The sequence below is a fragment of the Lissotriton helveticus genome, chromosome 4_1, assembly GCF_964261635.1.
Source record: "Lissotriton helveticus chromosome 4_1, aLisHel1.1, whole genome shotgun sequence".
NCBI classification, from domain to species: Eukaryota; Metazoa; Chordata; class Amphibia; order Caudata; family Salamandridae; genus Lissotriton; species Lissotriton helveticus.
This window is the reverse complement of record NC_136063.1, coordinates 2,085,342,648-2,085,486,826: the sequence shown is the minus strand read 5'-3', so window position 1 is coordinate 2,085,486,826 and position 144,179 is coordinate 2,085,342,648.

The following is a 144,179-nucleotide window of genomic DNA, read 5'->3' as shown; positions in this document are numbered from 1 at the left end:
GCCCGCCATCATGACTCCTCCCCTCGACCTATTAGGGCCCTCACTAAGAAACAATTTTTCATTTAAATAATACATGAATTATCATCATCATCTGTCTCTACGCGCGTTTTGGCAAACAGTTGCCTTCTTCAGGAGTGTCACATGTTTTTCTAAAAAACAACAATATACAATTTAGTATTTTTAACAACAGTGCATTGAGGTTAAATTTGCGGCATATTTTAATGCCCAGGTACACATGCAGTTCAAAATTACAATATCATCCACAGACCTAAAAAAGTAGATAATAAGTGAAATAGTGGAACATACAAGATTTGTGGTAAAGGGAAAGTGTAAAGGGGAAGGTAGCAGGATAGACCAAAGCCAACTAACAGTGTATCATAGAAGTTCATTATATAGAGAATACAGAGGTTAAATTAATTCTAATAACCTAATTCAAGACTGGCCCTTGAGTGTAAGTCACACCGAGAGTCTACTGTTATTATCAAAAATGTATGTTATTATTACGCTTCACATTTGAAAAAGTGGAACAAAGATATGTGACAGAACTATTACTTTTCAATGATGTGAAGATTAATTTAATGTAGGTTACCTGATACTGTCTGAATCTATTGCCTTAAGTGCTGCAGTCACCACTTTTTATGAATCTAATACCACAGTATGTTGGTACTTCTTAGATCTATAAAGAATATATATGGAATTTTGAGATCTAAATTTCGAGTTTTAATTATAAAATTACCTAATGGTTGTGAATCAAATTGATTACCTTGATAGTGCTGCCCAGCATAATTAGAGATGGATTTAAAGCTTTTCGTGTTGTTTCGGATTAAGAAAACAGTGAGCAATCCCACTAACTGTTGTGATGAATCTATAACAAACAAAGATTCAAAATGATATGCAGTTAATCTCCCTATGTAGCCCGCTTTCTTGCTGTTAGAGTAATGGTCACATAATTTATTACCTTATTGACTTGAAAAGTATATATTTTCTCTATTGAGAAGCGATGATGTCCAGGGTATAATTAAAAGTATCTTGAAAACCTATGACTATGAAAGATAAAACGGAATTCAAATCCTAGACTAGCAGCAGAAACCTGACTGCCGTTTATCTGCAAAACGAGTCATGACTTAAAGACTTATCCGAAGAATGAGGCGCACTCACTTTGTTAAAAATCCACAGTATTGTAGAGGTGCTGCAAGGATATATGCGACCTCGTTTATGTTGAGGATATTCTATTGTAGTAGTGGTGAGGCGTGAGGGTGATAAGCTGCAAAAAAACACACACAACACCGAGGATGGGGTTAACGCGATGCTCGAAAGTCTCGATCAGCCCTTCTCCCGTACTTACTCGTAGTCTTGAATTAGGTTATTAGAATTAATTTAACCTCTGTATCCTCTACATAATGGACTTCTATGATACACAGTTAGTTGGCTTTGGTCCATCCTGCTACCTTCCCCTTTACACTTTCCCTTTACCACAAATCTTGTATGCTCCACTATTTCACTTATTATCTACTTTTTTAGGTCTGTGGATGATATTGTAATTTTCAATCAATCAATCAATCATAGCATTTATATAACGCGCTACTCACCCGGGAGGGTCTCAAGTCGCTTGGGGAAGGGGTCCGCTACTGCTCGAACAGCCAGGTCTTGAGTTGTCTCCTGAAGGCGAGATGGTCCTGGGTCAGTCGAAGGTGGATGGGGAGGGAGTTCCATGTCTTGGCCGCCAGGTAGGAGAAGGATCTGCCTCCGGCGGTGGCTCTACGGATGCGTGGTACGGCGGCGAGGGCGAGGCTAGTAGACCATAGCTGGCGGTTGGGCGTGTAGAAGGTCAGTCGGTCGTTGAGGTACTTGGGGCCCAGGTCGTGGAGAGACTTGTGTGCGTGGGTGAGGAGCCTGAACGTGATCCTCTTGTTGACGGGGAGCCAGTGCAGGTCCCTCAGGTGGCCGGAGATGTGGCTGCTTCGGGGGATGTCCAGGATGAGTCGGGCGGAGGCGTTCTGGATGCGTTGGAGTCTTCTCTGTAGCTTGGCTGTGCTTCCGGCGTAGAGGGTGTTTCCGTAGTCCAGTCGGCTGGTGACGAGTGCCTGGGGGACCGTCTTCCTGGTTTCGGTCGGGATCCATCGGAAGATCTTGCGGAGAATGCGTAGGGTGTTGAATAACGATGATGAGACGGCATTGACTTGTCTGGTCATCGAGAGGGAAGAGTCCAGGATGAAGCCCAGGTTGCGTGTGTGGTCTGTTGGCTTGGGAGCGGTGCCCAGGGCGGGAGGCCACCAGGAGTCGTCCCAGGCGGAGGGCGATGGTCCCAGGATGAGGACTTCCGTCTTGTCTGAGTTCAGTTTAAGGCGGCTGTTCTTCATCCACTCGGCGACGTCATTCATCCCTTCGTGTAGGCTGGTTCTGGCGGTGTCGGGGTCCCTGGTGAGGGAGAGGATCAGCTGGGTGTCATCGGCGTAGGAGATGATGTTGAGGTTGTGTTGGCGTGCGATGGCTGCAAGAGGTCTCATGTAGACGTTGAAGAGGGTGGGGCTGAGTGATGATCCTTGTGGTACGCCGCAGATGACTTCGGTGGCCTCGGATAGAAACGGGGGGAGGCAAACTCTCTATGTTCTTCCGGCGAGGAACGAGATGATCCACTCCAGTGCCTTCTCTTGGATGCCGATGTTGCTGAGGCGTTGAACTAGGGTGCGGTGGCAGACTGTGTCGAACGCTGCAGAGAGGTCCAGGAGGATGAGTGCCGCTGTTTCCCCGTTGTCGAGCAGGGCTCGCATGTCGTCGGTGGCTGCAATCAGGGCTGTCTCGGTGCTGTGATTGGCTCTGAAACCAGACTGCGAGGGGTCGAGGGATCCGTTCGTCTCGAGGACGGCGGCCAGCTGTCTGTTGACGATCTTCTCGATGACTTTCGCAGGAAAAGGGAGGAGCGAGATGGGGCGGAAGTTCTTGAGGTCGGTGGGGTCCGCTGTTGGTTTCTTCAGTAGGACGCTGAGCTCGGCATGCTTCCAGCTTTCCGGGAAGGTGGCGGTGTTGAAGGAGGTGTTGATGATGTTCCGGAGTTGGGGTGCAATGGTGGAGTCGGCCTTGTTGAAGACGTGGTGGGGGCAGGGGTCGGTCGGAGATCCGGAGTGGATGGTGTTCATCGTGCGGGCTGTGTCTTCGGTGGTCACCGTGGTCCAGGTGCGGAGGGTGGCGGTGGGGGGCGTTGGTTCGACGGTTGGGTCCGTGGATGGTGCGCCGAACTGCATTTGTACCTGGGCATTAAAATGTGCAGCAAATTTAACCACAATGCACTGTTGTTAAAAATACTAAATTGTATATTGTTGTTTTTTAGAAAAACATGTGACTCTCCTGAAGAAGGCAACTGTTTGCCGAAACGCACGTAGAGACAGATGATGATGATAATTCATGTAATATTTAAATGAAAAATTGATTTCTTTACATGTGTATATTGTTTTAATTCATACAAAATTAATTTGATACTTTGTTTGTGTATATCAGTCTCTTTTAACTCAATTAGGGGCCACCTAGCGACATGTGGGGGCCACCTATTTTAATAATTCAATTGTGTTTATGGTGAATGAAACAATTCTGAATAAATAAAAATAAATATATTTTTAATAACTTGTGGTTTAGTCTGTGCATTGAGGTTCTGATATATGTACTATTAACTGATTACCTGAGCATACTCAGGACATTTGTTGCCTAGGAAATATTTCTTTAAATTGTCCGGTGCACCCCCAGATTTTTGCCTTGATTGCCTTGATTGTGCTTGCAGGCTTTAGAACAATGTACCCTTGCTAACCAGTGGTGAAGTACCTGCCCTCCCCCTTTTAACATGATGAAATTGGTATACCTCTAATTGACATTTTTAACATTTCCTGTAAGTTTCTAGTATATTGTACAAAGTGTACCCAGGGCCTATCAGTTAAATGTCACTAGTGGACCACAGCACCCTTTGTGCCATCCAATGCAGTGACAGTTCAAACAGAACTGCTGGTCTGCCATGTGTAGCCTAGCTGCCCGGTATTCATTTGCAAATTCTACCAGGCAAAATGACCTCATTTGACCGACATAAGCTTTCCTTTTAAAAATTGATAAGTTACCCCTAGGTAGGCCATACTTTCTACTGGAAATGGCCCTTCTACATGGTCATACACAGCCTTTTACCTTCCTCATCCCCTTTTTGCTGAATTTGTGTTTGTTGGCTTTAGATCTCTGTGCACTTTGCCATTGCTGACCAGTGCTAAAGATCTTGTACTCTCTCCTCTACACATGGTTTGATTGGATTATCAATAATTGGCATTGTAATTTACATATCAGTTCCTAGTAAAGTGCATTAAATGCACCCATGACCTATCAATCATATACTACTAGAGGGGATGTAGCACAGATTGTGCCACACACTTAAGTAGCCCTTCAAACATGTCTCAGGCCTGTCGCTGCAGAGTCTGTGTGTGCAGTTTGCATGGGCAGGTCAACTTGGCATTACAAAACCCTTGTAAAGTCTGAAACTCCCCTTTTATTCCAAATAAATCATCCCTAAAGTAGGCCCTAGGTAGCCCATAGGTCAGGGTGCTGTGTAATTAAAAAGTAGAACATGTACTTTTCAAGTTTTACATGCCCTGGTTGTGAAAAACTCCCAAATGTATTTTTTAACTACAGTGAGGCATACACACCACATAGGTTACCATTAGGGATTCTTTGCTACATCTTATAAGCTGTAATTCCCAGTTGGAACGAGGTAGAGCTGGCATGGTTAATTCAAATTAATCATTAACATTTTTGAAATGCCACTTTTAGAAAGATAAAAAAATTCTGTTCTTAGCCCTGTGTGCCTGCAGCATGTCTCCAATACATGGCTGGGGTGGGTGACAGCTGAACGTTGTGTATTTCCTCTAGACAGCCGCACACATTGGGAGCTTAGGGATGTCTTATTGGGCCTCAAGAGGCAATTAGCTGGCTTGATGGGAGGGGGTGGAGTTGAGAACTGCTTCACTCTTGCTTGACTCAGCTGTGTCCTGTCCCCATACGAAGGACTGCTTAACCCCTTGTAGTGAGTTGAGCCTGGAGCCAGGGTAGGCAGGGAGTATGTATGTGCCCTTCAAAGCCCCTATTTGAAGTCTCCCCTAATTCAAAGGCACCACTTGGTATAAAAACTGGACTTCTGACCCTACCACTTCAGTACACTACGAGACATGTTAAGATCTCTGCCAGGACGAAGGACTGCTGTGCTGCTACAAAAATGACCACTCTGCTGGCCTCCTGCGCTGGAAGGACTGCCCTCTGCCCTTTTGAGGAAGGACTGGACCCATCTTACTTGAACCCAGAGTGACTCCAAGGGCATGCTCGTTTCCCCCTTTCAAATTCTCAAGGATATCAAGGACTTCTCATCATCTTGCAAGATCATCTAGACTTTGCTTTATGCAAGCCTTGCCCTATCAAGTCATGGCAATCTAGTCCTAGGATCTTGGAAGTGGGTATAAAGTACTACAACTACCAGAATCCACACATCTATGATGTGCCAATCGGAACCGGTGCATCTCCCTCAATACCGATGCTTCACTCCTATTGCATGGACCACTGACATAACATTGCTGACTGTGCAGCTATTGGTTCAAGTTTCTGATGCATCTCCGCTTTTGAGTGGATCGGTGCCGACACATCTAAGTCAACCCAGCGGCTCTGCAACTATGCATTGCTTCCTTGCTTTCCGCTACTCGACTCAGGGGAAGACTTATCTAAGGTACTTTGCAATGCGCCAAGGCTGGTCCATGTATCCAGACAACACTCCATTGTGGTTGGCCTGAACTTTGAGATTTATCTCAGTGTAGCATGACCAGGTAGCCCGGCTTTGTGCTTGAAGCTTTGCACTGCAGTTTAATTTAATCTATGGAAATTCCTAACTCTGGATATGCATATTTGAATTTTCTTGTTTTGGTCTTTTTTTGTTCATTAAAGTAAGCTCTATTGTTCTAACAAGGTGTGGTAAATTTTTGTGCAGTATTTTAGCAGTTTTACTGTTTGAGGTGTTGCTGTGCTGCACTGCGTGACAAGGAAAGGGCAGGAATGTACCGTATTTAAAGCAAGACTGGGCATTCATGTCCTTTCCCTTTTGGCATCATAATGCCAATGCAGGCACCCCTGCACCATGGTGCAAGGGTGACTGTGTTGCATGCATGATAGTTTTTGTGCAGCAGGGGGTACCTTCCTGTACAAAACCAATTCTGAGAGGCATGTTATTCTTTCTATGTGTGCTGCACAGTACAGCATACATAGAAAGAAGAAGAAATGAGGAGACATAAAGCTATTTTTCTTTATGACACCACCCCAGGGATGGTACAAGATTTTGGCACATGCCCAGGTTTTCAAGTTCTTGAAAATCTGGGGATTCATCAAAATCAATGACAGTTGCTTGGGAACACCCATGCAACGCTCATGGCACACCTACCCAGGGCAGAGTAACACAATGCAGCGATTTGCGCTGCATAGCATTACTCCAGATATTCTAAGCCACTCAGAACCACGTAAAGTGGCTTTGCGTGGCTTCATAAATCTGAGTTAGAGGTTTGCATCACAAATGTACCTCATTTCAAGGTGCAAATGTGAAGCAAGCCTCTCATTAATGAGATCCTAAATCCACAGTTAAAAAATCTGACCGGGGGGAAGGCGCGGCTTGGCCACTGAGTGCGACAGCTGCATCTCGGTGAAGCTCCTGCAGGCAGTGGCCCAAAACCGCCTAAATATCCATTCATCGATCCGATCTTGACCCCAAGATTGCAGCAAGGAGTTCCATCGGCAACCACCATCTGCCGATAACGAGGAAATTGCCAAAATCAGAGTAGTTCAGGAGAAGGAGAAGGATACGTGCTCCGTTCAGGCCCAAGAGTCCCGGAACTAAAGTTAAAAGTGTCCGGAGGTGATTCTGTGGGCAGCAGCCAAGACACCCTAACTTCGGCGGGACCCCGCAAAACATCAGACATCATGAAACCAAGTCTATCCCCGATGACTAATTAGACCGCAAGGTGGGCCCGCCCGCTTCCCCGAAGCTGGAGATGTGGTGCAGTGGTGAAAGAAAGGGAAACACAGAGTCTCCAAGGGGCACTGCAAAATAGCTCCTGGCCCATCGGACCAGCTGCAACACAGCCGGGGCCTGCGACAACTGCGGAGGGGGTGAGTGCGGCCTCCTGGCGCGGAACGTAACAGCGCTGGAACTGCATTGTGGTGAGTGAATGTATCGACCCTGATAGGGAGTGCCCAAGGAGGATAAGGTGCCGCTATTAATCCCGGCGACTGGGATTTCAGAAGGACTAGTACAGGGGGATGAAGAAGAAGTGTTGGGCTGCATTGCTCAGACGGCGGAGAGCCCGAGGACCCTTAACCAAGTGCCTAGCCCCAAACCGATATTTAAAGACACTTTCGCTCGGCAGCAATGGGTATGTCAGTGCTTCAGGGGGTGAAGCTTGGAAGACATGGGACCCCCAATCGGCAGGCGCAATTACAGAAGTCTTGGGATGCCACTGTCGCACACTCGGCTGTGCAAACGCCAATGAGTGGCCCCAACCAAAACGTAGACTGAGGCTTCTTCCACTTGACCATAGTCTGACTGCGAGATAACGCACACTTGAGTGCCACTTGAGGGTGCTATTGTTAGAAAATACTTAGGGAGCAGATCGCCATGTCTGGGCCTAAGGGACAGAAAAGCGCACTCCAGAAAAAAACTAGACCAGTACGCCATTCAAAAAGCAACAGAGGGGATGGTGCAAGCAAAGGAGAGATGGAGATGGCACATACCAAATTGAAGAGCCAGCGCTTGTAGACATTATGGTGGCCATAGCGGGAGTGCGCACCTCACTGGAGCATAGAATGGATACAAAATCCATAGAAATGGCACTGCTCAGGACCAGTCTGCAGAAAACCAGTGAGAAAGTTAGAACCATCGAAGGGATCACCACGGAGCTTAACACTCAAACCCAACAGATGAAGAAGGACATCAGGGTACTTCAAGCCGCCCAGAAAAAGACAGACTCCCAGTTGGGGAGTATGAAGGCTGAGCGCACCTCAAAAGTGTCAGAATTATTGGCATCCCTGAAAAATCAGAAGGGCCAGCGGTGAACCTATTCATTGAAGACCTAATAGTCAATCATCTTCGGCCCAAGAGTCTATCAAAATTCTTCACAGTTGAAAGGGCTCATAGACTACAAGGAGGCAAACCAGAACTGGGAGCCCCCCCTCAAGCCGATTCTAGGGAAACTCCTCAATTTCAGAGACTGGGATGTCATACTGCAATCAGCTCGAGATAATCCCCCTCTTAAATTTGAGAACAACAAACTTTCTTTCTTCTCAGACTTCACCATAGCGGTACAAAGATAAAGAAGAATCTTTCTGGGCATGAAGAAAATCCCACGAGACAAAGGTTTCAAATATACATTGTTGTACCCCGCGAAACAGAGAGTGGAAGTGGATGGCAAGTCATGAGGTGGCACAGGAATAGCTGGTATGCTGGCGACCGGCAAGAGACCATAAAGCTCGATTAAGTGGAGGCCCATGACACGACACATACACTGGACTAGCCAGCATACGAATACTGGCTAATAACTCCATGGGCTGATTTTCTCCTCCTTGCAGCTGCGGTGTGGCGCTGAAGCATCAGCAAGATAACAAAGCTCCTTTATGCGCTACGTGACTTTCTTTGTGCATGCTAAGGTTAATGCAAGGATCAGTGGGGTTAGTGAGAGGGGACAGAGGGATCACTGGGTGGGAATAACCATCCCCCCTATTTCTTAAGTTAGTCACATAGTTAAGGGCAACATGCACTCTGCACAATTGGGGAAATTGGCAGTTTGAAGCCCAGAGTGCGGGTATGCAGGGAGGGGGGTAGTGGTTATTTTTTGTTGTAACATTTCAATCAAAGGCCAATCAAGTCAATTCTCTTACTAATACTGGAAACGAGGACACAGGTGATAACTCCGGTGGTGGAGGGGGTTGAAGTGGACAGATATTGCAATAATGAGTATAAAGATGTTTAAGCTGCTATCCTGGAATGTTAATGGCCTGGGTGACAAGTTGAAGAGGGGTGTTGTGCTGCAGTTCATTAAAAGACACGGCCCAGAGGTGGTGCTCCTCCAGGAGATGCACCTGAGGGAAAACACTTACAGTGCTTCGGATAGGTGCGGCTATAGACTTGTCGTACTTTCGGGGTTCATGTCTCGCTCAAGGGGTGTTGGAATAATGGTACGCAAATACCTTCCCATGACGACAGACCGCACCTGAACTGATGCACAGGGTAGATTTGCAGCGGTCTCAGGGAGGTGGGAAGGTGGGCCACTAACACTGATGTGAGTCTATGCCCCACCGGGGCTACAGGCAGAAACATTGCGAGACCTTGGATTAATATTGATGTAATTCCCCAAAGGGAAATTACTGATAGGAGGAGACTTTAACTCGGTGATATGTGTCGAGGCTGACCGGCGCCCACCGCAAGAGTTGGAGCCGGCACAAAGGGTTCTTTCCACCTTCCTGGATGCCCTTGGCTTGTTGGATGTCCGTCGAACCCGACATCCCACAGACTACCAGTTCACATTCCTCTCGGGGATCCACCATAGCTTCTCCCGCATTATATTATATCCTAACACCAGCCGATCAAGCGGGGACACATTACAGAAGTTAGGCATATGGCATGAGGCATCTCTGACCACTCCCCGTGTAGGTACAGCAGGGGGACGTGGGGGTCCAAGTGGGTAGGCTGTCCCCAATAAACCCATGGTATTTCCGCATCCCCGCCATACGGCAACACCTGACCCGGGGGCTAGAACAATACTTCCAGGAGAATGAGGGTTCCGTGGGATCGCCAATTACACTATGGGAGGCATTCAAGACAGTGGTCCGAGGACAGGCAATTTCCCAAATAGCTGGAACCAAGAAGGGTAAACACGTTTAATTAGAGAGGTTGGAAGGGAAATTCTGGAGCTGGAAGGAGAACTTCTTAGACTCGGGGTACCAAATTACCCAGATTTGCCTCACAATCTTAACCTCAAACAAGATGAATACAGTGGTGTAGCCGACGAGAGAGGAAAACACTGTTCTGAGACAAGCTCAGCAGACTATACAAACTTAGGAATAGGGCAGGGAAAAAACTGGCATGGCTAGATCGTCATGACCAGGCGGGGAGAGTTGATTATGGATCCGCAGATAATAGTGGATGAATTTCCCAGACACTACTTGAAAATATACACATCTCACTATTGGGGCTCGATTACAGACTCTAGGGCATTGATGGTGGATGTAAAGCTTCCAGTATTGATGAAGGAGGATTGCAATTCATTAGATGGCAGGCTCACTAATGAAGAGGTTGCAGGCGCCATTAGAGACTTGCAAGCTGGAAAGGCTATGTGTCCCAATGGCCTCCCTATCGATTTGTACAAACTAAAGCCAGATAGAATCACCCCCTACCTTAACACTATTTCCGAGGAAAGCAGAAAGTCAGACCATCTCCCCCGCGACCAATGACATGCAACAGTAATGGTCATCCATAAGGTGGGTAAGCCTAAAGATTGTTGTTCCTCATACAGGCCAATTTCCTTGCTTAATGTGGAGGTAAAGATTTTAGCCAAACTTCTGGCTATACCACTTGTGGTTGTGGTCTCGGATTTTGTGCACCCTGACCAGTCCGTCTTCATGCCGGTTAGGAATACCTCTCTGAATCTTCGCAGACTACACGGGTACTTGGAAGGGCTCATACACTGAGAGAAGATATGGTGGGTATGTCCTTGGATGCCACCATAGCCTTTAATATGATTGAATGGCCATACTTGTTTGCAGTGCTGGAGAAAATGGGTTTTGGACACAACTTTATCGGATGGTTCAAACTCCTCTATAGTAAACCTCTGGCGCAAGGGGTCGTAAACAATAAAACATCGGAGACATTTGGACTAGCACGAGGCACGAGGCAGGTATGCCCCCTGTCTCTCTTGTTATTTGCCCTAGTGCTGGAGCCTCTGGCCTGCTGGATCTGGAGAGACCCGATTGTCAGAGGTTTGAGGTGGTCGGAGGAGTGGGAGGATCGTACCTCCCTCTATGCCGACGACATCTTACTATATCTGGCATCACCAACCGCTTCATTAAATAGGACCCCTGATATATTTAACCCCAAGATTGCAGCAAGGAGTTCCATCGGCAACCACCATCTGCCGATAACGAGGAAATTGCCAAAATCAGAGTAGTTCAGGAGAAGGAGAAGGATACGTGCTTCGTTCAGGCCCAAGAGTCCCGGAACTAAAGTTAAACGTGTCCGGAGGTGATTCTGTGGGCAGCAGCCAAGACACCCTAACTTCGGCTGGACCCCGCAAAACGTCAGACATCATGAAACCAAGTCTATCTCCGATGACTAATTAGACCTCAAGGTGGGCCCACCCGCTTCCCCAAAGCTGGAGATGTGGTGCAGTGGTGAAAGAAAGGGAAACACAGAGTCTCCAAGGGGCATTGCGACATAGCTCCTGGCCCATCGGACCAGCTGCAACACAGCCGGGGCCTGCGACAACTGCGGAGGGGGTGAGTGCGGCCTCCTGGCGCGTAACATAACAGCGCTGGAACTGCATTGTGGTGAGTGAATGTATCGACCCTGATAGGGAGTGCCCAAGGAGGATAAGGTGCCGCTATTAATCCCGGCGACTGGGATTTCAGAAGGACTAGTACAGGGGGATGAAGAAGAAGTGTTGGGCTGCATTGCTCAGACGGCGGAGAGCCCGAGGACCCTTAACCAAGTGCCTAGTCCCAAACCGATATTTGAAAACACTTTCACTCGGCAGCAATGGGTATGTCAGTGCTTCAGGGGGTGAAGCTTGGAAGACATGGGACCCCCAATCGGCAGGCGCAATTACAGAAGTCTTGGGATGCCACTGTCGCACACTCGGCTGTGCAAACGCCAATGAGTGGCCCCAACCAAAACGTAGACTGAGGCTTCTTCCACTTGACCATAGTCTGACTGCGAGATAACGCACACTTGAGTGCCACTTGAGGGTGCTATTGTCAGAAAATACTTAGGGAGCAGAGCGCCATGTCTGGGCCTAAGGGACAGAAAAGCACACTCCAGAAAAAAACTAGACCAGTACGCCATTCAAAAAGCAACAGAGGGGGATGGTGCAAGCAAAGGAGAGATGGAGATGGCACATACTAAATTGAAGAGCCAGCGCTTGTAGACATTATGGTGGCCATAGCGGGAGTGCGCAACTCACTGGAGCATAGAATGGATACAAAATCCATAGAAATGGCACTGCTCAGGACCGGTCTGCAGAAAACCAGTGAGAAAGTTAGAACCATCGAAGGGATCACCACGGAGCTTAACACTCAAACCCAACAGATTAAGAAGGACATCAGGGTACTTCAAGCCGCTCAGAAAAAGACAGACTCCCAGTTGGGGAGTATGAAGGCTGAGCGCACCTCAAAAGTGTCAGAATTATTGGCGTCCCTGAAAAATCAGAAGGGCCAGCGGTGAACCTGTTCATTGAAGACCTAATAGTCAATCATCTTCGGCCCAAGAGTCTATCAAAATTCTTCACAGTTGAAAGGGCTCATAGACTACAAGGAGGCAAACCAGAACTGGGAGCCCCCCCTCAAGCCGATTCTAGGGAAACTCCTCAATTTCAGAGACTGGGATGTCATACTGCAATCAGCTCGAGCTAATCCCCCTCTTAAATTTGAGAACAACAAACTTTCTTTCTTCTCAGACTTCACCATAGCGGTACAAAGATAAAGAAGAATCTTTCTTGGCATAAAGAAAAACCTACGAGACAAAGGTCTCAAATATACATTGTTGTATCCCGCGAAACTGGGAGTGGAAGTGGATGGCAAGTCATGGGGCAGCACAGGAATAGCTGGAATGCTGGCGACCGGCAAGAGACCATGAAGCTCGATTAAGTGAAGGCACATGACACAACACATACACCAGCATACGAATACTGGCTAATAACTCCATGGGCTGATTTTCTCCTCCTTGCAGCTGCGGTGTGGCGCTGAAGCATCAGCAAGATAACAAAGCTCCTTTATGCGCTACGTGACGTTCTTTGTGCATGCTAAGGTTAATGCAAGGATCAGTGGGGTTAGTGAGAGGGGACAGAGGGATCACTGGGTGGGAATAACCATCCCCCCTATTTCTTAAGTTAGTCACATAGTTAAGGGCGACATGCACTCTGCACAATTGGGAAAATTGGCAGTTTGAAGCCCAGAGTGAAGGTATGCAGGGAGGAGGGTAGTTGGTTATTTTTTGTTGTAACATTTCAATCATGGGCCAATCAAGTCAATTCTCTTACTGATACTGGAAACAAGGACACAGGTGATAACTCTGGTGGTGGAGGGGGTTGAAGTGGACAGATATTGCAATAATGAGTAAAAAGATGTTTAAGCTGCTATCCTGGAATGTCAATGGCCTGGGTGTCAAGTTGAAGAGGGGTGTTGTGCTGCAGTTCATTAAAAGACACGGCCCAGAGGTGGTGCTCCTCCAGGAGATGCACCTGATGGGAAACACCTACAGGGCTTCGGATAGGTGGGGCTATAGACTTGTCGTACTTTCGAGGTTCATGTCTCGCTCAAGGGGTGTTGGAATAATGGTACGCAAATACCTTCCCATGTCGACAGACCGTACCTGAACTGATGCACAGGGTAGATTTGCAGCGGTCTCAGAGAGGTGGGAAGGTGGGCCACTAACACTGATGTGATTCTATGCCCCACCGGGGCTACAGGCAGTAACATTGCGAGACCTTGGATTAATATTGATGTAATTCCCCAAAGGGAAATTACTGATAGGAGGAGACTTTAACTCGGTGATATGTGTCGAGGCTGACCGGCGCCCACCGCAAGAGTTGGGGCCGGCACAAAGGGTTCTTTCCACCTTCCTGGATGCACTTGGCTTGTTGGATGTCCGTCGAACCTGACATCCCACAGACTACCAGTTCACATTCCTCTCAGGGATCCACCATAGCTTCTCCCGCATTATAAAATATCCTAACATCAGCCGATCATTCAGGGACACATTACAGAAGTTAGGCATATGGCATGAGGCATCTCTGACCACTCCCCATGTAGGTACAGCAGGGGGACGTGGGGGTCCAAGTGGGTAGGCTGTCCCCAATAAACCCATGGTATTTCCGCATCCCCGCCATACGGCAACACCTGACCCGGGGGCTAGAACAATACTTCCAGGAGAATGAGGGTTCCGTGGGATCGCCAATTACACTATGGGAGGCATTCAAGACAGTGGTCCGAGGACAGGCAATTTCCCAAATAGCTGGAACCAAGAAGGGTAAACACGTTTAATTAGAGAGGTTGGAAGGGAAATTCCGGAGCTGGAAGGAGAACTTCTTTGACTCGGGGTACCAAATGACCCAGATTTGTCTCACAATCTTAACCTCAAACAAGATGAATACAGTAGTGTAGCCGACGAGAGAGGAAAACACTGTTCTGAGACAAGCTCAGCAGATTATACAAACTTGGGAATAGGGCAGGGAAAAAACTGGCATGGCTAGATCGTCATGACCAGGCGGGGAGAGTTGATTATGGATCCGCAGATTATAGTGCATGAATTTCCCAGACACTACTTGAAAATATACACATCTCACTATTGGGGCTCGATTACAGACTCTAGGGCATTGATGGCGGATGTAAAGCTTCCAGTATCGACGAAGGAGTATTGCAATTCATTAGATGGCAGGCTAACTAATGAAGAGGTGGCAGGCGCCATTAGAGACTTGCAACCTGGAAACGCTATGTGTCCCAATGGCCTCCCTATCGATTTGTACAAACTAAAGCCAGATAGAATCACCCCCTACCTTAAAGCTATTTCCGAGGAAAGCAGGAAGTCAGACCATCTCCCCCGCGACCAATGACATGCAACAGTAATGGTCATCCATAAGGTGGGTAAGCCTAAAGATTGTTGTTCCTCACACAGGCCAATTTCCTTGCTTAATGTGGAGGTAAAGATTTTAGCCAAACTTCTGGCTATACCACTTGTGGCTGTGGTCTCGGATTTTGTGCACCCTGACCAGTCCGTCTTTATGCCGGTTAGGAATACCTCTCTGAGTCTTCGCAGACTACACGGGTACTTGGAAGGGCTCATACACTGAGAGAAGATATGGTGGGTATGTCCTTGGATGCCACCATAGCCTTTAATATGATTGAATGGCCATACTTGTTTGCAGTGCTGGAGAAAATGGGTTTTGGACACAACTTTATCGGATGGTTCAAACTCCTATATAGTAAACCTCTGGCGCAAGTGGTCGTAAACAATAAAAAATCGGAGACATTTGGACTAGGACGAGGCACGAGGCAGGTATGCCCCCTGTCTCTCTTGTTATTTGCCCTAGTGCTGGAGCCTCTGGCCTGCTGGATCTTGGAAGCAGGCCCTTGTTCTCCCCCTCATTAAAAAGCCGAACGCAGATGCCAAATTGCACTCCAACTACAGGCCAATCTCCTTGTTGCCCGCCCTGGCCAAAATAGCAGAAAAGCATGCACATACCACCTTAACCAGCTTTCTAGAGGCTAATTCCTTATTACATTAGTCTCAGTCTGGGTTTAGATCTAACCTGAGTACAGAAACCGCTCTACTCGAGGTGACGGAGGCTGTGAAGGAAACTCTTGACAGGGGTGGAAAGGCCTTGCTCATCATGCTCGATCTGTCGGCGGCCTTTGACACCGTTCCCCACGACCTTCTCCTGACAAGACTCTTGGAGATTGGCCTGAGGGGAGCGGTGTTCGAATGGTTTCAATCCTTTCTGGCCGACCGCAGACAAACGATCTGGGCCCCCCCCTTCGCCGCCCCTATGCCGCAGCTTGAGGTTGGGGTCCCGCAGGGCTCCATACTCAGCCCCTCCCTTTTTAACATCTTTATGTCACCTTTGGCGGCTCGGGTGGAGGAGCTAGGGGCTCAGATCGTGTCCTATGCGGACGATACGCAGCTCCTGTTCACTTGTGACAGGGGCTGTGATTTCGATGGAGTGGCCATTCGGAAATGTCTGGAGTTTGTGTTTGATTGGTTCGGGAAAAGCGGCCTCAAATGCAACTCAGACAAATCCGAGTTATTGTTTTTTGGTTGTCCTGCAGACTTAAGATGGAGGCACTGGTGGCCTGCGAACATGTTCCCCCCTGCCAGCGATTCTGCTACAGCTAAGAACCTGGGCATGTTGGTTGATAACACTCTTTCCTTCACGGCCCAGGTAGCTGGACTGACGGGGAAGTGCTTTGCCATATTAAGGATGTTAAGAAAGTTTCTGCCGTATCTATCTTTGGAGCACAAGAAGATCACGGTGCAGGCCCTGATAGGGTCACGCCTGGACTATGCTAACATCCTTTACCTGGGTCTTCCTGAATATCTGCTGACCCGCCTGCAGATAGTCCAAAATTCGGCTGCCAGGGCAATCTTTGGTCTTACCAGAAGGGCCAGGGCGAGCAACCTCCTTGTGACTGCACTGGCTGCCAATTTGGAAGCGCATCGCTTTTAAGACCTTAACTACAGCCTTTAAGGCGCTTCACAATTTCGGCACTGGTTATTTGCAGAAAATGGTCAACTTCTATATACCATCTAGACCCTTGAGGTCGGCTGCCCAGGCCAATGCCATCGTGCCGGCAGTGAGACGTGTGCGCTGTGGAGGTCGCTCTTTCAGCTACCTTGCCCCCCGTCTCTGGAACACTCTGCCCCTGACGCTGCGAACATGCTCCAATTTGTTTGCTTTTAGAAAGGGACTTAAAACCTATCTCTTTGCTCTGTAAGCTGTTCTGTGGTGTTTGTTGCCGTAGGGCTGTTTTTCTTGTTGGTTGCTGGTGTTTGTGTGAGGATCTATAGCGCCGGGACGCTCTTTTGAGCAGCTGAGCACTTCACAAAACCCCCAGTAACATAACATAACATAACATAACATAACAGAGACCCGATTGTCAGAGGTTTGAGGTGGTCGGAGGAGTGGGAGGATCGTACCTCCCTCTATGCCGACGACATCTTACTATATCTGGCATCACCAACCGCTTCATTAAATAGGACCCCTGATATATTTAACACCTTTGGTAGGTACTCTGGATATACAATAAACTGGTCAAAGTGGCTAATCTATGTGGTATGGGGAAAATTCCCCAAATCGCCAAAGGGTCCAAAATAGTAGCGGCAATGGTGGGCTTCAAATATCTCGGCATATATGTCACCATGGTTCCTGTACAATATTATGAACACAATCTTTGGCACCCGCTGAGATGCCTCCAGAGTGACGTGGCGTTCTGGGGGACTCTCCCGCTGTCCCTCTTGGGTAGGGCTGCGCTACTTAAAATGATGGCGCTGCCATGTTTTCTGTATGTCCTACACAACTCACCGAACCCAATCCCGGAGTCCTTTTTCACTGCAATTGAGAGTGAACAAAGAGCCCCCTTATGGGGCGGTGGCGTGCCTCAAATTGCACTCCTGAAACTCGTCTGCAGCTGGTACGATGGTGGAATCGGACTCCCTGATATTAAAAAATACTATTGGACAGCACAACTGGCGTCTGTAAATTAAGGGGTATTTTGGCCACAGACCGATCCGGGCTAGTGAATGGACAGATGGCTTCTGCCGTGGGGTCCTATACCAGAGCCCTTTACGGCAAACCAGCTTGACTGAGACTGACGGGCCCCACATCTCACTCAGTCCGGATCTGGCATACAGCACACAAAAGTCTGGGATGGGATGAGTGCCTCATGCAATCTACCCCTATATGGGACTCTTATCTGTCCCATAAATGAACTGCCAGGGGTTTTTGACAAATGGGACATCATAGGGCTCTCACGGTTGGGAAACCTGTGGAAGAATTGTACAGTGATTGAGTTCTACACATTACAGTGAGAATACGAACTTGGGAACTCAGAATTATTGAGATATTACCATGTAAGACATGCTATGCAGGTACGTCTGGAGGAATGTATGACATTGCCTGAGGCAACGCCACTAGAAGATTGACTAATTGATTGATAAATAGTCAAACTCTCCTCTTCCTTTGCCACGGTATCTTTTAACCCCCTGGTAGATAATCCTTGTTCTACTCCCTGTTCTTTCAATTCTTTTAATGAGCTGACCCCAGACCTTGCGCTGTCTTTGCTACTCAGCGTAAAGTCTGGTTCCCCTCTGGACCCAGTCCCGGCAAAAATCATGGGCACTCTTGCCCCGGTTCTATTAAACCCATTTCTCTCCATCTGGAATACCTCCCTGTCCCTCGGACAGTTTCCTTCAGTGTGGAAGCAGGCCAGGCTAATTCCCATACTGAAGAAACCTGGTGCTGACCCCCTACTATTCAGCAACTATCGGCCTATATCGCTCCTGCCCAAACCTGCTAAGATCTTGGAGAAGGTGGTACAGAAACAGCTGGCACAGTATCTAGAATCTAACCAGCTCCTACATGACTCCCAGTCCGGTTTCAGAACTGGTTACAGCACTGAGACGGCGCTGGTAGAAGTCTCTGAGATCATTAGGGAATCAGTGGATAGGGGCGAGGAGGCCATGTTGGTCCTCCTCGACCTATCCGCTGCATTTGATACTGTTTCCCATAATATACTCACCACCCGTCTACAACAGTCAGGGGTAGGAGGTTCAGTGCTGGCCTGGATTAAATCTTTTTTGTCCAGTCGATCTCAGAGGGTTACTTTGCACCCTTTTGAATCTGAGGACAAACCCCTCCTGTGCGGAGTGCCCCAGGGCTCGGCTTTGAGCCCTTTATTGTTCAATGCCTATATAGCTCCTCTTGCCGGGGTAGTTGAGTCTTGGGGTGTCAGAGTGGTCTCTTATGCTGATGATACTCAGCTTGTTTTCTCCTTTAGAGACCACTCTGACTCCCACTTTTCCAACTTTAGAAACTGCCTTGGCAATATTTGCTCATGGATGGCATCTAACCATCTTGCCCTTAACACCGACAAAACGGAGGTTCTCTTTTTCAGTAAGAAATCCCCCCCTCCTGCAAATCTCTGGTGACCCACTGTTTTGAATCCTCCCCCCTCTCCTGTTCAAGCGGCTCGTAATCTTGGTTTTACCTTTGACAATGCTTTGTCTGGAAGGGTCCAAGTCAACAAAGTGGTAGGTGCTTGTTTTTCCAAAATGCGAATGATCAGGAAAATTTTCCCTTACCTCCCGCAATCATCTCGCAAAACAGTCGTTCAGGCACTCATCACCACTCATTTAGACTATGCGAATAGTCTATATGCAGGTGCTCCCCTTTACCTAATTGACCGCCTGCAAATTGTCCAGAACGCGGCAGCTCGGCTCATTGGTAATATCCCCGCTCGTACTTCGATCAGGAAATATCGGGATGAGCTTCACTGGCTTCCCATAGCCCGTCGCATTGATTTTAAAATTCTGACCCTGACATTCCGAGCAATCCATGGTATTGGCCCTCTCTATCTGAGAAAACGTCTTATGATCTCTTCGTCAGTTAGACACCTAAGATCCAATAGTTTGCGTCTTCTGACGGTGACAAGATTTAGGCTTTCTCGTAGTGGCGGTAGATCTTTCGCCGTCACTGCGGCTAGGCTCTGGAATAGCCTTCCTCTTGATCTCAGGTTCTCTGATTCTGAGCCAGCCTTCCGTCGCCAACTTAAGACCTGGTTGTTTACTATTCATTAGGGCTGTAGCTCTTTTAAGTTCAGTATTTTCTTTTCCTGACTGTGATGTATCCTTGGTTTGCTCTTTGGGGGACTCTCATGTAATCTTAGCGCCGGGACACTTCCGCTGGAGGTAGCCGTGCGCTTTATAAGCTTCAAATAATAATAATAATAATAATACATTCTGGATAAGTCAATATCCCTCATGTACCGTAAGCTCAGAAATCGTACCAGTAATCCCCTAATAAATCTTAGGGAGCAATGGACGTAAGACAATCTGGAGCTAGACAATGAAGGCTGGGCGGAGGCACTTGCCTCTCCGAGGGAGGTTGCAATCCCGTAAAGGCTTAAATTAGTGCAGTTGAAGATTTTGCACAGGATATATTATTGTAGAAAAGCTCTGGTTCGTATGGGATATTATGAGGACTCGAAAAGTAAAAGAAACTGTTGGAGTGAGGGTACATTTATCCACACCTTATGGAATTGTCCTTAGGTTTATGAATATTGGACGAAGGTTGTCAAATGTATGTCTGAGGTCCTAGTACAAGCCCTGCACTGAGAAGCTGGACAGTGTTTATTAAATGTGTTGGGACCCATAGATTTAGGTAACAAAGGCAAAATATGGGTGGCTCTGGGCTGGTTGATAGCCAAACGTAATATGGCCAGATTGTGGGGGCGAAAGAGAACCCCAGCCTGAAACTTTGGAAACAGGACATGGACTGGCGCATGTTTAGAGAGAAGGCAGTGTATATCTCCAGAGGGTGTCCCCGAAAGTGGCCTCAAGTATGAGCAAGTTGGAATGAACATCGAGGGAATATCTGCGTTGCCCTTGAACCTCTTCCCGAGCCCGACCTGGATGACCCTCCACCACCGAAATGAAGCCAGGTTTGAACCTGAGTCACCCGAATATACCCAAAAGTAAATGCTTAATGATGATGTTTGCAATGTTGAGAAATGTACTTACCTTGATATCTTTAAAAAAAGAGTTATGAAAAACCGAAAAAGAAACTTCTGAAACTTTCGAACCGGGTCTCGGTAACCAAATTGTGCTCCATTGTAATTGACCTTAACGCACAACGAGGTACAGATCAAGCACAACTAGAGGACCACAGTCGATGCTTAATGCATTTTGGCACAATTATGAACATTAAACTTTCAACATTCTTCACTCTGGTTCCTTCTGTTGGATTTTTTTCGTTTTAGATGTTGTTTTATTTATTCAAATGTACTCTAATTTTCAAATTTGGTTTGGGATTATTCTTGCGTTCTGTTTTGACTTTACTATTGTTTTGGTTCTGCATAAAATTATTTATACATTGCCTCTAAGGTAAGTATACCTTGTGGGTGCCATAGCTACCCGCGGGTTTGAATGTAGGTAAATCTATTATCAAATGTAACTTTCAAAGATTCTAACATTTGCAACAAAAGCTGACACAGAGACTCTGGCCAGTTTAAGTTCAGTCTAGGCAACTAAACCTATTTGCCAATTCAGAGTGGGGAAAAACCTTGAATTATCTCCAGTCCATTCAAATCAGAAAGTAAACTCATTGATTTTAGAGCTTCACTCTCAGTGCCCTTTAATTGATTTCTTCCTCATCCCAATGCCATCTTGACCCATTCACCAATAATAGCTCTTCAAGCCTTTCCAACCTTCCAAGGTGGGGGGCTAGTCCTTTCGCAGAGGGTTGTTGTTAATCATTGGACCCATTCATGTCTAACTTTTGATCATTCAATCACAGGAAGGCATAAATCAGATTTACTCTTATGACTTTGACTCCTTAAGTCCATCGAGCAAACCTGTCTCGTGTAGTATTCCGGACAAGATCAAGTGGGGCTAACCTTAAGTTTCTTTGATAGCTATTTCCAGCATCATTGAACTTGCATTCCCCCAAAATGCTTTCAAACTGGAGCATTCTAGAAACATAAGGAAAATACCCTCTCTGACAAAGTTGCACTTCTTGCACCACATCTCGGTTGCACCGGAGAGCTTTGTAAGTTTGCACTTCTTGCACCAATTCTCAGTTGTGCCAGAAAGCTTCGTAAGTTTGCACTTCTTGCACCACCTCTTGGTTGTGCCAGAGAGCTTTGTAAGTTTGTACAGGGTCCAGTAAGCTCTGTGAAATGTAAACAAATGGCTTCTTTTAAGTGCAGTGGAGTTGACGACAACACCACTAACAGTGCAAAAGGATACTTGCCATAATGTCTCCTGTTGGTCGCTCGACAGGATTCTAATCCATATTCCACAAGGTGGTGATGACTCTTGCTCTTTAGCTTGACACAACAGTCCATACCATTTCGCAATTTCTTTTAAGAGCATTGGGAGCTGCAGGCAAGTCTCAAGGTCCCCTGGAGTTTGCAGCATGTCTTTGTGCACTACCACCCAAGATGAGAGTTGTAGGTAATTACATTTGGACACATTTTCCTCCAACTTCGTGTTCAGCTGTGTCCTGGATTTTAGCATGATACCATCTGGCACATCACACCATTTTTTGATTACTGCAACTCGCTACAGAACCCATAATCAATCCTGTAAGCACTCCAGGGTGCCAGGCCAATCCCAGATCAGTGCATAAGCAGAGAAATATGGTAATGATCTAGGGTGGTAAAAACACATTTTTTAGCGTTTATTGGGTTTCAAATTGCTGTGATGGTTGCCTTGTTCCATGAATGTGGTGGGTAGCAGCTGGAGAATAATATTCTTTTAAAGAGCATTTTTAAAATTGGGCCAATCTCCTCACTCCCTATCATTGACTTGCCCTGACTTCTAAGCTCCCAGCTTGCATTACTCTCTTCTACAATCTTTTACCCATCTAATGATCATTCCCCTTATATTAGCGTTGTAAGCTGCCCACTGTTGGAATCCGGAGTACCCGTCCGTACCACTCTCACCAAATGCGAGACCCGGGACTCCTCACTCAACGTTAGGCCAAGTAAGGACAATATTTTAGATAGCCCTGCTCATCCCCTTAGTAGCTTGGCACGAGCAGCCAGGCCTATCTCCAAGGCACGAGTTTACAGTATATGAAACCACACTCTCAGCAACCCATTGGTGACACCACAAAGGGACTCCACATGCGTTTGATAAAACGAGTATTAACTTTATATAAAAAAATATACGATCAGACCACACGATACAAAAGCCAACATATAAAAAAGGGTAATATTCGTTCCGGCTGGCTGGTAGGTTAAAATTCCAACCACTGCTTTCAAAATGCTATGCTGGTCGCAATGCTAGAATCACACATGTTGCAATGGACAAACAATAGTGTGCTGCATAACAATACAATCCTGTGCTGGTCAAAGGAGTAATAATACAATGCATAACAATACACCCCGGTACCTTGCAATGGGAGAAATGATGCAATGCGTACTGCTACAATCATGTACTGTGCAATGAAGGAATAATGCAATGCGTCACACCCCAATCACGTACTTTGCAATGAAGAAATAATGCAATGCGCACAGCTACAATCATTTACTTTGCAATTAAATAATGCAATGCGCAGCTACAATCATGTACTTTGCAATGAAGAAATAATGCAATGCGTGCCGCTACAATCCTGTACTTTGCTATGGAGAAATAATGCAATGCGTAGCGCTACAATCGTGTACATTGTTATGCAGAAGTAATGTCAGGCATCATAAGACAGTCCGGCAATTCATTAGCAGCAATATTGGCAATGTGTATTATGACAGTCAGCCTCTTCGATAACAGTTGCCCCCCACCCGTATCAACAATGACATAAAGTACAGCTTCTCACTCTGGCCCCAGAACCGCCACGCCTTTACTCAGTACGGGCCCCAATCTGAGCCGAAGCAAAGGCTCACGTCACCAGAAGGACTGAGAGGCTGAGAGAGTGTCCCTCCGAGCCCGCACCCCGCCCAGGTAGTGATACACATTACCTGGGGGCGCGACCCCACTCGGCTCTCCTCCTTCAGCGAACTAGGCCTTCTGTGCAGAACTTTCTCAATGGGCCTCAGCGACTCTGCCTGGCATCTCAGCTCCTCTGGGTCTGCTGGTCCGGGATGCAATGTTAGGAAGGTCTAAGGCAGGCGCAGGACACACGTAGTCCACGCCTCTGAGATTACCTTACTCCGGGTGCACTTTCACCACAGCACCCTCCGGGTCTCATCTGGCTCGAAGCCACACACATAACGCAGATGGGATTTCATGTTGACTCCCAGTGCACGTTCACCAGGCACTCCTTCCTCCTGCAGTCTCAGTTGGCACCAAGGCATTCACACCGCGCTGCAGAGGCTCGCTTTCTTCCGGTGCACACGATGATCAGCCGATCACCTCCGCAGTCCCAGGTTGCAACAAAGCCCGCACACAGCTTCACTGAGACTACTCCAACTCTGGTTCCCCGATATCCAGGCACTCTTCACCAATGCCTTTGGCCGCACCCTGACATGCTCACCATGTCTGAGCCTCACTTCTCCTCTGGTGCACTCGATGACCAGGCGCTCTTCACCAGCACCTCCGGTGCACCCGGACACGCACCCTGCGCATCTGAGACTCACTCCACTTCCGATGCACATGTTGACCAGGCGCTCCTCATCAATGCCTCCTGTGCACCATGACACACAACCTGCGTGTCCGAGACTCCCTTCACCTCCGATGCACACGCTGACCAGGTGCTCTTCACTAACACCTGCAGTTCACCACGACATGCACCCAGCGCATCTGAGACTCACTTCATCTTCGATGCAGACGTTGACCAGGCGCTCCTCACCAACGCCTCCTGTGCCCACAACACACACCCAATTCGTCTAAGTCTCACTTCTCCGTGTATCCAAGATCACAGGGCACACCTTATGAGGGTCTCAAGCTGCCTCAACACACGCCCACCGTGTTGCTTGAAACTTCTCTGGAATATTTTATGTTCCTGTGTTTCCGAACAGGGAGCCAGCTCACCTCTGGCCTTTGGGGTAACAAGACCCAATACAAATCACAGTCTTCTTCAAGCAGGGGGACTCAGCGCACAAAGCACAGTTCAAACAGCCTTTTCCTTGGTTAAATTAGCAAACTGCAGACCAGCCCCAGACCACGAAGCAAGGGTCAGTCCTTCCCAGCAGTCTCTTCAGTTGTTCCTTCCTTAGCAGAGGTTCCTCTTCACCACAAAATAGTTCCAAGCCTTTTCAGTCTCAATCGATTTCTATTCCATTGTTCAGGGATCTCAGCTTTCATAGTTATACCCCTAAATGTCTTTGAAGTTCGGTGTACTCAGGAGTCCCTTACTCCTGCCTAAATCAGTTCTGTGTGTCTCCCTCTCAGTGTCACCTTTCTCCCTTTCTCCCTTTGATACTGGGGGTCTGGATCCTTAATTACTCAGCAGGAGTTGGTTCAATTGTTTTATAGCAGCAACCCAGGCCTCCCGGGGCTTCTCCTCTGCCTATACTCCAGCTGCAGGTCAGCCTGGTGCAATCTCAACCCCTCCCTGGGTCAAGACCTCCCCCAACTCCTCTCACCTCTCAGATCCAGATAGACAATCCACATTCTGCAGAGACACACAGAAATGTGTAAAGCACAAAACTCAGCCATTTTATAAAAGAGTGGTTTCTGAACACACAGTGACAAAACCTCTTTCATAGAAAGATGTGTTATGACACTATGAGTTCATACATACTAAACTTCAACTCTCCGTTTTAACCTTATGGGAAGCTAGGCTAACAAGCACAATACCCAGCCTCCCCCATTATGTCCTATGGGCAGGGTGGCCTTTCACCAGTGAAAAACAAAATGGAGTGTTTTTCACTGTCAGGACATAGCACACACTTCAGTATAAGTTCTGCCTTTTACTTACACTGCACCCTTCCCAGGGGTGTCCCGGGGACCTACCACAGGGGTGCCAACTGTGTACACAAAAGGAAAAGTAAGGCCTAACAAGTGGTTGCACTTCTCAGGACAACATGCTTACTTAGTAACCTGCGCACAGACGCTACACTGCAGGCCTGAGTTCCATTCTCCACGTACCTTTGCATTACCAGCCCTGGCACACACAGTGCATATCAGTAGGGAGTTTTCTAGTAAGGCAAACATACCAATCATGGCCAACCAATTACCATCACACTTTATACAGGGAACACTTGTACTTTGACACTGATCAGCAGTGGCAAAGTATCCAAAGCATCTATATTGGCAACTCTATTTCAGGAAAATGGTCAACGGGGAAAGCAAAATGTTTAGGGAACTTTAGCCAAAAAGGCCAAGTCCTACACCCACACTATCCTTTCCCCACAGCTACTGTTAACTTTACAATACTCCTTAGTGTGGATCAGTAGGATTTATGAGAATTCTGGACACTCAAGGTACCTTCTTACCAATGTCCAGCACCCCACTCATTTACACGTCTCATTTTCTTCTTCATCCAACTCCAACCAAACTATCTTGTGATCTGAAAATGCTACGGGGAGGTATTTGATATGTCTTAATTTCCCTGTATACATATGAGCTACACACCAAAGTCTAGTGTTGAGGTATGACAACATTTTGAGCTATATAATGAATATGCCGTTTGATCACTCATTTTTCCCTCCAGATATCTTTCAGTCCTGAATCTTTCAACATAAACTTTCAAATACAAGTCATTTTAGGAGAACAACCTTCTTTCATATGGTTGGAACTATCTAGCTTATTATCCATCAATATATCAAAAACAACACCCATATAATGAGGGCATTCAATTCAATTAAAACATCTTTACTCAGATACAAAAATATCCATAAAAGCACAGGTCACATAGCAACATAATAGTACTCAAGTCTTATTGATCATGGAAACAGTAGGTTAAAATCAATTCATATTCAAACGTCATAAAAAGTAATTTTGTAATTGGGATCCTCTTCTTTTATGCCTGTACTTAATCATAATGAGGGGTTAAGAAGACAGGTCTGTAAAAAGTATCCATGTATTTCACATTAATTCTTAATTACAATAGAACAACCTTCATAAAGTGCAAATTGTGTTACGAGCATGTACAGCAACTTTCAAAAAGTGCCCAACACAAAAAGTCAATTCATCCACTTCCAGTTTGAGGATTTTCATGTAAGCTGCTTCCAGATGCACATAAGTTTTTTTTAAAAATGTTATCAAAAGCCATTTTGTATATTTAGAGTAAAAGTTAAAAAAAATTGAAAATAAAGCGTTGTGTGCCCGCTCCGGCCATCACAAGGCCATGGCGATGTATCTAAATTGGCATTATACCCCAAGTGAAAACAAAGTAGGAATTTTACTGTGCCAGCCTTTAAATGAAAGAGGAGTCATCTCTCCCAGCGGCCTATCGGGTTTAAAAGGTAACTAGATGGCATATGGGAGGCATCCTCAATAAATATATAGCTAACAACGGTTGTTTTCTGGGACTCCCTTTCATGTCTTGCTTTGCTATAATGTGCATATAGGGCCTCTCGGAGGTCTTTTTTATTCATGCCATCTAAATCGGTGGGATATGAAAAGACCTGCACATGGTTCATGCTACTCAAACTCTCCCTCACTGCGACAAGCCACGGTATTTCCCTTCCCTTCTCACACTTGAGACGATCTACTATTATCTCTCTGGCGAGGGTCGCTGATGGGTTTTTCCAAATTGTTAGCAAAATAAGACAGGGGGAGCCTTTATGCAATCTTCAATGTAGAACATTTTTCAATTCGCTATGGCAAATATATTGTGATGCAGAGATTGGTGCTCCCAAGAGTTTTTGACAAAATCTATTTTCTTCTCACTGAATGCTGTTACTCTTTGTGAAGCCCCAGACCTCTGCGCCAAATGTTGCTGTCGGGATAAACTGGGATTTAAAAAATCTCGTAATAGCTAAAACTACCCCTGTGCTTTTTCGCTGAGGGAGACCAAAATTTTAGTTGATGGCTTTAGAAAACGTATTCCTGCTAAGCACCACATGGTCAACCCAGTAAACATTAGATGCGAATACCATCTCCAAGTAAGGAAAAGTGCAAGTGCGTTGTAAACTTTGGTTGTCTATGATAATGGGATTTAGGAGATAATTTTTCAGCCCACAAGCCATTATAAAAGATTTTTTACAATTAGTATGTGAATCTAAACTAGCCACAAAATCTATAAAACCCTGCACTATAATGCGTAAAGCATTGGGTGTGTCGCCCATTATGACCGCGTCATCGACATATAATAGGGCAGGGAGTCTATTACCATTTATTTTGGGGATGTCATTGGAGAGTACTATCAATGATTTATGTAAGTTGTTGATACATAAAATAAAGAGGAGAGGGGCCAGGAAATAACCCTGCCTGACCCCTCTACCGACTCCAATGTTGTTTAAAACCTCCCCACCCTTATTGATCCTCACCCTGGGCTTTCTAATCCTTAGGTAGGTAAGCTAAAAAGTGAACTAAACCCTCATCCAAGCCGTATTCTAAAAGAATGGACCATAAAGGTGACCGATTCACAAAATCAAAGGCTGAGGTAAGGTCCATAAAAGCCAGATATATAGGGGATTGTTGGGTTATGGTATACTTTCCAATAATTTGTTTGAGGTTTAGGCACTGTTCAATTGTGCCTATTTTGCTTCTAAAACCTAACTGGCATGGTTGTAAAATACGATCTTCCTCAGCCCATGTCTTGATCTTATTATATACGATCCTCCCGAAAACTTTCAGTGTATTATCTCTCAGAGAGATCGGTCTATAACAGCTTCGTTGGGATCAATCACCCTTTTTAAAAATTGGTACAATGTTGCTGTTGAACATGTGCTTGGAACTGGGGCATCAATAATTATTAAAACATTTCATAAAAGCGGCGCCAGAATTCAGGTTTATGTTTGATAAGATCGATAGGCAGCCCATCAGGTCCGGGAGCTTTGTTGCCCAGGATCTGTTGGATAGTGTCTTCTACTTCAGATAGGGATATTGAGATCCCATTAGGGACCTGGTGCTCAGCAGGGTCCTCGTTTTGTGCTAGGGCTGAATAAATCATAGAAAAATGAGCTTCCCATGCCTCGCTAGTTATATTGCAACTTATCAGGATCAATGATTGTCCCATGGATCATGTATCTTTAACCGCTGCCCAAAAACCGTTCCAGTTCTTTAATGTGGCAGCACACACAAGGGCATCCCAGTGCTGTTTCTCAATTTCATCCTTCCTTTGTGAAATAGCTGCCTTGTACTTTTGCCTTAACAATTTGATAAGAGAAGACTCCCTGGGATTTGATGAGAGTGGCTTTTAAAGCTGTCTGTTAACTAATGAACAGTCGCTATTAAACCACCTTGGTCCATGTTGTGCTTCCACAAATATTTTAGATAATATAGATTTAATAAACTCACTGGGTTCGGAAAATGCGACATTTACTTCAGGATTATGGTCTTGTAATGGCAGGCATGAATCAATAAGTTTTGCGTTGTCCCTTACCATCCTATCAAACAGATCAGTATTATTGACTCCTCACCAGACTAGTCTTAAATTGTCAGTAGAGGGGGTCAGGTTCGTAGAACCACACTTTTTGTTATATATTGGCTTAAGGACAATTCTCAATATTATTTTAATAAGATTATGGTCACCATGAGTGGTTGGGGCGACCTCGGCTTTCAACAGGCAATCCTCGAGGGTGGGGGAGATAAAGACATAATCAATATTGGGAGCACAGCCCCTACCTCTGAATGTTGGTTCAGGAGAGTTATTATTATTGGTTGTTGCAGCCATTTCCATCAAATTAGTTAGATTATGGTTACGCAGATGATCCAATAATTCTACCCCCCTATTGCACGGGGCGCCTTAGTGATAGGTTCTATAATTGGGATGGTTTCCCTGAGAATCTTGGTATTAAAGTCTCCCCCTAAACAAATGCCAGCTAAATTATCAGTTCAGTCTGGACTGTTTCCATGGGGCACAGGGTCAAGACTAATTTGCATATGGCTGGGTCCAAACTGGGGTGTCGTATTGGGCAAAAGAACAATGGATTTAACTGAGATATTTTGACTGTGAGAGAATTTTTGCATTGTCAGCATTCCATCCATCATTTTTTTGCTGTAACACTTTTCGCCCTCAGGGCCAGATGTAGGTAAGTTCCATTTACCGATTCTAAAATACCGAATTTTACCGATTCGGTATTTCAGAATCGGTAAATTGTATGTAGGTAAGCATTCAGTAAAGTTTACTGAATCAGTAATATTCGGTAATTACCGATTCAGTAAATACCGAATCGGTAATTTCCATTGGCCCTGAGCCCATAGGAATGAATGGGAATTACCGAATCGGTAAATACCGATTCGGTAATGGGGGAACACATTCAAGGGTGACAGGGTGGTACATTGACACCCTGTTGCACCCCTGAATAGTGCATGTGTGGCAGACATTTGCTTTTTCAAAGATTTTCGATATTTACCACCAACTTTCATTTGGTGGTAAATACCGAATCCTTAACCATGCAATGCACTCATTTGAGTGCTCCCTACATTTCAGATTCGGTAATTTACCGATTCGGTATTTTAAGGAATCAGTAATTTACTGATTCCCTAAATTACCGATTCAGTAAATTACCGATTCTGAAATGTAGCCACCTACATTTCACTAGCCTAATACCGGTCGGTAACAGCCGAAAATAAGTAATTTCGGCCGTTACCGACCGGTATTGGGCTACCTACATCTGGCCCTAAGTGAGATGGGTAGCCCCAGATGTGGGTCCCTTGCTCACTGCCCCACTGGATTCAAGCTAGCCTGGCTTATGAAGGGTGACATACTCTCAAACCGGTCCCAGGATGCTTGTTTCCGGTTCAGGGAGGACCTGGCCTGGCAGTTTGATCTGGACTGTTCCCATGGGGCACAGGGTCAAGACTGATTTTCATAAGGCTGGGTCCAAATTGGGGTGGCGTGATGGGCAAAAGAACGATGGATTTAACTCAGATCTTTTGACTGGGGGAGTATGTTTGCATTGTCAGCATTCCATCCATCATGTGTTTGCTGTAACAGCAAAATTATCAAAACCATTACGATATTGTAGTGTGTTAATGAAGTCATACAGGTTGGTAAAATGTATGTTCGGTGTAGAATGAAAATCATTATTATAAAAATTAGGTAAACAAATGGATACTCCCCTTTTGTATATTAATGCTAGAAAGTTGTAATTTTTTCTGTCTAGATCCTTGACACTACCTCCTGCAGAGACATTGATCCAGATTGAAAGGCCACCAGATGGACGGCCTAGCTTAGGGGTTGAGGCAACAGTATTGAAACATTCAAACCCTTCAATATTTAGATCTTGCGTAGCCCAGGTATTCTGAAACATAAGGATGTCTTGTTGTTGAACCATATCTAGTAGGTCTGGCATGGTTATTTGTTACTCTAAACCAGCGACATTGCGGCTTAATATATTTGAATTTGAAACAATAGTTTCCTTAGTTAGGATATCATGCTCACGTGGCTCTGATGGATGCGTATTCGGGGTAAGGATGATATCTTTGGATACCAGTGAGGGTGACAGTCAATCCTGGATGTCCAAACCAGACAATTCTGAACACCTGTTATGTGTGATTGGAAAGGGAGCATCATTTGCTATAGACCCGGAGGTCGGTTTATAGAAATAGCCCAGTGGCAATGACCGGATATGCATGGAATTAATTGTAATATCCTCCTGTACCTTCAATAGTGATCTGACCATAGACAGACTGCGAAAATTAATCACTATGCAGTCCCCCTCTATGTTCTTTAGTGACACACCCACCCTATTTGTACCATTATGATATCATTCATGTTTGACACCTTGAACTTTCTATGTTTGGAAAGCCAATGCGCGCATTCATTGGGTAATTGAATTGATCCCACGTTTCTTCTTGATTTTTCTTAAGGTTTGGTAACCCTTCCAGTACCAGAACATAGGGACATGCTGCTGGTGGTAAACTCAAGACATCCCTGCTGGGTTAGAAGATTCTCTTTCTCAAAGATTCTGGGACGCCTTGGCTCATACTGCCTAGTTTTAGGTTTACGCTAGCTTGGCTGTTCACAGATTCGCAATGAGAAATAGAGGGCATGCTCTGAGCAGTCCCAGACATACATTGGGCGCCACTAAGAATGGGAAGATTTTTTGGCACAATATTAAACTTCGGTAAAAAGCATTCCTTAACTTTACTGCATATTCTACAAGAACGTTCTGTTGAAAACCATTGAGCGCGGTTGTTGTTGGTGTTATAATCGATAAATTAGAGTTGGATGCAACATCAATTGACAGATTCGAGCCCTGTCCCCGTGATAGCAACAATCTGAGTGGTCTTTTGCTCTTGGCTCATTTTGTTCATAAGAGTATCTAGATGACCTAATTGCTTCCATAGGCAGGTAATGTTCTTGTCTATTAAGTCTTTTATTTGGGCAAAAACCGTGTCTAAAAAAATGTTAATGAGAGTGTCTCTAGAGCCACTGCAATCAGAAGTGGGCGATACAACCTCAGTCTGTGTGCTAATAGAACATTTTGGTTCCTCATTTAGCAAAGCCTCTGGTATACCAGCTTTGAATGGATACTGTATCCACTAGCTCATGACGGTGCTGGATGAACGAGAGTGGATACGTTGTTTCCTTTTAGAACTAATGAGCTTCCAAGCTTCCTTTTGCGCTTAGCCCCTGGAACTGGGCAGTTGTTGGTGGGTCCGTGTTTAACCATGACTCGGCGATATCATCTCCTTTATGGCTATCGTTGGGGAGAGCCACATTATTGGAACTGCGTCCTAAGAGCAGGGGGCTGCTAGCTGTGATATCGGGCACATGACTGGTTGTAGATGGAAAAACATGACCTGCTAGGGCCACTCCTGCCATGGGACCATTTAGGTGTGCCTCAATTCCCAGGGACAAACGCCTCTCAGTTAGTTCAATTTCCTTAGACACAATAATGACAGCCCTTTCTAACATGCTGTTAATGCTGGTAGTGACAGGCCGCAGAGGCAGTGTCCCTGTGCATGTCCCTATGGTGGATACCTTGAATCGATACTTATTGGTTAAATGGGCACTCACCTCAGATCTCTTAATTATTGATGGGTGATAGATGGATGGCCCAGCCCTGCCTCCTCCTGGCACTGACGGGCACAGACTTTGCCCGTGTACACCCGCGTGCATCCTGCACAGTGGGAGGCAGGAGCTGCTTTATGTGCCTCGTGGCACGATGCAACCATGTAGGTGGCTCCTGCTGCGATGCCCACTGGGGAATGGATTCCCCAAAACAAAGTGCTGGCGTGCAAGTATGGGCTCCAGCACCGCGGGATCCTGAATCAGCTTTATCTGCCTCCTGGCACGAAGCGACGACGTAGGAGGCTCCTGCCATAATGCCCACTGGGGAATGGATTCCGCAAAAGAAAATGCTGGCGTGTCAGGAAGAGGGGCATTATATTCCAGTGTTTGCTCAATATGGCCCTTAGGGGTCATTATTCTTCTAAATTAGAACTGTAATACCCAACACACAAATTTAGCTTGTTCAAAAACCAACTCCGCTCTTACCCATCTTCCTTTATTATCCCCATCCAATCTTATAGCCTGCAATATGGAACTGATAGACACCAAAATAGCCATCTCTTTCATCACATAGAATTGAGTTATAAAGAAGGCCTCCTGAATTCACCTCTACGTTGACACTAACTGTCTCATTTCAGTACCTGCTAAATGAGTCTCCTGCAAATCCACTATGTCTGCTCTGGGATCCTTTATCTCATTTTCGATGATCATTTGCCTTTTTTTCACCCAAAGACAATTTACGTTCCATGTCATAAATGTAATAATTTTCCTATAACCCATCCTTGGATGTTTTTCGTTCCATACCACGCTACCTCTATCAGACACTGCCCATAGCATTTAATAGAACCACCCGGCATCTTATAATACATCATATTTACAGTTAGGAACACTCTCTTTTTTCACTTTTTCCAACATGCTTCCCATCCAGTGCACCCCACCCAACCCTTCAACCATGTGCTAGCCAGTAATCCTGATGAACCCTCCAAGTTTCCCTTGGATTCTACAACCAATTGGGTGTGCTGTGGTGCCTCCCTCTCCTCTAAATGCTGGGTAATGCAAATGAGCCTTCTAGAATTAGAAACCCTGAACCAACAAATTTTGCTGCACCATGTAGCACCCCTTTTCCCTTCTCTTCTCTCCACTACATTCAACTAGGCCTATTTACTCCCTATTCTGTGTTCTTCTATTTATAAATGTAACCATGTCATATTAAGTACAGACACTTCTGCCCAGATAAATACAGACCCCCGGGACCACGCACACAATTCAGCGAAGACATCACAGACTTCATCAGCCCGCACGCCCTCCCCTCCACTGACTACATCCTCCTCGGGGACCTCAACTTCCACCTGGAGAACAACAAGGACCGCAACACCACCGCCCTGCTGGAAAACCTCGCCAACCTCGGACTCAAGCAACTGGTCAACACCCCCACCCACTACGCCGACCACACGCGTGATCCCGTCTTCTCTTCTAGCAAGTACATCACCTTCAGCCACGCCACCGGACTCCACTGGACCGACCACAGCTGCGTCCACTTCAGCTTCAAAAGATCCACGACCCACCACCACCCGCAACAGGTACCCCACAGGAATTGGAGCAAGATCACCGGCAGACCAGCTTGTGGAAAAGTAAATTTTGCCATGTTCTGTGTCCCTACGCCTCATCCATCATATGTTATGTGTGCATGACCAATATGCATATGTTATTCCCCATGTCCGATTAATGACGCAATTACAGTTGTGTCCCCCTCTAGTATGTCATTTTCCAGTCCTCGTGAATACTACGAATATCAGGCCTATGTGAAGTAATGTTGCCACGTTTCTCAGTGTGCACGTTATTCCATTATAAAGTCCCCGTTTCTAGGCCTCAAAAGGGCCCGGACATCAGATTCAGCTCCTGTCTCCTGAAAGCCTCGCTGAGGAGCGATACAGCCCCCACCTGTATCCTCGACCCTTCACTTACTTCCTGCCTCGCAGAGCCCGGTGCAGCTTGGCTCTGCCTCTGAGTCTGCCAAAAGTATGTTATAGTTCCAGTTATCAGTTCAGTCCTCCTTCTTTGCATTCCTAAGCCACTGAACTGCATCAATAGTTTCCGTCATTGTCTAGCCTACTCGGCTCCACGTTAGAGAAATACTGTATTAATGGTCATTTAATATTCCTCATCACGCACTACATGTAGAATAATGCATGGTCCAGTCTTAGAATCAAGTTAGCTTTTCCCCTCATGACTTCTAGTTTATATCAACATGTTCCCTAAACACCAGATACCAGATAGGGTTTAGGTACATGTCGCTCCGACCCTCCAGACTCTAGTCTCTGCTCCTAGCACAGAGTTCGTAGCCCCCAGCTTCTCCTAGTAACACGTCATTGCCAGTTTTCGCGCACCATTAGGTTAGAGGTCCCGGCTCCTTAGGTAGCCCCCTCCAATGTTTCCGCCCCATTCATGACATATTCTGTTACGTTTGCATCACATGCCTAAGTATACTCCCAGTTACACCTCTTTTTACTGTTATCTTTCGCGACTGCTACGCGTCACGCCTTCTGCTCCACCCACTGCTACGCCTACTGCAATGTAATGCTATGTGTTTGCGCTCTGTATATAAGTTGATGTATTGTTATTAAAAGTTAGCGCGCTCATCCCAGATCAAGCCCCGGCAGCTGCTGGGCCCCAGTTGTCCTGCTGGGCCCTGTCACCTCTGTTCTATGCAGGTTGTCCTGATCCTGTCCTTATGCTGTAATAAACCTGCAGAAACTCCTACTACCTCGAATCTTGACTCTTATTTTATTGAGCTATCTGTTATTCATTCATTCATTCAAAAATAGATCCGGTATTATTTATTTATATACCACATAATGGCGCCCGAACAGGGACTTGCCCTTTCCCCACGCGTCGGTGAAGCCACGCCGACCCCCTGACCCTCTGCAGCCGTGACGGAACCATACCGGCCACGTGCAGATATTTCTGCTTCAAGTATCCCTCAGGCCCACGGAGGAGACGGAGGAGGCGGTCCAGCATCCGAACGAGACGGTGGAGGAACGCGGCGAGTCCCGACCAGAGCCCAAGCCAAGAGTCCAAGGTCCGAGGTATCCGGAGGCCCACCCGTAACTGAAGTCCGAAGTCCGAAGTCCGTCGTCGTAGCAGTCCAGTCCCGTCCGAGGCCTTCCGTTCCGTGCTGCCCGGTGAGTACCATTGCTGGGGTAGTATCTAGACAGGACCAATCTAAATTGACTCCTGGTCCGTGGGTTGGTGGTGCCCAGACTCACAAACGAAGTGTCCACTTCGGTGGATGCGGGTTCTGACGTGTCTCTTTATGAGACCGGTAAATGTCGTACTGTTACAGCAGTGCATCCAGTAATTCTAGTCTGTTCCGTTCTCGAGCAATTCTGTTCTGTTTCTGTTCTCAGTATTCCAGGTAATATTCTGTTCGAACTGTTATTTATAATGTTCTTTATGTATTTTACTGTTGTGGTATGAGTGTGACGTGATTTCGTGTTTTCATTGTGTATTATATTGTGTCCAGATTACAGTTCAGTCATGCCTATATTTTCCAAGTTACGTCAGTTAAAAACTAGAAAGGGTTTATTAGAAGAAGCAGTTCCTGTCCCGCCCAGGGACAGTCCAGGTCATTTTATGTATCAGAAACATGGCATAAGCGCCATATTGTATCTAGATTTATGGGTAGAGTATACCAAACAGTTAGACGAGAAGTACAGATGGCCCGTATCGGGTACATGGGATGCCGAATGTATCATGCGAGTAGAAGAAGCATTATGGAAAAAGAAAGCCAGACAGTCACAGAAAGATGCCATCGAGTTATGGCGTAAGGAAGCTCATAAAAGAACGGAAAAGGAAGTCAGAAAGTCAGAGTTAAGTAGAGAATCCCAAGAACGAGTCCAAGAAAGAGAATTAATCGAGATAGGTGAACGAGTCAAAGCCGAACAGTCAGACAGACAGAGGCATGCCCTTATTAAGGGTATGTATCCTCTGCTTGCCGAAGGCTTGCCAAAAGCAACCCCAGAGGCATCCAGTAATTTCCCGCCACCATTAGTTCCGACCAAGCTACGTCACAAACCGACCGCAGCTGATATTTTTATTTCGTCCTATTTGGACGACACAGTCCCCGAATATGCAAATCCTGTTCGCGCTCCGCCAGTCCCTGTAAATCAGGTAATTCATGCTCCTCCAGACACCGGGGTGCCCTTAACGGTACCCCCGGGTCAGCCCGCCATACAAGTCCAGCCCACGTTACAATTACCGACCTTGCCAGGACGAAGAATGTCAGTCGACGATTCTAGTCTAGGGGCCGCAGGAGGAGGTCTTCCTCAAACCCCGCCGCCACACAAGCGTTTAACATTACTCGAATTACATGCTCAAGCGTTACAGCGCACGCCCAAACATCAGTCTGTTACAGAAATCAGGCAAACCCTTAACGAATGTGTCTATGATCCAGTTCCAGGCGAATATAATATGGTTTTATATTCCTTACGTGTAAGGAGAGTGACCGAGTATCTAGTCACCTTGCCGAATATGAAAGAAGATCTAGACAGAATATATCGTTTCATCCGTACAGGGGATGATCCAGAAAGTATTAGCGAGACTATGTCTCAAAGGAAAGCCGAGATCCAGCTCATGATATTAAAGTTCCTGATCAATTGTCTAATAAGAGAACAAGATTACCCGTCTAAAGATCCCGCCGAAATGAGAATCCTGACAAGGTGGAGTGATAATATAGCCGAGGGTAAGCACAAGACCGTCGGTGCTATGGAGAGTATGTACAAGAAAATCCGTAAGGAGATAATAAAGATACACGAACAGCGTAAAGCAGCCCAAGTAAGCGAGAAAGAAAGTATCTCTGATCCTGAAGAGGAAGACGAGAATCCCGCCAGAATAGCGTATGTAGGAAAATCTAGATGTCCAGATCGCCATTTACGCCTAGAACACAAGTCTATTTTCCATCATCCAGCTCCAGAACAAGGTTCTCTAGAACAAGTATTTCAAGTTACCGATCACATCCTGAAATCACGAATCGGTTATAGTGAGTTAAGTAATATGCATGAACAAGAACTAGCCCGATCAGCAGTCCGGTGGATTACTGATTCTACCACTTTTCCAGACGAAATAGTGGCACAAATGTTTCTGAAATTGCCCCCAGCCGAGCAGCGACTGGTGGGTATGTATATGATCCAGCACCTCATTACTCTGTATGAGGGTCAACATTCTGATCCAGGCCCGTTACACGATATCCTGAACGAGTTACTCCAGTATAGATGGAGAGGTCTAGGTACCGATTTAATCAGTATCATTCTAGAACAGCGCCACAAATATAGAACGTTCCTGAACCCGCATTTTGTTCATGTCTCACCCCCAGAAAGTAAATCATTCTACATAGACAGACAGAATCCGTTACGAGAAGTCCACCCAGTCCAAGGGGCGGGTGGCGTAATGCAACGAGTGTTTGTATACACTCCAATATCAAAGATGGAACTTCTTGAAATGAAAAAATTAATTCCCTGTCATGACAAAGATCCAGCGGGGTTCCATCGAGAATTAAAAGACATGCTCCGTATGGGAGAATACACTTACCCAGATATCATTAAAATGTTAAAGGTCCTGTTACCCGCAGGGGTGTATGAAAAGTTAAAGGAAAAAGAATGGGAGGTGGGAGAGAAAAAGATCGATTGGGCAGCTCTAGAAGCTGAAGACAAGGCACGAGTACCAGGTACCGGTCTTGGAGATAAATGTAAAGAATTACCAGAATTATTGATTCAAGTTTTACCCAGATTATTGACAACGAGGAAGGAAGACTGGGATGCAATCTCAGCCTGTAAACAGAAACAAGATGAAGATATTAGTGATTTTTATTCTAGATTTGAAAAATGTTTCAGTATCAACAGTGGTCTCAAGACAAGTAGTGAGTCATACCCTCATCTTTTTGTTACCAAATTAGTCGAGAATTCAAGTCCACAAATTAAAAATCGAGTTTTAAAAGTCGAAAGCACCTGGCAAGCTAATACCCCGTCCCAGATGCTCCAGATGCTCCAGTACCACCAGAATAGAATCAGGGAAGAGCAAGAACACGAGAGAAAACGTATGAAAGACACGAAAATGAAAGTGCTAGTTGCACAATCTGTTCCTCAAGACAGTCAGAAGAGGGGTCCGAATCAAGCCAGTCATCCTGCAGCTCCCGTTAAAGGGAATTGCAATTATTGTAAACAGCCAGGTCATTTTATAAACGAGTGTGCAGTTCTGAAACATAACATAGCTACTGGTAAGACTAAAGAAAGACCACGTCCGCCTAGACAAGAACAAGTTTCACAGATTCCTCAGCCACAGAATGCACAACAGACAGTTACAGCTCCGCAGCCTATTGCTGCAACACAGCATGTCACATCACAGATGTACCAGTATGCACAGTCCGAGTATCCAGAGTACCAGTCATATTCATGAAACAGCCTAGAGAGGGAGGTAGGCTTGCCTCTCATCGAGATACCTGTAGATCAAGAAGGTCCCTATGTTCACAGTCAAGTATTAGGGAAAGACAGAAAGTTTCTGATCGATACAGGGGCAAGTAGGACCACAATTAGTCACGCCGAAGTTCCAGGGGCTCCGCTCTCAGGCTCAAGAAATGTTTCCCTTGGATTTTCAGGAAAACCCATTATAAATGAGATCTCAAAGCCAGTTACTCTAGAAGTAGGTCCATTGTCCCGCACTACTGATCTGTTACTTACTAAGTCATGTCCAGAAAATCTGTTAGGTATTAAGACACTGAAAGAATTGGGTGCAGTCATATGCTGTTCCCCAGAGGGAATACGTCTGTTCCTACGTGACTTTAAGGGTCACTATGTATTACGAGATTTTGATTCAAGATTGTCTAATGTTCCACAGCACTTATGGGCGCAAGGTCCAACTGATGTAGGTTATATGCAAATCACACCCCATCGTGTGACTCTCAAACCAGGTGTAGTGTTACCCCGAATCAGACAGTACAGATTGCCACCCGAGGCTGTAGCAGCCTTATCCAAAATTATTGACGAGCTCATGGCTCAAGGAGTAGTTGTAGAAACTGACTCCAATATATGCAATTCTCCGATCATTCCAGTTATGAAACGTACTGATCCAAATGCACCCCCAGTATATCGATTAGTGATTGATTTACGAGAGCTTAATAAATGTATTATTCCTCAGTACCCAGTTGTTCCAGACATTTCTTCCCTATTAACAGCCATTGATTCCGAAGCCATGTTCTTCACTGTCATTGACCTCAAGAATGCATTTTTTAGTGTTCCAATTCATCCAGACAGCCAGTTTCTTTTCGGATTTTGTTTAAATGGAAGGAGCTATATGTTTACACGCGCTCCTCAAGGTTTCACAGAAAGCCCTAGTATTTACAGTCAAGCACTTAAGAGACAACTAGACAACATTCACATGCCAACTGACACTGCCCTGCTCCAGTATGTCGATGATCTACTGATCACAGCCCGTTCTGAACGTGACTGCGAACGAGCGTCACTTACAGTTTTGTATTTCCTTGCCGAGATGGGGCACAAAGTGTCCCCTTCGAAGCTTCAATTCTGTGTCCAGCAAGTGGTATACTTAGGACACTTGCTGTCCAAGAGGGGTAGGCAGTTGACACCAGACCGTATCCAGTTAATAGCGAGTCTTCCCCAGCCCAGAACCCAGAAGGAGGTACGTGCCTTTATCGGCCTTACTTCTTATTGTAGACAATGGATTCCCCAGTATGCATTTCTAGCCAAGCCACTGATACAGTTAACGACACAGGAGGCAGCCGTATCGACTGTCCTCCCTTGGACATCTGAACACACACTTAGTTTCAACGAGTTAAAGAAAGCCCTATGTCAAGCTCCAGTTCTAGCTACACCGAACTACAGTAAGCCTTTTACACTTTTCGTTACTGAACGCGAAGGTACAGCATTATCTGTTCTCACACAAGATCAAGCAGGACAATACAAGCCCTGTGCTTATTTTTCGAGCACATTAGATCCAGTCGCCCAGGCGTTGCCTGCGTGCCTCAAGTCAGTTGCAGCCACAGCACTAGCTATCAGACAAAGTGATTCCATAGTTCTAGGACACCCCCTGACAGTACAAGTTCCACACTCCGTAGAAGTTCTTTTAAACCGAACACAAACGCAGCACTTGACAATTGCACGTTTAACAGGTTATGAGTTGACACTGTTCCAGCCACACATAGAAATTAGACGCTGCAACGTCCTGAATCCTGCTACACTGTTACCATCAGTTAATTCAAATCCTGACACACATGATTGTGTGGAAGTAGTCAACATTACGACAAAGCCAAGACAAGACCTGACAGACATTCCGTTACCAGATCCTGACCTGACACTTTATGTGGATGGTTCATGTATGAGAACTAGTACAGGAGAATTAGTCGCCGCGTATGCAGTAACTACTGACACCGAAGTTATTGAGACACACCGTATTGACACCCTGTCCGCTCAAGCAGCAGAGCTAGTTGCTCTGACACAAGCCTGTATACACGCCAAGAACTTGAAAGTTAATGTTTACACAGATTCACGTTACGCATTCGGAGTTGTACACGACTTCGGAGTGCTCTGGCAGGAGAGAGGTTTTATGACTTCTCATGGAACCAAGATTCAGCATGGTCTCCTTATTCAAGCCCTGTTAGATGCCATACATTTACCGACATCTATCGCTATCATGAAGTGCAAAGCACATACGAAAGTTACTGACATTATTTCTCAAGGTAATGATCTAGCAGATCGCACAGCCAAGCTTACAGCACAGACTCCAGACAGTCCAGTTAACCTAACACACACTCCAGATCCGATTACATGCATGACAGTTAAGGACCCTACACAAGACGTCATAGATATACAGTTACATGCTACTCCTGAAGAAATCAAGAAATGGTCCGAACAAGGAGGGGTCCAGACAGATCAAGGATGGTTAACGAAGGGTAGAGCCACATGGTTTCTCCCCGATTCTATGGTTCAAGTCATTATCAATGCCGCACATAGTCCAGCACATTTAGGAGAAAAAGCTATGTTAGACAGTATCCAGAACATTTGGTTCAACAAGCATTTACGAGCTGCAGCCAAGCAGAAAGTCCGCACCTGTATGATATGTTGTCAGTTTAACCCAGGTAAAAGTGTCCCGGTGGAACAAGGTGGTTTCCAGCCCCCTGACCACCCTTTTGAGGTCCTCCAGATGGATTATATTCAGATGGAGCGATGTCGAGGTTTCAAGTATGTCCTTGTAGTTGTATGCGCTTTGTCCAGGTGGACAGAAGCATATCCAGTCCCAGATTACACAGCCGCGACCACTGCCAAACAGTTGGTTCGTGAGTTTTTCCCTAGATATGGACTCCCTAGAGTCGTATATTCTGATAACGGTCAGCCATTCTCCTCAGAGTTAATGAAGCACGTTTCCCTGTTGTTAGGGTACCAGTGGAAGTTCCATTGTGTACGCCATCCTGAAGCAGCCGGTCTAGTCGAGAGACATAATCAGACCCTGAAAATCCGTATTGCCAAAGTTTGTAAAGAAAAAGGTGTGGACTGGTTAGTAGCTCTGCCAGTCGCTTTGTTTTATATGCGCATGGTCGCACATTCTAGATCAGGTCTGTCCCCGTATGAGGTCGTATTCGGCCGCCCCCCTAACATGTGGGGTACTCCTAGACCCCGAAGTATTACCGATGTTTCATGTAATATGCTGACAGATTACCTAGCTTCCTTGATGTCTGCCCTCAACTCATGTCGTTCACAGGTTGCTGCCGCCTTTCCAGACAATACCGAGGTGGCACCACATGAAATCGTTCCAGGTTCCCTTGTGATGATCCGAAATTTTGACAGATCAAGTCCGCTGGAGCCTCGTTGGAAAGAGCCACGTCAGGTCCTCCTCACCACCCGTACTGCCGTCAAGTTGGAAGGCAGAAAAGGATGGATCCACCTTTCTCATGTTAAACTTTTTAAAGGATTGAAACCGGTTTCTAAAAACATTTCCAAGGATTCCCAAGATTCTAAAGACTGCCAAAACATTGTTTTAAAGGACTGTCCCGCAAAAGACATTATTACAACCCCTCCCTTGTTAGAGAAAACTCCGCAACAGGAGTATAAGTTAAAGCTCAGGTCTAGTAAAATAAGTCAGTCAGTTTGATTGTATAAGTCCTCCCCTAGGTGAAACGGTTAGATTGTTTCTGACATGTATAAAATAGACCCCCATAGTGAGAGAGTCAGTCAAAGTTCAATCAGATGTATCGTTTTTCTGAGTTTCATATTATTCATCAGCATTTTGATTTCCTGCACCAGCTATGCGTTCTATCTGTATTTTCCAGTTCCTCATGCTAATATGTCTGCTAATGCTACAGTAGAGCACACGTTTAGTGATCTGCCTCCTCACGAATATTCATACCGCCTCGCTATGCGCAACAACTCATTTATCCGTATGTTACATTACTCACACCAGACCAGCAATGCCACTAATTGTTGGGTGTGTGGTCGACTCCCCCCTTTCCAGACACCGAAGGGAGTTCTGCCACTCTTTCCTTATCCATTCTCACACAATGGTTCGTGTGGAGCATGGTCCACGTTAACGTCATCCTCAACAGATATGTCTTTTCTTAACAGTACATGTTTTCCAGACAAGCAAGGTCTCCCCCACAGAACAGGTTTAGATCTAGAAAATGAAGTATATAATTTAGGTAATTATTCGTCGAATTTCATGGTCCTGAATGTTCAGTCTGATACTACTCCAGACTTACCTGCTATTTCAGTTCTACCTGTCAAAGGCGAATTATGTGTCCGTAGTTATGGTTCCATACATGTAGGTCATAGTGAATGTACTGCTGTTATCCAGTATAGTGACAGTGGGAAATCTGTTTTCAAAGCTTCACGTCATTCTTATTTTATTTGTGGTCAGACCGCATATGTTCGTCTGCCCCTCGATTGGGAGGGAACCTGTTACATTGCCTTCCTACTGCCACCTGTTTTTCTAGCCCCATCTGATTATCACAGAAACACACATCTAGTACACATTAGACATAGAAGGGAGTCCCCAATTGTCGATTATACTGAAACTGCTCTAGAACAGTATACAGATTTCAATAAAGGTTTCTTCTTCTTTGTAGGACCTGTCCAGAATAGTAAACTGATCCGTAGGTTAACAAGAACCCTTGAAGCTGTAGTAAATGAGACTGCCTCTGCTCTAGGTAACTTAACCGAAGAACAATCTGCTATGAGATTTGTCGTTTTGCAAAATCGTCTCGTCCTTGACGTCATACTGGCCGATAGGGGCGGGGCCTGTAGAGTCATCGGATCTAGTTGCTGCATTTTCATTCCAAATAACGCGCCGTCTGTTTATTCAGCTATAACCAGACTCCATAAAATTGCCCATCTGTTACACCAAGATCCAGGCACCTGGACATGGTCTGGTTGGTTCTGGAATATAATTTCCGCATGGGGATGGAAAGTCCTGTCCTTTCTAAGTATAGCAGTAGCGATCATATTTAGCTGCTGCCTCTGTATACAATGTGGCCCTGCGATTTGCAGCATGTGTGCTACCTCTTGTATTCCTAGTCCCAAGCCCCGTTCTAAATCCCGTTCCAAGACAATTCGAGACGAGCAAATGGTACTGTATGAAATGATAGATGGTATCATGAATATTGATGTTTCCTGATGGAAACGTAGTGACAAGGAGGGAATGTGGAAAAGTAAATTTTGCCATGTTCTGTGTCCCTACGCCTCATCCATCATATGTTATGTGTGCATGACCAATATGCATATGTTATTCCCCATGTCCGATTAATGACGCAATTACAGTTGTGTCCCCCTCTAGTATGTCATTTTCCAGTCCTCGTGAATACTACGAATATCAGGCCTATGTGAAGTAATGTTGCCACGTTTCTCAGTGTGCACGTTATTCCATTATAAAGTCCCCGTTTCTAGGCCTCAAAAGGGCCCGGACATCAGATTCAGCTCCTGTCTCCTGAAAGCCTCGCTGAGGAGCGATACAGCCCCCACCTGTATCCTCGACCCTTCACTTACTTCCTGCCTCGCAGAGCCCGGTGCAGCTTGGCTCTGCCTCTGAGTCTGCCAAAAGTATGTTATAGTTCCAGTTATCAGTTCAGTCCTCCTTCTTTGCATTCCTAAGCCACTGAACTGCATCAATAGTTTCCGTCATTGTCTAGCCTACTCGGCTCCACGTTAGAGAAATACTGTATTAATGGTCATTTAATATTCCTCATCACGCACTACATGTAGAATAATGCATGGTCCAGTCTTAGAATCAAGTTAGCTTTTCCCCTCATGACTTCTAGTTTATATCAACATGTTCCCTAAACACCAGATACCAGATAGGGTTTAGGTACATGTCGCTCCGACCCTCCAGACTCTAGTCTCTGCTCCTAGCACAGAGTTCGTAGCCCCCAGCTTCTCCTAGTAACACGTCATTGCCAGTTTTCGCGCACCATTAGGTTAGAGGTCCCGGCTCCTTAGGTAGCCCCCTCCAATGTTTCCGCCCCATTCATGACATATTCTGTTACGTTTGCATCACATGCCTAAGTATACTCCCAGTTACACCTCTTTTTACTGTTATCTTTCGCGACTGCTACGCGTCACGCCTTCTGCTCCACCCACTGCTACGCCTACTGCAATGTAATGCTATGTGTTTGCGCTCTGTATATAAGTTGATGTATTGTTATTAAAAGTTAGCGCGCTCATCCCAGATCAAGCCCCGGCAGCTGCTGGGCCCCAGTTGTCCTGCTGGGCCCTGTCACCTCTGTTCTATGCAGGTTGTCCTGATCCTGTCCTTATGCTGTAATAAACCTGCAGAAACTCCTACTACCTCGAATCTTGACTCTTATTTTATTGAGCTATCTGTTATTCATTCATTCATTCAAAAATAGATCCAGTATTATTTATTTATATACCACAAGCTCACCACCTCCCTCAGCCAGTGCCCACCCGCCAACACAACGGACCCCAACGAAGCAGCCCGCAACTTCACACAGTGGCTGACCGCCTGCGCCGACGACCTCGCACCACTAAAGAACCCTCCCAGCAGACCCAGAAGCAAGAAGGCATCCTGGTTCACCGACGACCTCAAGGATTCCAAGAAGACCTGCCGCACCCTCGAGAAAGCCTGGCTCCTCGACTGGACCACCGACAACATGACCGCCCTCAAACACGCTACCCGCAAGCACCACCAGCTCATCCGCACCACCAAGAAGAAATCCCTGAAGGAACGACTGAACAACAACGCCCACGACAGCAAAGAGCTCTTCACTATCGTCAAGGAGTTCTCCAACACCAGCACCGGCACCAACGACATCACTCCGTCACAAGACCTCTGCGACTCCCTCGCCTCGTTCTTCCACCGCAAGATCGCTGACATCCACAACAGCTTCGGCGCCCCACCCACGCACACAACCGTCGAACCAACGCCCCCCACCGCCACCCTTCGCACCTGGACCACGGTGACCACCGAAGACACAGCCCGCACGATGAACACCATCCACTCCGGATCACCGACCGACTTCTGCCCACACCACGTCTTCAACAAGGCCGACTCCACCATCGCACCCCAACTCCGGAACATCATCAACGCCTCCTTCAACACCGCCACCTTCCCGGAGAGCTAGAAGCATGCCGAGATCAGCGCCCTCCTGAAGAAACCTACAGCGGACCCCACCGATCTCAAAAACTTCTGCCCCATCTCGCTCCTCCCTTTTCCTGCTAAAGTCATCGAGAAGATCGTCAACAGACAGCTGACCGCCTTCCTCGAGACGAACGGATCCCTCGACCCCTCGCAATCCGGCTTCAGAGCCAACCACAGCACCGAGACCGCCCTCATCGCAGCCACCGACGACATCTGGACCCTGCTCGACAAGGGGGAAACAGTGGCCCTCATCCTCCTGGACCTCTCCGCTGCGTTCGACACGGTCTGCCACCGCACCCTAGTCCAGCGCCTCAGCAACATCGGTATCCAAGAGAAGGCACTGGAGTGGATCATCTCGTTCCTCGCCGGAAGAACACAAAGAGTCTGCCTCCCCCCGTTTCGCTCCGAGGCCACCGAAGTCATCTGCGGCGTCCCGCAAGGATCTTCACTCAGCCCCACCCTCTTCAACATCTACATGAAACCTCTCGCAGCCATCGCACGCCAGCACAACCTCAACATCATCTCTTACGCCGACGACACCCAGCTGATCCTCTCCCTCACCAGAAACCCCGACACCGCCAGAACCTGCCTACACGAAGGGATGAAAGACGTCGCCGAGTGGATGAAGGACAGCCGCCTGAAACTGAACTCGGACAAGACGGAAGTCCTCATCCTGGGATCTTCGCCCTCCGCCTGGGACGACTCCTGGTGGCCCCCAGCCCTGGGCACCGCACCCAAGCCAACCGACCACGCACGCAACCTGGGCTTCATCCTGGACCCCTCCCTCTCGATGACCAGACAAGTCAACGCCGTCTCCTCATCGTGCTTCAACACCCTGCGTATGCTTCGCAAGATCTTCCGCTGGATCCCGACCGAGACCAGGAAGATTGTCACCCAGGCACTCGTCACCAGCCGACTGGACTACGGAAACGCCCTCTACGCCGGAACCACAGCCAAGCTACAGAAAAGACTCCAGCGCATCCAGAACGCCTCCGCCCGACTCATCCTGGATGTCCCCCGACGCAGCCACATCTCCAGCCACCTGAGGAACCTGCACTGGCTCCCCGTCGACAAGAGTCAAGTCAAGTCAGAGAATTTATATAGCGCACTACATACCCAGAGGGTCCCAAGGCGCTTAGAGAGGGGAGGAAGATTACTTGTCAAATATCCACGTTTTAAGCTGCTTTCTGAATGCTAGGTGGTTCTGGGTAAGGCGAAGGTAAGCGGGGAGTGAGTTCCATGTTTTAGCAGCCAGGTATGAGAAGGATCTGCCGCCCATGGTGGTCTTGTTGATGCGAGGTACAGTGGCGAGGGCTTGGCTGGAAGAACGTAGTTGGCGGGAGGGGGTGTAGAAGGACAGTCGTGAGTTGAGGCATTCTGGTCCGATGTCGTAGAGTGATTTGTGTGCGTGGGTTAGCAGTCGGAAAGTGATCCTCTTATTGACGGGTAGCCAGTGGAGGTCTTTAAGGTGACCGGAGATGTGTTCGTTGCGTGGGATGTCTAATATGATCCTGGCTGAGGCGTTTTGGATTCGTTGGAGTTTCTTCTGGAGTTTAGCGGTAATGCCTGCGTAGAGGGTGTTTCCGTAGTCCAGTCGGCACGTGACCAGAGCATGGGTGACTGTTTTCCTTGTTTCGGTGGGGATCCAGCGAAATGTTTTTCTCAGCATGCGAAGAATGTTGAAGCAGGAAGAGGATACGGCGCTGACTTGTCTATTCATTGAGAGTGAAGAGTCCAGTATGATGCCTAAGTTCCGTGGGTGGTCTGTCGGGATGGGTGCCTTTCCGAGGGCTTCCGGCCACCAGGAGTCGTCCCATGCAGAGGGGGATGTACCTAAGATGAGGACTTCTGTTTTGTCTGAGTTCAGTTTCAGACGGCTTTGTTTCATCCATTCGGCAACTTCTTTCATTCCTTCGTGTAGGTTAGTTTTGGCGGTGCTGGGGTCATTGGTGAGAGAAAGGATTAGTTGAGTGTCATCCGCGTAGGAGATGATGTTGAGGTTGTGTTGGCGGGCGATGGTCGCGAGGGGGCTCATGTATACGTTGAAGAGGGTGGGGCTGAGTGAGGATCCTTGTGGTACGCCACAGATGACTTCAGTGGCCTCGGACTTGAATGGTGGGAGGCGGACTTTCTGAGTTCTTCCGGTGAGGAACGAGGTGATCCATTCAAGTGCTTTTCCTTGGATTCCGATGTTATTGAGGCGTTGTAAAAGGGTGCTGTGGCAGACTGTGTCAAATGCTGCAGAGAGGTCGAGGAGGATGAGGGCGACTGTGTCTCCATTGTCCAGTAGAGTTCGAATGTCGTCTGTTGCTGCGATGAGGGCGGTCTCAGTGCTGTGTTTTGCTCGGAAGCCAGATTGTGAGGAGTCGAGGGATTTGTTGGCTTCGAGGAAGGCGGCGAGTTGGTTGTTGACAGCTTTCTCGATGACTTTGGCCGGGAATGGAAGGAGCGAGATGGGGCGGTAATTTTTGAGTTCGGTGGGGTCCGCTGTGGGTTTCTTCAGAAGGGCGGTGAGTTCAGCGTGTTTCCAGTCTTCCGGGAAGGTGGCGGAGTTGAGGGAGCTGTTGATGACGTCTCGGAGGTGCGGTGCTATGACGGAGTCTGCTTTGTTGAAGATGTGGTGAGGACAAGGGTCTGTGGGGGATCCTGAGTGGATGGAATTCATCAGGCGGATTGTGTCCTCAGTGGAGATTGGGTTCCAGTCGTTAAGGGTGTTCACGGGGGGAGAATGTTCAGCACAAGGTAGGGTGGGTTGGTTTCCGGGTTGGTTGTCGAAGCTGTTGTGGATGTCTGCAATCTTGTTGTGGAAAAATGAGGCTAGGGAGTCGCAGAGGGCTTGAGAGGGGGTGATGTCGTTGGAGTTGGCCGAGGGATTGGAAAATTCCTTGACGATGTTGAAAAGTTCCTTGCTGTTGTGGGCGTTGTTGTCTAGTCGATCCTTGAATGCTGTTTTCTTGGCCTTTCGGATTAGTTGGTGGTGAGTGCGGGTGGCGTTTTTGAAGGCGTCCTTGGTGCTAGTAGTTGGGTCTATTTTCCAGGCCTTTTCGAGGGAGCGGCAGAGTTTCTTGGACTTCTTAAGATCATCGTTAAACCATGAGGCCTTTTTGCTGGCAGGTTTGTTTTGACGTTTCTTCAGTGGTGCCAAGGTGTCGGCGGTGTTGGATAACCATAGGGTGAGGTTGGCGGCGGCTTCGTTGGCGTTAGAAGAGTGGGCTGGGGTGTTTAGAAGGAGCGATGCGGAGATCTGGTCTGTGGTGATTTTGTTCCAGTTTCTTTGCAGAGTTGGTTGGAGGTGGTTGGTGGGTTTTGGTTTGTTGTAGGTGAAGTGAACGCAGCTGTGGTCAGTCCAGAGGAGCTCCGTAGTGTGGCTGAAGGAGACATGATTGCTGGAGGTAAAGATGGGGTCGAGTGTGTGACCTGCGATGTGGGTGGGCGATGTTACCAGTTGTTTAAGTCCGAGGTTGGCGAGATTGTCCAGGAGGGTGGTGGTGTTGTGGTCGTTGAACTTTTCAAGGTGAAAATTGAGGTCTCCCAGAAGGATGTAGTCTTTGGAGGGGAGCGCGTGAGGAGTGATGAAGTCCGTGATGTCTTCACTGAATTTTGCGCGGGGTCCTGGTGGTCTGTAGAGGAGGGTGCCTCTGAGTGTGGTCTTGGGGTCGATGAGGATCTGGAAGTGAAGGTGTTCAGAGTTGGTGAGATTGGCGTCAGAGCTGGTTGAGATGCGGATTGACTTCTTATGGACGATGGCGATTCCTCCTCCTGTGTGGTCGGTGCGGTCCTTACGAATGATCTTATAATCTTCAGGGATGGCAATGGTGATGTCTGGGGCGGAGGAGGCGTTCATCCAAGTTTCTGTTAGGAAGGCGACGTCCGGAGAGATGGTGTCTAGTAGATTCCATAGGTCAATGGCGTGTCTGTGGACTGATCGGGTGTTGAGAAGGATGCACTGTAGGTGGTTGGGGTCAGGGGTCTGTGTTGTGGTCGTAGCGGAGATGTTGTCGGTACCGATGAATTTGCAGGAGTAGCAGGAGAAAGGTCCATGGGTGTGTCCAGGAGCGGCTTGGACGCAGGTGGGGGCGCGGCCGGGGTTAAGGGCTCGGAGGGTGGGGGCATCGTAGGTAATGCGGGAGGGCTGGGCAGCGCGAGGGACAGGGGGTCTGGCACTGGGCGCGGTCCAGGCGCGGACGGGCGTAGACGGGCTTACCTTTGGCGCAACTTCGGCGTGTACGTAGCGCGTGGACGCTGCGCGTGGGGACATTGGCCATAAATGGAAGTAGGAGGGGGCGGAGCGTGGGAGGGGCAGCACCTGGGAGGCGGTAGCGGGGAGGAGGGGCGGGCCAGGAAAGTGCAAGCAGCAAAATGGAGGGTGAAAGTGTAGCTGAGGCAGGGGCAGCAGATGGACCAGCAGGTCGGAAAACAACACAGCGTCACCACAGAGTCAGTGATGTAAGTTAATGGGCCACCAAATGCAGCGTAAGCACACAGGCACAGCGCTGTTTAAAATCGGGCGCTTAAGGGCTAAGATTGCAGTAAAGCACACAGGCACAGTTACACAGCGCAAAGCACAAAGCACACAGTGAACACAGCGTCTGCACAAGTACAGCGCTAGTTACCCAATTCGAGCTGCGGCGCTCACAGTGCGTGAGATCAGCGAGGGAGGGAGGGAGGGAGGGAGCGACCGTTTGGGAGCAAGTCCAGGCGAGGATCACGTTCCTGGCTCCTCACCCACGCACACAAGTCTCTCCACGACCTGGGCCCCAAGTACCTCAACGACCGCCTGACCTTCTACACGCCCACCCGCCAGCTACGGTCCACCAGCATCGCCCTCGCAGCCGTACCACGCATCCGAAGAGCCACCGCCGGAGGAAGATCCTTCTCTTAGCTGGCTGCCAAGACTTGGAACTCCCTCCCCATCCACCTTCGGCTGACCGAGGACCATCTCGCCTTCAGGAAACAACTCAAGACCTGGCTGTTCGAGCAGTAGCATACCCCTCCCCCCAAGCGCCTTGAGACCCTCCTGGGTGAGTAGTGCGCTATACAAATGGCATGATTGATTGATTGATTGACTTATTTCCTCTGCAGAACTTGCTGCAACAGGGTGTCAGCCTCTTCTTCGCTGTGGACAAAATAAATTGTATTATTCCATATGACATTCAGTGTCATTGGGAATCTCAGCCTAACAGACACCCCTAACTCCTTACATTTAACGTTCTTGGTGCCAATATTCCACCTTCTCTCTTATGTTGCTCGGACACAGGTCTGATCTTATACAGTATGAGAATCTCTTAATAGAGCAAGCTTAGATTTCAAGGATTTAGACAGAATTGCTCTGTTCACCTGGAAGGAACGGTAACTGACCAGAATTTAACTGGTCTTCTCCCTGTTCCATTGTGTCCTAAATGGGTGCCTATTGGCTCTTTAGATTTCAACTCACAGATCCTCATGGAAATGTACCCTCAAATAACCCCTCATTAAACAATTTGATGACACATGCTTTGGTATGTTAACATTTGGTTTCTTCCGGGACATTCAAGATCTTGATATGGATGCATCGTGCCTGGTTTTCTATTTTCTCCAGGGTTGTTTCTGTTCATTTCTTTTGTGCTTGAGTTGCTCCAGCTTCCGGGAGTTCCTTCTCACACCTACTGGGAACGTTGCCTTTGCATCCTCTAGTACTGCAGTTCTGAAGTCAATTTATCAATTCTATCCGAGAGCCTTTGACCCAGTGGGATCCCCCCTAGGACCTCCATTAGTAGATGGAGCCATATTGTGACTATGGAACATTCGAAAAAAGGAGTATAAGGAAGTATTTGGTGTCTGGGGTTTTACGGCCTTAAGAGCTTTGCCAGGCTACTGTTTCTGCACATTAAGAGCTAAATGAAGCAGGACAAATAGCGTGAGGATATTGGAGATCAGAAGAGAAAGAAGGAATAGAAATGCTGGCTTTCCATAGCTGTGGAGAGGAGAGGGACTGACACACAGCCACGGCCGAGATTTAGCCCGCTGCCATGTTCCACTTTTCACCTCTCTCCACACTAATGTCTTCCAAGTGACCAACAGTGTGGTCTGGATTGTAAAGCTGATTGATCAAAATGAATGCTTTCTATAATTGTTTAATTCATTTAATAAATGCTCGACAATGCGTTCAGACCAGGAACTAAAAAACAGGTTGTTATTCAAGGGTATAAGCAAACGCACCCCAGGAAACAACTGATGCATTTTAAAGATGTATTTTTAAAATCAAAATGATGTCTTAGTCAATATAATATGAATTGTATCTGTAATAAAAACAACCATATTAGTAGTTGCAATCTTTGCTAGCAAGTGAACAACAGAAACTATTCCAACATATTGATATTTAAGTTTTACATCAAACCCATATCTTTTTGTTATTATGCTACACTAAGCATCAAAAGAAAACTACATTCGAGTTTTAAAAATGGTAACACTCTCGTGCCTGTTTTGAACAATGAAATTAGCGTTCAATTTAATAGCTTAGCCTGTTTTTCTCTTCTTCGCTGAAGACTGATAAACCCCAGCAAGTGAAGGCTGGATACACCTCCTGGTAGCCCTCAGCAAACATAGGTGAAGCAGTTCTGTGTCTATCCAGTGTCAGTTTCCTGGTGTGAAGGTCATTTACAGCTCTCAACTCTATGCTCTTAACATATATAATGTTATCTGGGGCTTGTTTACTGTTTTTTAATTCACTGTTAACTGCCCTTCAGCATATTTTCATTCCTGGAGTCTATGTTCTGTCAATAATAACAATAAACAAGAAAGGAAATGTTCTGCTTCCAAGAAACATCTTTCACAATGTTGTTCAAGACTCAATAGCAATTATTTAGAATAGAGAATGCTGCGTCAGATTACATACAGTGAATATATTCAAGCAGGCGTGATTGTCATGCTGCAAAGAAAAGTGACATTGAACAAGCATGCATTTTATATTTGCCACTAAAAACTAAATGATTAACACTGAAGCCTAAAAAGGAGGCTACCTAAAAGAGAGAAACACGATAAGATTGACATTACAATAGGAAGCCAATCGTACTATAATGCCTGTTTTCTCTTGGTTAATACTCTTTACTCCCGAGGTACACCATGCTAAGCAAAATCTCTTTTTTCATAGACACATACCTCAATTAAAAGCTTTAGGGGCAGATGTATCAACATCCATGTTTGCGATTCTAAAATAGCGATTTTTTGAGAATCGCTATTTGAGAATTGCAAAATGGGATGTATGTAGAAAATAGCAATTTTTTTGCAATTTCTTAATATTCCTTAATTGCGATTCGCAAACTGCGAAGCGCAATTAAGGAATATTTTCCCATTCATTTCTATGGGCCAGGAGGCCCATAGGAAGGAATGGGAAGTTATTCTCAATTTGCGATTCGCAATTTGCTAATCGCAAATTGAGAATAATTTCATGGGTGTTTTAAAGACACCCTGCTGAACCCCTGAAATTTACATGTGTGCGCATATAGCGCACATTCATGCCCTAAGGGCATGTATGAGCGCCACATGGCACCTTTATAAATGCCAAAAAGTGCATTTCTAAAAGAAATCACTAATTACCACCAACTACAAGTTGGTGGTAATTTACAATTTCTTACTGTGAAATCGCAAAACTTGATTGCTTCTTACATAGCATTTAAGGAATTGCTTTTTGTGATTCCTTAAATGCTTGCGCAAAATCAAGGAATCACAAATTTTGCTATTCCTTAATTTTGCGATGTGATTTTCTTCATACATCGCATTTGCCGATGTTTTTGTCGCAAACGCTGCTTTTTTGAAAATCGCAGCATTTGCGACAAAAAAACGGGCGATACATCTGCCCCTTAGTGTTTCCTACTATTTTTGTATGCTATTTTTTCAATTAAATCATGAATTGTTATAGACATGCTATTATTCTTGTTATTTCACCAATTTCTGTCGGAGAAAGATCTTTGTTTTATTTATTAACTTACTACTCTGTTTATGGACGGATTTGTTCTTACTTAAGGAGTTTCATCTACTGCTAGAGTGGTATGGTATTTCATTATTTGACATTACCATCTGTATTTATCCACATTCTTTATTTTTCGTATTTTATTTTTATATATCCATTAACATGTGTGGGATTTCAACAAGAAAGTTTAAATGATCATCTTTCCACTCTGACTTAACTGATAAATGTGTACTCACATGTGACTATCCAATGAGTTATAGTCATTTAGAGTACAATACAGACATTTAAAACAATTACAATGTAGCAAGGTCTAAAAGGAGGTACATCTCCACTTGTTTAAACTTCATTAAGAAATATATATTTTTTCTTGTAACTCCTCTACATGTCAATCTGTACATCTACTGAATTGCACTTAATAGAGTAATACAGATATTAATAATAATAATAGTTAGATTTGTGAAGCACATGGCTACTTCAAATGAAGTGTCCCAGTGCTAAGATCCTGACTAAGTTTGAGTGTGCCACTGAATTTCATATCGCAGCTCAAGCTGAATAATCAAGTTTTTCATTTCTACCGTAAATGAAATTTCAATCGTGCCTGACAGGCGGTGAGTGGAAAAGAATTTTAGCGTTTAGGCGATAGGTGGTTGAAAGGTCAGCCCCCAATGCGCACTCTCTTCACTTTGGGGATAGTAGCCAGCATAGCCCAGTTGCAACTGAGGTTCCTGGAAGAGACATAAGGACTAATAAAGGAATGCAAATAATGTGGGCCCTTATTCACAATAGCCTTGCAGCAATAGTACAAGGCTTTGAAGGAAAGTCTCTGTTTCAACAGAAGCTGGTGCAGCTTGGAGAGTGTAGTCCCCATGGATGCACTTCTAGGGAGATCTAGCAGAAGGCAAGCTGCAGCATTCTGCACTCGTTGGAGTATCTTCACCCATGTCTGTGACACCCCGAGAAACAACACATTGTAGTAGTCCATCCTTGACATACCAATTGCCTAAACTACATTGTTTTTGCAAATTCTGGCAAGAGACCAAATATTTTTGGGACGGTTTTTAAGACCCCCAAGCATTTCCCTGCCAGAGCCACGATTCGGCTGTCCAGAATTTGGTGGATGGAATCAGAGGCGAACAACAAGACAGACTCTGTACTGTAGAAGGGGCAAAAGCCCAACTGCATACTGTGAGGTTGTTGGTCTCGATATAGGTAGAGAGCTGATAATTGTCATTCTTCTCCTTAATCTTGGCAAAAGGTGGTAGCAACAATATATGGGGCAATATTTTTCGGGCTTCGTAGGGTCTGGCAAAGGTTTTTTGAGAAAAGGGACCACCATAGCGTGCTTCCACCACTGTGGAACGCGGCCCATAGCCAAAGGGCTATTTAATACCTCACAAAGCATAGGAAGTGTAGCCTCTTCTCCAGCTTGGGACCTGCCAATGACTATGCCACACATGGAGCTTAGCCTTACACATCTTTATTTGTCTGTGTGAAACTGCGAACATAACATTGTAATTCAGTCTTCATTGCATTCCACTCTAACACATACATCACTCAGTGAAGTGGTTCAAGGAGAAGTGCCCAGGGTTGTGCTTTCAGAGCCGTCCATACAAGAAGTAGCTCATCACCCAAGCTGCTGAGTGTGGCTCAGATTCACAGGTATTCGAAAAATTAAAAAAATGAATCTGACTTTTGGAATACTGAAGTTTTTCAGTTGGCAGCAAAAAAAAGAAACTACACTTCCTGTCAATGTCAAAGGCAACCCCGAGGCCACCACATCGCAAAACTTCAGGAATGGGATGCACAAACAAGCCAACAGTGATAATCATACAGCCTCAGAAAGAGCGCTACTTCCTGCCTCAGTAAGTTCCACACTGGTCTACAATGCTGCTGCAATCCTGAAACCACCACCCCCTTTTGATGTTACCAAAAAGCTAAAAATAGGTGATGGATAGTTTATTTGGAAAGAGACATTTAAATAATTCATTTATGCTCTTCAAAAGACTGATAACACAAACATTATCAAGAATCTCTAAAATCTTACTGGTGATGGTGTAAAAGAAGTGATAAAAGAAAATGCTGTGAACTGATGAAGTAGTGAAATACTGTCAAGTTAAAGAAGCTTTGAATCTCAAGTTTAATCCAATGACAAATGTTAAATATGAACAATACATCACCAACCAACAATGCCAGATAGTTTGTGAACACATTGATGAATTTATGTGGAAACTCAACACATTCCTCAAACACTGTAAGTACAATGAATTTAATGATGAAGAAACTATGTCCCTCATTTATGAAGGTCTTGCGCCGCTGGTGCGTCACTTTTAAAATGGGAAAAAGTGACGTACCAGTGGCGCACGGCCTTCATAAATGAGGCCCTATGCATCTTAGAGTTAAAGATGGATGATTGTCAGATTCATTCAGACGAAGAATACTGAGAGAAACTCTTAGTCTGAAGCAAGTGTAAATGGCTGCCAGAGCTGAAGAGCATGCTGATAGAAAAGCCGCTTACATGACATGGAGGCCACAGGTGCCCAGAAGGAATGTTTCATGAGTGTGAATAGTAAGTAAAAAAACAAAGACTGAAGGACACAAATTGATGTCTACACATAAAAAGGAGCTGTTTCAGGTGTGGATTCTCATTTCCACACATAGGTAAATGTCCCACCATTGGACAGATATGCAAAGGCTGTGGTAAGAAGAACTATTTTGTAACAGTTTGCAAAGCACTGGAAAATGTAGTGCATCATGACACGAAGACAACATTGCTGCCTGGATGTTCCAGAAGCAATGTTCCACTCATACTCACAAGGATAAGTAGCGACATCAGTTGAGGCAAATCACCACTCAATGAAATCATTCATCATCTAAATCATCGTCAAATAGTTCTTGCACATCAATAACAAGTGAAAGTGAAGAAGATAGTTGTGCTATGTTGATGTTTACCTCAGAAAAGCGTGCGCATGTTGGACTGGCCGCATGCAAGAGAAGTGTCACTCAAAGAAAAGTCGACATGCCAAAGCACCAAAGCTATTCAAGAATTGCCCGAAGATTAGACTGAAAGTAAATGGTTGTTCAATGCCTTTCATTATCGACAGCAGTGCATCGATAAATATTAGGCCTAGTAGAAATTCAATACATTGTTTCCATTCCTGCAACTTACAAGCTTAAGTGTATACATGGGCTGCATCAATGCCATTAAAAAGTCAAGGTTCATTTGTAGTGACAATGAAAAACAAGAAAACAATGGTCCAAGCACCCATCCATGTGCTTCAAGACACAGCACCTGTTTACTCAGCTTCATCACAGCTGCTTGCATGGGGCTAATTTCCATGTAATACAACATGAATGCTCACCAGGAGTTGTTTCATGGTTTGGAAAAGCTTAAGACTATGAAAGTAAAGTTGCATATTAATGAAGACGTCCGTCCTGTTGCTCAAAGACATAGGCAAATTGCTTTTTATTTACAAGAAGCTGTTGAAATAAAATTAGAATTTGCTACTCAAGCATGATATCATCAAGCTTTCTACCAGTCCCTCGCCATTTGTTTCTCCCATAGTTGCAGTGCTCAGAAAGGACAGTGAAGGAGCTGTACATATGTGTTTTGAGATGCATCTGGCAAACACGTCAATTTACTGAGAATTACATCCAGGTCAACACATTACTGACATGATAAAGCAATTAAATGAAGCAAAGGTTTCCTCTTGCCTTGATTTAAAAAAAGGTTATCATCAGTTGAAACCCAAAGTAAATTGTAGGTATATTGCAGCCTTTTCAACACATGTTGGTCTGTTTCAATACAAAACTACGTTGTAGTGTGTCAACAGCTGCAGAACTTTTTTAAGGTGTCATTTACCATATCATACTGCCTGTCATGAATGCGTTAAATCAGAGCAATAAAATATTGGTTTTTGGAGCTACACAAAAGGAGCTCAATAAAGCGCTTACACAAGTATGTTGTTTACTTGCTGATGACTTTACTTGCAGATAAATGTGTCATATGCTTATCCCCCACAAGATGTTTCTATGGTGTGTTCATTTTTTTTAAATGGGCAGTTACTGTTCCAAATTCATACAATTCTTACGACTGTAAGTGCTCTGTTGAGAGACTTGACGAAAAAGAATGTTTCATTTCATTGAGCACAAGAATGTGAGAAGTATTTTAAGCCATTGAGAATGCTACTCAAAATGCATATATCAGTCCGAAACTTCATACAGAGGTTGTTGTTGACGCTAGCCAAGTCATATTAGGTGCTATTCTTGCACAGCACAGTGGACTCCTGAATGCTCTAATGATTATTGTGGCATATGCAAGTAGAGGTTTGTCCCAAACAGGATGTGCTTAGTCACAACCTGAAAAAGAAAGCTTAGCCGTGGTATGGATTTCTGAACATTTTCATGTTTTCCTGTACGGTGAGCCTTTCATGCTGGCAACTGATCATCAAGCTTGATTGACTAAATTTGGCAATCGAAAGGCCAAAATGCCTCCTCGCATTGAACAGCAGGGAATATGAATACAAAAGTACAATTGTACCATTTTGAATTTTCCAGGGAAGGATTAGGACCCTTCTGATTCTTTTTTAGTGTGCCTATACAAGGTCATGGTACTCCATCCAAGACACCTGAAGCCTATATTAATTTCATTGTAAAATCAAACACACCAGCTGCCATGTCGTTAGCCCAAATTATCACTGCCATGAGCCATGATAGTGATATGCTAAAGCTGAAGGATATATATACACTGCAATCATGGATGACGCATGGATGACTCTCTGTAATGGATTCAGTAAGTCAAATACTTTTTCCTTATCTCAACGTCAGTTGCAATGCTTCTGTTTGCAGCATTATGTTGAAATGTGTGATTCTCAGTGGTTGCTCTTTGAAACCTTGATTGTATCTGCCATGAGAATGTATGCTCTGCATGACGTATGAATTTATATGGCGTAGCAACATGGTACCTTTATGTACGGCTTGACTAGCAGGTTCTTGACCACCGATATGTAGATTTCTCTGCAATGCTTTCTTTGGATTTTGCTTTGAATCCACATGCATTAAGCATTGCTTCCATATTCTTGAGCTCTTCCTTACACACCTCATCCCACACAAACTCTATCTTTTTGCATAGCAAAATTCTTAGATGATAAGTTTTATTCACAAATGTTTTATGAACTTGCTATAAAACTCAGCCATACCCAAAAATGATGCTTGTTCTTCCTTCAAACACGGTTCCTGTAGATTTACAATTGTGTCTACCAACTCTTTTTTTTGGTTTTACCCCACTACCAGATATATGATGATCTAGGTAATCTACTTCTGTCACCCCAAACTTACACTTATCAAAACATAGAGTCAAACCTGCTTGTATTAGTCTGTTCAACACTTTTTCAACTCTCCCATCATGTTCTTCAATGGCCTTACCGTAAATTAACAAGTCATCCTGATAACACCTGACACCCTTAATTCCCTTTACCAGATTGTTCATAATTCTCTGAAAAATATAGGCGGCTGAGACCAGTCAGAAAGGCATCCTTAAAAACTTAAAGGCTCCCATAGGTGTAATGAAAGCAGTAAGCTCCAGTGAACTCTTTTCTAAAGGCACCTGGTGATACGCCGAAGCTAAATCCAGTGTACTAAAATAACAAGCACCATCCAAAATCAAAACCATCTCATCTATATTAGGTAATGGAAATTTGTCCACAACCACCTCCTTATTGAGTGCACGTAAATCCACACAAAGACAAATTTCATTATTGTTCTTTCCAGCCACCACTATGGAAGCCAACCACTCTGCCGCTTCCACCAGCTCAATCACACCTGCACACAATAACCTGTTAATTTCTATTTGTACAGGTTCTTGTACACTCAGAGGAATTCTCCTCACTTTTGCTGCAATGGGCTTTGCACCTAACTTCAACTTGATACTAACGTCCTAAAGAATTCTTGAATAATTCTCCAAACTTCTTCACATACCTGTCACAAAAATTCTCTATAGACTGCACCTGAACAGGAGGATTTCCATTAGAATCAAGAATAATTCCAAGCCTCGCTTGGTGTGTCCAACTCAGTAGGTTATCCCCTTACTCTGCTACATAGATCTTAGCATCCATAAATCTCTCTTTGCACTTCAGACAAGTCTGAGAGTACCGCAACATCCTTCCCGGAGTACCCCCATAAACTGTTGACCTTACATCCATTTTTGTTAATTTTACTTTGTTTTTAAAATTCGGTTCAAAAATATCTTAAGCGATAAATGTGAGATCAAACTTCATCTTTATCTTCATATCTTCTATCTTAACCCATTTGAAGGATGTTCCAAACCACAAACTTCATTTACCTGAAAACTGACCTCTTTCACATCAATCTTACCATCTCTTTTGTTGCGGAAAGAACAGTTCTTTGAGAAATGCCCTTTTTTCCCACAATAGTTACAAACCACACTGAGTGCAGGACAAAAATGTGCATTTGCTTTATAGCCACTTCCCCCACAATTATGGCAAGTCCCATGAATAGGCATAATATTTCTTTTTACATCCTCACCAGTCTTGTTTCTTTTCTTATCCTCCCCACTCTTCTTAATATAATTGTCAGTCTTATGTACCGCCTGACACACAACTTCCTCCACCTTTCCTTGAGTCACTGCAGACTTCCCAACCTTGCTCAATTCATTCACCCATTTTAACATGTGTTCAGCCCCAATTATCATAACTTCATTTAACGGTGGATCATCTTGTAACCAAAGTTCCTCTCTTATTTTGTCACTACCACATTTTAACACAAACTGGTCACGTATTCTTTCTTCTACCAGTTCCCCAAATTTGTAACTTGACGCTAGTTCCCTAAGAGCAGTCACAAACTCCTCCACAGTTTCTTCCTTTCGCTGCTCTCTTAAACCAAAATAATATAACTTCATAATGGTGCTCATCTTTGGCAGAATATGTAGGTCTAATTGTTTTAAACATACCTCATTCATTTTATCCTCTTTGACATCTTTGACTTAAAGGAGGATGATTTTCCAAAACTTCTTGCCCCTCTCCACCTAAACAGTTTAGTACAAGTGCCTGTTTCCTTTCGCACTTAATTTTGAACCACAGACCCTCACACAGTACTCAAAAATGTCCTTTCACTTCTGCCATTTCACTGGTGGTTCCCCTGGACTTGTCATGAAAAACGGTGGCGCAGTTACATTTTGCATTTTTTTTAAATAAAGTGAATCACACTTTACACAAGTTTCCAAAATGACTACTAGTAAAAGAAACTAGCATATTAAACAATGTTTGACTTATTATACTGTAAAAATAAAATAAATTACAAAACACAGTTTTTTAAGGTATGCGTGTCACCGTGTTGACAAACTTGTAGCTGTACTTAAAGGTGTGACAAGCTTGCAGCTACACTTTAAGGTGTGCTTGTCACTATGGAGACAAACTTCCAACTGTTTAGCTGTTTATTTTTCTAAAGTTGAACAACCAAAATTCAATGAAGTTCACTTTTCCCTTCCAAAAATGACCGCCGCCATCGCAACTCAAACATTTCAGCCAAAATGTTTAAAAAATTGGACTTGTTTCATTTCTCCAATGCCTGACTCTGAAATGGCTCCCTCGTCGTCACCACATAATCACTAGGTGTTCTTTTTAGTGAAAATTGGGCTTGTTTCCTCTGCGCAGCCCTTGCATGACATTCAGGCTTATTTCTACTCGCGATAGAGCGTGCCTCTTACAAAGCCTGTAAACCACCAGTTACCGTGAAGAGCAGGTGCGATCTGCATTCCAGCAGCCCATTTCTTTCTCACGCTTGCCACTACTCAAGAATTTACCAGCAGGTCCATTTTTCCGTGCACTGCACGACATCCACAGATAACCTTAGGAATGAATGTCAATTCGGTAATCGGGGAAAACATTGAAGGGTGGCAGGGTGTCACTTTGACACCCTGTTGCATACCTCAATCGTGTATGGGTGCACATGTCGCAGACATACATGCCCAAAGGGCATGTATGTCTGCAACATGGCAGCATTTGAAAAGCAAAAAAAATGCTTTTTCAAGGCTTTTCATTATTTACCACCAACTTCTAGTTGGTGGTAAATAACAAATTCTTAAAGCCCTGTAGCACTGATTACAGTGCTAACTACATCTCATAATACAGACTTGGTAAGTTTACAGAATCGGTAATTTTACCGAATCTGTAAAATTACCGAATCTTTATTATAGGTGGCCCTACCTCTCATTTTCCAAATACCGGTCGGTAACGGCCAAAATTACCGAATTTTGGCAGTTACCGACCGGTATTTGCCTACCTACATCTGTCCCCTAGTTTCTTATATGTTAGCAATATGGCCTTGGTGAGAAGCGGTCCATCGAGAAGCCTATCCTCCAGGGGGAATGAGTCTGGGATATATATCATGTCAGGGAGGGCAGTGATAAGGGCGTGTCCAATTTGTAGGTGTCTAAAAACCTCCCCTTCGGCCAAGTCATACGTCTTCTATAGGTCTCCGAATTTGAGAAGTGCACCCTTCTTCACTAAGTCCCCTATAGTAGAAATTCCAATAATGTCCCACTTATCGAACCCGGGAAGGTGACCCGGAAGGCCCAGTCTTTGGGTACACCAGTGTAGCTTTGGTGAGGGTCTTAGCCCAACCTAAACGGGAATTTGCCTGGTGCCATATCGCCACTGTGTGGGCTGTGGAACCAACATACTGTACCTTCCGGGCTTTAGAGTACAATGCCTCCAGGTATCCCGCTCTTCTCATTTGGTACTTGGCAAGCATGTAAGCCGGGTCCACCGGGGATCAGTAGGTACAATGATTCACCACCACAAGCTGCGATGCCCAATAGTAAAGGCGAATATCTAGGAGGGAGATGCCCCATCATCCCACCCCTTTGTCAGCTTGTTCATAGCCATAAGAGGGGATCCACCATCCCATAGCAGCGTCTAGATTTCATTCTCCACCCCTGAGAAGTACGAGTCTGGGACCCTGTGGGGACAATTTTGAAGGATATACGGGAACCGAAGAAGGGCTGGCATCTTGAAAAGAGCCGCTCGACCCACCATGGACAGGGGCAGAGATTGCCAGTGTTTTACATTGGCACGCAGCCAAACCAGAAGGGCAGCAACATTGCGATCATAGAAGAGTTGGGGGTCCGGAGTTACAAAGATCCCCAAGTAGCGGAAGCCTTCCGTGGTACCACATGCAGCCCGTGGGAAGTCGTGGAACCTGGCCCTTAAGAATGAACAGTATCAATTTACTTCAATTTATAGCATAACCAGAGTATTTCCCAAAGTTTGTGAATATATTTAAAACCCAATGGAGGGATCTGTAGGGGAAGGCGAGATAGAGCAAGATGTCATCAGCATATAGCGATATTCTGTCATCATGTCCCTCCGACCATTTCAATCCTCTCACCATGACATCCTGTCTGACCCAGAAGGCCAGCGGCTCCAGCATCAGAGGGAACATTAGGGGGGAGAGAGGGCAGCCCTGTCTAGTCCACCCTTCAATGGAAAAGTTCAAGATGTATAAATATTTACTCAAACCTGCCCCTGAATATCTGTATACAATAATCTCACCCAGCCCATAAATTTGGGACCAAAGCCCATCCGCCTCAAAACTTCGAATAAGTATAGCCATTCGATGGACTCGAACGCCATTGTTGCATCTAGGGATAGGACCACTGCATCCTCTTCGATGAATTATTGGCGCGCTAGCACTTTGTGGAGACGTCTGATGTTGAGCGCCATATTTCTCCCTGGCATAAAGCCAGATTGATCGGGGTGTACTAGCGATGATATGACCATTACCAGGCGTAGGTCTGGGACTCTTGCTAAGATCTTTGCTTCCGCATTAATAAAGGAGATTGGGCAGTAGGAGCTGCAGTTGTCAGTGGGTTTCGACGGGTTTCGGACTACGACAATAGATGCCAGTATCTGGTCCCCTGGTAAGATTCCCTTCTCATATCTCTCCTCAAGCTTGGCCTGCACATGGGGTACCACCTGTATGGCTCCCAATTTTAGGAATTCTATGGGAATCCCGTTGGGCCCCATCGCCACTCCCGACTGAATCTTACTCAGGGCTTATTGGATTTCAAGGTCTGTCAAATCTTCCTCTAATGCTTCCGTATCGCTGTCAGATAGTGTTGGTATGTCACTTTCCGCGAGGAGTTTGCGAGAGTACTCTGTGTATGGGGTGGATGGGGTGTAAACTTGTTCCAGGGGGTCCACGAATGCATTTACAAAGTCCTTCGGTTGTGTGATATGTGAACTGTCCCCAAGAGTCAACTGGGGCACTCACAGCTCACCTTATTCCCTCTTCTCCAACCACGCTAAAAGTTTACCTGCTCTGTCCCCCAATTCGTACAGTCTATGTGTAGTGTGGAGGAGTTTGGCTTGCATCCGTTCCCTGACAAGGATGTTATATTCCTCCCGTTTAAGCATCAAGCAGTGTCTGACTTCCTCCGAGGGGGTATGACTATTTTCGTCCTCTAATTGTTGGAGTTCGCCCTCAACCTGGGCCAGATGTTGCTGTCTTTTTTTTGTGTGCTCTACTTTGAGGGCCAGGGCATGACCTTTCACCACCACCTTAAAGTCCTCCCACACTGTATGTGCTAAATCCACTGAACCTACATTTTCTTTAAAGTAGTTATTGGTTTGTTCAAGTATTTCCTCTTCGATATTGGGGATCGTCAGCAACCAGGTACTGAGACTCAATGTAGCACGTGGCTGGCGCTCAAAATGTGTGAGTTTCACTCTCACCGGGGAGTGGTCCAAGATGCCCTGCGGGAGTGCCCGGGGGTTACACAATTGACCTATGGACCCTGAATGTGTTAGGAAGTAGTCAATGCGGGAGGAACTTTTGTGGGTGTTCGAGTAGGAAGTATACTGAACTCCATCTGGCTGCTGTGTACGCCAAATATCAGCGATACCCAGGGCCGTGGTAAACTCTGCCATGTGTGTGTGTGTCGCGACACTGGCCGGGGTGGGTGTCTATCCCTACTAATATCCATAGTCATGTTGAAGTGCCCTCCCATTATCAGTGTGCCCACTGGAAGGTCGGCCAGTATCTTTCCCAGGTCCACCAGTGCTTCTTTACCCATTGCAGAGGGGCTGTACACCGAGACCACATTATGTATCCTGCCCTCCCATTGCTTCTGCGCCTCCGCCACTGTAAACCTGCCCCATGGTTCTGCCTATGAGCGCATCATTGTAAGTGCCACATTCTTCTTGACCAGAATACCCGTGCCACGGGAACCAGAGGTGACGTCCGCATGCACCAGTAGTTTATATCCCCATCTTGTAAGGGCTTTGCATTTATTACCCACCATAGGCTTCTCGTGGAGTAGCACCAGATCGGGGGCCTGTCTTTTTAAGTATTGCTGCACTATACACCTCTTGATTTTGTCCCCCATCCCATTCCATGTTATCACTGAGAGTGAAGTGTCCATTTTAACCCCTGCCATTAGATATCAGTACATTCGGACCTAAGTACTCCATTGCCCTCCAGGGCGTGATATCTGCGAATTGGAAGCTAGTCACATTTATATTTGCCCAAACGGATGTGCACATCTATAGCAACCCCGATTGTGGCTACCTCTCCTTTAAGGTGAATATCTGAGGTAAATGTGAAATTCGTGCTCAATTGACCTGTGAATTGTAAACACAATCAGAACTCCCCAACTCCACACCCCACACTGCCCTCCCTCCCCCTCCCTGCCCCCCTGGCAGTGGATTTAGAACTACCCACTCCCCAACTGGGCAGAGTGCCTCTTCCCCCCCCAAAGTACTCATGTGTAATGGCTAGCAGCTCTCACTCCCTCGCCTTTGCCGGAGTGATCGTGTTACTCAGTTTAGTGTTGGAGGCCTGTTCTGCTGTCCCATCTCTGTCTCTCCATTATGTAAAGTGTTCAGACATCTCTCCAAGTTCTCCCACCCTCCTTGGTCACTTATCTGTGAACAGTACAGGTCCGTCTCGTTCTGGGGATCAGTCCGCTTCACTGCTTGTCGTCTCTCCCTTTTCAGCCCGGGTTCAGCCTCCTTCCTGCTGTGTCCCCTGAGTGGAGTTGTGCAGCCGGGGTCCTCCATTCCAACGTGGACCCCCAACTCTGCGCCAACCGCCCATCCAGTTCCAGGTGTCCTCCGGTGTGGAGAAGAACCACGTCTTCCCCTCTGATTCTACACGTAGCTTTGCCGGAGATAGCATGGCATATTTCACTTCACGATCTCTGAGTCCCTTTTTTCACAGCCATGAAACTACGCCAGTGTGCCTGGACCCTCGCTGTGTAATCTGGGAAGAATGTAACCATGCTGTTGTCAATTTTGAGTTGAGGATTAGCTCTAGCGGTCTGTAAGATTATGTTGCGGTCTCTGAAGTTGAAGACATAGACAATGAGTGGGCGCGGGGGCCCCTGGCTTCGGCGGGTCCCAGGGACCCGATTGGCTCTTTCAATGGAGAAATAGTCGGAAAGTCTTTTAGGTTGCAGGTGTTTGATGATCAAATCTTCAACATAAAGGTCCACCACCGGCCCCTCCGAGCGTTCCGGCACCCCAAGGATACAAATGTTTTTTCTCCGTGCCCTTCGTTCATAGTCATCCAGCTGTTTTGCCATCATGGCTTGCTGATTTTGCAGTTCACTTACTTGTTTTTGAAGCTGGGATGTGTCTACCTGCAGTGCAGCCATTGTGTCCCCCAGGTCTTTAACTCTGTTGTCCATTTTCCAAAAGTCCATCCGGAGTAGAGACACTTCCAAGTTCACCGAATCAATGGGGGCTTCCAGGGAAGTACGCACCCCTGAGATATCTTAAAAGATGACATGAAGCGTGAGGTCAGATTGGAGAGAAGGGACGCTTATTTTATCTGGAGCTTCCATCACTTCATTGTCCCACTCATTGCCTGCCTTATTCCATGCAAATGTTATGAGTTTATTTTGAGCTGAAGCTTTGGGTTCTCTGCCACTCGCCATTATCTAGTCGTCGACCTGGGGATATTGTCCACTGTCTGAGACCAGCCCCGGTAATCCCCGCCGCTTGCCCGGAGGCGAAGACAATGTCACCGGTGGCATGTCGGGTTTCCTAAGGATCGGCCTCCAGTGAGTATCCGGAGTTATTAGTAGCGCAACAACTTTGCCACCCCCCACCGTTTACTGTCTCTGGTGTCTAGCAGGGTTTCTTATTGTGTCAGTATCATATAAGGCCCTGTGGCCCCATTAATGTGAATCTGGACCTCTGTTTGTTCGGCGCAGTACGCTTTGTCTTCTCCACACTAGAGCCTCACTGCCGGTTGCAAGTCTTCCGTGTAGCCAGTGCTTTGCCAGGGGCTCCCTGTCCAGCCCAAGGCGTCCCCTCCCCTCTCGACCAGTGCAGTAGCCCTGTGAAGGCCACCGTGTGTCCCCCACAGTGTGTCCGCAGGCATGGTGTTGCTGGAAGAGGGGGAGGAACTACCTCTCTGATGTGGCTTGCATTTGTCTGTGTAGCGGGCTGCCGCCAGGGGCCCCTGAACTACAAAAAGCGGGGGTAGGGTGCCACTCAGGCCTTGTACTCCATTAATGCTGGGGCCTCGATTTCCCTCCCTGCAGGCGGAGTTCCCAGGCGCCACTCACTTGCCTCACACTCACCGCCTCCCCTCCATCTGGGGCCCGCACGGTAGGGTCTGAATCTTGCTCAGCAGCTCCGATCTGTCCGCAGGATGCTCTGGGAGCCGTCGATCGGCTCGGAGGCTCGCCCTCCAGGTAACGGTTTCGCCGCCATCTTGCGCCATTAGTCCATCACGGTCGCCCTCTGCGCTGACCCCCCTCACCCGGCCCCAGATCCACAGTGACCCTGCATTGGGGCTACACCGCCCCCCCTCCCAATGTGCCCATGGACACGACTGATCCCTCACCCTCCCTTACCTAGTTCTTTTATCAGAAAGTTAGGTTTGCTACTGGTTAGTTACATGGTCACGTTCCCTGACCAAGCCCTTTATAGGAGCAGACGTAGATCCAACTCACAGTGTCTAAGTCGCGAAACGATAAGCGCTTGTAGTTGTGTTACATCTCTGATGCCGCGACAAGCCACAACACACCGCTTGCATGGGACGAAACTAACACCTGAGACAATTGCACTGAGACACAGACAGTACGGACTTGTAATCGGACCTCCACCTATGACGATCATGCATACACCATAGACACAGGAGGATCCAACTCACACTGAGATGACAACCAATTGAGAATCCGCCATGGCGACCGCTGCCTGGCGCCGTTGACCATACATTACTGATATCTAGTGTTAAGTGAGCTATACCACTAGTCGATGATCCGCGACATAATGACATCACTGGCACGAGAACCTTGCTACCTTACCTCTCAGTCCACATGTTACCTGCTATTTGCTGCTGCTGTTAAAATGTGTTCTGGACTTGAATTGTACCTTTTGCAATGCAGATACTGGATAGACAGTGATGTGATCAACCCACCAACGAACACTGCAAAAAAAAAGAAAAGAATCGCAGACCCCACAGTTGTAGCACTGTACACTGCATTATGCCTCCGGACTTACCCTGAACTATGCCGCCGGACCCCCGGGTTGCCGGCTGATTGGCTGTGTCATACCACCAATGTCACATTTCAATGTTTATTACTTGTGCCAACACTTTTTTTTTTTAATTATTTTTATTAGACCTTGATTGCATAGATCACTTTCACATTCCTCGCCTACAACTCATCGGGCCGGCTTCCCAGGTAAGCATTACAGTATAACAGTATGGTAACACAGCCTCATGCCGTCAGTCCGGGGGTATTGGAGGAGAAGGAAGGTCATATTTTACATAGTAGTACGGATAGAAGGTCCATATTACCTACGTTCTGTATCTAGAAAAAGAAGCTAACAAGAAGAAACAACAACCCCAAAAACAAACCCCCGGGTATCCTGGTCATCAGTGTACATTAGTGTTAGGATCAAGGCAGTGCTGGTGTGTTGTAGAGGCTCGAATTTAGCAAGTGAAATGAATCAGTCAACAATGGTCAATGTTATACATCCATGGAGCTAGATTGCGTTGTTGGAGGAGGCTCGCATATATTCCCCCTGTATTCATTCCATCTGGTCCATAGTTCCACCCATTTGTGGGAACAACCCCTTGAGACATACACCGTTTTCTCCTGCAGCATACACCAGTCCATATCACTTTGCCAGTCTCTTAGTTTTGGCGGGTTAGGGTCCCCCCACAGCCTTGCGATGTTCCGTTTAGCCACTACCATCCCAAGAGTCACCCACAGCCTCCCTCTGTGTGTCAGGTCCGTGGGTTCCCAAATGTTGAGTAGACATTTTTTGGCCTCAGGTCTAATTTCAACCTCCCACACCTCCTGCATACAGTGCACCACTCTCACCCAGTAACGTTGCACTATTCGGCACCACCAAAGGGTATGAAAGAAGGTGCCCATCTCACCACACCTCCTGCGACAGAGCCCGTCTCCACCACTTCCCATCAGTTGCAACCTTGTACAGGAGATATAAATTCTATGCAAAATTTTAAGTTGAATTAGGCGCAATCGGGCAGAAATGGCGACTCACGGGGGGATGCCAGAGCAGACCTCCACTCCTCCTCATCGATTTCTAACCCATCAGCTATCCATTTCTCTTTTAAGGGTAGGAGCAGGTCTGGGGAATTGTTTATAAGTTTTTTGTACGTGAGAGATATGACATGTTCTGGAATGTTCCCGTCTAAAAGCCTGTCCTCCAGGGGGGAGCTCTGAGGCAGTGTGGTGTCGGGTGGGATGTGAGTCAGTAGGGAGTGTCGCACCTGCAAGTACCTGAAGTATTCGGTATGCGACAGGTCGTGTGTGGCCTGCAGTTGAGCGAATGTGTGGACTCCTTTAGGGCCCCAGATGTCCTTAATTTTTGGAAATACCTATCAGGTCCCAGTTCCGAAACCCTTTAGAACGGCCCAGGTTGCCCAGCTTTTCGGAGGCCCAGAGTGGTGTAGCCATGGTGAGGACCCCTGACCATCCCAGTTGTTTCTGTGCTGTGTGCCAAATCTGCACCGAGTGTTGTGTAGGCCCAGTAAGACGAAGTTTGCCTGGTGTGGAGTAGAGAGCTATTTCATAGTTCCCCCCCGGAAGTTGCCACCTATCCATCCCGTAGGCCGGGTCATTCCCATCCCCATAGGTCCCCTGATTAATCGCAGAGAGATGAGCTGCCCAATAGTACTTGCGAATGTCGGGGAGGGCTATTTATTTATTTATTTATTTATTTAAAATTTATAATGCGCAACAGCTACCCGCAGTGGGTTTCCCGGCGCAAGGGATAGACTAAAGAAGAAAAACTGACATCAATCACGGCTATAAGAAATAATTTTAAAAGAGTAGGGTTTTCAGTTTTTTCCGAAAACTGAGCATGTTGGTCTCAGTCTTCATGGCAATGGGCAGGGCATTCCAGAGTTTGGGGCCAAGATGGGAGAAAGATCTTCCACCCATCTTCACTAGCTTAAATCTGGGGATGACATAATCGCAGTTGGCCGATGATCTCAAAGTACGACAGGGCTTGTAGGGTTGGACCAAGCTTTGAAGATATAATGGGGCGGAACCCTGCTTGATTTTGAAAATATAGCATAAGGCTTTAAATCTAATTCGACTCGAGATCTTGAGCCAGTGGAGATCTCGAAGAGCCTGCGCAGCCGAGGACCTCCGCGGGATATTACAGAGGAGACGGGCTGATGAATTTTGTATGACCTGTAGTTTCCTTACAGTCGCAGCATCTGCACCAAGATAAAGAACATTTCCGTAGTCCAGGCGAGATGTTACTAAAGCCTGGACTACTGTTCTTCTCGTGGCAAGGGGCAACATCCAAAGAATTTTTTGGAGCCATCTTAAGGTGGTAAAACAGATGGCCGCCACCTTGGTGGCTTGTTGCCTCATGGACAGTCTGTCATCAATAAGAAAACCCAGGTTACGTACCACCTGGACTGGAAGAGGAGTAGGACCCATGGTGCTGGGCCAATGTTGAGGGCCCCAAAGATCCTTCTGCTTCCCCAAGATGATAATCTCGGTTTTGTCACCGTTAAGCTTGAGGAGATGCCTCTGCATCCACTCAGCCACAAGTGACAGACCAATTTTTAGACCAGACACATTGCCATCTTCGGCACTGGAGAGGGAAAAGACGATTTGCGTGTCATCGGCGTACGAAAAAATACTCAGCCCGGCTTCCTCTGTGATGGTAGCGAGAGGTTTGATGTAAATATTGAAAAGCAACGGGCTGAGAATGGACCCCTGAGGGACACCATACGCCGAGGAGCAAATCGTGGATGCAGCTTTCTGAGAAAAAACTTGGAATGTACGCTCACTTAAAAAGGAGGCAAACCAAGCAAGTGCGGGGCCAGCTATTCCAAGGGAGCGGAGAGAGTTTAGTAAGATGGAGTGGGACACGGTATCGAACGCTGCGCTCAGATCCAAAAGGATGAGAGCAGAAGTTGCACCGCGATCGATACCGTGCCGAAGTCTCTCCGTCACCCCTAGTAATGCGGTCTCAGTTGAATAGTGGGCCCGAAAACCGGACTGGGATGGATGTAAAAAGCCCTGATTTTCAATAAACAGAGTAAGCTGCATGTTGACATGCCTCTACAGTATCTTTGAGAAGATAGGCAATAGAGAAATGGGTCTGAAATTGGAGAGGTTAGAAGTATCCGCACCAGCCTTCTTCAGGAGTGGGATCACCATCGCATGCTTCCAGTCTTGTGGCACACGAGACTCACTTAGTCTTACCACCCCAGCGTGAGTTTCGACAGTGCAATGCGCGGGGCTCCCGCCCAAAGGAGGGTGCGCTGAGCGGCCTCTATCGCTGCGAAGTAGGCGTTGGGCACCTTGTCTGGAAAGTTTTGGAGGGCGTAGAGGAACCTGGGCAGCACCATCATTTTGAACAATGCAGCTCGGCCTAGTAATGACAATGGAAGGCCCTGCCAGGATTTGGCCTCTCGTTGGAGACGCCGTAAGGGAGGTTGAAGATTGCGCTCATAGGATAGGGTCTTGTTCTTAGTGATGAACACTCCCAGATATTTGAAAACGTCCTCCGCGACTGTGATGGGACAGGTGTCGGGGAGCTTCGGGGGATCCCCATTGAGGACGTAGAGATATGATTTGCTCCAGTTGATGCTGAAGCCGGAATTGCGACCGAAGCTCGCAAAGATGTCAAGGGCTGCAAGGATGGACCGTCGCGGCTTAGAGAGGTAGAGGAGGATATCGTCCGCATAGAGGGATATTTTGTCCTCCCAGCCCTCCGCCCATTCTATTCCACGAAGGTAGACGTCCTGTCTGATCCAGGCAGCCAGCGGTTCAAGGGAGAGGGCGAACAGGAGAGGAGAGAGGGGGCAGCCCTGTCTAGTTCCCCGCTCTAGAGTAAAGACCTCCGACACCTTGTTGTTCACTAGGACCTGTGCCAGGGGTTCTGTATAGAGGAGGCGAACCCACCCCATAAAACGGGGCCCAAAGCCCATTTTACTCAGGACGGCAAACATATATGGCCACTCTAGAGTGTCAAATGCCATGGTGGCATCCAGAGAGACCACCACCACGTCCTCCTTTAACCTGTGGCGCTATCCGATCACCCCATGTAAGCGCCTAATATTCAGGGCCGTGTTTCGGTGTGGCATGAAGCCGGACTGGTCCGGATGTACAAGCGTATTCAGTATCGGTTTGAGTCTGTTAGGGAGTGTTTTCGCCAGTATTTTGGCCTCCGCGTTGAGGAGGGAGATCGGCCTATACGAGGCACAGGATTCTGCAGGTATCCCCTCTTTGGGGATAGCCACAATAGTAGCAATGCGCTGGTCTCGTGGCAGTATCCCATCCTTTTGGCTGGCCTCAAACATGTCTTTAAGGTGTTTGCTGATTATCTCAGGTTTAATCCTATATAGTTCTATAGGGAGTCTGTTGGGGCCTAGTGCCTTCCCCGGCCGGAGTTCCATTACTGCACGTCGTATTTCGGCCACAGTTAGCGGGCCATCAATGGTTTCTCGGTCCCCATCCGACAGACATGGCATTCGGATGTCAGCGAGAAGGGCAATAGAATCCTCCTCAGGGCGGTCAGACGTTCTCGTATAGACCTGCTTGTAGTGTCTGGCAAACTCCTGAACCACGTCTCGCGGCTCCGTGAGAGTCGCCCCGTACTGGTCAAGGATTAGTGGCACAGTTTTTCTAGCCTGTTGTTTCTTGTCAAGCCAGGCTATAAGTTTTCCGGCTTTGTCTCCCTGATCGTATAGTTTTCCCATTTTTTGTCTAGCTATTGCCTGGGCCTCTTGGGAGACCAGCGCCCTATATTCTGCCAGCTTAAGTTGCCATTTGTGTCGGACCGTTCTGCCCTCTGTCTCAAGCGCTGCCGCCTCAAGCTCCGCCAACTCTGCCTCAGCTGCAGTGACCTGACTTCGTTGTTCCCTGCGCCTGCCAGATATTATTGATAGCGCTTCCCCCCTTATTACCGTCTTAAACGCCTCCCATATTGTGACAGGGGAGCCGACTGAACCGTCATTCTCCTCAAAATAATGAGTGATTGAGGCCTCGAGTTTCCCCCGTGTGTCTGCATTCTGCAACTGCCAGGGGCTTATTGGCACCACGCAACCCTTCCTCTTCGTTCCGAATGTGATGTGCGTCGTGACCGGGGAGTGGTCCGATATACCTCGCGGAAGAAGAGTCGCCTCCCGCATGAAAGTATGATTTTGCATGACCGTAAGAATGTAGTCGAGGCGTGAGAAGGTATGATGGGGCCCAGAAAAGAAGGTATATTGACTGGCTGCGGGATGCAGGTGGCGCCAGACGTCAGTGAGTCCGAAGGCCTCAAGAAACTCCGCCAACCATTGCTGTCCTTGGGGAGTGGTCCTGGGGGGGTGTCTATCTAACATGCCCGACATCACCGAGTTAAAGTCTCCTCCCAGAACCAACTGGCCTTCGGGGAGGGAGAGTAGCAGTTTACCCAAGTCTGTGAAAGCTGTGGTCTGCAAGCCTGGCGAGACATACACCGAAAGCAGGTTTAACGTGTATCCCTCCCACCTGCCCGTGAACACCGTAAAGCGGCCCTGCGGGTCCAGTACAGTATTATCAATATGAAGGGGCAAAGAGCGGCGGATGAGAATTCCCACCCCTCTGGAGCCTGAGGTGAAGCCGGAGTGTGAGTCAAGTGTGTACCCCCACCTGTTGAGGGCATGACATGTGTTCCCCAGTAAATGAGTTTCCTGCAGCATAACTATGTCAGGTTGGTGCCGTTTAATGAATTGTAAAACTATCGTGCGTTTGAGTCTGTCTCCAAGGCCGTTCACATTCCAGCTCATTATCTTAAGGCTCTTTTCCCAGTTCCTAGCCATAACCATTGCTGTAAAAGCAGTCCCTACTCAGCACTCCTGAACCAATGAGTTCCTCACGAACAAAGATCCTGTACGACCAAAACATACCCATCACTACCCATCCCTTCCCGGATCCCCCCCGCCGCTAAACTGCACAACTCCATCACCCACCCCGGTTCCCCCTTCAAAGACTCGAATCTTGCAATCAGTAACATACAATATAGACAGTTGAATCCAAAAGTCCCTCCTAGTAACAACCACCCCCATCTCGCCCCCCTCTGTGGAAACAAAACCCCCCCTCCCTGCCCCCTGCTCCGTGGGTTTCAAACTACCCACCACCCCAATTAGCAGAGCGCCTGTCGCCCAACCCTATCCCGGTGAAACATTGAGGAACTTCTAACTCGGGAGTAACGTGGCCAGCTCCGTCCCAGCCGCCCTCCCTCCGTGTTAAGTCAAGCAGCCCCCAGGTCGTGGCTCATGAGTACATAGGGAGGACCATCCTGTAAACCCTGGACAGGCCCTGCACTTTCCCCTCGGAGTGCCCAGGCAGACATACAAACACAGTATACATTACTGTCCGGTTTCTTCCAAGTCAAGTGCACGCCGCCTCATCGCATTGTGTTATCCCCGGCAGTATCCCAACGGGGACTGTTCGATCTCGAACGCCAAGATCGTTGACTCTGTTCAACATTTTCTACTCCTCCTGATGCCGATCCAGGGGAAGGGTACCCTGTGTCTCTCCACTGTCCGCCATTTTGAGGAGGGTGAGCCACAGCAAGTGTCATGTCAATCCATTCCTGCACCATCGCTGGCGAAGTGAAGAAGTAGGATTTGCCTCCATGTATAACCTTTAGTTTGGCGGGGAAAAACATCATGTAGCGAACTCCGTGGTCTCGTAGTGGAAGGAGCGCCTCTCATGTTGCACCTGCAGGGTGAAGTCAGGGAAAAACCGGATCGTGGATCCCTCGTACTTTAGGTCCCCATGTTGTCTGGCAGCCTGTAGGATCGCATCCCGATCTCGGTAATTGAGGATTTTAGCAATGATGGTTCGCGGTGGGGGCCCAGGCTTGGGTTTGGGAACAGGGGCCCGGTGGGCACGTTCAATAGTAAATATCTTGGAGAGTCTCTTGGGCTTAAGATGGCGGAGAATCAGGTCCTCAAGAAACAACTCTGTACTATCACCCTCCAGTTCTTCCTCTACGCCCACAACGCGTATATTGCTCCTTCGGGCCCTACCTTCCTGGTCATCAAACCGGATCGCCATCTGACGGTGCTGGTGGACGAGTTCGCTGACCCTGCGTTCAAGCTTCTTCTCCGACTCCTGAAGGGCCTTTATGTCCGTTTCATTGGCTTTCGAGCGGTCCGAGGTCTTCCCCAGGTCAGTGCGTAGCAGATTTACTTCGATCGTGATCTTATCCATCTTCGTTTCAAGGCTGGTGCCCAGGGTCTGGATCGCCGCCATTATAGATGTTAGGGAGGGTTCCGCCTGTCCCGCGGCTGCCTTCGTTGCCTCCCCCGACTGCGTCAGCGTTTTTGGTACTGTGTACTGGTCCAGTTTGTTGGATTGGGGCACCACACCCCCTTTAGGCCGCATGGTCAAGCTGGTGCCTCTGGGGCCAGACGGTCCGTCACCCACCTTCTTTCGAGTCGTCGCCAGTTCAGCTCCACTCCACGTCTGTGCAGACCTCAACCCAGCCTGTAGGCTCCACTGAATGTCGCTATCAACCAGGGGCCCGCCGCAGGGTAGCACTCCAAGTCTCTACGCAGCGACCACCAGCCAATATTTCTGCAGTATTCCAACACCGGCCTCCTCTAAATCAGTGTTCTGTGCACCAGTCACCTCCAGATCAGTAAGTAGGTGCCCTACCTCAAAGGCGTGGAGGGGTAGCTCTCATTGGCAGTGGTGCCACGCAAGGCTGGGCAGCATAGGTCGGCGGTATCCCCTGCTCGCTATACCACGGTAGCGCCGGTTGTAGCCCCCTCCTTACTTCCTGGGCAGGCGTTATGGAGAGCTGGAGTCACAGTGGTGAGCCCCTTGGGAAGAAAGGGTCCCGCTGGCCGTCTCCGACGGCGACAACACTGCGGCGATATGTTAGCGCCGTTTCGGGGCCACACCCCCTTTCTGCGCGCCTCTCGGGCCTCGGACCGCGGTAGGCCCAAATCCGGGGCCTCAGGTGAAAGTGGCGGCGGCTCCAGAGCACCAGGCGCAGAGCGTCTGGTCTCCGCTATCGGTCGCAGCTGTTTCCCGGTGCCTCCGAGGGTGCTTGGAGCCGGAAAAACGCTCCGCTGTGTCGCCCAACCTGGGGGAGCTGGAGGCTGCGTCTGGTGGCCTCCAAGCACGGATTAATAGCGGATTCAGGAAGGGACTCGAACGGTCCCGGCGGAGCTACGGGATCAGGCGGCCATTTCCTTCGGTGCCTGGCCACGCCCCCCCCACTTGTGCCAACACTTGAGGACGATAGGCTACGCAGTATGTACAATTGGGTATTCTTGATTTACATGCATAATAAAGTACTTTAAAAATAAAAAAATAAAAAAATAATTAGTCCATCACGGTTGCAACTTTTTCTCTGCCATTTGGGCACCTCAGGACTCTGCTGTTCCACTTTCCAGGTCTCCTGGGCTCAGGCACGACTAATCCCCGGTAATTCAGGATCAGCACCTGATTTTAATCAGGATAGGTGTCGGATATTCGGCAGGGGGTGAGGAGTGTCGCTAGACAGCCGCAATTCGACTCGGCTGTTAGCCACGCCCCCCATGAAGAGGGTTCTTAAGAGGCTGGATAAAGTCCTGTTCTTCCAGTATGACATATTGGTCTATGATGGTTTTGTGCATGAACATGATATCATTCTACTAAAAGTGTTAGGTCGTTTCCAGGAAGCGGGTTCAGTACTTAGAAAGGAAAAGCGTAAGTTCAGAGTGCCAGCTGTAACATACTTCTCATGGGAAGGAATCAGTCTCAAATTGGATTTGGCAAGCAGCATTGTGGAAATTCCTGATCCCAAGAATAGGGACCAACCCCCACATGCATCAAGCATTTTTGTAGTCGCAAACGGTGCGATTCCTTAAAATCGGCCGTTTGCGAATGCAAAAGTGCTTTTTGGGATGCATGAAGCAATTTTAGAATTCGTAACATGTGTGCGAATTCTAAAATTGCGGGTGCTTTTAAGAAGTCGCAGATGTGCGATTTCTTAAAAGCAATGCATCATTTTTTTAAAAAGTGAAAATTCGCAAATAGGGTGCCAAATTTACCGAGTGGTTGAACCACTCGGTAAATTTGGAAAAAGTGTGTAAAATGTGTAAAAAATTTTTTTTTCAACATTCATGTTACGGACACACATGTCCTTAGGACATGTGTGTGTGCAACATGATGCGAAAAATACATTTCAGGGGTGCATGGGGGGGTCCTTTGGACCCCCCCCGCACCCATGAAATTTTCTAAGTGCCACTCGCAATTTCCATTGACTCCTATGGGCCTTTTGGCCCATAGGAATCAATGGGAATTGCGAAAATTAAGTTAAGAAATCGGTATTTCTTTGGGATTCGGTAAAAATTGCGATTTTTACAGAATCCCAAAAGAATACAGAAAATATTGATGCATATCATTTTGCATTTCTTAATTTGCGATTCCTTATTTTTCGCAAATTAAGAAATGCAAAAAGACACAATGATGCATGTGGGGGCAAGTGCGTTCTTTTCTTGGATTGGCAGAATTCTGCTCTAAGTTCATCTAGAATTTTGCTGGCATTGCTCAGACCCTGAGGTACCTGCTGGAAAAAGGAAGCCAGTTTTGGTGTAGACTGCAATCAGGGTTTCAAATTCATCAAGGAATGCATTGCAAAACTGCCTACTTTGTGTCATTTTGATACCAATAAAAAGACAATTTTATCAACGGATGCCTATATTAAGGGTATGGGTGCCGTCCTAGCCCAGGTGGATAGAGATGAATTAAACATTCTGGCTACGTCTCTCATTCCTTGAGGGGGGGGGGGCGCATTTCAGTTATTGAGAGAGAGGCATTGACTGTGTATTAGGCTATCTTGCATTTTAAAAAACTTTGGTGGGGATTGCTGTTTATAGTTAGACCACAGGCCTCTCAACAGATTTTTTCCTCACAAAAACTCAGAGAATTTCACTCCCAGAATCAGAAGATAGACCAAGGGTCTATCTAGATATTACTTTGTTGTCGAGAATATTCCTGGTTTGGGAAATTACGCAGCTGTTTATTTATCCAGATTACCAGCCAATGTGGGAATAAGCAGGTCTGAGGATAGACTGGTAAATTGGGTGTGGGACCCAGCATTGAATGACAGCGAGTGTGAGCGGGCTGTAAAAGATGTTGATTATAAATAACTTAAAGTACTTATTGTTGAGAGGTGGCCTAACACGAAAGATGTACTGGTGTCTTTAGAAGGATTCTTCCCTGTCAAGGGTGAAATGTGCATTGTGGAGTACAAGATATTTAGGAGGGAGAAAGCTGTACCTCCGAGAGTTCTAAGGGAAAAACTCATGAATTTAGCTCATGAGGGCCATCTGGACAGGAATAATATTGAAGCCAGATTGCTTGAATGGTACTGGTGGTCAAGAATTGACCATGAAGTGGAGGAGATGGTCAAGGACTGTTGGCAGTGTGCTAATAATGATACATCAAAAAAACTGGTCCATTATCACCTGGTGAAATTCCGGATGAACCATGGACCAACCTGGCATTGGGCATTGCTGGTACCTTTGAGTTGTTCAACCAAAATGTTATGTAATGTTATGTTAAAATGGATCTTCTATAGCGCACGGCTACTTCATAGGAGTGTCCCGGCGCTTTGACGAAAACCCAAGAAAGAAAGTTCGGGGCAGATGCAGGGCGAGCAGGAAAATTACTGAATGAAAAGCCATGTCTTTAGCTCCTTCCTAAAAGCCAGTAAATTGCTGATTTTCCTTAGAAAAATGGGCAGAGAGTTCCAACATCGAGGTGCCAAGTATCGAAAAGAGCGACCTCCAATTCGAGCCCGCCTAATGGAAGGAACAGAAGCCATAGCCAACGAAGCCGATCTCAGAGTTCTAGAAGGCACATAGAAGGCCAGGCGCTTCCTAATATATCTGGCCCCTACATGGTGAAGCACCTTGAAGGCAAGAGTCAGTGCCTTAAAAGTAATCCGTCTTGAGACAGGAAGCCAATGGAGCTTTTTAAGAAACTCCGATGCACTCACTCTCCGCTGGAGGCCATAAATGGCCCTTGCGGCAAAGTTCTGTACCATCTGAAGGTGAGCAAGAAGAAATTTTGGCATTCCCACATAGAGCGCATTCGCATAATCCAGGCTTGAGCCTATCAAGTCCTGAACAGTAGTCTTTCTATACTCCAGAGACAAGATCAGGAGGAATTTTCGTTACATTTTCAAAATGCCAAAGCATTTCCCTGCAAGCTCGAAGATCTGAGGCCCAAAGGAAAGGCCATCGTCAATCTGAAACCCGAGGTTCTTTTCTTTGGAAGAGGCGTTTGCAGGAGGGTACATGTCAAGAGGCCACCAGGCCTTCCATCTGGGATCTGGAGAGCAGCCAAAGAAAAGCAATTCCGATTTATCGGAATTACATTTCAGACTGTGCTGTTTAAACCAGTCAAAGACCGCACCTAGACAGCCTCTAATCCGCATACCGTCAAAGTCGGAGCCCTTTGTGCAGGTAAAGAGAAGCTGGGTGTCATCAGCATAGGATACGATCTGGGCACCAAATGACTCCGCCACTGCCGCCAGAGGGGCCATATAGATGTAAAAAAGGGTGGGGCTTAAGATGGAACCCTGAGGCACTCCACCTCTAATGGCGGCATGGCGGCGGAGAAAGGTGGCACCCAGACCGTTTGCCGGCGGCCGGCCAAAAATGACTCAAACCAATTCTACACCGTTCCGCGTAGTCCGATCTCCATGAGTATTAAAAGGAGAACGTTGTGGGGAACGGTGTCGAAGGCCGCCGACAAATCCAACATAACTAGTATGGCCTTTCCTCCAGTGTCCTCCAGTACTTTCCTGATGGCATCGGTGACTTCACGAAGAGCGGCCTCCGTGCTCATATTGGCACGGAAACCCGACTGTGTGTCGTGTAAAATGTCATTACTCTCAATGAAGTTAGATAGGAAGACGTGCTCATGCTTCTCCACCACCTTTGCCAAAGCCGGGAGAAGGGAGATCGCCCCGTAGTTAGCGTGGACCAATGGGTCCAAATTGGGCTTCTTAACAAGTGGCAGGATCAAGGCATGCTTCCAGGCCCGGGGAACCACTCCCGTGCTTAAGGACATATTGAGCACCGGGTTGAGCAAGGTATTTATGGCAGGCGCTACTCTTCCAAGACATTTTGCAGGGCAGGGATCCTGCGGAGAGCCGGACTTAAGCTGGGTAAAAAGGTCGAGTGAGGCAGGGAGAGACAGAGATGGAAACTCAGAGAGAGAGGGGCCTTCCACTACCAAGGATGGGAACCGAGGGAGCCTAATCTCAGGTGCAGATTCTAAGCTAGCGGAGGGAAAAGTATCTTGAATAGATTTAATTTTTGTAGCAAAGAAAGTTGCAAGTTGACAAACCCATGCTTCAGTATGGGAGTGGGAAGGCAAGATTGAGGTGGGGGAGACAAACTCTTTTACAATGCGGAATATTTCTTTACTCATATTCGCCGCATCCTCGATTCTTTTATCAAAGTAGGCTTTTTTTCCAGCCATGATATGGCGGTGATAGAGCCTAATTGATTCCCTATATTTCATGTCACTGGGATCGTACAGGCGGCGCCAAGCCCTTTCGGCTTTTTTACACTCTCGACGCAACTCACTGAGAAAGGGAGTGAACCACGGGGCAGAGGCGTGAACAGTGAAAATGAACAGTTTGTGATACTTTTAGTGGACTATACGTCTAAATGGGTAGTGACAAAGTGTGTTTCTGTTGTTAATACCAGGGCAGTAATTTAATTTCTTAGGGAGGAATTTTCACGGGAGGGTACACCAAAAAGCTTGATCAAGGATAACCACTCTTTACTCTCCTCAGGCTCTCCTCAGGCTTGATCAAGGATGACCACTCTTTACTCTCCTCAGGTGACTGGCCTTGCAGAAAGCATGAACAGGGTTGTGAAAAGTTGTGCATCAATGTGCGTGGTTTAATAAAATCTTGTTACAAGAGTCTCTGAGGGAAACGTGGTGGGCTCATCGGGTTACGCATAATGAGATGACATCAATCTCACCATTTGCATCTTTGAGAGGCAGTCGACACCCATTGCAAGCTTAGCCAAGCTTGATTAAAATTGAGCACTAAGGTGGGGAGGAAGTGGTCTGAAGACGTAAACAAGCACAGCAGATTAGAACATCAGAGTAGATATAAAAAACAGTTTGATATCAAGAATGGTGTACATGCTGGTGGTTGGAAAGGCAGTGATAAAGTGTTATTTATGAAGCCCGGTTCGTGAAAAAAGGAAGGTCTATCTATGTTTATGGGTCTCTTCTTAATTTGTAATGTAAGAAAAAATGTGGTTGTTCTGGATTCTGTTAATGTGTGGAGTTTCTCAAGAATTGTAAACGCTGAGAATTCACCTGTTCAGGACATGGGGGGGGGGTGATACGTTCTCCACTGGTGGCTCAGTTATTGGTGCTGATACTCACAAGAGATCTTTAATAAAGCCCAAGTGCCATGATGACTACGTGATGCCTTAGAGTGTTTTTAGTATATGTTTTTGTTGATTATGAATGGATCCTTGTAGCTTTTCTATTTTTCAGGATTATTCCATGTTGCACTCTTTGTGCCTATTTTTTGTGTGCAAATTTCTACTTCTATATATAACTAACAGATGTGTTGTGTTTTGCAATATGAAGGGGGAAAATGTGCTATGTCCTAATCAATTTTCTTCCACTTCCCATGTTTGAGGTTTAGTTATGTCACCAGGAATAGAATCAGAAGGTTGGGGATGTCAAGGGTAGAATGTGATGGTGGTAGACGGTTTTGGGTTGGATGGAGGATGGTTGGTGTCTGGGCTGCTGCCCACAGAGTTTTGGTGATGTTATCCTGATTAACGACGAATAAATATCCTGCTTACATGAGTAAGTGTTCCGGACTTATTAGCTACGCAGCGATTTACGCTGCCTTGCCTTACTCCATATCTATGAGACCATTCAAAGCCACGCAAACTGACTGCGTGACCTCATAAGTATGATTTAGTAGTTTGCGGCACAGGAGCATCAGAAAGAGTGATGCTCCGGTGGCGCAAGGGGCTCATAAATATTTTCCATAGCGCAGCAGTAATTAAGCCTGCACTGGTGTGAATTAAAAGTGGGGAATGAAAGCACTCATTATGATTCTCAAAAAATGTGTGGCATTTTAGCAGATTACAGGGTGGCCTGAACATAGAAATATATTGTTTCTCCTGCGCAGTCCAGTCAAGTATAGCACAGCTATACTGAAAGCCTCCTGGCTTACTTGGGGCTGTCTGGGACCTGGAAGCCCCTAATTGTTTGTTGCTGGGCTACACTTATGTATAGTTATAAGTTGGAAGTGTTACAGTCATGGAGAATGCGGCCACAGAGGCTCTGAAGCATTTTGCTGTACAAAATTCTCCTGTTCCTCTGCTCCTTGAGCTGGTGCATCCTTTGCCCCTTTTTATGCCGGGGTCGTTGAAGCAGTGCCATGGGTCGCAAGAGCTGTGTTAGAGGTCGCAGTTACGACCGCTGCCTTTCTCCAGATTTCCTCCTTGGAGGTTAACAGTAGTGGGGAAAAAGGAAGCCTAACATTATGTTCTGCAACTTTAATGGGGAAACAAGAAGGGCCGCGCATACGTTTGCCCCCCCAGTATCCCCAATACACCTGACTGCCAGGTGCCATGATGAGCTAAAAAGGTGTATTCGGGTCTCTAACAGCCTGATTCATCAAGGGGCCGTTTTGCGAGCCCCTAATAGCGAATCATAGCGAATCGCTATTAAGGACTCGCAAAACGGTATTAATGTAGGAATTGCTAAATAAATAGCGATTCCTACACATTCCTTATTTGCGAGTAGCAAATTGCTAATCCAAAGGACATGTGTGTGTGTAACATGCAAAAGAAAAAAATGCACTTAAGTGCTTTTTACACTATTTTCGCAATTTACCACCAAGTCAGACTTGGTGGTAAATTGCGACCAAATATTGCAATTTCGCAATTTTTAATTGGTTGATGAATTGCATTTAAGGAATCTCTATTAGAGATTCCTTAAATCCAATTCCTCGCAAATATGCGATTTCGGTAATAGCGATTTTTGCATTGGGATGATGAATCCCAAATGCAAAAATCGCACTCGCAAAGGGCCAGATTCTCAGAATCTGGCCCTTTGCGAGCGCAAATCAGCTTGATGAATCAGGCTGATAATCCTTCTCTCTTGTTTGTGCATAATGTAAAGAACAACCGTGTCATTGCCAAAAGAGAATATACATTTATCTATAATTGTTTTTGCAACAAGTGTAATTACTCATGGAAGGAATGACTCTGACAAAGCAAAAAATGATTTAACATTTTTTTCGGGAGCTGTGACTGGCGCAGGTTAGTCGTGTTTAGCTTGCATTTTTTGAGTGATTGTCAGAAAGTCGTAATGGAGAGGTTTAAGAAGAAACACCACCTTTCACAGAAAGTGTTGCTTCACACACTCTCTACCTTCTCGAGTTTGATAAATAGGAGAGCTGATTGGAGCAGAAGTAAATTCGGTGCTAGGTAAATTTGAATAATTATATTCTTTCTGAGTCTCAATTGTATGCAGAGCCTTGCTTGTTCTTTTATCCCCATACGTATAATTTTGCTGCAAAATTCTTGGAACGATAGATGTGCAATCTTAGGAAATATTCAAAAACATAACATCTGTCTGAAAATGTCTAAATAGTCATGGCATAATAGCATAAAACGTCGCTTTGCAATTTGTGCGGCTTTCTGAGACACGTTATTACAAAATGACACGTTATTACAGTTGTGAGAGATGCTGCTGCGGTTGCAAGAACGTAATTTTCATGTCACGTTACATATTTATCATCATTTCATGCATGATTTCTGTCACATTAACCAAGCAAACGCCTGTGACTTGTGCAGGAGCCCGCTTCGAGGGAAGTCATGTTTAACATTTTGCAAATACATGTGCAGATTATGGATTTGTATTTTTCTAATGTCAACATTATTTTGCTGAATAACATCAGCGTAATTTAGCACCGTCATGGGACTTCGGTTCAGTTCAGAATTTTATTACTGGGAAAGTAATGTGATTAGCAGCATTGAGGTATAAATTAAATCAGAAGAAGACAAATGTTTCTGGTCTAAAATGGAAAGCAAATGCCAAGAGCTCTAGGTTCCCAACTTCACAGCAAAAGAAATAAAACACTTAGGGCATCATGCTGCTTGCTGCACTGCTCTGCTTCGAAAGGAAAGGGCAAAGATGCTCCATAGTAATGAAATATGGTTCATTCCTGTCCTTTCTGCCTTCCCCGGCGCCCAAATTGGTGCCTAGCGCCAACGCATGCACACTGTTTGCGTCGTTACCGCAATTGTTTTTGTGCAGGAAGGGACACCTTCCTACACAAAAATAATCAATGTAGGCATTTTCCTCTTTCTATGTGTGCTGCAGGATCAGCACACATTTGCAGCACACATAGAAAGAGAAGAAAACAAGAAGAAATAACATGATTTCTCCTTGTTACTCCTCCTTTGAGGAGGCGCACAGTCTAGATGCATTCCCAGGTTTTCAGATCCTTGTAAACATGAGACTGTGTCAAACCCCATAGGTATTGCGTTGGAAAACCCACTGCAATACCCACGGAACTCCTCCATGATTCAGAGTAAGGCAAAGCAGTGCTTTGTGCTGTCTTTTCTTTCTCCATATCTATGAAGCCGTGCAAAGCCACCCTAGGGTGGTTTTACATCACTTCACAGATATGATTGAGAGGCCTGTGCCACCGGAGATTCATAAAAAGTGATGCTCCAGCAGCGCAAAACTCTTGTAATTGAAGCCCTCAGGGGTTCATTTACAAGAAGCCGGCGGCGATGGTCTTATTCATTTTATTTGATGCTTCTGTGGTACAGGCCTCTCAATCATATCTATATGTCGATGCAAACACACCCTGTGTGGTTTTGCATGCCCTCATAGATATGGAATAAGGCAAGGCAGTGCAAAGAGTTGCCTTGTGTTATTCTGCATCAAGGAGGCATTCCATGGGCATTGCGGTGGGTGTTCCCACGCAACACCCATTGATTTTGATGCTGCCCTATTTTGACAAAAACACAATTGAATGCCATTTGGCTCTGAAAGTGTAATTTTATCATTATTTGTAGGCTTTAATAATCCAAACAAAATATCTGTTTTCATCTACTTGTTTGTATGCCTTTATTTCACAAATAGAGTGCATATCACATGAAAATAGAACTTTGGGGCACACGTATGAGAAAATGTCGGAAGGTGGAGCTGCGCCAAATTTGGCAGCGCCACACTCCGACATTTTCAAAATGCAGAGATGTACCGTATTTACAACAATATGGTGCACTCCTGTGTTTTCCCTAGCACTGGTGATAAAATTAGCTGCCTAGCGCCAACGCAGGCATCTTTGCACCTCGTGCAAGGAAGCCTGCAATGCAGGGAATGATTGTTTATGTGCAGGAAGCGGGATGTTATAGTTAGTTGGACATTTCACTCGTACAAAACTAGCGAAATTTGGTCACTATAGTTAGTTGAGCTAACTATAACTCTCGCCCCCGCAATGCACTGCTGATGATATCACATATTACATCATTCATGACATGGTCAGTGACATAACTGATGACGTCACCCAGTGACTGTGTATTTCTGTAAAGTTTAAATATTTTTATATATATATATATATATATGTATGTATATATATATATGTATATATATATATATATTCACTGAAAAAACCATAGGTTATAGACCATATATAGTTAGGAATTTGCATTTACAAAACCTTGAAAATTCACTGAAAAAACCATAGGTTAGAGACCATATATAGTTAGCTGGACATTTTATTGACATAAAACCAATGAAATTCCATATATAGTTAGTTGCACTAACTATATATCGCGCACCCGCAATCCACTGCTGATGATGTCACATATTACATCATTCATGACATGGTCAGTGACATCACTGATGACATCACTGATGACATCTCAAATGACATCACTGATGACATCACTGATGACATCTCAAATGACATCACTGATGACATCATCTAGTGTCTGTGTGTTTTTGTAAAGTTTAAATATGTTTTACATATTGAAGAATGAGTGGATGTATGGAAGACTGAGTGTGTGTGTGGCTGGCTGGGAGGTGTGTGACTCTGTGCATATCAATGTGTACTTGTATCAGTGATTGTATAAGAGAGTAAGTATGTGTTAGTATATGTGTGAAAAGTATGGTGTTCTGTGTTTAACTGTATAGATGAGGAAATCGAAGTGTGATTGATTCTTCACAGGACTGACTAGGTGTATGAGTGCATATGATAGTGTTGTAATAATGAGTGACTGTATGTATGAGTGATTGTATTGGTGAATGAGTGAATGTGTGTGTAGACGTAGGAATCAGTGAGTGCGTATGTAGTAACTGGTATTGGTGTGTCATGATGTCATCAGTGATGTCATTTGAGATGTCATCAGTGATGTCATTTGAGATGTCATCAGTGATGTCATCAGTGATGTCACTGAAGTATGGTGTTCTGTGTTTAACTGTATAGATGAGGAAATGGAAGTGTGATTGATTCTTTACAGGACTGACTAGGTGTGTGAGTAACTCCATGGATGAGTGGCAGTGTGTGAGTGTCTGCATAGGTGTATGAGTGCATATGATAGTGTTGTAATAATGAGTGACTGTATGTATGAGTGATTGTATGGGTGAATGAGTGAATGTGTATGTAGACGTAGGAATCAGTGAGTGCGTATGTAGTAACTGGTATTGGTGTGTCATGATGTCATCAGTGATGTCATTTGAGATGTCATTTGAGATGTCATCAGTGATGTCATCAGTGATGTCACTGACCATGTCATGAATGATGTAATATGTGACATCATCAGCAGTGGATTGCGGGTGCGCGATATATAGTTAGTGCAACTAACTATATATGGAATTTCATTGGTTTTATGTCAATAAAATGTCCAGCTAACTATATATGGTCTCTAACCTATGGTTTTTTCAGTGAATTTTCAAGGTTTTGTAAATGCAAATTCCTAACTATATATGGTCTATAACCTATGGTTTTTTCAGTGAATTTCATTGGTTTTTTAAAAGCTAATATCTATAGCTGTAAAATATATTCTTTATTACGTGACGTATCACGTAGCCACGTGAGACGCCTCATGACGCGTCGCATAACCGTGACGTATCGGCTCTGCAGCGCAAACAAAACCCGTAACGTAAGCGTGCCGGAGCACGCTTACAGATATATATTTTTTTTAACCTTAATTAGACAAAATCCACACGTGCACATATCTTGAGGCCTTGCAAAGGCACATCAAACAAACAGTCCCTACAATTTTGCCAAGTTTGCTGGAAATCTATTCCCTTAATTTTTTTTTTACTGTTTCTCTTGGTTTTCCCCTTGTTACGCTTACCGGGACGCTACCCGGTACGCGAACCGGACTCTCCAAAAACACAAGATGGCGGACTCCCGTTACGCTGCTGATTAGCTGCCCGGTTCGCGTACCGGGAAGCGCCTCTACCGCGAAAAATCGCGGGGGACTTTAATATCCCCCTCATCAATCCTAGGGGGTCAGGAGGGGTTTACCTTGCCCACTTTCCTTCATTTCCCCTTCTTTTTTCACCACATCTTGTCTCTCGAACCTACGCTGCCGGTTAGCTGCCCGGTTAGCTGCCCGGTGAGCTGCCCGGTGAGCTGCCCGGTTCGCGTACCGCGGGGCACTTTAATATCCCCCTCATCAATCCTAGGGGGTCAGGAGTGGTCTACCTTGCCCCCTTTCCTTCATTTCCCCCTTCGTTTTTCACCACATCTTGTCTCTCGATCGTACCGAGAGACAAGATGGCGGCCGCTCCGGACTGTTTAGAATGTTGACAGACACCGGAGAGCCAATCAGCTTCGCTTCGCGAAGTTCCGTTACGCGTCAGGTACGCGAACCGGGGCGCTAACCGGAGCGCTGTCACAGATATATATATTTTTTTAAAACGTTAATTTCTCAAAATCCACTGGAGCACATATATTGAGACATAGCAAAGGCACGTCGGGCAAACCATATCTACAATTTTGCCAAGTTTCATGTAAATCTATTCAGCCGTTCGAGCTAAAAGTGAGTCCAACCGCCCTATGGAGCCAATTCCGTCCACAAACGCCAAAGTTATTAGACATAGAATTTTCAGAAATCCCATAGAGAAAAAATCCTAACTATATATACCCCCACTGGCTATCGCCAGTAGGTAATATACATATATTAACATATATAATCTGCATATCTATATAAATATAAATGCATGCATACATATACATATATGCATACATATGCATGTTATTTACATGAAAGTTTTAAAAACACTAATAAAAGCAAAGCTAAAAAGCCACCTCATTACAAACAGAATGGCTTTAACTTAAACGAGGGCGAGATCTATTGCATTTTCAATGCTTGTTTACTTTGGTTCTATCAAGAAGGCATTCAGATGTGTCACACATTTGCCATAAATTCTGAATGTTAGCACTCTAGTTGCTCATTATATCACTGTAGTAAAGCTAGTGCTCACCAGGGAAGTCTGCTGCTAATCATGGTTTGCAGCCATTTTCCCGCATTTTTTATCCCGCAGACTTTCAGTCCGCATACCATTATCCCGCAAGGTCATTGACCTCGCATACCATTATCCCGCATTTTTTCAAAACGCATGTGCATTTATCGCGCATGCCTTTACAAAGAATTACGTTTTAAAGGCATGTATGGTAAATGCATTTGCGTTGTGAAAACCACGATGACGAGAGAGGTAAGTGGGTTTGTGTTAATTTTTTCGTGGGTTAGTGATTGTGTAGTGTAGTGTAGTGTTGTGTAGTGTAGTGTTGTGTTAGTGTAGCGTAGAGTTGTGGTGGTTGTTTAGTGTAGGGTCATGCTGGGGGTAGTGTTTTAGGGTTTAGGGTAGTGTTGTAGTGTTTGCGTAGTGTAGGGTCATGCTGGGGGTAGTGTTTTAGGGTTTTGGGTAGTGTTGTAGTGTTTGCGTAGTGTAGGGTCATGCTGGGGGTAGTGTTTTAGGGTTTTGGGTAGTGTTGTAGTGTTTGCGTAGTGTAGGGTCATGCTGGGGGTAGTGTTTTAGGGTTTAGGGTAGTGTTGTAGTGTTTGCGTAGTGTAGGGTCATGCTGGGGGTAGTGTTTTAGGGTTTAGGGTAGTGTTGTAGTGTTTGCGTAGTGTAGGGTCATGCTGGGGTGTAGTGTTTTAGGGTTTTGAGTAGTGTTGTAGTGTTTGCGTAGTGTAGGGTGATGCTGGGGGTAGTGTTTTAGGGTTTAGGGTAGTGTTGTAGTGTTTGCGTAGTGTAGGGTCATGCTGGGGTGTAGTGTTTTAGGGTTTTGGGTAGTGTTGTAGTGTTTGCGTAGTGTAGGGTCATGCTGGGGGTAGTGTTTTAGGGTTTAGGGTAGTGTTGTAGTGTTTGCGTAGTGTAGGGTCATGCTGGGGGTAGTGTTTTAGGGTTTAGGGTTGTGTTGTAGTGTTTGCGTAGTGTAGGGTCATGCTGGGGGTAGTGTTTTAGGGTTTAGGGTTGTGTTGTAGTGTTTGCGTAGTGTAGGGTCATGCTGGGGGTAGTGTTTTAGGGTTTTGGGTAGTGTTGTAGTGTTTGCGTAGTGTAGGGTAATGCTGGGGGTAGTGTTTTAGGGTTTAGGGTAGTGTTGTAGTGTTTGCGTAGTGTAGGGTCATGCTGGGGGTAGTGTTTTAGGGTTTAGGGTAGTGTTGTAGTGTTTGCGTAGTGTAGGGTCATGCTGGGGTGTAGTGTTTTAGGGTTTTGAGTAGTGTTGTAGTGTTTGCGTAGTGTAGGGTGATGCTGGGGGTAGTGTTTTAGGGTTTAGGGTAGTGTTGTAGTGTTTGCGTAGTGTAGGGTCATGCTGGGGGTAGTGTTTTAGGGTTTAGGGTAGTGTTGTAGTGTTTGCGTAGTGTAGGGTCATGCTGGGGTGTAGTGTTTTAGGGTTTTGAGTAGTGTTGTAGTGTTTGCGTAGTGTAGTGTGATGCTGGGGGTAGTGTTTTAGGGTTTAGGGTAGTGTTGTAGTGTTTGCGTAGTGTAGGGTCATGCTGGGGGTAGTGTTTTAGGGTTTAGGGTAGTGTTGTAGTGTTTGCGTAGTGTAGGGTCATGCTGGGGGTAGTGTTTTAGGGTTTAGGGTTGTGTTGTAGTGTTTGCGTAGTGTAGGGTCATGCTGGGGGTAGTGTTTTAGGGTTTAGGGTTGTGTTGTAGTGTTTGTGTAGTGTAGGGTCATGCTGGGGATAGTGTTTTAGGGTTTTGGGTAGTGTTGTAGTGTTTGCGTAGTGTAGGGTCATGCTGGGGGTAGTGTTTTAGGGTTTAGGGTAGTGTTGTAGTGTTTGTGTAGTGTAGGGTCATGCTGGGGGTAGTGTTTTAGGGTTTAGGGTAGTGTTGTACTGTTTGTGTAGTGTAGGGTCATGCTGGGGGTAGTGTTTTAGGGTTTAGGGTAGTTTAGTTGTTTAGTGTATGCTAAAGGCATATTCGTTCTAAAAGTTTTCGTTATTTTAATTTGCGGCCTAATAGTACATGCGGGATTTTTTTTGCGGACTGATGGTATGCGGGATTTCGTCATATATTCGCTAATCATACTTTCTATGGCAAAATGAACCCCCTCATTTTGTTCCTTTTTAAATTAAATGTTTTAAGAGTTACCACTTTATTCCAATCAAGATGGCTTCAGGTGTGCCATACCTTTGTAATAAGTAGGACTGTTAGCACTCTAGTTGTTCTTTAGAACACTCTGGGACATTCTGTCATTGGGCTATAGTTGGGCTACATCTGGCTGATATTTGGGCTACATTTGTTTTTTTTGTCTCTGGTGGCCATCTTTGGGCTACATTGGGCTACATTGGGCTACATTGGGCTACATTTGGGCTCCAACATATATATAGCCCAATGTAGCCCAATATATATTTTTCAAAGTTAATTTTCGTAAAAACCACTGGAGCCTATATCTTGAGACATAGCAAAGGCACATCGGGCTACCAGTCCCTACAATTTTGCCAAGTTTGGTGTAAATCCATTCAGCCGTTCAGGCTAAAAGTGAGGCCAACCGCCCTATGGAAAATTGCATGGGAAAAACACGTTTTGGGACCCCCCTTTTTTCTCGGCCCCCCCTGGACGAAACCCCCCCAAATTTTAAGGGGCTGCTCAGAAACAAAATGTTCCATTTTCCTGAAAATTTCAGCCAATTCTGTCCTCAAACGCCAAAGTTATTCGACATAGAATTTTCAAAAATCCCATAGGAAAAAAATCCTAACTATATATACCTACTGGCTATCGCCAGTAGGTAATATATATATATATATATATATATATATATATATATATATATATATATATATATATATATTACCTACTGGCGGTCGCCAGTAGGTATATATAGTTAGGATTTTTTCTCTATGGGATTTTTGAAAATTCTATGTCTAATAACTTTGGCAATTGTGGACGGAATTGGCTGAAATTTTCAGGAAAATGGCACATTTTGTTTCTGAGCAGCCCCTGAAAATTGGGGGGGTTCGTCCAGGGGGGGTCGAGAAAAAAGGGGGGTCCCAAAACGTGTTTTTAACATTGAGTTTTCCATAGGGCGGTTGGCCTCACTTTTAGCCCGAACGGCTGAATGGATTTGCACGAAACTTGGCAAAATTGTAGGGACTGGTAGCCCGATGTGCCTTTTGTAGGTCTCAATATATGTGCTCCAGTGGATTTTGAGAAATTAACGTTTAAAAAAAGATATATATCTGTAACAGCGGACCGGGCAGCGCTCCGGTTCGCGTACTTTTCGCGCAACGGAGCTTTGTGAAGCGAAGCTGATTGGTTCTCCGGCGTCTGTAAACATTCCAAACAGTCCGTAGCGGCCGCCATCTTGTCTCTTGGTAGGATCGAGAGACAAGAGGAGGCCAAAGCGAAGGGGCAAATGACCATAAGGGGGCATAGTAGATTCTCGCTGACCCCCTAGGTTTGATGTGGAGGTTTTAAAAGGGCCTCGCGGGGCAAAAAAAAAAAAATAATAATAATAATCGAACGGCTGAATGGATTTGCACGAAACTTGGCAAAATTGTAGGGACTGGTAGCCCGATGTGCCTTTGCTAGGTCTCAATATATGTGCTCCAGTGGATTTTGAGAAATTAACGTTCAAAAAAGATATATATCTGTAACAGCGCTCCGCTTCGCGTACTTTTCGCGTTACGGAGCTTTGCGAAGCTGATTGGTTCTCCGGCGTCTGTCAACATTCCAAACAGTCCGTAGCGGCCGCCATCTTGTCTCTCGGTAGGATTGAGAGACAAGAGGAGGCCAAAGCGAAGGGGGAAATGACCATAAGGGGGCATAGTAGATCCTTCCTGACCTCTTAGGTTTGATGTACCATTTTGCCAAGTTTGGTGTAATTCCGTTCAGCCATTCAGGCTGTAGACGTATGTAAATGTCCTATGGAAAATTGCATGGGGAAAACACATTTGAAAGTGTTGAAATTTAGAACCAATTAAAATGTTACTTTGGTTTTGTATTTGTGTGTGATGAAAGTTAATTGGTTATGTATATATGTCAAATGAGAGCAAACCACAGCCATTTTGTGATACTACTGTCTGAGGTACATTTGTGAGGAATTTTTGGTGGTGAATTTCTGGTGTTTGATTTACACAGTACTAACACTTCTCCTACTTTTAAAAAGGTGAGTTGTTAATTTGTAAGGGGAACTATGTTGTACACTTGAAGATAATTTGAAAAATGTTTTCTGTTATTTATTTGCAGTCCTTCTGTTATACTAAATACTTGATAAAGTTAGTTTTATATTATGTATTACTAAAAACGATAAATGAAAGTGATTATTTTTTTCTGCAATTTACAGCAAGCAATTTCAAAATAAAATGGCTCACAATGAAGAGACCGTGGCAATTTCTTTTGAATTGTCCACTACATTGATTGAAATTGAGAGCACCAATAATGAAATATTGTCACAAGGAGGAGATGACTTGTATGATTCCATTAGATTGATTGAAATGGACAGCACCAATAATGAAATATTGGCACAAGGAGATGACTTGAATGATTCCACTACATTGATTGAAATTGAGAGCACCAATAATGAAATATTGTCACAAGGAGGAGATGGCTTGTATGATTCCATTAGATTGATTGAAATGGACAGCACCAATAATTAAATATTGTCACAAGGAGGAGATTACTTGAATGATTCCATTACATTGATTGAAATTGAGAGCACCAATAATGAAATATTGTCACGAGGAGATGACTTGAATGATTCCACTACATTGATTGAAATTGACAGCACCAATAATGAAATATTGTCACAAGGAGGAGATGACTTGAATGATTTTTTTGATCAATCTGTTGATGGCGAATTTATCGAATGTTTGGAGACCATAGAGTTACAAGAATCATCATTGCAGACTTTTCATGAGGAAATTGCTGATGAGGACATGTTACTAGTTCTTTCAAATTTAGAAAATTCTGAAGAATAAATTTATATTTAGAAATCAAAAATTGTTTGAGACATTATTCATTTATATTTTTAATTTATGAGGTTGTAGCGAAGTGATTGTAGTATAAAATGAGACTTATAGTATAGAGTGCAACATTTTTATGTTACATGGTAAGTTTACTCGTATTTACTTCCCTTCTGCCACTATATTATCTCCAATGTGTATTTGACATCTCTTCTTCATCTCCGGCCTCCTTTCTCTCACTGTGTGTCTCCGATGCATCTTATCGCTGCTATTTTGTGTAATTACAGAAGAGAGTAAAATAAAATAGTTCGGAACGTGAAAAGGGGGCAAAGTAGAGTACCCCTCACCCCCTAGGCCTTTTTAGGCGGTCCCAAAAGGATCAGTTTCTGCTTTCCTGAGAGATTATGGTATGAGTTCCATATACCACAATAATTTGCATTACAACATGCAAGATATCTATCTCCTATTACCAACTTTTGGAGATATTCGCGCTAAGCGCGAATATCTCCAAAAAGTAACACCTGCCCTGAGCAGTTCTTAGCCATGTTATCCAATGGGAGGTGGATAACATGGCTAAGAGCATTAGCTCGGTAATGCATGAATATCGCTGACTTTTTAGCGATATTCATGCATTGCGGCCGTTTATTATCGCATTTGCGATAAACCTTGATAATAGCAAGGTTTATCTTCGATAATTTCTGACGATGCTTAGCGGTAAAAAATTCGTTGGTAAGCATCGTTAGCGATAAATATCGCTTAACTTTGGTAATATGCACCAACGTCTGTTAACGTTCGATTCGAAGGAAATGAGGAAGTGTTGAAAAACATTGTCTGCGCCATCTTGCCTTTTTTGAAATGCCACACTTTTGTCGTGCACGGCAGCCATTTTAGATGCCTTGACCAGACCCACTCTCTGCACGCTGTCGATTCGTAGCATGGCTCCCCACCCTCGCAAGCATCTTCCCCAGGCACTGGTCACCCCCGCTCTCTGTCTTATGCATCGGCAATAAACCTCCCCCCATCTGCGCTGCTCTTCCCTGAAAATCACACTCTGTGCCCGCCCGACACCTCCCTTTCGCCCTATTCACTACCGCACCCTCTGACACTCCTCTTCCTCTGTGTCCGCTTGTCCAGGCTATCACCTAGCCCTGCAGATGTAGTTTATGGCCCCAGCTGTAAAGAATCACCCCTCTTCAAAGGAGTTATAGTAGATCAAGGCCCACACCCGATGAGATCCGTCACACCACACGTGTTCCTACTATCTGAAAACCATCCTGTATTGTGATTGGGGAGGGGACCGAGCCTGAAGCGGTAGATTCCAGGAATGACTCTTTGTACATCAAAGTTTTTACAATTATGTGTCACATTAAAAATATATAGCACTCCAACAAAGTAGTAGGAATATAAAACTTTAATAACATATAAATATATACAACAAAACAAAAACAGTAAAAACATTTAAACAACGAAGAGACCGTGGCAATTTCTTTTGAATTCCTGATGAGGACATGTTACTAGTTCTTTCAAATTATGAAAATTCCGCCTTTGTGTTTGTATTGACTCTAGATTCCTGCCTCTTTTCCCGCCTTCCCCGCCGCGCTCCCTCCCCGCTTCCCGCCACCGCCATTTGCCCCGCCCCTTTCTCTTCTGTACCCTCCCCGCTCCCGCCTCCCAGCTGCTCCGCCCACCCGCGCACTTCGCCTTAAATGGCGAACGTGCGAACGCGCAGCGTTGACGCGCAGCGTTGACGCGCAGCGGGCGCGCCGATTGTGCGCCGAAGGCGCGCCAAAGGTAAGCCCGTCTGCGCCCGTCCGCGCCTGGACCGCGCCCAGCGCCAGGACCCCTGGCCCCCACCGACGGAAGCCGACCCGACGAACCTACAACGCCGCGGATCTCATCGCACTCAACACCGGCCACATCCCAGGATGTCATCAAGCCGCCCCGAAGCACACCCACGGACCCTTCAGCTGCCACGCCTGCGAGTTCACCTGCATCCGGACTCACCCTGCACCAGCACTCGCCAAGCCGAACATCAGCAGCAACCACCTCAAGTGCATCCTGCTCAACACCCGCTCCGTCCACAGACACGCCGTAGAACTCTGGAACCTCCTCGACACCACCGCCCCTGACGTTGCCTTCCTCACCGAGACCTGGATGAACGCCTCCTCAGCCCCAGACATCGCCATCCCAGAGGGCTACAAGATCATCCGGAGGGACCGCACCGCCAACCAGACGGGAGGAGGCATCGCCATCATCCACAGGGACACCATCCGCATCACGATCAACACCGACGACACCCTAACCACCGCTGAACACCTGCACTTCCAGATCCACACCGACCCGAAGACCACCCTCAGAGGCACCCTGATCTACCGACCCCCGGGACCACGCACACGATTCAGCGAGGACATCGCCGACTTCGTCAGCCCGCATGCCCTCCCCTCCGCCGACTACATCCTCCTGGGGGACCTCAACTTCCACCTGGAGAACAACAGCGACCGCAACACCATCAGCCTGCTCGACAACCTCGCCAACCTCGGACTCAAGCAACTGGTGACCTCCCCCACCCACCTCGCCGGACACACACTCGACGCCGTCTTCTCATCCAGCAAAGACGTCACCTTCAACCACGCAACAGGACTCCACTGGACGGACCACAGCTGCGTCCACTTCACCTTCAAAAGAACGACGATCCACCACCACCAGCAACAGGTTGCCCGAAGAAGCTGGAACAAGATCACAGCCGACCAGCTCACCGCTTCCCTGAGCCAGCACCCGCCCGCCAGCTCAGCGAACCCCAGCCAGGCCGCCGACAACCTCACGTAGTGGATCAACAACTGCGCAGACGAACTCGCCCCTCTGAGAACCCCACCCAGCGGACCCTGCAGCAGAAAAACACCATGGTTCACCGACGAACTCAAGAGCTCCAAGAAGAACTGTCGAGCCCTCGAGAAAGTCTGGAGAAGGGAACCAACTACGGACAACATGACCACCCTCAAGCACGCCACCCGGAAACACCACCAACTGATCCGCGCCACCAAGAAAAATACATACAAGGACCGGCTGGACAACAACGCACACAACTGCAAGGAACTCTTCAACATCGTGAAAGATCTCTCTAACCCCAACGCCGGAAACAATGACATCACCCCGTCGCAAGACCTCTGCAACTCCCTCGCCTCCTACTTCCACAACAAGATCGCGGACATACACAACAGCTTCAGCAACCAACCAACGCAAGCCACAACCGCAACAACGCCACCCACCACCACCCTCCGCACCTGGACTCCGATCAGCACCGAAGACACCATCCGCACGATGAACTCCATCCACTCCGGATCTCCGACTGACCCCTGCCCTCACCACGTCTTCAACAAGGCCGACGCTGTCATCGCACCCCACCTGCGGGACATCATCAACACCTCCTTCGACACCGCCACCTTCCCTGAGAGCTGGAAGCACGCCGAACTCAGCGCTCTTCTCAAGAAACCCACAGCAGACCCCACCGACCTCAAGAACTACCGTCCCATCTCGCTCCTCCCGTTCCCGGCCAAAGTCATCGAGAAGACCGTCAACAAACAGCTGGCCGCCTTCCTCGAGACGAATGGATCCCTCGACCCCTCACAGTCTGGATTCCGAGCGAACCACAGCACCGAGACCGCCCTCATCGCTGCCACCGACGACATACGAACTCTGATGGACAACGGAGAAACAGCGGCCCTCATCCTCCTGGACCTCTCCGCGGCTTTCGACACTGTCTGCCACCGCACCCTAGTACAGCGCCTCGGCAACATCGGAATCCAGGACAAGGCACTGGAATGGATCACCTCCTTCCTCGACGGAAGAACACAGAGAGTCCGCCTACCACCGTACAAGTCAGAGGCCACCAAAGTCATCTGCGGCGTCCCTCAAGGATCCTCGCTGAGCCCCACCCTCTTCAACGTCTACATGAGCCCCCTCGCGGCCATCGCACGCCAACACAACCTCAACATAATCTCCTACGCCGACGACACCCAGCTGATCCTCTCCCTGACCAACGACCCCACCACCGCCAGAGCCAACCTGCACGAAGGGATGAGAGATGTAGCCGAATGGATGACGACCAGCCGCCTGAAACTGAACTCGGACAAGACGGAGGTCCTCATCCTGGGCTCCTCGCCCTCCGCCTGGGACGACTCCTGGTGGCCCCCCGCCCTGGGCACCGCACCCAAACCAACGGACCACGCACGCAACCTGGGCTTCATCCTGGACTCCTCCCTCTCCATGACCAGACAAGTAAACGCCGTCTCCTCGTCCTGCTTCAACATCCTACGCATGCTACGAAAGATCTTCCGGTGGATCCCCACCGAGACGAGGAAGACGGTCACCCAGGCCCTCGTCACCAGCCGACTGGACTACGGCAACGCCCTCTACGCCGGAACCACCGCCAAGCTCCAGAAGAGACTCCAGCGGATCCAGAACGCCTCGGCCAGACTCATCCTCGACATCCCCCGACGCAGCCACATCTCCGGACACCTGAGAGATCTGCACTGGCTCCCGGTCAACAAGAGAATCACCTTCCGTCTCCTCACCCACGCGCACAAAGCCCTACACGACCAAGGCCCGAGCTACCTCAACAACCGGATCAACTTCTACACTCCCACGCGCCTCCTCAGATCAACCAGCCACGCCCTCGCCGCCGTCCCCCGCATCCGAAGAGCGACTACAGGAGGAAGATCCTTCTCCTACCTGGCCGCCAAGACCTGGAACTCACTCCCGACGACCTGCGCCTGACCCAAGATCACCTCTCCTTCAGGAAGAAGCTCAAGACCTGGCTGTTCGAGCAGTAACGGCACCCCCCCCACACCAGCGCCTTGAGACCCTACAGGTGAGTAGTGCGCTCTATAAATGACTTGATTGATTGATTGATTGATTGAAGATGTTGCCTGGGGGTGGGTCGTCAGTAGCAGTCTGTTGTGCGAATAGTTCCAAGGCAGCAGAACGTGCTGAAATCTAGATGGCACGAAAGTGATGTCTAGTAAGTTGCCGCCCAGCAAATAACGGCGTGGGGCGCCGCGGGGGTGAGTGAGTCCAGTAGGCACCACAGCTATTCTTACCGGCATTGCAGAATTACTGCTGGGGACAATGCCTGTGCTGTAGCAGGGTCACAGCAGAAACAAAAAGGATTCTGTTGAAGATGTTGTTGGTTTTCAATTTGAAAACAGTTCTGGTGTCAACTGCTATGCTAATGTAGTGGTTAATGTTTTGTTTTCTCTAGAAAATGTAAAAGAGGGGGAGGCAGTCCAAAGTTCCGTTAAAAGAGCAAAGGAAAGGATCGGTGGTTTGAACTATCAGTCAAAAAGGGGAGGGGTTGCAACAATTTTTCCTACCGGGTCACACTGTGCTTTCACCGGAACTGAGGTCTGCAGGATTCTAGTAATTCAAAGTGAGGCTGGCGCCAGCATGGGAGCGCCGACGTCCCGCGGATACAGTTTCGTCACTCCACGGGCGATCATGGCAGTCATTCCCCATCGGGGGTCGGAGACTCCCGCGGCTCCTCTAGAATCTTCAAGGTCGTGGAGGACTACGGTGGTGGAGTCAACCAGTGACCGGGCCATTTCTTTATGCTGGGCCCGCTCTTGCCAGGTCGACCGCCATTTTGAGAGTTCGGTAGCTACTGGCGATCGCGGGGTCAAATGAGCGGACGGGCTCCACCCTGCCGGGCGAGACGTTGCAGCATGGCCACAGTGGAAGAACCCTTTTCCGGGCGCCTGGAGCGCTGAGGGTGCAGCTGGGAAGCCTCCACCTGGGGAGGCGGGAGAGGCCTGTTCGCACCGTCTCTCCCTCCCAGTGCACCCCACGGCGTCTCGCTTGAGATTTGTTATGGCCGGACCAGGCGATGAGGACGAGGGGGGGGGGTCGGAGGCATGTGCAAGACATCCCCCCCCAGTGTTGTCGCAGCCATTATTCAAGAAAGAAGAAGTGTCCCGTCCGTCTTCGGGCCGGGCTTCTGGTAGATGTCGGCCGGACGCCCCTGGCTCCATGAACGGGTTTCTTGGTTTATCGGCTGCAGCCGGATCCCGTCGGCCTCGGCCCCCCGACCGTTGGTGGCCAGACCGGAAGAGCATGTGGCGGGACTACCTGCAACTCTCAAGGGCCACCGCGGCCGGACTGGGAGAGAGAGGGGAGGGTCGAGGAGACATTCCCCCCCCCTGCAACTGTTCAGCGTTGTAAAGGCAATCCCCTGGCCGGGTCCCGCTGGCCTCGGCCTCTCCTCCGGCTACACCCTACGTTAGGATCTCCTGGCCGAGGCGTGGCAGCAGGACCCGCCTTATATGGGCTGCTCCCGGCTGGGCGTAGCCGCAACCCTGCCCCACCTTGGAAGTTTCCAGAGTGGGGGCGGATGTTCTACTGACTTGCATTTTCCCTAGTCTATCGATTTTTTTGGCGTGGCAGGCGGTGGGACAGCGAGGGGTGATTTGGTTTCTCTTACTGTTTTTCTGGTCTCTCACCACTGGCATATTTTAACGTTTTCTTGTTTCTAGGACATTAATAGGTTTTATCATTACGTTATGTTATCGTTTCTTTGTTCGTTGTTTAATAAAAGTTCATGTTCATCAGTGGCCTACTGATTTTCGTTTTCCTATTCTTTTCTTTCCAGGTTGTTTCATGCTAAAGTTTCTGTTAACAGGATACAGTGATCACTTCGTTATTATTGCATATGTCCTTTTCACTAGGGGTGCTCTCTGGTCGGGCCAGATGACGTATCTCTAGTAAATGGTCCGGGTGAAACAGGTGCATCAATCAGTGGGGAGTAGATAGGCATGACAGATTACAACGGGGGAGAAAGGTCCGCATTACGTACCCTTTCACTATTTGCAAAGATTTTCCTACGTATATTTGCAAACAGGGAATACCTCCAAAAAAAACCAATTCCCAAACAGTCAATGTTTGGGGAAACAATCAATCAATGAGGAACGAAATAGGCACGACGTGTTAAAGGTTTGCGTTACCTACCCTTCACTATCTGCAAAGGGAGAGAGAAGATTCCTATTCTTCCTCGTTTGCAGGCAGAGAAGATTCTTAAGAGAATCAACTTCGAACAATTCAATGCTCGATTCAAACAATCAACAAGGGGTACTGTGAACACAAATGAACGCCGCTTATGTACATACACATTGGTATTATCAACAGGTTGTTCCTAATGTTTCTATTTTAGGGAGGTCAAAAAGAGATCCCATTAGTGGCCTACTGATTTTGCTCGATTCCTTTTGTTTTTTTACACGATTTTTCGCTATCTGCAAAGACTAAAGAGAGTATTGCGACTCTGTGCTTGTTTGTAAATAGAGAATGAACCAAAGAGAACATCCAATCAAATGGAGAGAGAAGCAGGCACGACGGATTACAACGGGGGCAACGGGGGCAAAGGCCTGCGTTAACTACCCTTCACTATCTGCAAAGAGAGAGTACTCCTAATAGAAATGAGGGGTGGGGGGCAGCATTCAAAGCAGATCAGTGTGCATAAACACGAAAATGTTTTTACTTACCACGTACTTGACATTCGACAGCTTATGATATTTGCTATTAAAAAACCATTGAAATTCACTGAAAAAACCATAGGTTATAGACCATATATAGTTAGGAATTAGCATTTAAAAAACCTTATTTTACTCACACAAAACCATTGAAATTCCATATATAGTTAGTTGCACTAACTATATATCGCGCACCCGCAATCCACTGCTGATCATGTCACATATTACATCATTCATGACATGGTCAGTGACATCACTGATGACATCACTGATGACATCTCAAATGACATCACTGATGACATCACTGATGACATCTCATTTGACATCATTCTTGTGCTAATACGATAAACCTCTTCAGACTCTAATATAACCTTAGATACACTCAGTGTATACAGACACTCACACACTGCCACTCATCCATGGAGTTACTCACACACCCAGTCAGTCATGCAAAGAAACAATCTCACCTCCATTTCTTCAACTATACAGTTAAACACACCTTACTTATTGAAACATATACTAACACATATTTACTCTCTTATACAATCCCTGATACAAGTTCACAATGATCGATACAACCACTCACTCATTCAGTGGCTCTCATGCACAGTTATTTATATATGCCAACTCTCACATGTACTGTGTTTAACATATGTACTTACTATGACATGTAGCATTGAGATATCCATTCACTCATCAATACACTCATGCACACAGTCAACTGCCCATGTAGCTGTTTCCACATGCAGTCTTGAACTCATACACCTAGGGAATAAACTGCTCACACATCTATGCATAGAGTCACACACCTTCCAGCCACCCCCACACAAACTCAATCTCCCATAGAAATACTTGGGCAACCAATTAATAACACATATAGCCTCTCGTATAGCTAATGATCAACACATGCAGCAGTTTACATCACAACAGACATAATGATGCACAAATTAAGACAGTTTAGTCACTAACCCATGCATTCAGTGAGACACATTTAATCACTCACTCATACAGTCAGTCACGCACCTACTAAATCCTTCATCCAGACACTTATACATCCACTCATTCTTCAATATGTAAGACATATTTTAACTTTACAGAAACATACAGTCACTGGATGTTGTCATCAGTGATGTCATCAGTGATGTCACTGACCATGTCATGAATGATGTAATATGTGACATGATCAGCAGTGGATTGCGGGTGCGCGATATATAGTTAGTGCAACTAACTATATATGGAATTTCAATGGTTTTGTGTGAGTAAAATAAGGTTTTTTAAATGCTAATTCCTAACTATATATGGTCTATAACCTATGGTTTTTTCAGTGAATATATATATATATATATATATATATATATATATATATATATATATATATATATATATATATGCCAAGGTGTATTGAAGAATGAGTGGGTATATACGTGTCTGAATGTATGATTTAGTAGGTGTGTGACTGACTGTATAAGTGAGTGATTAAATGTGTTTTACTGAATGCATGGGTTAGTGACTGTTAGAACTGGGGGTCTCTAGTTGGCAGAGGTAGGTACCACTGTCCACATAGGGACCCTTGCTTCTAGTCAGTGTAAGAAGGAAACCTCTGATATAACCCCTGCTTACCCCCTTGGTATTTTGGCATGAGCAGTAAAGGCTTATCAAAGGCAATGTGTAAAGTATTTGTACCAACACTCACAGTAACACAGTGAAAATACCACAAACTGACTCCACAAAAGTTTAGAAAAATAAAAGTATTTAATCTAAATTACACAGGACCAAAACGACAAAAATCCAACATACAAAGTTCAAGAATATGGTTTCAAAAGAGTTCTTAAGGTTGCGATAAAATAATCCACAGATGCGTGAAAAGTTCACAGTTTTGTCACGTTTAGCCAACAGTACCTTTAGTTGCGACAAAGTTCCAAAAGCAGAAGCTGGTGCGGTGGAAAACAAGCGATGCATTGCTCCTGAGACCCTGGGGAGGCGTTTGCGACAATCCCGCTGCAGCAGCGGGCGTGTTGCTACGAATCCGGGCTATATGGGGAGGAAGGCCACTTGTATGGATTCCGGTAGATAGGTTCCGTAGGAAGTTTGTTCTCACAAAGGCACGATGCGATGATCTCTTAGGGGCTGCGACGATCTCCGGGGCGATGAAGCGCGATCCAGCGGCGATCCTCTCTCTCGCAGCTCCTCGATGCGATGGCTCTGCGACGATGCTCGCAGCGATGTGACGCAGTCCACAAGCTGGCGGTGCGGCGATCTCCCTCAGCGATGACAGGCTCTGCCATGAAGCTCGCAGCAATGGTCATCTTCCCGCAATCAAAGTATGCGTCATCTAAGGCAGCAGCAACAGATGATATCGACCTCCATAGCAGCGGGAATTTCCTCGGCAGCAAGCGATGCGATAACTTTTCAGTTGCAAAAGTCTCTCAATCTTAGTTTCTAGCTTCCCGGCACAGGTATAACTTCCAGAGTCACCACAACTAGCCCAAGCACTCTAGGAAGGACAGAACTCTCTCAGCAGAGCTAAGAGAAGCTGGGGGTGAAGTCCTTTTGTTCCTGGGACTTCAAAAACAGGGAGCCAGCTCTTCTCAAGCCCTTGGAGATTCCTTCAAGACAGGGGACACAGCACAACAGCAAAGTCCTTCCCCATCTCCTTGGCAGCAAAGCAACAGCAGGTCAGTCCATCAGAGCAACAGCAGGACAGTCTTCCTTCTTCTTCCTTCTCCAGGATGATCAGATTTTCTGTTGTCAGGGGTCCTGTAGTTATACCCCTAAAAGTCTTTGTTCCCTTTGTGCAAGAGGGCTCTGAGCCCGGTCTGAACCAGTTCTGGGTGTTCCTGGAGCACTTTGTTTTCCTGGCTTCTCCTTTCCTTTCAGAGTGAGGGGCAGGGTTGTCAGCCGCCCAGCAGGAGGTGGAGCCAGCATTGTGAAATTTGAATTTTGAATTTTTAAAAATGTATAGAGCGCACATTCACTATGCAGTTTCTTGGCGCTAGAGGATTCCTGGACTGAAGAGGACACAAGGGACTAAAGGCTAAAAAGCTTGCTGGAACAAGAAAGTCTTGAGGGCTTTGCGGAACTCAATATAGGAGGGGGAGAATCTGACAAGGGGCGGAAGGGTGTTCCAGAAAGTGGGCGCGAGAACCGAAAATGTCTGGCCTCCCGATCTTTTTTTCTTGAAACGAGGGATAACTAATAAGGATTTAGTGGAGGAGCGAAGATCCCTAGAAGGGTAGTAGTTGGTGATGGCAGAGTTGATGAAAGCAGGAGCAGTGCCCGACCGGGCTTGAAAAGTAAGACAGCCAAGTTTGAAAAGGGCCCGTTGTTTGATGGGGAGCCAGTGAAGGGCAGTGAGAAGGGGTGAGGAGTGGTGATATTTAGATAGGCCAGGTACCAGGCGAGCTGCCTGGTTCTGCACCAGCTGAAGGCGTTGGAGTGCATAGGCGGGAGCACCGTTATAAATAATGTTCCCATAATCGATCTTAGATAAAACCATGGCCATTACAATCAGTTTGAGAGCAGGGGGAGAGAAAAAACGGGATACTTTCCTAATAATACGCAGGGCAAAGAAACAAGAAGAAACTACAGAACTAATGTGGGTGTGAAGTGTCAGATGATGATTGAGTGTGATGCCGAGGGTCTTAACTGAAAAAGAGGGGGTGGGAGGAGAGCCAAGAGAGGGGGGCCAGAATGAGGGAGACCAGGGGTTGCCACTGCCTCCAGTCAGGATCAGCTCTGTTTTATCCGGGTTGAGTTTAAGGTGATTTGCATTCATCCAATCCCGGATAAACAGCATGACAGACTGGAAGCTAGTGATGCCTGATGAAGGGGAAGAAAAATTAAAAATAAGTTGGAGGTCAACAGCATAGTTGTAGACTGTGACCTCCATCTGTTGCAGTGCAAAAATAAGAGGGAAAATGTAAAGGTTAAATAAAAGAGGAGAGAGGGAGGAGCCCTGAGGGACACCACATTTCACCCTGCGGGGCGGGGCAGAAAATTCAGCAAGGTGGACCGCATGGGTGCGGTCAGCCAGGAAGGAGCCTAACCAGGTCAGTACCTGTCCCCCTATGCCCGCCGCCTTGACACGGGACAGAAGGATGGAATGGTCCACCGTGTCAAATGCGGCGGACAGATCCAGGAGGACCAGGGCCTGAGGGGTGTTGGTATCAAGTCCCTCCCTGAGTTGGTCCATGACCGAGATAACCACCTTCTCAGTAGAGTGGAGGGGGCGGAAGCCCGCCTGGGAGGGTGCAAGGTAGTTACTGTCCTCTATAAAGGAGCTGAGCACCTGGGTGACATGGGACTCAGCTACCTTTCCCAAGTAAGGGAGAAGGGATATAGGGCGGTAGTTTGTCGGGGAGGAAGGGTCGGCCCCTGCTTTTTTTAGTATAGGAAGGATTATAGCAGTCTTGAAAGAGGCAGGGACGAAGCCATGCGTAAGGCAGTTATTCAGAAGGGTAAGAGCAGGGGATGGGCATTCAGTAAAAATCTGACGGAGAATGCGTGCCGGGCAGATGTCAGCTGGGGAGCCCGACTTGACACGCCTAAGTAGAGGGGGCAGGGATTCTCTAGTCAGTGCAGGAATGGAGGTGAGGGACCGATTATTTCCTGGTGGCTGCGGGTGAGTGAAAGTGGGCGAAGGGAAGAGGATGTTGGCTTTGATGCGGACTATTTTTTCAATGAAAAACTCGTTAACCGAGTCACATAAGGCCTGGGAGGGGGGATCTTGGGCAGAGTTCTGTCCGATGATGCCAGCTCGTGGACGGTGGAGAAAATCTCACGTGGCTGGCTTTCTGAAGCTAGAATGCGCCCAGAAAAATATTCTGTTTTAGCTGTAAAGATGGCTTGTTTATGTTCGCTGAGTAAGGTGATGAAGTGTTGTCTTCGGGTCGGGCAGTAAGCCCTTCTCCAAGCTCGTTCGGCCTGCCGTAACTCTAGTTTCTTGGCTTTAAGGCCAGGGCTGAACCACTTGTTAGCATTGTGGGTGCGGTTGATGGTAATCCGCTTCAGGGGGGCCACTGTGTCGCAGGCTTTGGTGAGCCAGCGATCTAGAATGGTAGCCTGAGAGTGTGGAGCGGAGGCCGATAGATCTGGGCAGGTGGCAGCCAACGAGTTACACAGAGATGGAATGTCTACTTGATTCCAATTCCTTGCCCAGGTGTTTTTGGGGAGGGAAGGTGATATTTTATGGCTCAAATCCAAGGAAAAGGCGAGTAGGGAATGATCCGACCATGGACAGGGCGAAATAATGGGAGTGGAAGTCGGGATGTTTAGTGTCCAAATCTGATCAAGGATGTGGCCCCGGATGTGAGTGGGACCATGAACGTGCTGAGTGAAGTTAAGGCTGAGAAGCAGTTGAGTAAAGTCTTTGGAAGTGGTGTCCTCGGCGGGGTCAGTAGGCCAGAAATTGAAGTCTCCCAGAACGAGGACAGAGGCACTATTGACTACTAAAGTGGCCAGTAAATCCTGGAAAGCGGAGAGAAAGCCAAGGGGTGGCTGGGGAGGCCGATACGTTAATACACAGGTGATTGGAATCTTGAAAGAAGTGGAACGTACTTGTGGAAGGTAGGCACAGCCCTATTCAGGCCCAGGTGCTATCTCCTCCCACTACTCAAGTTGCAAATGCAGTCATTCAGCCTAGGGCTGACTCAGCCAGCCTCCTGGGGAATCCCCAGCCCCTGTCACTCTCAAGCCTGATTGTATATCCACAAACAGGCCAAGGCACACAGAAAGGTCAGACAAGAGAACAGCAACTTTCTAAAACATAGGAGTTAAAAAACACCTTTCCTAAAAGATGTGTTATTAAATTCTGAGTTCAGGGATACCAGACTTTTATGTCCTATCTTGCTCCTATGGGAAGATATGCTGGTAGCCACTGTAGCTAAAGAATGGTGATGAATGAAACCTAGATCTGTTGACTGGGAGTGAGTGTTTGATTGGTTCAGATGCTCCGTCCATCACCACCCCCTTTTGTACCGCTTTGTTCGTCATAAGTTGGCAGGGTATGCTCAGACGTGAGTCCCTTGCTCACTTTGCCACTGGATTCAAGCAAGCCTAGCTGAAGACGGCTGTAATGCCAGAAACCGGTCCTAGGAAGCTTGTTTCCGGTCCAGGGAAGGCATGGCTTGGCGGTTCGGGCTGGACTGTTCCCATGAGGCACAGGGTCAGACTGATTTGCATATGGCCATGTCTGAACTGGGGTGGCAGAGTGGGCTAAAGAATGGTGATGGATTAAACCCAGATCTGTTGACTGGGAGTGAGTGTTTGATTGGTTCAGATGCTCCGTCCATCACCACCACCCCCTTTTGTACCGCGTAGCCTCTTTAGCCAGCATCCCCCATTATAGTCTATGGAGCAAGATAGCCTTGCAGCATTGAAAAATGAAAATGGCTGTAATTGACTACCAGAGCATGCCACCTGCACAAGTACATGCTCTACGTTTCACATACACTGCACCCTGCCCAAGTCAGTACCTTCGGCCTTCCATAGGGGTGACTAATGTGTACAGAAAGGGAAGGGTTAGGCCTGGTCAGTGGGGACACTGACCAGAGGGACATGGCAGTTCACAGACTGCACACAGGCACTGCGGTGGCAGGCCTGAGACACCATTTTAGGGCTACTCATGTGGGTGGCACAATCAGTGGTGCAGGCCCACTAGTAGCATTTGTCATCACTAGCCCTGGCACACCCAGTGCACTTTACTAGGGACTTCATGATGATACAAATATGCCAATCATGTCTATCCAATCACAATAACAATTTACACAGGGAGCACTTACACTCTGACACTGATCAGCAGTGGCAGATTGTCCAAAGCATCTAAACGAGCAAAAACTAAATCCAGCACAGCATCAAAAAACACAGAGTGTAGTGGCCAAAAAGACGGGAAACCACACCAAAGATGCCAGGTCTAACAGTGACTATACTGTGTGAATGTCTGTATCAGTCTGTCAGTTGGTGTGTAAGCAGCTGCATGGGTTGGTGAGTAGCCACATGAGTGTCTATAAGGGTTATTGATTGGTTGTCTGAGTATCTGTGTGGGTGCCTGAGTGTCTGTGTGGGTGGGTGGGAGGTGTGTGACTCTGTGCATAGATGTGTGAGTGGGTGATTCACTGGGTGTATGCCTTCAAGAGTATTGTATTTGTATTTGTATTTGGTAAATTTATAGAGCGCGAATTGTTGCCCGGGGGCGTGCAAGCGCTAAGGAACCAAACAAAGGTGGCCTGGTGGGAAGGCTAAACAGAAAAAGAAGTTACTGAGGGGAGTTAAATAGGAATGTTTTTAACTGCTTGCGGAAGGAGGAGAGGTTAGGGTTAGCTCTGAGATGAAGGGGGAGGGTGTTCCAGGTCTTGGATGCATTGTGGGTGAACGTCCTGCCGCCAGACCTAGTCTTTTTTATTCTTGGGGCCGAGGCCATAAAGGCCTGGCTTGAGCGGAGGTTTCTGCTGGGATGGTAGTGGGTGACTAAATCGCGGGTGATCATAGGACCTGTGTCCCAGAAGGCCTGATGGGCGATGCACATGGCCTTGAAGAGGATTCGCTGACGCACTGCAGCCAGTGCAGGCTGATCAGTCCAGCTCTCACTGATTGCCTGCGAGGAAGCTGGAGCAGCGTGCGGGCCGCACAGTTCTGCACTGTCTGAAGTCTGCGTGGGGTGTAGTCTGGAGCGCCGAGGTAAAGAACGTTGTTAAAATCAAGGCGGGACTGTATCAGACCCTGAATGACTACCTGCTTAGCTTCCAAAGGTAAAATGGGGAGAATTTTATTTAACATTCTTAGAAGGCCAAAACAGGTAGCCGAAAGTTTAGTGGCCTGGATGTTGAATGAAAGGGATCTGTCCAGCCACACCCCAAGGCTCTTGATGTTATCCTTAGGTGTCGGAGGGGTGCCTAGACAGGGGGCCACATTGAGTTAAAGAAACTGGGGTCGGAGGGGCCCAGGAGCATCAGCTCCGTTTTGTCTCCATTTAGTTTAAGAGATGATGAAGACATCCATCTCTTTACCTCCACTAGGCACTCTCTGAGTCCGCCTGACATTGGCGTGCCGACCTCTTGCGCCAATGAGACCACGAGCTGGGTGTCGTCCGCGTAAGAAATAATCTTAACCCCAAATAAATGGACGACCACAGCCAATCGCCTCATATAGACGTTGAAAAGTGCAGGGCTTAACGAGGAGCCCTGAGGAACCCCGCACTTTAGTGGTCTGCTAGTGGATACTAACTCACAATCGAAGACTCGAAAGGAGCGGTCCTTCAGAAAGGATTTGAACCAAAGCCAGGCCTTGTCTTTGATTCCGACACTAGACAGACGGTTCAGCAGGATGTCGTGGCTGACCGTGTCGAAAGCCGCGCTAAGATCAAGGAGGATCACTGCCACTGATCCTCCTTGATCCAGGATTTTTCTGGATTCCTCGGTAACCATGAGGAGGGCGGACTCGGTTCCTTGTTTGGGTCTAAAACCCGTCTGGGTGGGGTCTAACAGTTGGTGGTCTTCTAGAAAATTTACCAAATGGAGATTGATATATCTTTCCAGGATTTTACTCACCCAGGGGAGTAGGGAAATGGGCCGCTAGTTGCCAAAATCGGAGGGGTCCAGATTGTTTTTTTTTAATAACGCTCGGACCATGGCCCGTTTCCACCCAGGAGGGACTGTGCCAGAGGTGATGGATACGTTCAAGACGTCCAGAATGGTTGGCAGTATGATCTGGGATGCTGACAATAAGACCTCTGGCGGGGCTGGGTCATCAGGGGAACCAGATTTTACTTTCCGAGCTGTGGATTCTAGGGATACAGGATCAAGAAGGGGGAAGTGATCCAAAGTGGGTAGAGGCTGAGGATAGGGGTTTGCCATGGTTGTATTGGTTTGAAGTGAAGGGGTGGTGACTATGGGGGGAAAGGATGAATACATTTTATTTACTTTTTGATGGAAAAACTCTGCTACATTATTACAGTGGGCTGTAGATTTGGTTTCGTGCAGACTAGGAGGGGGTTTGATCAGTTTTTTCACAATCTGAAAGATTTCTTTGGGTTTTGATTTGGCTAGAATGATTTTGTTTGAAAAATATGCAGCTTGGGCAGCTTTGATTTCTGCTTTATAATCATTGATTGACTCTCGGTAGAGAATTTTATTTCCTGGAGAGTAATCTAGACGCCTTTGTCTTTCGGTTTTTCTGCATTGGCGTTTCTTTTCCCTAAGAGCCTCTGAATACCAGGGGGCGGTTTTATGGGGGCGTTTCAGCGTGATTTTACTTTTAGGGAGGATGACATTAAGAGTTTGTGTGATCCAATCTTCATAAGCCTCATTGGCTAGACAAGGGTCCTCATTTAGGAGGGGTTGGTTGCTGGCGAGCTTAATGGTCCATTCATCAACTGGAAGACGAGACCAGGCTCTGGCGAGTCTTGTCGTAAATCCAGTTGGGGGGGACTTAAGTGCGGTCCAGGTGAAGGGAACAAGTAAATGGTCCGTCCATGGGAGGGGAACCGGGGTTCCGGCTACTAGGTCTGCACAGTTGCTGAACACAGGATCCAACAAGTGGCCCTTAACGTGAGTTGGAGCTTTGACGTGTTAAATACGTTGCAGAGCGGCTAAGTCATCTGTGAGAGTGGTGACTGTATGATCCGATACCGAATCAAAGTGAAGGTTAAAATCACCTAACAGAGTGAGATTAGAAGAAGTACTAACGCGATCAGCCATGATCGAAGGGAGATGGTTATGGAACTGCTTGAGGGGCCCTGGGGGGGCGGTAGATTAGTGTTCCTGAGAAGCAGTGGTTAGGAGAGAGTTCGAGACTGAAGGCTAAGCTCTCACAGTCAGGGATTGTTTCTGAGATAACTCGGCAATGAAACTGTTCACTATAGATAATGGCTATGCCTCCTCCTCTCCCCTTAGGTCGGTCCTGCCGAATGATTTGAAAGCCTGGAGGGAGGGTGGTTACTAGGGCAGGGTCGGAGTCTGTAGCGAGCCACGTTTCCGTCAGAAACACTATGTCCGGCTTGCGTTCTTCTAATAGTAGGGCAAATTCCGTTCTGTGTTTAGGCAGGGATCTGCAATTTAGCAGAAACATAGAGTACTCCTGTGTTAGCAGGGGGCCTGAGGCTGTGAAGGGCTGCATGGGTGGGTGAGTATGTGTATGGGTGTGTTAGTAAGTGTATGGATGTCTCAGTTGTACATGTGTGAGTAACTACATATGCGAAAGGCAGTATATGTGAGTGTTGGAGTATATAAATGACTATACGTGAGAGTGAATGATTGTGAGAGTGGCTGTATAAGAGAGTAAGTATGTGTTTGTAGCTGTATGAGTAAGTGAGGTGGTGTGCGTATAACTGTGTAGGTGAGTAAATCAGAGTGTGATTGATTCTTTGCATGACTGACTAGATGTGTGAGTAACTCTATGGATGAGTGGTAGTGTGCGAGTGCCTGTATAGGTGTATGAGTGCAAATGATAGTGCTGTATTGATGAGTGACTGCATGTATGAGTGACTGTATGGGTGAATGAGTAGATGTATTTGCAGACCTAGGAATCAGTGAGTGGGTATGTAATAACTGGTATTGGTGTGTCTATGGTTTGAAAAATGGAAGTATGTATTTTAGAGTGGGTGTATCAAAGGTTATATTAGGGCGCGAGGAGGAGCATCAGATTATCACATGGATGATGACATCAGTGATGTCATTTGAGATGTCATCAGTGATGTCACTGACCATGTCATGAATGATGTAATATGTGACGTCATCAGCAGTGCTTTGCAGGGCCAAGTTATAGTTAGCTCAACTAACTATAATGGCCGATTTTCTCTGGTTTTGTACGAGTGAAATGTTCAACTAACTATATCGTCCCTGAAACCTCTGGTTTTATTAGAGGATTTCTAAGGTTTTTTAAATGCTAATTTCTAACTATAACGTCCCTGAAACCTATAGTTTTTTCATTTAATTTAAAAGGTTTTTAAATGCTAATTTCTAATTATAATGTCCCGGAAACCTATAGCTTTTTCAGTGAATTTCAATGGTTTTTTTAAATGTTAATTTCTATCTATGCCTACAGAGGTAGGACATATGCAGAAAGAGGAAGAAAGGCACAGGAAGAAGGAAGAGAAATGCAGAAAGAGGCAACAGAAGTCCAGAAATACGAAGACAAGTGCAGAAAGTAGCATGAGATATGCAGAAAGAACCAATAGAGGTGCAGAAAGAGGCCTTGTTGCAAAGCCATCCTGTGCCCCCAACTTTTTGCTGACTGGTACTGGTGGTAACTGATTCTGACAAAAAATGCCCGGAGTCAGTGGTATGCTGAAAAGACACTTAGAATACAATGAAAACACCTACATACACTAGGCTACACTACGGGTTGGAGTACCACTGTGACTGGCATGACCTCCCCTGTAAGGCCCTAGTACATAATAGGGCAGGGGGATTAAAACTACCTGTAAGTCAGACATGCAGAAAGAGGCAAGAGAAGTGCAGAAAGATGCAACAAAGGTGCCGGAAGAGGCAAGAGAGGTGCAAAAAGAAGCAAGGGAAATGCAGAAAGAGGCAAGATAGGTGCACAATGAGGCAAGAGAGGTACAGAAAGAGGCAGGAGGGGTGCAGAAAAAAGGAAGAGAAGTGCAGAAATAGGCAAGAGAATCGCTAAAAGAAGCAACAGAGGTATAGAAAAAGCAACAGAAGAGCAAAAAGAAGCAAGTGAGATGCAGAAAAAAGCAAGAGCAGTGCAGAAAGAACCAACAGATGTGCTGAAAGAGGAGCGAAGTGTGTAGAAAGAGGAAGAGAAATACAGAAAGAGGTAACAAAGGTAGAGAAAGCGGCAAGAGATGTGCAGACACAGGCAGGAAAGGTGCAGAAACAGGGAACAGGGGTGCAGAAAGAGGTAGGAAAGGTGCAGAAAGAGTAACAGAAGTGCAGAAAGGGGCAAGAGATCTGCATAATAAAAACAACAGAGGTGCTGAAAAACACAAGTGAGGTGCAGAAAGAGGCAAGAGATCTGCAGAAAAAGCAACAGAGGTGCTGAAAGAGGCAAGTGAGGTACAGAAAGAAGCAAGAGAGATACAGAAAGAGGCAATAGGGGTGCAGAAAGAGGAGAGAGAAGTGGAGAAAAAAGCAAAAGAGAGGCTCGAAGAGGCAAGAGGGATACAGTAAGAGACAAGAGCAGTACAGAAAGAATCAAGAGAAATGCAGGAAGAAGCAACAGAGGTGCAAAAGGAGGCACGAGGGGTGCAGAAAGAAGGAAGAGATGTGCAGAAAGAAGTAACAGAGGTGCTGAAAGAGGCAGGAAGGGTACAGAAAGAGCCAAGAGAAGTGCAGCAAGAGGGAAGAGTGATGTAGAAAGAGGCAAGAGAGTTGCACACATAGGGATGAGGGGTGCAGAAAGAGGCAACAGGTGTACAGAAAGAAGCAGCAGAGGTGCCAAATGAGGCAGGAAAGGTGCAGAAAGAAACAAGTGAAGTGCAGTAAGAGGCAAGATAATTGCTGAAAGAAGCAACAGAGGTTTAAAAAGAAGCAAGAGAAGTGCATAAATAGGCAAATGAGCTGCAGAAAGAAGCAAGAGCAGAGGAGAAAGAACCCACAGAGGTGCAAGAAGGATGCAGAAAGAGGTAGGATAGGTACAGAAAGAGGAAAGAGAGGTACAGAAAGAGGCAGGAGGGATCAAAAAGAAGGAAGAAAAGTGCAGAAAGAGGCAAGAGAATTGCTGAAAGAAGCAACAGCGGTGTAGAAAGAAGCAAGAGAAGTGCAGAAAGAGGCAAGGGAGGTGCAGAAAGAAGCACGATTACTACAGAAAGAACCAACAGAGGAGCAAAAAGTGGCAAGAGGGGTGTAGAAAAAAGGTAGAAGGGGTAGACAAAGAGGTAGGAGAGGTACAGAAAGAGGCAGGAGGGATGCAGAAAGAAGGAAGAAAAGTACAACAAGGCAAGAGAATTGCTTAAAAAAGCAACAGAGGTATAGAAAGAAGCAAAATAATTGCAGAAAGAAGCAACAGAGGTACAGAAAGGGACAAAAGTGGTACAGTAAGATGGAAGAGAGGTGTAGAAAGAGGCAACAGAGGTACAGAAGGAGGCACAAGAGGTGCAGAAATAAGAAAGAGGAGTGCAGAAAGAAGCCTCAGAGGTGCTGAAAGAGACATGATGAGTGCAGAAAGTAGAAAGAGAAATGCAGAAAGTAGCAACAGAGGTGACGAAAGAGGCAAGAAAGATGCAGAAAGAAGCAAGTGAAATATAGAAACAAGAAAGAGAAGTACAAAAAGAGCTAAGAGAATTGCTGAAAGAAGCAACAGAGGTATAGAAAGAAGCAAGCAGAAAGAGGCAAGTGAGGTGCAGAAAGACGCAAGAACAGTGCAGATAAAACCAACAGAGGTATAAAAAGAGACAAGAGGGGTACAGAAAGAGGAAGGAGAGGTGCACAAAGAGGTAGGAGAGGTAGGGAAAGAGGCAGAAGGGGTGCAAAAAGAAGAAAGAGAAGTGCAGAAAGAGGCAGGAGAATTGCTGAAAGAAACAACAAAGTGAGGTGCAGAAAAAAGCAAGAGCAGTGAAGAAAGAACCAACAGAGGTGCTGATTGAGGCATAAAGGGTGCAGAAAGAGCAGGAGAAGTGCAGAAAGAGGTAACAGAGGTACAGAAAGAGGCAAGAGCTGTACAGAAACAAGAAAGAGAAGAACAGAAAGAGCTAAGAGAATTGCTGAAAGAAGCAACAGAGGTATAGAAAGAAGCACGAGAAGAGCAGAAAGAGGCAAGAGAGCTGCAGAAAAAATCAACAGAGGTGCTGAAAGAGCTAAGCGAAGTGCAGTAAGAAGCAAGAGGGGTGTAGAAAGAGACAATAGAAGTGCAGAAAGAAGCAACAGAGGGGCAAAAAGATAAAAGAGGGGTACAGATAGAGGAGAGAGATGTGCAGAAAGAAGCAAAAGAGGTTTTCAAAAAGGCTAAAGGGATGCAGAAAGAGGCAAGAGCAGTGCAGTAAGAACCAAGAGAAGTGTAGAAAAAAGCAACAGAGGTGCAAAAGGAGGCACGAGGGCTGCAGAAAGAAGGACAAGAAGTGCACAAAAGAAGCAACAGAGGTGCTGAAAGAGGCATCAAGGGTGCAGAAAGAGGAAAGAGAAGAGTAGAAAGAAGCAACAGAGGTACAGACAGAGGCAAGAGTGCTGCAGATAGGGGCAAGAGAGGTGCAGAAAGAAGCAAGTGAAATGCAGAAAGAGGCAACAGAGGTACAGAAAGACACATGAGAGGTGCAAAAACAAGAAAGAGCAGTAGACAAAGAGCTAAGAGATTTTTTGAAAAAAGCAGCAGAGGTATAGAAAGAAGCAATAGAGGTGCAGAAAGAGGCAAGTGATGTTCAGAAAAAAGCACGAGCAGTGTGGAAAGAACCTACAGAGGTGCAAAAAGAGGCAAGAGGTGTGCAACAACAGGTAGGAAAGGTGCACAAGGAGGCAAGAGAGATATAGAAAGAGGCAGCAGGGGTGCAAAAAGAAGGATGGGAAGTGCAGAAAGAGGCAAGACAATTGCTGAAAGAATCAAGAGAAGGGACGAAAGAGACAAGTGATGTGCAGAAAGAAGCAAGAGCAGCGCAGAAAGAGCCAATAGAGATGCAAAAAGAGGCAAGAGTGGTGTAGAAAAAGGTAGGAGGGGTGCACAAAGAGGCACAAGAGATACAGAAAGAGGCCAGAGGGGTACAGAAGAAGTAAGTGAAGTACAGAAACAGACACGAGATTTGATGAAAGAAGCAACGGATGCGTATAAAGAAGCTAGAGAAGTAAAGAAAGAGGCAAGTGAGAATCAGAAAGCAGCAAGAGCAGTGCAGAAAGAACGAACAGAGGTTTTGAAAGAGGCAAGTGAGGTGCAGAAAGAGGCAAGAGATCTGCAGAAAAAATCACCAGAGGTTCAGAAAGAGGCATGAGACGTGCAGAAAAAGAAAGAAATGTGCCAAAAGAAGCAACAGAAATGCATAAATAGGCAAGAGAGGTTCAGAAGGAAGCAAGAGTGTCTGGCACACCATTAGTACCAATTTAACACTCATATTTAGCAATAAGTAACAGGTGACCATTCTCGGTTTGCAAAGGGCCTTCCACCACGCTGTAACACTTGTTGCTGCATTTTTGGTAACGTTTAAGTCATTTGAGCTTGAAACAAGGGCTTTTTTTGCACAAATCTGCAGATTAGGAAGCAGATGATGAATTATGCGGCTAATGCAGAAAATGTATAATTGTGCGAAAGTCGGTACATCCAAACAGTCGCATAATTCCAGTGGCCCTGCTCATACCTCTGACAAGGTCCACAAGTGCTCCTTAGTGATTCCTTCTTTTTTTGTCTCACTGAATTCATAGTGGAGCTTCTATGGAAACGAGGAAGACTAAACTTGAGGTTACCACTCCACACCACAGACTACCATACCACATAATTACTCTCCATAACACATAATTCCTATACACTATATACCACGTACTTTCTATCCACATAATTTCACTGCACAAAATACTACATAATTCCACTACACACAACATACATCAACTCCAATCCAAAAAACAAAAGTAAAAAACTTTTACATTTACAAAACCAATAGCTCAAACTCTCAAAAATAAGAAACCTATTACATTGCTAACACTTCTTTAACTAGTAGTCACTTTTGCAGAGTGATGGAGAAAAAGTACTGAGACTCTGACCAGTGCTCAGGAATTCCACTGCGTATGATTTACAGGAGGTACCAGAAGGGCTTCTTGGCCCCCAAAGTCGATGAGGAGTAAAGTGGACTTCATCCCCATCCCATAGTCTGCCAGGAGGCGCGTTTGCAGAGTGGTGGGAAAAGGGGGCATGGCCTCTGAAGACGTCTTAGTAATTCTACTAGGTGGGACTTCCCGGAGTTAACAAGAGAAGTACTTGACCCGGCCAACTACACCTCATATTACCTCCAGTAAGTACCACACAGCAGGATTGCTAACAGGCCACACCCCCCTTGCCCACCACTCTGCAAACGCGCTACCTGGCACGCTCTTCGATTGAAGTCCCTCCACTGCTGGGGGTCCTTAGGGGCCAACTAGCCTACCTCTTACCTCCAGTAAGCCCCACACAGTGGGATTGCTGAAAGGTGGACACAGGCCTTGCCCCCTTTCTCCACCACTCTGCAAACGCTCCTCCTGGTGCATTCTAAGTTGGGGGATTAAGTCTCCTTGAATTCTGAGGGTACCTGGGGGCCAACTAGCCCACCAGGTACCTCCAGTAAGTGCCACACCGCTGGATTGCAGAGAGGTGGTCTGAGGCCAAGCCCCATTTTTACACCACTCTACAAACGTGCCTCTTGGCGCACTGCTGCTCGGGGGATGAAGTCCACTTGTGTCCTGAGGTAAGGAGCTCCTGAAGTCCAATATATATATATATATGTATATATATATATATCCTGGCTCCTCAACACCAAACACTTTAGCGCACACGCAGACAGCATCAACACAGTAGATCCGTTTCCTTTTCACCACGGCTTCCGCCAGAAAGGAACCGCACTCGTAGGGACTCGTTACCATCAGTTCATTTAAGTAACAGAGCAAAATAAACAGACGCGTTTCGGATAAACCTTTCTCTATGTTTACCGGAACGCCATGTCACCACAGTATTTGAACATCCCCACTTCCGATGTGAACATCGTAAAAGGACTAACCCCGAAATCGGTGGCCTTTTACCAGCGCCATCTTTAAATAGCTGAATTCTTTGACTTTCGAACATAAATATATACGAAAGTAACATTTATATACAAATACACAATTATGCCCTGAATGGGCTAACTCTCATTCTGTTCACCATATACAATCAATACTTTAAAGTCAAGCCGAAAATTAGCAAAAGCACCAAAACAGGAGGTTTGAATCCAGCCACTGATATCTTGGCGAGTAAAGATCTGGAAGCAATCATGACCCTTGAGGAACTAAGAACGGAGACCCCAAAAGATGCTTTATTATCGATGAGCAGATCCCAACAATTGTCTATTACAGGCATCGAACAAAGTGGTGGCCTGACTCCCTTTAAGCCAGCATCCCAGTTCCTTCCGCAAACGGCAGTTGATGCCATTGATATTTTTTCTGAGGCCGTCATAAAAGACCTGGAAAAACAAAGACGGAAACAAAAATACATTAAGGAGGGTGAGAATAAAGGAAAACATAATTTCTCCTTAGAACAGCAAATGGCTTTAAAGAACTTAAGGATGGATGAAGGGGTAGTATATAAGCCCTCTGATAAAGGGGGGAATATTGTCCTTCAAACCAAGGCCAATTATGAGGGGGAAGCTTTAAGACAATTGAACAATAAAGACACCTACATTTCCATTAAACATGATGAATATCGAACCAGTACGGAGGAGTACTTTGATTTGATATCTAAATGGCATAAAAAGGGACTACTGGAAATGGAAGAATACTTATTTTGAGACGGTTAAACCCTGTGATACCGGCGTTTTACCACCTACCCAAGGTGCATAAGGACAGATTTGCACCACCAGGAAGACCTATCGTGGCATCTAAGGGTAGTCTCACGGAATACATGTCAATCTTTGTTGACTTTTTTCTGTTGCCCCACGTGAAAATCCTGCAGTCCTATATCAGAGATACAAAGGACCTGCTAAGCAAGTTGGATCTTTTGCAATGGCAGGATGGCTATGTCATGATGGTATTGGACATAACCAGCCTTTATACCTCTATACAGACCCCCCAGGATATAGCGGCATGGATTGGCAAATTTAGCGGCACAAAAATGAAAATTTAGCGGCACAAAAATGGAAATTTAGCGGCATTTAGCGGCATTTTATTTTGGGGTTTTTGCAACACCAAACACAGATATCTTACTGTTTGACCTTGCCCACGTAACGCTTGTTCCTGTGCCTGAGTGTCTAGCACTTATTGCAGTACTATACCTCAAATTATACTCTGTTTTCTCTTATAACTGCACACTTGTCACTTTCATCTCCTCTTGTGCACTTTTGACTACCTCATGCATTTTTGGTTGCTCACAATTTTTACTCAAGTACTTTGTTTGCTCACGATTGTCACTATTACCTTTACTACCTCATGTATTTTTGGTTGCTCACAATTTTTACTCAAGTATTTTGTTTGCTCACGATTGTCACTATTACCTTTACTACCTCATGTATTTTTGGTTGCTCACAGTTTTTACTACCTCATGTATTTTGTTTGCTCACAAATGTCACTATTACCTTATGTAAGTAACGTATGTTTTTGCAATCTGTCCTTTTGTAAGGTTTCTCATTATGTTTCATCTCTGTTCCTAATGTGAAGCGCTCTGACGCCTTCAGGTAAAGTCCGCGCTATATAAAAATGCATAAATAAATAAATAATAAAAACTTTACCCAAGGCCGGGCGAGGCCTGCAATAAAAGATTTTCCCTCTCTCCTCTTCCACATCTCCACTGCCCCCCTCCCACCCGGGCAGCGCTTCTTAACGCAGCTGCTTTTAAACTTGCCTACGGACGGTACCTGTCAGTGTTCTGTTCACCGCCGGCCGGCTTTCCTCCTGCTGCGAGTCTCTGAGGAATGAGGAAGTCTTCCTGTGTGTCGCTGCCGCTTCGTGCTCTCTCCCCCTCTTGCTGGTGTGGTGCTGGTCTTCTCCCTCTCTCGGCCGCCGTGGTCTTCTCCCTCTCTCGGCCGCCGTGGTCTTCTCCCTCTCTCGGCCGCCGTGGTCTTCTCCCTCTCTCGGCCGCCGTGGTCTTCTCCCTCGCTTCACCCTCGACCTCCTGGCTCCTTCTCTTCTCGCCGCGCAAGCCGCAAATCAACAGTGCGGAAACGGGAAAAGCAAATTTCGCGGGCTTTATGCCAAATATCGCGGCATTTGCAGAGATCGCGCGATTTCGCGATTTTTTTGCAAATCGCAAAATCGCGATAAGCTGGAGGGTCTGTCTATAAGACATCAGGATGGTTTGGAAGCCACGAAGTACTTTCTTGAAAAAAGACCATTAAAATACACTCAGCATAGTTGCATGTTGTTGGAATTTGTCGAATTTTGTTTATGCAATAACATTTTTCTTTTCAAATAACAACGATACAAGCAAATCTCTGGGACAGCGATGGGCACCTGCTTCGCCCCCAGCTATGCAAACTTGTTCGATGGCTGGTGGGAGGAGCAGGTGGCCTGGAGCTCGATAAATCAGGAGTGGACTAAGAACATCGTACGATGGTACCGTTTCATTGATGATTTATTCATCGTTTGGTACGGACCATTGGAGATGGCCAAAAAATATATTAAGGTTTTGAATACCAATGGGTGAATCTTGAATTCTCTGGGGAAGTGAGTTCAACATCAGTGAACTATCTAGACCTTAATATTTATGTGGAGAGCGGCCATCTTAAAACCAGGCTTTTTCGTAAGGAGAAGGCCGGGAATTCGGTTTTACAGGCCACCAGTAGTCATCGCACAAACCTGGTGAGAAGTATCCCCTATGGGGAACTTCTCAGAATCAAAAGGAACTGTTCTGATAAAAGGGAATTCCATAGGGCTGCCAGAGAAAGTATACACCGTTTTCTGGTTAGAGGATATAGCCAAGAAACCCTTAATGCAGCACTTGAAAAGGCCAAGGTATTGCAAAGAAAGGATTTGCTCAAGGATAAAAAGGTGGTTCGTAGTGACTCTAACAACAGTGAGGGTAAATTTTGACTAATTACCACCTTTTCCAGTGATGCAGGTAGTCTTAAAAGGATCATGAAAAAGAGTTGGCATATATTAAAGACGGATGACGTGATATTTTATTTAGTGTATTTTGATATAGCGCACAGGTACCCCAACTGTCTGGAGGCGATGACAGAGACCCGCAGACAGGCCAGTATACAAGCCGTTGGCGTAGTCCAGGTGCGAGGTAATCAACGCCTGGACTACAATCTTCCTGGTATTACTGGGCAAGAAATTAATAAACTTTCTTACCAGTCTGATTTTGGCGAAGCATGCCGCGGAGACTGTGTGGACTTGATGATGTAGTGTGAGGTTGGAGTCCCATCTTACCCCTAGATTTTTCACGAAGTCTTTAGGTAAAGGAGGAGCACTCAAGTCAATAGGCCACCAGATGTTAGTGTCAAGTGGGGACGGCTGGTGAAAGAAAAGTACCTCAGTTTTACCTGTGTTTAGCCTCAAAAAATTATTGTCCATCCACTGGGCGATTGTGCGGAGGCAATTTTTAGGGGATCAAAGGTTATTGGGGTGATACTGTTGAATGAAAACAAAAGTTGAATATCATCGGCGTAGGAGGTGGCCTTTATTCCAGTTTGGGCGATGATATCATAGAGGGGTGAAAAATAAACGTTGAATAGGAGGGGACTCAACGAGGAGCCTTGCGGGACTCCCCACCGAAGAGGGCGGCTGTCTGAGGTGAATGGGGGAGTGAACACTGCCTGCGTACGATTGGACAAGAAAGAAGCAATCCATTTCAAGGTCATGCCCTGAAGACCCTTGGATTGGAGGCGATCTAGGAGGAGGGGGTGGGAGACGGTGTCGAATGCTGCTGATAAATCCAGCAGCACCAACACCGCTCTTGATCCCTCATCCATCCTCCAGCGTACTGCATCTGCCATCTCAATTAGTGCTGACTCAGTGCCGAAAGCCGTGCTGAGAATCATGGTAAGCACCTGATGTTTCCAAAAAACCCGCTAGTTGTTGCTGAGCGAGTCTTTCGTACACTTTAGCAGGGGCTGGTCAAAGAGAGATTGGCCTGTAGTTGGAGGGTTCACTCGGGTCGGCGTTGGCTTTCTTGATTATGGGGACTAATCGCGCATGCTTCCAGGAGTCAGGGAATACTCCCGTGTGTAATGAGTCATTCCAAATCCCATTCAGAGTTTGATTAAGAATTGATGCTAGCGATTTGTATTGCTTCGCAGGCCAAGGGTCGAGGGGAAACCCAGATTGCTTTTAAGAAGTTCCGTGAGGGATTGTTCCAGAGAAATCTCTATAAAGTAGGGGAACGTCCCCCCAGATCCTGTGTTAGTGGAGTTGATGGTACTATTGTTTACGTGAGTATTATTAGGAAAGGAATCGTAAATGGTGGCTATTTTGTTCTCAAAAAAGTCAGAGAGGCTGTCGCAGAGAGTCTGCGATACCACTGGAGGGCGTTTTAAAGCCAGGGGATCGGTGAAAGATCTGACTGTATCAAATATTTCCCTAGCAGAGCAGTGAGAATGATTGATTTTATCTTCTAGAAAAGTTCTTTTATGTTCAATGATTTTTTTCCTATAATTTTTTAAGGCAGACTTATAGAGAGATTTACGAACAGGTGAATAGTTTGTTTCTCCAACGTCTCTCAAGGCGTTTACATTCTGATTTAAGGTTTCGGAGGTCATTGGAGTACCAGGGGGCCGATGGGGCGGAGCGGTAAGATTTGATGGGCCTAATCAGGGCGAGTAGGTCAATTGCGGAAGAGATCCGACCGTTAAAGTTGGTCAAACGAGTATCCAAGTCAGAACTCGTGTTTAAAGGATTAATAGATTGGAGACAGGCAGCAAGGCTGTCAGGGGAGATCTTGCTCCAATTTCTGCCCTGTAGTTTAGCTGGGCAGATATGGCGGTCTTGACGATGCCAAGGGAACGAGAAAGGGACGAGGAGGTGGTCCGACCAATTTACCGGAACAGGATCAGAAATGGACAGACAATCCAGGTTGGTGCAGATCAGATCAAGCGTATGGCCCGCTTTGTGTGTAGGACAACTAATAAGTTGGTTTAGCCCTCCACCTGCTAAAGTAGGCAAAAAATTAAGGGAGATCGAATCTGAGGTATTGTCAGCATGGAGATTAAAATCCCCAAGGAGAGTGAAATTAGAGTATCGTGAAGTGGCTTGTAGAACAAAGTCTAGGAATGCAGGGAGATAAGATGTTTTAGAATTGGGGGGACGGTAAACTAGAAGGCCTGAAAAGGTAAAGTTAGGCGCTATTTTAATGCAAAAAGGGAGTGCTTCGATGCGTTCCAGTTGATTGTAGGGGAAAGAAGATATAGTCCAGTGAGAACTATATATGATGGCAACACTGCCTCCAGGGTGAGAACCCTGTCTATTAGCGCACAATATACTATAGCCTGAGGGAATAGCTAAGTGTAACGCAGGATTAGTATTATCTCCCAACCACGTCTCGGTTAGAAACAACAGATCCCATTTGTCCTCTTCTACGGTGTGAGCGATATCGAGGGAATGTTTTACTAGGGAGCGGCAGTTTAACAAACCGGATTTTAGACGTACCATGCTTTGGATCGTGAGGTTGTCCTGAGAGACATTTAGTAAAAGGTAAATGGTGGCCAACATCCATGGATGTAATAGGAGGTAAAATACAGAGTTGAGGCTTCAGGGACTCGAGCGTGGCGCTATCATAGGAGAAGGAATGTAGGGAATTACTGTTGTAACAGTGCCTGCGTCTGCGGTCGCGTTCTGGTCGCGGACAGGCGCAGAAGGGCAGGACTCTGGCACGACTCCGGCGCAGGTCCGGCGCGTCCGCTGGTCGCGTCCGCTGCGCGGAGGCATTGCCTTCCTTTTTTATACTGGTCAATCGAGTGCCTTCGAAGGCTGCCCCAATCCAAGATGGCCACAGAAGTAATTCCGGCCACCCAAGACAGCGCTAAGCTCAGCGTCAAGATCGGCTGAAGTAGGAAAGAGTCTTGGGGCGGAAGAAATGATTTTTAAACAAGTGAGCAGCGAGGGGGGCGAGGGGAGGATATAACCACCGCTTTTCAATCAGGCGGGGGAGGTCACGTTAAATGACACAATACAATGAATATGCTTCGTCTGCAAGCAAAAACAGGTGAGGTTAAAAGCTGGAAGAGCAGCTAATAAAAACATGCAAAATAATATAAATCTAAACACAAAATACAGCAGCCTCCCGGCTCATGCCTCAGGAGGGGGTAACGATCACAACAGGTTAGAGAGCCAATCCTGAAGTATCTTTTTATACTGGCCAATCGAGTGCCTTCGAAGGCTGCCCCAATCCAAGATGGCCGCGGAAGTAATTCCGGCCACCCAAGACAGAGCTAAGCTCAGCGTCAAGATCGGCTGAGATAGGAAAGAGTCTTGGGGGCGGAAGAAATGATTTTTAAACAAGTGAGCAGCGAGGGGGGCGAGGGAAGGATATAACCACCGCTTTTCAATCAGGCGGGGGAGGTCACGTTAAATGACACAATACAATGAATATGCTTCGTCTGCAAGCAAAAACGAGTGAGGTTAAAAGCTGGAAGAGCAGCTAATAAAAACTTGCAAAATAATATAAATCTAAACACAAAATACAGCAGCCTCCCGGCTCACGCCTCAGGAGGGGGTAACGATCACAACAGGTTAGAGAGCCAATCCTGAAGTATCCCTTTATACTGGCCAATCGAGTGCCTTCGAAGGCTGCCCCAATCCAAGATGGCCGTGGAGTAATTCCGGCCACCCAAGACAGCGCTAAGCTCAGCGCCAAGATCGGCTGAGATAGGAAAGAGTCTTGGGGGCGGAAGAAATGATTTTTAAACAAGTGAGCAGCGAGGGGGGCGAGGGGAGGATATAACCACCGCTTTTCAATCAGGCGGGGGAGGTCATGTTAAATGACACAATACAATGAATATGCTGCGTCTGCAAGCAAAAACGAGTGAGGTTAAAAGCTGGAAGAGCAGCTAATAAAAACGTGCAAAATAATATAAATCTAAACACAAAATACAGCAGCCTCCCGGCTCACACCTCAGGAGGGGGTAACTATCACAACAGGTGATAGGAGGAGATCTTCCCCCTAGTCCCCTCATCACGTTCAGGAAAGCTAGATCATTAAAGAATGAATTGATACACACTTACCCCACACCCAAACCAACCACAGGACTGGGTACTATGCAAGGCTTTTTCCCTTGTGGAAAATGCAAGGCTTGCAGAGCTAGCAAACGTACTCTGTTGTATGTAATTCCTAGTGCAGGCATACGTAAGCGAATAACCAAATTTATGACATGTAGTACACCGTATGTGGTCTACTGTCTTGTATGCCCATGTGGTTTACGCTACGTGGGTAGCACAGTTCATCCCGCCAAAGTCAGGGTACTTGAGCATATGAGAGCGATAGCTAAGTGCGATGAGTCTTATCCTGTCGCCAGACATTTTGATAAGGAACATCGACGGGGCAGGGATATCTTGTCATACTTTTGTTTAGATCATGTGATGGACAATCCCCGAGAGGGTGACAGGATCCTGAGATTAAGATGATTAGAGTCCCGTTATATAATTGATCTATGTACTAAGACACCACGTGGGCTCAATAGTCATGAAGAACTTGCTATACACCTGGGTGAATGAGATAATTGTGTATATTATAATGATTTTGCTGCATTCCAACCTTAAATGTGATTTTGAATGTATATGAATTCTCAGCCAGAATGAATTGAGGAATGGTTGAAATTGATGCTTTAACGTGTTTATGTCATATAATCAAATGTTCACATGATTCTCTAAATTCTTTATTCTTTCTTAACTTTCTATATCATTCCTTTTGTGTCTTCTACAATCGTTTAGTCGAGAAGGTAGCCAAGTGAACATGTGTTCCATTGCTAACATATTTGAGAATGAGTTTTTGAATTGTAACTAAGGAGGCCAATATCACTGAGTATTTATTACATCTAGAATTATGCCCATCTAGGGCTTGATTGTATATGGTGAACAGAATGAGAGTTAGCCCATTCAGGGCATAATTGTGTATTTGTATATACATGTTACTTTCGTATATATTTATGTTCGAAAGTCAAAGAATTCAGCTATTTAAAGATGGCGCTGGTAAAAGGCCACCGATTTCGGGGTTAGTCCTTTTGCGATGTTCACATCGGAAGTGGGGATGTTTAAATACTGTGGTGACATGGCGTTCCGGTAAACATAGAGAAAGGTTTATCTGAAACGCGTCTGTTTATTTTGCTCTGTTACTTAAATAAACTGATGGTAACGAGTCCCTACGAGTGCGGTTCCTTTCTGGCGGAAGCCGTGGTGAAAAGGAAACGGAGCTACTATATATATATATATATATATATATATATATATATATATATATATATATATATATATATTACCTACTGGCGGTCGCCAGTAGGTATATATAGTTAGGATTTTTTCTCTATGGGTTTTTTGAAAATTCTATGTCTAATAACTTTGGCGTTTGTGGACGGAATTGGCTGAAATTTTCAGGAAAATGGCACATTTTGTTTCTGAGCAGCCCTTTAAAATTTGGGGGGGGTTCGTCCAGTGGGGGCCGAGAAAAAAGGGGGGTCCCAAAACGTGTTTTTAACATTGAGTTTTCCATAGGGCGGTTGGCCTCACTTTTAGCCCGAACGGCTGAATGGATTTGCACGAAACTTGGCAAAATTGTAGGGACTGGTAGCCCGATGTGCCTTTTGTAGGTCTCAATATATGTGCTCCAGTGGATTTTGAGAAATTAACGTTTAAAAAAAGATATATATCTGTAACAGCAGACCGGGCAGCGGCCCAGGACGCGTACTTTTCGCGCAACGGAGCTTTGTGAAGCGAAGCTGATTGGTTCTCTGGCGTCTGTCAACATTCCAAACAGTCCGTAGCGGCCGCCATCTTGTCTCTCGGTAGGATCGAGAGACAAGAGGAGGCCAAAGCGAAGGGGCAAATGACCATAAGGGGGAATAGTAGATCCTCGCTGACCCCCTAGGTTTGATGTGGAGGTTTTAAAAGGGCCCCGCGGGGCAAAAAAAAAAAATAATAATAATAATCGAACGGCTGAATGGATTTGCACGAAACTTGGCAAAATTGTAGGGACTGGTAGCCCGATGTGCCTTTGCTAGGTCTCAATATATGTGCTCCAGTGGATTTTGAGAAATTAACGTTCAAAAAAAGATATATATCTGTAACAGCGCTCCGCCTCGCGTAACGGAGGTTTGCGAAGCGGATTGGTCATTCTGTCACTGGGCTATAGTTGGGCTACATCTGGCTGATATTTGGGCTACATTTGTTTTTTTGTGTGTCTGGCGGCCATCTTTGGGCTACATTGGGCTACATTGGGCTTCATTGGGCTACATTGGGCTACATTTGGGCTCCAACATATATATAGGCCAATGTAGCCCAATATATATTTTTCAAAGTTAATTTTCGTAAAAACCACTGGAGCATATATCTTGAGACATAGCAAAGGCACATCGGGCTACCAGTCCCTACAATTTTGCCAAGTTTCGTGCAAATCCATTCAGCCGTTCGAGCTAAAAGTGAGTCCAACCGCCCTATGGAAATGAAGGAAATGAATGGGTAATTTGTAATTAGCAAATAGCTAATCGCAAACTAGGAATGGTAAAGAATCGCTATTTATTCCTTAAAGTTCGCTATTTAGGAAATGCAAAAAACTTTGATGATACATATGGCGGTTCATCTCTAACAAGATAAGAAGCATAGGGATACATTTATGATGACTGGCGCATCACCAGGGATGTGTTAGTCATTCTGTGCCGCTGTTCCGTCACCTATGGTGTGCTGCATTTACAATGCGGCGCATCATGGGGCAAAAACAGCACAGATGCGTGATGTATCTGTGCCGTAAAGGTGGCGCATTGCTGGAGTTGTATCGCAAGTGTGATGAAGCTCCAGCAAGGGTCGGGGGTGCCCCTGTCGCAGGGTTTCTGTTCTCACACAGAACTGTGGACAGAGGATTGGAACCTCGGCGAATTAGGGTGTCCCAAAACTCACGTTAGTAATCAAAAACTCCTTAGCAAGCTAGGTACAGTGTCACATTGGATATAACAAACTCTCTCTCTCTATATATTTCTTAGAAACCAGAACATGGAGGTAAGAAGAACACATGTGTATTTGAAATGTTTATTTACTAATGCCGTCTTCTGAGGCGTAGTATCTTAGATTATACAAGTACACATATTATCAGTAGCAAAATTACCAGCATAGTCAGTAGTACATAAAAAGCGAATGGTGACAGTATGTTAACATGCTGTAAATGAATAAGAGTTAGCAACACTTATAAGCAGCCGCGGGCCGTGGAGGGAGTTACGGTGAGGCAGGGAGGCGGGGAGGGGGAGAAGCAGGGTGGAGAATACAAGTACACATATTATCAGTAGCAAAATTACCAGCATAGTTACTAGTACATAAAAAGCGAATGGTGACAGTATGTTAACATGCTGTAAATGAATAAGAGTTAGCAACACTTATAAGCAGCCGCGGGCCGTGGAGGGAGTTACGGTGGGGCAGGGAGGCGGGGAGGGGGAGGGGCAAGGTAGAGAGGGCTCCACCCTGCTTCTCCCCCTCCCCGCCTCCCTGCCTCACCGTAACTCCCTCCACGGCCCGCGGCTGCTTATATCTCACCCTCCCTAATACACATATTATATTATTTGCTAAGAAGGTCTCTTTGTGTTGGTTTAGGGCGTGCCCATACTTTAGTGTCTTAGATTTGAAGGAATCACATCAGCATACACCAGCTCTCTCTTCATGTGAACCGCATCAACTGTTGTGTATGTGTGTTCGGCAAAGCAATATAAAACCCGCCTCATGCCCAGAATTGGCAGAAGTTGCACTTATGTTATGAGTATGAAGTCGTGGAGATCAGACCTCATAACAATTCTGTATCGTGTTGTTCTTGAAACTTTAGCACTCGCTGTACAGATATAGTTTAACAAGCAAAGCAGATAGTAGAGCAATAACATATTATTCTCATGTAAACCACGATGAACTACTAGGTGGAAAGCTAAAGCAACAACTAAGTGTCGTGTGCAGAAGTTGCAAAAAAGGAAAAATGGCGTTTAAACCGGTAATGAGCCCATGCTAACTTAACACGGTGTAAAGATATCCAGGACCTAGATGACACCTCCCCATGATCCGGAAACGAACTGAATAAGATAATAGAAGTGCCATCTCATGAGAGTAGATTGCAAGTTTATATGTGGACGGTCCGCAAGGTAAAGCATTAAAAACTAGGAAAATTTAATGCTAAAGAAAAATAAAACAGCCAAGTACTTTATCGAGTCTTAAGCCAATAGGCAAGGTAAATAATAAAAACTTGACAAATAAGTCAATGAATTGTCAATGAAATGCTAGTACTCAGCATATCAAACATGAAAAAGGTCTATGACATAACTGTGTATGCAAAATAAGCTGCAACAGCCTCCAATAGGAAGTCACCGTCTTCATCCGAAAACAGTTCAGCCATCCAATTTAAAAGCGGAAAAGAACATACGTGCTCTCCCAGCACCGGATCCTCTATCACCATCAGAGGACAGCTCGGTGGGTTTTCAAGAAAGCTCTGTTCCAAGAAAGACTGTGCTGCCGCCAGTAAATTCCAGGGACCAAGTAGTCCATGCATCAATGCCACAGCCACTGACCATGTCATGAATGATGTAATATGTGACATCATCAGCAGTGGATTGCGGGTGCGCGATATATAGTTAGTGCAACTAACTATATATGGAATTTCAATGGTTTTGTGTGAGTAAAATAAGGTTTTCTAAATGCTAATTCCTAACTATATATGGTCTATAACCTATGGTTTTTTCAGTGAATTTTCAAGGTTTTGTAAATGCTAATTCCTAACTATATATGGTCTATAACCTATGGTTTTTTCTGTGAATATATATATATATATATATATATATTTTTTTTATATTTTTTTTATTTTCCACCAAACGCCCAAGCAATTCGAAGGACGCACTCACAGCCAATGCGAACCCAGGTTCATAAACAAGGAATCAACCGGCAATGATATTTCCAGGATTTATTGTCGATGATTTGTAATGCTGCGACACGTTTCGAGGCACCCGCCTCTCATCAGGCAGCTAGGAACATGTGGCATGGATTTCCATGGATGTGTCCCCATGCATTCTGGGATATAGTGTTCTGTTGGAAAAATTGATATCTCCTTTAGTAGGTTCCATGCCACATCTTTATATTTAATCATCATATTTATACAATGTACCTTAAGTAGGCCCCTTCGTATCAGCAAGTTGATATATTTCAGGCAAAAGCTGTGCTGACCGCAGTTATGACACAGTTCTGTTACTGCGCAGCCCTTCTCACAGTTTGAAAGTGGTGCATCCTCCCACGGCAGGACTGCCGTGTTGTTTATTTTCCACCAAACGCCCAAGCAATTCGAAGGACGCGCTCACAGCCAATGCGAACCCAGGTTCATAAACAAGGAATCAACCGGCAATGATATTTCTAGGATTTATTGTCGATGATTTGTAATGCTGCGACGCGTTTCGAGGCACCCGCCTCTCATCAGGCAGCTAGGAACATGTGGCATGGATTTCCATGGATGCGTCCCCATGCATTCTGGGATATAGTGTTCTGTTGGAAAAATTGATATCTCCTTTAGTAGGTTCCATGCCACATCTTTATATTTAATCATCATATTTATACAATGTACCTTAAGTAGGCCCCTTCGTATCAGCAAGTTGATATATTTCATGCAAAAGCTGTGCTGACCGCAGTTATGACACAGTTCTGTTACTGCGCAGCCCTTCTCACAGTTTGAAAGTGGTGCATCCTCCCACGGCAGGACTGCCGTGTTGTTTATTTTCCACCAAACGCCCAAGCAATTCGAAGGACGCACTCACAGCCAATGCGAACCCAGGTTCATAAACAAGGAATCAACCGGCAATGATATTTCCAGGATTTATTGTCGATGATTTGTAATGCTGCGACGCGTTTCGAGGCACCCGCCTCTCATCAGGTTCGCATTGGCTGTGAGCGCGTCCTTCGAATTGCTTGGGCGTTTGGTGGAAAATAAACAACACGGCAGTCCTGCCGTGGGAGGATGCACCACTTTCAAACTGTGAGAAGGGCTGCGCAGTAACAGAACTGTGTCATAACTGCGGTCAGCACAGCTTTTGCATGAAATATATCAACTTGCTGATACGAAGGGGCCTACTTAAGGTACATTGTATAAATATGATGATTAAATATAAAGATGTGGCATGGAACCTACTAAAGGAGATATCAATTTTTCCTACAGAACACTATATCCCAGAATGCATGGGGACGCATCCATGGAAATCCATGCCACATGTTCCTAGCTGCCTGATGAGAGGCGGGTGCCTCGAAACGCGTCGCAGCATTACAAATCATCGACAATAAATCCTGGAAATATCATTGCCGGTTGATTCCTTGTTTATGAACCTGGGTTCGCATTGGCTGTGAGTGCGTCCTTCGAATTGCTTGGGCGTTTGGTGGAAAATATATATATATATATATATATATATATATATATTACCTACTGCCAGTAGATAGTTTAGATAGTTATAGTTAGGACATAGTTTCCATAGGAAATCCGCAACATTCTATTGGGAATAACTTTGTCGCTGGTTGTTGAATCTTCGTGAATTTCTCGAAGAAGATGGCCCGCTCCACTCAGCTCCTTTCCTGAAAGTCTAGGGAAGATTCATCAAGCAGGGGTCGAGAAAAAAGGGTGGTCCCAAAACGTGTTTTCCCCATGTTAATTTCCATAGGACGATTAGACACGGCTACAGCCCGAACGGCTGAACAGAATTACAAGAAATTTGCCAAAATGGTAGAATCTGATTCGCAGATCGCCCTTTTGTTGAAATGGTGTAAATCCCTCCAGTAGTTGTTGAGAAAATGAAATGTGAAAAAATGTATATATCTGGGTGGAGCCTAACCACACATCTCATCGTGAGATCTGATTGGCTGTCAGCACTTCATCCAAGAAGTGTTGGCAGCCATCTTGGGACCAATTAAGATGATAGCACCTCATTAAAAAGCATTGCAGTTAATAGAAGGTTTTAGGACTTTAGTTACATTATAAATCATTTGTTGATTGTACCATATTCATTTTAGGAATTGTGGTGTGTTCTAAGGTGATTTTACCATGTGAAAAAGCCTTCTGCTGGGATAACATAAATCATGTTTGATGTAGGATTGCTAGCGTGGTATGACACTAGTCCTGAGGCGGAAGCCGGGACTTTTTTAGTTACTTTCCAGATTGCTGCTACTTAATTTTAACATTTTGTATGCCTGATTGTGTGTTTTAAAATTGCCGTTTTGCACTAAGCAGGGCGCGAACCCCGCGATCTCGCCTCACCGGCCCCGCCATCTTGAGTGAGGGAGACGAACTGGGTGAGCAGTCTAGTGCTCCGCCCCGCCCGCCCCTGCCTGCATAAAAACCCCAAGCACTCGCATCCCCCGCTGATTGCTAACGTGGTATGACACTAGTCCTGAGGCGGAAGCCGGGGCTTTTATAGTTACTTTGCAGATTGCTGCTACTTAATTTTAAAATTTTGTATGCCTGATTGTGTGTTTTAAAATTGCCGTTTTGCACTAAGCAGGGCGCGAACCCCGCGATCTCGCCTCACCAGCCCCGCCATCTTGAGTGAGGGAGACGAGCTGGGCGAGCAGTCTAGTGCTCCGCCCCGCCCGCCCCTGCCTGCATAAAAACCTCGAGCACTCGCATCCCCCGCTGATTGCTAGCGTGGTATGACACTAGTCCTGAGGCGGAAGCCGGGACTTTTTTAGTTACTTTCCAGATTGCTGCTACTTAATTTTAACATTTTGTATGCCTGATTGTGTGTTTTAAAATTGCCGTTTTGCACTAAGCAGGGCGCGAACCCCGCGATCTCGCCTCACCGGCCCCGCCATCTTGAGTGAGGGACACGAACTGGGTGAGCAGTCTAGTGCTCCGCCCCGCCCGCCCCTGCCTGCATAAAAACCCCAAGCACTCGCATCCCCCGCTGATTGCTAACGTGGTATGACACTAGTCCTGAGGCGGAAGCCGGGGCTTTTTTAGTTACTTTGCAGATTGCTGCTACTTAATTTTAACATTTTGTATGCCTGATTGTGTGTTTTAAAATTAACGTTTTGCACTAAGCAGGGCGCGAACCCCGCGATCTTGCCTCACCAGCCCCGCCATCTTGAGTGAGGGAGACGAGCTGGGCGAGCAGTCTAGTGCTCCGCCCCGCCCGCCCCTGCCTGCATAAAAACCTCGAGCACTCGCATCCCCCGCTGATTGCTAGCGTGGTATGACACTAGTCCTGAGGCGGAAGCCGGGACTTTTTTAGTTACTTTCCAGATTGCTGCTACTTAATTTTAACACTTTGTATGCCTGATTGTGTGTTTTAAAAATGCCGTTTTGCACTACGCAGGGCGCGAACCCCGCGATCTCGTCTCACCGGCCCCGCCATCTTGAGTGAGGGAGACGAGCTGGGCGAGCAGTCTAGTGCTACGCCCCGCCCGCCCCTGCCTGCATAAAAACCTCGAGCACTCGCATCCCCCGCTGATTGCTAGCGTGGTATGACACTAGTCCTGAGGCGGAAGCCGGGACTTTTTTAGTTACTTTCCAGATTGCTGCAACTTAATTTTAACACTTTGTATGCCTGATTGTGTGTTTTAAAATTGCCGTTTTGCACTAAGCAGGGCGCGAACCCCGCGATCTCGCCTCACCGGCCCCGCCATCTTGAGTGAGGGAGACAAGCTGGGCGAGCAGTCTAGTGCTCTGCCCCGCCCACCCCTGCCTGCATAAAATGACACCCTGGCCTAGGAAGCGCAGCGGGCCCACCGCCGGCGCGCCAAAGGCAAGCCCGTCTGCACCCGTCCGCGCCGGTCCCACGCCCAGGGCCAGAACCCCTGGTCAGACTGATTCGAGATCTATTCCACGGCTGACATACAACCGCAATACCTTATTGACGCTGGCCGGCTACACCTATACAACAGGCTGTGTCAACATGATAGTAGAGCAGGACTTACCGTCCCTCCCTCATTACTGTGTCAACTGTAAACAGACCCTTCCCACAGTAATATGGCTCCCCTCATTACCCCCCCCCCCCGGCCCAGCTTTTTTGGAGAGAGGAAAAATACCCAGTCATTATCAAATGTATGTTACTCAACGCAAGATCTCTTGTAAAACATAGCACTGAACTGGCGGAGCTCATTCAGGACACCGAGGTTCAGATTGCTTTTATAACCGAGTCCTGGACAGATGCAGCATCAGGACCAGACATCGTCACTGCCACACCCCCGGACTATCTCTGCCACACGTTGAACAGAGAAAGGAAGAAAGGTGGAGGGCTGGCCATTATACATCATAAATCACTAAGAGGGATAGTGAAGCCAGGGCTAACTAATGTAGATGAAGCGCTGGTTTTCAACTTCATCCTCTCCGACCGTCAAACCCTTAGAGGCTGCCTACTCTATAGGCCGCCTGGGGCTAGAGCACCCTTCCTCTCAGTCCTAAGTAATTTGCTGGAAGAAGCTATCTGTGCCTACTCATTCACACTACTGGGGGATTTTAAATTTCACTTAGAGAACGGCTCCGATCCAGACACGCAGGATCTCCTGGAACTGCTACATGGGGTGGAACTAAAACAACTGGTCAGCGGCCCAACTCATAAGGCAGGGCATACCCTGGACGGGATCTTTTCAAATCACCCTAGCCTTGAGGTTACAACCATTCAGCCGGTCTCCTGGTCGGACCACGCGGCAGTCCATTTCAACATCACCATAGCCCCGCCCTAGAAGACCTAACAAGGCCCAAAAAAACCCTAAGAGGATCAGGAAATGGAGAAACATAGATGGCAAGACACTGGAGGGTCTTCTGAAATCCTCTTTAATGCCTACCTCAGGCAATGTGGAGCAAGCAGCTACAGAGTATACGAACTGGCTAGACGCCGCGTGCGTGCAACTCGCACCCCCAACCATCTACCATTCCACTCGTACTAGCCCCTCTGCCCCATGGTTCTCAGACCAAATTAGGAACCACAAAACCCTCTGCAAAAAATTAGAAAGAGTATGGCGGAAAAATTATAGGGAAGTAGATAAAAAACAGCTCAATGCAGAGTTGAGAGCCTACAAGGAAATGATCCGCCAGGCTAAATGTGAGTTCTTCTCTAAACGTATCAAAGAAGCTAACAACTCGTCTAAGGAATTATTCAACTCAATTTCCTCCTTGGTCGCTCCTAAATCAGTTGACATCCCACCCAGTCGCCAACTTTGTGAAGGCCTTGCCAACTTCTTTTTGAGCAAGGTAGAGAAGATCTTTTATCCCCTGGACAGCCAAATCATGATTAACGCCTCAGACTACACTACTGTTACTCCTTCAGAGACTAATATGAAACATAATACATTAGAACATTTTGCCCCTATTAGTGAGGAGTAGGTATTAAGCCAGCTTATGAGGATAAAATCAGGCTCCCGTCATGACCCCTGCCCTGCCGCTATTGCCAAACTAGCCCCCGCCACCATTGCTTCGGGTCTCACCCCTCTGTTCAATGTCATGCTGGACAGAGGAGAATTCCCCCTGTGCTGGAAACAAGCCTCTATCTTGCCCCTTTTGAAAAAGCCCAACTTAGACATAGCCGACCTGAATAACTTCCGTCCGATCGCCAGACTACCCCTCCCAGCTAAAATCATGGAGGGCATTCTAAACAAACAGCTCCGCACCTTCCTGGGAGTAGGAGATAAGCTGGACCCCTCTCAACACGGATTCAGGGCGGGACATAGCACAGAATCAGCGTTGTCTAAATCAGCCGAAGACATTTGAAGGGTGCTGGATGCGGGGGGCAGAGCCGCCCTGATCCTGCTGGATCTATCAGCGGCATTCGAAACGGTCCACCACACATTATTGGTGGACCGATTGAGGGCCAGCGGGATTCAGGGAAAGGCACTTGACATCTTGAAAGCCTTCCTCTCCGGAAGGACTCAGTCGGTGGCCCTCGGGGACTTCGAGTCCGAGCCATTTTGATTGGAATAAAGTGGTAACTTTTAAAACATTTAATTTAAAAAGGAACAAAATGAGGGGTATTTTTTGCCATAGAAAGTATGATTAGTGCTGCAGAAAGAGAAATTAGGGCACATTTTGAGTGACTTCTCAAATCCTCTTCTATTTCATTAAAGAATTCTGACATGCAGTCTCCCAAGATGGCCACCAGAGACAAAAGAGCCCAAATGTAGCCAAATATCACCCAGATGTAGCCCAAGTATAGCCCAATGACAGAATGTCCCAGAGTGTTCTAAAGAACAACTAGAGAGCTAACAGTCTTACTTATGACAAAAATATGGCACACCAGATCCATCTTGATTGGAATGAAGTGGTAAGTCTGAAAACATTTCATTTAAAATGGAACAAAATGAGGGGGTTCATTTTGCCATAGAAAGTATGATTAGTGCTTCAGAAAGAAAAATTAGGGCACATTTTGAGTGACTCTCAAATCCTCTTCTATTTCATTAAAAAATTCTGACATGCAGACTGAAACATGCACTTTCAATACCAGCAGCAGACTTCCCTGGTGAGCAGTAGCTTTACTACAGTGATCTAATAAGCAACTAGCGTGCTAACATTCTGAATTTATGGCAAATGTGTGTCACATCTGAATGCCTTCTTGATGGAACCAAAGTAAACAAGCATTGACAATGCAATAGATCTCGCCCTCGTTTAAGTTAAAGCCATTCTGTTTGTAATTAGTTTTTAGCTTTGCTTTTATTAGTGTTTTTCAAACTTTCATGTAAATAACATGCATATGTATGCATATATGTATATGTATGCATGCATTTATATTTGTATTTATATAGATATGCAGATTATATATGTTTATATATGTATGTGTATATATATATATACACATACATATATATAAATGCATATGCATATATATGCATATATATATGTGTATATGTGCGCATGTAGAGAGAGGTAGAGAGGTAGAGGTATAGAGGTAGAGGTGTAGAGGTAGAGAGGTAGAGGTAGAGAGGTAGAGGTAGAGAGGTATGGGTAGAGAGGTAGAGACTAGTAGAGAGATACGTAGAGATAAGTAGAGAGAGGTAGAGAGTAGAGAGTGAGTAATAGAGAGTAGAGAGTGAGTAGTAGAGAGTAGTAGAGAGCAGTAGAGAGAGTAGCAGCAAGTGAGTAGTAGAGAGTAGTAGAGTGAATAGTAGAGTGAGTAGTAGAGAGTAGTAGAGAGTGAGTTGTAGAGAGTGAGTAGTAGAGAGTAATAGAGAGTAAGTGGTAGTGTGAGTAGTAGAGAGCAGTAGAGAGTGAGTAGTAGAGAGTGAGTAGTAGAGAGTAGTAGAGAGTGAGCAGTAGAGAGTGAGTAGTAGAGAGGGAGTAGTAGAGAGCGAGTAGTAGAGAGTGAGTAGCAGAGAGAGAGAATAGTGGAGAGTAGTAGAGAGTGAGTAGTAGAGTGAGTAGTAGAGTAGTAGAGAGAGAGTAGTAGAGAGTGAGTAGTAGAGAGTAGTAGAGAGTGAGTAGTAGAGAGTGAGTAGTAGAGTGAGTAGTAGAGTTACTAGAGAGTGAGTAGTAGAGAGTAGTAGAGAGAGAGTAGTAGAGAGTGAGTAGTAGAGAGTAGTAGAGAGTGAGAACTTGAGAGCGAGTAGTAGAGAGTAGTAGAAAGTGAGTAGTAAAGAGTGAGTAGTAGAGAGAGAGTAGTAGAGAGTGAGTAGTAGAGAGTAGCAGAGAGTGAGTAGTAGAGAGTAGTAGATAGCGAGTAGTAGGGAGTGAGTAGTAGAGAGAGAGTAGTAGAGTAGTAGAGAATGAGTAGTAGAGAGTGAGTATTAGAGAGTAGTGGAGTAGTAGAGAGTGAGTAGTAAAGAGTAGTGGAGAATATTCCAAAGTTTGGCACAGCACCACTTGCACAACAAGTCCAATCAAATCATATCACTTAGAGTCCTTATTGAAGCGCTGAATCTTGGTGTATATTCAAATGCTTTTATTTTCCTTAAGTTTATGTACCACAGCCAGACGACGCATTTCGTTCTGTACAACAGAACTTGTTCAGGGAATTCTTATTTCCTTCAAGTTATGTCGGTATCCTGTTGTCATATAACTAGATATTTCTTCCAAATGTTAAAAGAGTCGTAAGTACATTCTTATTCAAAGTGACTAGGTATCAATTTTACCAGCACAATTCGGGCAGAATTGAGTAATTTATAGCATCCTCAAAGTCAGTCTTTCAAAAATTCCAAAGTATACGACATGATAATCCAAATCCAAATGTTTCTCAAGAAAAGTCATAAACCGTGTTCGTGGGTCATATCTGCCCTAGCTCCAATATTCCGAACAATTGAAAATGACTTTTCTTGAGAAACATTTGGATTTGGATTATCATGTCCTATACTTTGGAATTTTTGAAAGACTGACTTCGAGGATGCTATAAATTACTCAAGTTCATGGATGCTGCTGGGAACGTCCCCAGCAACACCCATTGCACGCCCCTTTAACGCAGGACACTGGGTTAAAGGGACTGATATCTATCAGGCAGGATTACGCCACAAAGAGGGGCTTAGTCCTGCCTGATAAATATCACTCTGTCTTCTGCACCACCGGAACGTCACAAAACGTGACGTTCCGGAGGCGCAAGGGGCTCGTAAATAAGGCCTCATAGGTTTCACACTCGTTATAGTTAGGAATTAGCATTTAAAAAACCTTTGAAATTCACTGAGAAAACCATAGGTTTCACACCAGTTATTGTTAGCTGGACATTTTACTCATACAAAACCATTGAAATTCCCCTGTTATAGTTAGTTGTACTCACTATAACTCGCGCGCCCGCAATTTACTGCTGATGATGTCACATATTAAATAATTCATGACATGGTCAGTGACATCACTGATGACATCACTGATGACATCATCCAGTGAATGTGATTTGCTTTGATATTTAAATATGTATTATAAATACACTACTTTGCATTGAAGAATGAAGGGATATATAAATATAAATGTGTGGATGGTGGATTTAGTAACAGTGTCATTGATTGTTTCCTTGACTAATTTGTAGAGTCTCACCATATATAATGTGTAGTTACTAAACTGTGTGAAAGTCTTTATTGCTTTGTCTTAATTGCTATGTTAAAGACTATGGGGCATATTATCAAGGACAGGCGATACATTATCGCTGCTTTTATTGGCAGGAAACTGCCGATAAAGCAGCGATAATGGCCTTGATAATATGCTCTATGAATTCCAATCGAAGCCCATGTTAGATGTGAACTCCAATCGAAGCCCATGTTAGATGTGAACTTATCCATATAGTGACTCATACAATCACTAAGTCTTAGGCACATTTAATTAGATATAACTGTCACATACACTGCCTTTTTTTTCAAGTTTAATGGAGATGTACCATTGAGAGAAATATTTCATCACCACCACACCCATAAACATATACACTCACTGAAACAACTGTTGTAACATGTAGTCTTAACCTCATATACCTACTGAATGAACTATTCACACATTTTTTGGAAATCATACACCCCACACCAAACCATATAGACATTCATTTACCCATACAAATATTCAGTTAAGAAACTAATAACAAATATTGGGGCATATTATCAAGGACAGGCGATACATTATGGCCTTAATAATATGCTCTATGAATTCCAATGAAAGCCCATGTTAGATGTTATAACAGTTGTTTCAGTGAGTGTATATGTTTATGGGTGTGGTGGTGATGAAATATTTCTCTCAATGGTACATCTCCATTAAACTTGAAAAAAAAGGCAGTGTATGTGACAGTTATATCTAATTAAATGTGCCTAAGACTTAGTGATTGTATGAGTCACTATATGGATAATTGTATACTTGTAATAGTGATTATTCACTGCATATAACACTGAATCTATAGGTAAGTGATTAGATGTGTGTATTGTTCTATGAATAACTGAGTGGGTGTTTAGAAATTTCTATTGGTGTGTCAATGGTTTCAAATATGGCACTTTCTATTTTACAGTGAGTGATACAATATTATACTAGTGTGTGATGAGGTGTATTTGATTGTCACATGGATGATGTCATCAGTGATGTCATCAGTGATGTCATTTGAGATGTCATCAGTGATGTCACTGACCATTCGTTGAATGATGTAATAAGTGACATCATCCTCAGTGGATTGCGGGCGCGTGAGTTATAGTGAGTATGACTAACTGTAACGGGGGAATTTCAATGGTTTTGTATGAGTAAAATGTCCAGCTAACTATAACTGGTGTGAAACCTATGGTTTTTTCAGTGAATATATATATATATATATATATATATATATATATATATATATATATATATATATATATATATATATATATATATATATTACCTACTGGCGGTCGCCAGTAGGTATATATAGTTAGGATTTTTTCCCTATGGGATTTTTGAAAATTCTATGTCTAATAACTTTGGCGTTTGTGGACGGAATTGACTGAAATTTTCAGGAAAATGGAACATTTTGTTTCTGAGCAGCCCCTGGAAATTTGGGGGGGGTTCGTCAAGGGGGGGCCGAGAAAAAAGGGGGGTCCCAAAATGTGTTTTTCCCATGTTAATTTCCATAGGGCGGTTGGCCTCACTTTTAGGCCGAACGGCTGAATGGATTTGCACGAAACTTGGCAAAATTGTAGGGACTGTTAGCCCGATGTGCCTTTGCTAGGTCTCAATATATGTGCTCCAGTGGATTTTGAGAAATTAACGTTCAAAAAAAGATATATATCTGTAAGCGCGCTCCAGGCAGCGCTCCGGTTCGCGTACTTGACGCGTAACGGAACTTCGCGTAGCGAAGCTGATTGGCTCTCCGGTGTCTGTCAACATTCTAAACAGTCCGGAGCGGCCGCCATCTTGTCTCTCGGTAGGATCGAGAGACAAGAGGAGGCCAAAACAAAGGGGGAAATGACCATAAGGGGGCATAGTAGATCCTCCCTGACCCCCTAGGTTTGATGTGGAGGCTTTAAAAGGGCCCCGCAGGGCAAAAAAAAAATTTAAAAAATTTTGTTTTTTTGCGTGGGGAGCGCCCGGTCCGCGAACCGGGAAGCGTTCTGGGGAGCGTACTATAAGGAAAAAAGAATGATAGACTTTTCAAATACTGTATGTTAATTGATTGTTGGCTTTGTTGATTATTTTTTAATTTCTTTATTTTTTAAGCAATTATTTATTATTGTGATTGTGTTTCAAAATTTAATAACATTTCTAACATTTCACTGTCTGAAATGTCGTTATTTTCATTGAACATAGCTTGTAATCTCTGAGTGTGTAAAATGTCCTCATTTTGAAGGAGGTCATCTACTGCTTGCACACATTGCAGTAGTTCTTGGTCCCAAGTTTCATCCATAAATTCTATATAATTTGGATCAATTAATTCTTGGCTGCTCTCTTGCAGGACAATTTGAAATGAAACTTTCTGTTGGCCTTCCATGTTGCCTGAAATTTGGATAAAAAAAATATATATTAGTAGAGATAGGGCACTGTTGGGATTAATTTTAGATAGGCAGTTTTTATCAGTGAATTTATCTTTGGGCAGTGTATAGTATCAGAGTGGAAGTAGGAATATAAAAAAGTGTATGTGATTTAACGTAAGTAAATTCATAATTATACAAGAGAAACCTAACTCCATCCATAACTATAACAGAGAAGTCTATCTAAATCTATAACTACTACAGAGGGATAGTATATAACTATCAGAAAAAGTTTACCATATTAACTGATAGTGCACAATATACTTCAGTTTTTAAAATAACAACTTACCTTTACAAAGAAGTTGAAGTGATTAGTGAAAATCCAATTGAAATGTACACCAGGAAGTAGTAGTCAAAATGGCTGTGTTTCCTTCTCTTCCTTTAAATATATTCAGGTATATAACGAATGAAATGTCAGGTAAAAAAAGTAGAAAATGAAAGTAACATTTTCATTGGTTGTCAATTCCAACACTTCAGATGTGTTCTGTGAAGTAATTTACCTCACGGTATTTAGAAAGGTCTACAGGCTAAATGGCTAAATGGAATTTCAATCAAATTTGTGAAAATGGTAGGGATTGGTATGTAGTATGAGCTAATCTATATTTGGTGAAAGTGTCTCCAGTCGTTTTTCTGTAAATTACTTTCCCACCTTTTTTGATGGAGCGCTTCCCGGGGAGCGCCCCCGTACGCGAACTGGCGAGCGCCCCGGTACGCGTACCTGAAGCGTTACGGGAGTCCACCATTTTGTGTTTCGGTCGAATTAAGATACCAGATGGAGGGCAAATAATGTTCAGAATGGGTAGAAGGGGGCATGGTAGACTTATCTTGACCCCCTAGTTTTTCTGAGGGTGGCTGAGGAGGCCCATATGTGCGAAAAAAAACAATTTTTTTAAAAAATTTCGCAAGGTTAGCTTCCGGTTCGCGTACCGGATAGCGCCCCGGGGAGCGTACTTTGTTGAAAATTTGTGAAAAAAGTTAGAGTAAAATAATTGTGAGTGATCAGATGTAGGGTAGCTCTGAGAAGAGCTTTTGGGTTTATGGTACATTTAGGTACTTATAAGTAGGTACCAATGCACATTTTTAAATTCAGAATGAAAACTCTGTTCCCTTCATCTGAGAAGTGAACTCCATCTCCTCTGTAGATATCTTGCATGTAGTAACGCAAGTTATTGTTGTACACGGAGCCCATTCCATGGTCTCTCATGTAAGCTGAAACAGATTTGTTTACATGCTTCCTCGACTTCTCAATTTGTGGACAAAATTGGTTCGACCACCTCCATTTCTGTCTTTGGCATATATTTGAATATACCAAGGCAGTTTGAGGAAAAAGTGCCATTAATTGCTCAAAGGTGTCCTTTAAAAGCATTTCCAGACCTACTCCAGTCAAAGTGCCCAAATCATTACCTCCACAGTGCACAATTAACAGGTCAGGTTTTGGCAAATGCATAAAGGTTTTCACCAATGGTATCAATTGGTGACATTTTAATCCTCTGTGGCCAAACCACTTAATTTCCACATCTTGTAAATTGAGGTTAGGTAAATTTCTGTTCTCAGCATACCTCTGAGCCCAATAGATGTAACTATGTCCAACAATCCAGACAGAAAACATGGTGAGAGAAGGTTCTGCTGCAGTCAGATGAAGTGTGGCAATGAAATGGCAGTTGAAAAAATAAGAGTTTAAAATGAAAAAAAAGAGTTTCTGTGTTAATGAAGCAGTAACAGTGATTGGTGGATTTTGATTGCTGAAAACAGAAAGTTAGGGTGCATGGATGAGTTCTTTGAAAGATGTAATTTGAATGGTCAAGCAAAACTCATTTAATGAAAGATTGCACTGGATACGCAGGTGCACTGAGAGTTCAGAGTACAATTGAAACATTGTTGTGTGAACTTGCAAACACCAGAGGTCTTCCAGGAGGTGGTTGCTATGCAAAAAGGCAGAGAGGGCAGAGGGGGGAAGGGTTTTGATTTGAAAAAAGTGAGGGAAGAGTTTTGATTGGGTGACATGAAAGATATGTGTGAAGAATTACAGCATTTCTGTGCTTTCTATAGCTGCAGCCTCTGGAGTGCATACCCTTTGTTCTGCTGAAGACAAATTGGTGTATTTCTGAGACTGTTTTGAAACTTATAAAGTATTTGCTAAGGTGAGAAAAGATTTATTTAATTTAGATAGAGAATAGTGTGCTTTAAGGAGAAAATTATGAAGAAAGTTGTGTTTTTAAAATGTTGCTTTGTCTCAAGTGTTTTACAAATAGATTTTGTTTCTTTGAGAAATTGTAATTGGAGAAAATGTGAAGTATTAGTACTGACAGGGTGTTTTTGTGCATAGGAGCTGTGCAGTGTTTTCAAATTATGACTTGAAAATCGTTTTTGATGAAAAGGAATGCTTTCAAAATTTATGACAAGGACATAATGGTGTCTGCTTCTTTATAAGGCATTTGAGTGTCTCTGATGTTATTTTTCCCATTTTAATTTAAGA